The sequence below is a fragment of the Aythya fuligula genome, chromosome 27, assembly GCF_009819795.1.
Source record: "Aythya fuligula isolate bAytFul2 chromosome 27, bAytFul2.pri, whole genome shotgun sequence".
In the NCBI taxonomy this organism is placed as follows: Eukaryota; Metazoa; Chordata; class Aves; order Anseriformes; family Anatidae; genus Aythya; species Aythya fuligula.
The window spans coordinates 1-136,893 of NC_045585.1; the positions used below are offsets into that span (position 1 = coordinate 1).

Consider the following 136,893-nt stretch of genomic DNA (forward strand, 5'->3'; position numbering starts at 1 on the left):
AGAGACTCCCCAGCCGCCCAGCGCTGTTTTGCTTGTGTCTGCTTACTTGATTAATAAAATAATTTCAATAGACCAGTAAATTGTGTGGTCTAATTTATAACATACAATAAATGTTTGTTCATTGTCTTTTGTATTATAAGGACAAGGAGTCCTGCTTGAAGAAGTGGGGGTAGTAAAGGTCTCCTGCTGAGATAAGAAACTGTAAAATGCCTGAAATTCCTTTACTTAATGTAATGAGAGAGGGCCCTTAAACCGGCAAGGGGGAGGGAGTTTCCTCCCCTTCTCCCCCCCTTGTATCCTAGTTCCATCTTTTGTTTAAAGTCACTGTTGCAAAGCTGCTGTAACCATTCCTGATAAGCTGCTGAACCAGCATTGTAATAAATATTGTATAATAAGTTTGTTAATCAAACTGGTGGGAAAGCTTGTGGGGGCTGTGACAATCCTGTATAGCTGGAAAGTTCCAGCTGCCTATCCTGATAAGAACCTGTAATAAATTTTGGGGAAGCTTGTAGGGGCTGTGACAACCCTGTATAGCTGGAGAGTTTCCAGCTGACCATCCTGATAAGAACATGTATAGCGCTTGCTCAGCAAGAGCGCAACCTGCAACACAGAGGAAGACTACGGCCTTCATCCTCACGACCACCAGGAGGTCTGAGACGACCCCCTAGCAACAGTACGCGCATCCGCAGGACATACCAGGATACGCCATGTACACCCTGAACAACCAAGCTATAAAAGGGGGACTCTGGCGGGGGTGAGGTGTGTGCCGTTGGTGGAACAGAGACTCCCCAGCCGCCCAGCGCTGTTTTGCCTGCTTGAATGCTTGCTTAATAAATTTGGCTCTGATAAAGATTATTCTGAGAGTGGTTTGGTTCCTACCACTTATTACATCCGAGCTCGGCACAGCCAGCCACCACTCCGACTGAGGCCAGACCCCCCCGGACTCCGGTACCGCCGGTCCCTGAGCCGCCCAACGCCAGCCCCTTGGACCCCAGGAGGGCCGGCCCCCACGCTGCCTGAGGCCAGACCCTTGGGGCTTGAGACAGCCGGCCTCCACGTGCCTCAGCCTGTCTGCCCTGGGCCAAGGGAGAGCCGGCCCCTGTGCCACCCGAGGCCAGACCCCAGGGGCTCAGGACGGCCTGCTCCCATGCCTCCGGAGGCCAGCACCCCGGAGCTCAGGATGGTTGGCCCCTGCGCCACCCGAGGCTGGAACCCCAGGCCACGGGACAGCCGGCAGCTCTGCCACCCATTGCCAGACCCCCGGGCCCTGTGATGGCCAGCTCCCATGCCGCCCAAGGCCGGACACCTGGGCCCCAGGACCGCAGTCCCCGAGCCGCACAAGGTTGGTCCCCAGTCGCCAGTGCAGCTAGCACCCACATCACCCAACACCGGACCCTTGGGGCTCGGGCCGGCCAGCCCCTGCGAGCCTCCCCCCCCCTTCGAGCCCTGTCATGCCCCTTGTAGGTGAGGTGGAACCCCCTCTCCCTTGAGCTCCAGAGGGCTCCCGGGCACCCCAGTTTACCCCCCTTGCGAGCCCCAGTGGGTCAACAGCGTGGCGCTGGACACCCCCTGCAAACCCCAGCGGGGCACCGGGTGTGCCAGTGGATCCCCTGCTGCGAGCAAGGCAACAGGTGACCCACCATGTATTGATGAAAGGGGTGCGCCACCGCACCCAGGGGCCCGCTGGGGGTCACCCCCAGAGTCCAATGCCATACCTGGGGGCCCGCTGGAGGTCATGTCTGAGGTCCACCACCAAGGCCAGGGGCCCGCTGGAGGTTGCCAGCAGGGGTGCGCCGCTAGGCTGGGGGCCCACAGGGGGGTGGCCAGCGGGGGTCCACCACTTCACCCGGGAGCCCACCGAGAGTCACAGGTGCAAGTGAGCTGCCGCACCCAGGGGCCCATAGGAAGTCGCCGGGTAGGGTGTGCTGCCAAGCCTGGGAGTCCACAGAGGGTCACTGGCGGCAGTGTGCCGGTGCACCCGGGGACCTGCCACGGGTCACCGGCGGGGGTGCGCCACCAAGCCTGTGGCTCGCAGGTGGTTGCCGGGTAGGGTACACCACCAAGCCTTGGGGCCTGTGGAGGGTTGCAGGTGGGTTGCACCGCCGCACCCAGTGGACCGCAGGGTGTCGCTGGTGGGGATCTGCCGCCATGTCCTGGGGCCTGCCGGGGCTCGCAGGGGAGGTGCACCGGTGTGCTCAGGGGCCTGCAGAGCCTCGTGGGGGGTCTACCGGTGCACCCAGGGGTCCACTGGGACTCGTGGGGGGGTTCTCCAGTGCAGAGGGCGCGCCGCCAGGGCTCACAGTGGGAGAGTCCACCGCCGCACCCGGGGTCCCATGGTGGGTCGCCGGCGTGGGTTGACCGCCGCACTGGGGCCCCGCTGGGGCTCGCAGGGTCGGGTCCACCGGCACACCCTGTGCCCTGCCAGAGCCCGCAGGGATGGGTCCACTGGTGAGCCTGTGGATCCAGCAGGGCTCGCAGGGGGGGTTCACCAGCATGCACGGGGGCCTGCTGGGGCTTGCTAGGGGCGGTGTCCACCAGCACGCTCAGGGCCCTGCCAGGGCTCGCAGTGGGGGTTCACCAGTGTGCACAAGGCCCCACTGGGGTTCGTGGGGGGGATCCACCGGCACACCCAGTGCCCCACAGGGGCTCGCGGGGGGGTTCACCGGTGCTCACAGGGCCCCACTGGGGCTCAAAGGGGGGTGAGGGGGTAGTCCGCCACTGCACTGGGGGCTCGACAGGGTTTGCAGGGGGGGTCCGGGGGGTCCACCTACACCAAGGTGGGCTTCCCACAGGCTGCAGTTCTTCAAGTACTTTTCCAATATGCATTTGTACCATGGGATGCAGTCCTACAGGAATGGACTGCTCACACATAGGCCCTCCAGAAGCAGCAGCTCCATGCTCCACTGTGGTCTCCTCTTCAGGGGCTGCAGTCCAGCCCAGAGTCTGCTCCTGTGTGGGCTCCCCACATGCTGCAGCCTCCTTAAGGTCAGATCCACCTGCTCTGCCATGGGCTCCTCCATGGGCTGCAGCGTGGAAATCTGCTCCGCCGTGGTATACCATGGGCTGCAGGGGGACAGCCTGCTCCACGAGGGACCTCTCCAGGGGCCACGAGGGAATTTCAGCTCTGGCACCTGGAGCACCTCCTGCCCTCCTTCTGCATGGACCTTGGTGGCTGCAGGGCTGTTTCTCACTCCTTGCTCTCCCAGCTGCTGTTGCATAGCATTTTTCCCCCTTTGTTAAATATCCCCTCACAGAGGCACAAACAGCAATGTTTTTTTGCTTGGCTCTGGGCAGCAGCATGTCCCTTTGGAACCGGCTGCAACTGGCTCATATCTAACATGGGGCAGCTTCCAGACTCCTCACAGAGGCCACCCCTGCAGCCACACGCTACCAAAACCTTGCCATGTAAACACAATAAAAGTCGCCACGTGGAGACAATGCCCTTGGAAGCTGCAGCTTTCTGGCAGAGCCACTGGACTGAATGGAACCAGGGGCCATTGTGACAATTTGTGATGGGCAGTGCTTTGGCTGCAGTGGGGGTGCTTGGTGGGGGAGGGTGTTGTATGCACCTACAATTCAAAGATACATTTAAAAACCCACAACTAGGCCCTGTTCACATCCCACAACCCTAAGGAAATGTCAACACCAACATGCCTTGAGCCAGAAAAGTGTGTGTTTTTTTGGAGGGTGGGGAGAGGAAGGGGAGGACACAGAGAAGGAGCCTCTTTGGGTGGGAAGGATCCCAAGGAATCCAGGGGACAGGAATGCTCAAGGGGGCTATGGTATGCTGTCACTTCTGCAGATTCCTAATGCTACCTTGTATCTCAGCAACATTTTCCTCTACAAAGGCCAAGAATTCTTTCATTGTCTTCTGGACCTGCAGGGGTTGAGTGGGGAAGGGGGTGAGCGGGAGGTATGGGGGGAGAATATGGGGATTCCTTCTCACATCCAGGCCCAGGTACAGGTCCAGCATATATTGGTGGGACTCACCACCTCCAGCAGAAAAGTGTTAACCTGGAGAGCATCAGCTATCTCCTTCTGCATGGTTTCCATGTCCTCAAGGACCTGCCCTACCTGTGTGGCTGGAGGGAGACAAAAGCTCATCAATAGCAGTAGCCTCCATAGAAGTCCTCTGTCACACCATGATGTGGCGTGTCACTGTCCCCAGCATCCCCTCCAACCCCTCACCTTCCTCGTGCAGGTCCCTGAGGGTCAGCAGATACTGCAACACATCGGGCAGGCTGCTGGCTATGGGGTCCCAGTGCTGCATTAACTCATATGTCTGGTGGATCTGGAACAAGGGGTGGAAAGCAAGGAAGGTGGGTGTAAGCACAGTCTGCAGGAGGGCTCCAAATAACCTCCTCACCCCTGCTGGGTTGCTTTTGCTAGGGTCCACCCTATTTGCTCTTACCTTGCTCTGGCTGTTGGCACATTGCACCATTGCTTCATGCTCGGCAATCTCCTTCACCTTCCCCAGGATTCTCTGGGAAGCAGGGAGCTGTGAGAACCCAAATCCAGCACTGTCCACCCACAATATCATGGTTGTCACCAGTGCAGACCTGTGGCTGTCCTATGACCCTGTGCCACCCACCAGTGGACCACAGTGTACACAGCGCTGGTGGGGGGCCATAGGGCTCACCCCGTCCCTCCCTCCCTCCCTCCCTCCCTCTCTCCCTCCCTCCCTCCCTCCCCATGTCTTTCCCTCCATCCCAGCCCACCTTCAGCCGGGCCTCTATTTGGTCCAGAATGACTTCATCCAAAACGTTCATCTTGGCCTGCAGGATCTGCACAGTCTCCTGGGGATGGAAAGCAGGATGGTGGGGGCCAGGCTAGTGCCCTGGGCTGCCAAGTGCCTTGGGAAGGGCATGAGTGAAATGCCCCCCACTCTGCTTCCAACTCACCAAGAGGCTGGAACCCATCGGCTCAACCAGGAGCAGATTCTGGTGCGGAGGAAAGTGGGGCATCAGTGGGGAGGAATGGGGGGGGGGGGGGGGGGGGGACCGGGACGTTTGTGGCAGTGCAGCCTGTCTCTTTACCTGGCTGATGGGCTTGAACTGCACTGTGGCTTCCAGCTGTGCCAGCCGCTTCTCCACCTCCACTATCTTTAGAAATGAGGGGTGAGAAAACAAGACAGCATTTTTTGGGCACAGTGCTCTCTATCTCCCCACACTCACCTTGGCATTCAGGGCAAATTGGTCTTGCCCTGGCCTCCAGTACACCTCAAACTTGACTGTGTCTCCAATGGATGTCAGGGCCTTGGCAGGGCTCTTCACTGGTGCTTCTTTCCTGCATTTTGCCAAGTCTTCAGCTGCTGCTCCAGGCAACTGGGTAAGGGGAAAAGGGGGGCACAGTTCCTTGGCACCGCCCCATGGGGATGCTGGCATCCTCCCTCTACTGCCCCCCACTTGCCAAGCTGTAGCCACAGTACCTTAGGATCACAATCACTTGGCCAGCAACAGGCGCACAGGGATGGGCACAGAATCCAGACCCCATAAGGGCTGTGTGTGGGAAGCCAGTCCCCCAGAGAAGCCAAGGGGATGGAGGTGGGGAGGGGGCTGGACAGATCTGCCCACTTCTTCTGCCCTTGCAGTGCTACGTAGGCCAAGGATCCTGGGGCCGGTGACTAGTTCTTGCAGATCCCAAGAATGGGGAGAAGGATGCCCACTCAGCATGGGCATGGTGTTGTGCCCTACTCTCACTCCTTACTTCCCTGCAGCAATGGCAGGCTGACAAATCAGTGGTGGGCATGTTTCCCTGGGGCATGGAGCCATGAAGGGACGCAGCACTGAGGAGACACATGCAGGGACAGGAGCCACTTCCCCATCCTGGTGATGCTCCCGCTGAGCCAGACACCTGTGGGATGGGGGCACCACCACCCCCGCTCGACCCTGCCCTGTGGCACAGCCCTGGGAAAGCCTTACCGCCTCCAACTCAGCCTGGTTACCCTTGGGCATGTCACTGGTTTCATAAACCTCTGGTTCGTTCCAGGCCTGGGGCAGAAACAGGCTTAGCTATTCGATGTCTGTTTCTCATCAAATACCCACAAACTGCCCCAAATACCTTCACATGGTGCCTCTGCCCACACACACCCTGGCAATTCCTTGGACCTTGTCCTGGTTTCAGTTAGAACAGAATTAATTTTCTTCCTAGTAGCTGGTGGAATGCTGTGTTTTGGCTTAGGATGAGAAGAGTGCTGATAACACCCCAATGTTTTAATTGTTGCAGAGCAGTGCTTATACCAAGCCAAGGACACCTCAGCCTTTTGCTCTGTCCTGCCAACAGGCAGGCTGGGGGTGCAGTAAGAGCTGGGAGGGGACAGACCCAGGACAGGTGACCCAAACTAGCCAAAGGGGTATTCCATAGCATCTGACGGCATGCTAAACAGTATATAGGGGTGGCTAGCCGGGGGGAGGGGGCCGGACTGCTCGGGGTTAGGCTGGGCATCGGTCAGCGGGTGGTGAGCAATTGCATTGTGCATCACTTGTTTGTACATATTATTATTATTAGTAGTATTATCATCATTGTATTATTATTATTATTATTATTGTTATTACTATTTTCCTGTCTTATTAAACTGTCTTTATCTCAACTCACGGGCTTCACTTTCCATTTCTCTCCCCCGTCCCAGAGAGGGAGGGGGGAGGGTGAGCGAACGGCTGCGTGGTGTTTAGCTGCCGGCCGGGTTAAACCACGACAGTCTTTTTGGCGCCCAACGTGGGGCCCGAAAGGTTGAGATAACGGCAGATCTGACCAGAGTGTGTTAAACTAAAATTGGTATAAGTATTAGACCTGCTTAATAGTCACTTGTCATAATGCTGATTGCTTTAATCTCAACTGTGCTGCGCCTGTTTTCCAAATTGAGTATTATAGCACGTTATTTTCCCTATGTGCTCTCTGTCATGTTGTTTATCCTCTCCGGGCCCTGGTTTCAGACCATTATGGTACTGTGTGTTGTATCAGTGGCTTATGAGATGATGAAATATCTGGCCATGACTCTAACCTGGTATTTGTACTCAGTAACATCTTCGATTCTATACTTTGGAAACTGTATTTTGGAAACTATTAGCAATTATATCTGTTGCCTTTTTTCATTAGGGAGTCAATCTGTGGAGGGGAAAGGGGAAGATAATTTTTCTTACTTGATCACTCTCCCTTTCTCCTTCACCACCCCTGTATCCTCCTTGATCACTCTCCCTTCCTCCTTCACCACCCTCTTATCCTCCGAGTTTATTACAATAACTCTCCAAGATATTGAATATCCTTGGGATACTCAGACCAGCATAGTCCTGTTGTTCTGCCTCCTGAATGCACTTCAGGTTCTGCTTAAAGTTAAACAACTACTTAGGAGGCTCATCCGGAGATCTGCCCGGAGGCAGTATAGTTGTGGGTGGCAGGGAGTATGGGAGGATATGGGCAGGCATCTAGACCAGTTGGCACCCCCAGTGTTTTGGAAATTCACCCCTGAACAAGTGCAAAATCCTCAAAACTCACAGGCTTCACTTTCCATTTCTCTCCCCCGTCCCAGAGAGGGAGGGGGGAGGGTGAGCGAACGGCTGTGTGGTGTTTAGCTGCCAGCCGGGTTAAACCACGACAGACCTCCACACCCCAACTCCCCAGGGACTCCTCAGCTCTTATGGACACCCCTGATGTCCCCAAGCCCCTACTTCTTGCCCCCATGCTCCTAACAGCCCCCCATGCCCGGGTGCCTGTCAGGCACCCCCACACCCACAGCCACCCCAACCCCCCTGCAAGTCCCAGTGCTCTGTGGTGTACAGTCAGGGGGAAAATGGGGGGGTGGGGGGATATGATGGGTGCAGATCAGGGTGGGGAACACGGGGCTGCACATGGGGGGATACATGTGAGTAAAAATGGGGGGGAAGGGGCACACAGGGGGGCATGGGGGTCTCTCTTCTTGGGGAACCTGTTGGCTGTGCTCCCAGATTGCTGCCCTCGCTCGTCCCTGCCCTGTGGCACAGCCCCGGCAAAGCCTTACCGCCTCCAACTCGGCCTGGTGACCCTCAGATGTGCTGCTGGTCTCATAAATCTCTGGTTCATTCCACGCCTGGGGCACAGTTTCAGCTGCCTATCTATTTTTGTCATCAAACACCTCCAAACAATTTTGGATGGTGCCTCTGCCCTCACACAGTCTGGCAGTTCCCTGCCCCCCCCCCCCCCCCCCCCAACCCCATCTCCTCAGGGACTCCTCATCTTTTCTGGACACCTCCAATGTCCCCAAGCCCCCACCTCCTGCCCCCATGCCCCCAACACCCCCCCATGCCCTGGTGCCTGACAGGCACCCCAACACCCACAGCTGCCCCAACCCCCCTGCAAGTCCCAGTGTTCCGACTCAGACAGCCTCAACTACTCCCCTCTCCCCAAACACCCCACTTACTGCCCAGGCAGCTGATCCCCCCAGCTCCCCCCTCTGACCCTGGCATCCCCAATCTCCCCACAGGCCCCACTTTCTCTCCCCTGACCCCCTCCGGACACCCCGAGGCCCAGCCCCACACGCACAATGCCGGGCAGGTCAGCAAACTTGGGTGCAGCCATGGCTGGGGGGTCTCTGAGGGGCCCAGTTCTGGGGCAGTGCAGGGGGTGCCAACGGGGCCAGCAGCCGCTCACAGCTGGGGCTGGCACAAGGCTGAATTGAGCCAGGGCAGGGGTGGCTGGGTGGAGCCGCTCTGGAAGGTTCTGCGCTTCACGGCATGCTGGGAGGGGTGGGGGAGGTGAGGGGACACACAGGGCTGCTTCTGGGCAGGATGGGGGCCTCAGGCAGCGGTGTGTTGTACTGTATTGAAGAAGTCTCCAGGGTGGAGTGTAGCTGCTCTACATAAAAGTTCCATAGGCCTCCAACCTTATGTGGTGTTAATCACACTGGGGGAACCTACCCCTTCCCCAAGTCTTCCAGTTCACCAATAACTTGGGGAATATTGACCATGGGACTGACCCAAACTTGTGAGGCTATATGGAAAATGCAGAATTGTACCGATCTAACATGGCACACCAAGGAAGGGAAGTGTGTCTACACAGTGGACTCTTAAAAAAAAAAAAAAAAAAGAAAAGAAAAAAATGAAACCATAGATAATTGCAGTATCACTAAGCAACCACTAAAGTTTAAGGTTGGTGGTGAAACAGCTGTGACAATTTACCATCCTTCTGGGGAAACACCATACCATGGGGAATGCATATTCCTAGGGTGTGGGAAGCACCATAGCATGGTGACTGGTATTACATGCAGACTACTGTCTGGTATATTAATTGTGATGAAACCATTGGATTACTGGATAATCCCATACAGATCAATATCCAATATGCAAACTTTAATATTTCTCATTCAGATAACCCAAAATATTGAAGTTGGAATTGCACTAAAGTGCAGCATTTGAGAGGCTGAAATTCAGATACCAGGCCTGGTAGCTCAAGTCTTCCAAATAGGTTGTATTTGTTGTAGCTATACCACCTCAATTAATGACACTTGGTCTCATTTGACTAACAATGATACTTGGTTTGATCTAATTTGTTCAGAACTCACTATACCCTTTATGGGACACGCTCTGTGTGTTAATAGTGATGGAACATGGACTACAGACTTACCTGTGGGAGGTCAGGAATGCCAACAGATGTTGGGGCTCTTAACCCTTTATCCCCTCTGGAGATAACAACCCCTTCATCCTTGGGGTTGAAGCAAAAGGGAATCAAAAGATCCTTGGCAATACCCCAAGACAGGGACTGTAGTTGGATGGGCCCTAGAATCAATTTTCGTGCCTCAGGTCACATCATTCCAGAATCAAAGGATATTGTATAACTTCACCAGACAGACTGAAGCACTGGCTAGTGCAGCTCCTGTTGGGTTGGAAGAATTCAATGTGCAACTACAGGCCACATCAAACATGGCACTACAGAATAAACTGGTGTTAGATTTGTTATTGTTGCATGAGAATGGAACATGTGGTACTTTAATTTGGCTAACGATAGTTGCTGTATCCATATACCAAATTGTCGTGGTTTAACCCGGCCGGCAGCTAAACACCACGCAGCTGTTCGCTCACCCTCCCCCTCCCTCTCTGGGACGGGGGAGAGAAATGGAAAGTGAAGCCCGTGAGTTGAGATAAAGACAGTTTAATAAGACAGGGAAATAATAATAGTAATAATAATAATAATACAATGATGATAATAGTACTACTAATAATAATATGTACAAACAAGTGATGCACAATGCAATTGCTCACCACCCACTGACTGATGCCCAGCCTAACCCCGAGCAATCTGGCCCCCTCCCCCCGGCTAGCCACCCCTATATATTGTTTAGCATGCCGTCAGATGGTATGGAATACCCCTTTGGCTAGTTTGGGTCACCTGTCCTGGGTCTGTCCCCTCCCAGCTCTTACTGTACCCCCAGCCTGCCTGTTGGCAGGACAGAGCAAAAGGCTGAGATGTCCTTGGCTTGGTATAAGCACTGCTCTGCAACAATTAAAACATCGGGGTGTTATCAGCACTCTTCTCATCCTAAGCCAAAACACAGCATTCCACCAGCTACTAGGAAGAAAATTAATTCTGTTCTAACTGAAACCAAGACACAAATGTAACACAAGACCCTAATGAACAACTATACGGTATGGGGCATGTGGCAAAAGTGAGAAGAGACCCTTAGAGAAAGCATGGAAGGAGGATGGTTGAACAAACTTTTGCGTGGATCAGAATTCCCACTGTCAGGGTGTCTTGCTTCTTTATTGCAATCTTCATTGACAATAATCATTGTACCTATTATGTTTTGTTTACTATTATCTTGTATCAAATATATGCTAATGGGGTGTTGAATCATCAAGTGCACATGGTGGCTGGATAAATCAATTTAGAGGTGCATCCAGGTGGAGACAAAACAAACAAACAAACAAGCAACAACAACAACAAAAAACTAACATAAGGGGATACCCCTAGGATTGACTTTATCATAGAATCATAGAATGGTTTGGGTTGGAAGCGACCTTAAAGATCATCTAATTCCAATCCTGCTGCCATGGGCCTGGACACCTACCACTACACCAGGTTCCTCAAAGCCTCATCCAACCTGGCCTTAAACACTTCCGGGGATGGGGCATGCACTACTTCTCTGGGCAATCCAATGCATTGCCTGATAGAGTGCCTCTCCGTCTGTCCTGTAGGCCCCCCTTAGGTATTGGAAAGCAACTATAAGGTCTCCCCAGAGCCTTCTCTTCTCCAGGCTGAACTAGCCCAACTCCCTCAGCTTGTCATTGTAGGAGAGGTGCTCCAGCCCCTTGATCATCTTTCTGACCCTCATTCTATTACTTCCAGGTCCTTCTTGTGCTGTGGACCCCTGAGCTGAAGTCAGGGCTCCAGGTAGGGTCTAATGAGAGCAGAGTAGAAGGGGAGAATCACCACCCTCGACCTGCTGGCCACACTGCTTTTGATGCAGCCCAGGGTATGGTTGGCTTTCTGGGCTGCAAGTGCATATTGCTGGCTCATGTCAAGCCTCTCATCAACCAATGCCCCCAGGTCCTTCTCATCAGGGCTGCTCTCAATCCATTCTCTGTTCAGCCTGTATTTGTGCTTGGGATTGCCCTGGCTCAGTGCAGAACCTTGCATTTGGCCTTGTTGAACCTCATGAGATTTGCACAGGCCCATTTCTCAGGCCTGTCCAGGTCCCTCCGGATAGCAACCCTTCCCTCTATCATGTTTACTGCACCACACAGCTTGTTGCCACTGGCAACCTTGCTGAAGGTGCACTTGATCCCACTGTTCATGTTACTGACAAAGATCTTCAACAACACCGGTCCCAGTACTGACCCCTGAGGAACACCACTTGTTACTGATCTCTACCTGGACATTTAGCTGTCGACCACAACTCTTTGAGTGTGACTATCCAGCCAATTCCTTATGCAATGAGTAATCCATCCATCAAATTCATGTCTCTCCAATTTAGAGACAAGGATATAATGGGGGCCAGTGTCAAATGCTTTGCACAAGTCCAGGTAGATGATGTCAGTTGTTCTTCTATCCACCAATGCTGTAACCCAATGTTACCAATGCTGTAAAATGCCACCAGATTTGTCAGGCATGATATTCCCTTGGTGAGGCCATGTTGTCTGTCACAAATCACCTCCTTATTTTCCATGTGCAATGTACTGCTGTGCATTGATTGGAGAGGAGCAACAGCAGCCACCCTTACAAAAGGCAGCCTTAGGGAGTGCTAGTGAGCAGGAATGTAGCAACCAATGCACAGAGCATGGACAATAAATGGGAAGAATTAGAGATCTGTGCGCAGTTGCAAGGCTTTGATCTCACTGCAATTACAGAAACATGGTGGGATAGCTCACATGACTGGAATGTTATTGTGGATGTCTATGTGCTTTTTAATAAAGACAAGCCAGTAGGGCAAGGTTGCAGAGTTGCTCTTTATGTGAGAGACCAACTGGAATGTATGGGGCTCTGCCTCAGGGTGGATGACAGTGAGCGGGTTGAGAGCTTATGGGTAAGACTTAAAGGGCTGGCTAACATGGATGCTGCTGCTATGGGTATTTACTGCACATCACCTGATCAGGAAAAGGAAAATGCCGAGACGTACAAACAGCTGGAAGTAGTCTCACAATCACAGGCCCTGGTTCTCATGTGGAACTTCAACCACCCTGGTATGTGCGGGAAAGGCAACACAGTTAGGCACAAACAGTTCAGGAGGTTCTTGCAGAGCACTGATGACAACTTTTTGACACGGGTAGTGTATGAGCCAATGAAGAGAGGTATGTTGCTAGACCTTGTACAAACAAAGGACTGATTGGAGACACAAAGGCTGGCAGAAGCCTTGGCTGCAGTGACCATGTGATGATGGAGTTCAGATCCTGCGTGGAGGAAGCAGGGCAATAAGTAGGATTGCAAACTTAGCCTTCAGGAGAGCAAAACTTGGCCTCTTTGGGGACCTGCTGGAAGGAATCCTATGGTTTAGGGCCCTAGAAGGAAAGTGTCTCAGTATTCAAGCATCACTTCCTCCAAGCTCAAGACTGGTGCGTCTCAATGGGTAAGAAGTCAAGCTAAGTGGGCAGGAGACCTGCATGGATGAGCAAGGAGCTCCTGACAAAACTCAAATAGAAGAAATTGTACAGAATATGGAAAAAAATGGACAAGTTGCTTGGAAGGAATATAGGAACATTGTCAGAAAATGCAGGGATGTGACAAGGAAGGCTAAGGCCCATTTGGAATTAAATCTGATGGGGGATGTCAAGGACAACAAGTAGGGCTTCTTCAAATACATCGATAGCATGATAAAAACTAGGGAAAATGTGTGCCCATTGCTGAATGGGGGTAGGTACACTTGCAATGAAGGACACGGAGAAGAGTTACTGAGTGCCCTCTTTACTTCAGTCTTCACTGCTAAGGCTAGCCTTCAGGAATCCAAGATTCTAAAAACAAGAGAGAATGTCTGGAGAAAAGGAGACTTCTGCTTGGTTGAGGAGGATTTGGTTAGCGAAAAAATGTAGAGCAAGGGGGGCAGGAGACCTGGGTGGATGGGCAAGGAGCTCTTGGGAAAAAAACTTAAATTGAAGAAAGCCCACATTATGTGGAAGAATGGACAGACCACTTGGTGGAGTATAAGAACATTGTCAGAGAATGCAGGGATGCATTGAAGAAGGCCAAAGCCTGGTTAGAATCAAATTTAGCAAGAAATATCAAGGATAACAAGAAGGGCTTCTTCAAATATATAAGCAGCAAAAGGAAGACTAAGGAAAATGTGAGTGCACTGCTAAATGAGGCAGGTGCCTTGGTGATGATGGAAACAGAGAAGGTGGAGCTACTGAATGCCTTCTTTGCTTCAGTTTTCACTGCTAAGGCTACCCCCCACACACTACCGAGCCCAGAAACAAGAGAGAAAACCTGGAGAGAGAAAGACGTTCCCCTGGTTGATAAAGATTGGGTTAGAGCTTATTTAGCAAGCTAGACACCAACAAATCTATGGGCCCAATGGGATGCACCCCAGGGTGCTGAGGGAACTGGTGAGCATTATTGCTAAGCCCCTCTCTCTCTATCATCTTTGAAAGGTCCTGGAGAACAGGAGAGGTGCCTGAGGACTGGAAGAAAACCAACATTACTCCAGTGTTCAAGAAGGGCAAGAAGGAAGACCCAGCAAACTACAGGCCAGTCAGCCTCACCTCCATTCCTGGAAAGGTGATGGAGCAGTTCATCCTTGACGCCATCTCTAAGCACATGGAGGAAAAGAAGATGATCAGAAGCAGTCAACATGGATTCATCAGGGGAAGCCATGTTTAACCAACCTGATAACTTTCTACAATGAGATGACTGGATTGAAGGATGAGGGGAGAGCAATGGAAGTTGTCTACCTTGACTTCAGCAAGGCTTTCAACACTGTATCCCATAACATCCTCCAGGGCAAGCTCTGGAAGTGTGGTATCCGTGAGTGGACAGTGGGGTGGATCAAGAACGGGCTAGATAGCAGAGCTCAGAGGGATGTACTCAACAGTGCCAAGTCTAGATGGGGGCCAGTGGCTAGTGGTGCCCCCAAGGGGTCAGTACTGGGTCCAGTGCTATTCGATTTACTCATCAATAACTGAGATGAAGGGACAGAGTGCACCCTCAGCCAGTTTGCCGACGATACAAAGCTTGGCAGAGTGGCTGACACACCAGAGACATGTGCGGCCATTCAGAGAGACCTGGACAGGCTGGAGAGGTGGACAGAGAGGAACCTCGCGAGGTTCAACAAGGCCAAGTGCAGGGTCCTGCACCTGGGGAGGAATAAATCCACCTCGGTGGGCGCCCAGGATGTGCCGAGGGAGAAGGGCGGGAGGCGTCCCGCTGCTCTGGGGGTGCCGGCGGCGGTGCTGGCAGCCAGTGACGTCGCTACCGCGGGCGGTGACGTCATGCCGGTACCCCGGCGGGTGCCACCCCGTGCCGCCAGGGGGCGCTGTAGCCGTGGCCGGACAGCGACCTCCCGGTGCCGCGCGGCGTCAGGGCGGCGGAAGGGGAAGCGGTGGTTCCGCCGCCGTTGGGCCGCGCGGTCGTCGCCATGCCGGGCCGAGGGGCTGCTCGCGTACCGGAGCGGTGGGTGCCGCCCCTGGGGCGCCCCGGCCCTTCAAGCAGGGGCTCGGCGGCAGCGGGGCCTCGGTGTTCACGTCCCTCCTCTTTCGTTTTCAGGTGGACCGACTACGTCCCGCTGGGCCGGAGGCTGCCGGGTACCCGCTTCATCGCCTTCAAGGTCCCCCTGAGGCAGGTGAGCGCGGGCAGGGGATCGAGGGCGGCCCCAGGTGGTTGCCGGTGTGGGCGGTGCTGCCGCGGACCCCCGCGCGGTGCCCGAGCGCTGGTGCCACCCGCTTCCAAGGGCTGCCGCTCGCTTAGGGGTGGCCCCGCGGGGGTGGCAGCGTGTGGTGCTGCCTGCGCACCTCTGCTGGAACCAGTCCCGTTTTAAAGCCTTCGCCAAGCTCGATCTTGTTTCTCAGCACGTTTGCCACCCTGTAATGCTTTATTGTGGTCTTTGGTCGTTCCTGTAATACGTTAGCAGAACAGTCCCAAAGCAGTAATAGTCCAGAGGTTGTTATGGTTTGGCACAGTGCAACACAAAGATCTGTGCTTGACTTTGGCCATTTGTGTCTTTTTCCTTTTTTCTTTTTTTTTTCTTTTTTTTTTTTTCCCCAACAGGATGATCCTCAAGAGGTTAAGCAGTGCATACTTCCTCCCTCCATTCACCAGGCATAGTGCACCTGCATTTAATGTCTGTCATTGAATGTTATTTTCCCGCAGAGTTTTGATCACAACCTTCATCCAGCAGAGAGATTTTCACCTCGTGACCTCATTAAGAAAATTAAAGAGCAAAGGGAAGAGCTGGGCTTGATCATTGACCTGACATACACAACTCGCTACTACAGGCCAGAGGTCAGTCTTGGTCGCATTGTTGGTAAAGTAAAGTTCTCTTAAAGCCCTAATATTGCTAATAAATGGGAAGAAGTTTCTTGCAAGATGACTTTAAAGAGCATGTGGCACTCAAATCCTCTGGAAAAGGGATGAAGTTGAGCATTGCAGGGATATTGGGATGCAGTTTACGTCCTTGATCAAGTGCAAGACTGTGGTCTTCAACTTTTCTGTTTTTACAGCCGTCACAGGCTTGGAGGTACCATAAAGATGTTTTTTTTACATGCTCTCCTGAATAAAAGACTGATTACAAATATTTTTTGGCTTGTGACGTCACATGTGTGATATCACATTAGTTGGAAAAGTTGTTCCAGCTTCTGTGTGTGCTTTGTGCTTCCAAGGAAGGAAGGAAGGAGCAAAGGTACAGGGAACAAAAATGCAAATAGGTTGCTCTGGAGTATTTATAAAGTTTTAAAGAAATGAAAGAGAACTTGTCATACTAAAAACTGTTGCCGCTCTTTTGGGCTTAGTTGGAAGACTTGTCTTCTATCTTCTGATACAGGGTTCTCTAATTAGTGATAATCTTCACACTTTTTTATGAAATTATTGTCCTTTGTTTCTTGTAGGAACTACCAGCCACACTCTGCTACTCAAAGATCTTGACAATGGGACATGAAATACCAAACAATGAGACCATTTTTCAATTCAAGAGTGTTGTAAAAAACTTCTTGAGAGACAATAAAGACAACGGTAAGTGTGGATTTTCCTTTACGTTACAAGTGCTGTTGATGGGAAGGGCACAGAAGACTTGGGGTTGGCAATGTTCTTCATTAACCTTTGTGCACAACATGAATTTCCCTTCCTCATCTTGGCATGTGAATGTCAAGGCAGTAGTGAGACCAGTTTATTGTAGTAAAGGAGTTCATGCTGGCTCGATGATAATTAGCAGCCAGTCAAGTGTTAACTGAAATTGAGACTGTGTTTAGTCTGCCCATAAATACTGATCATGTTTTGGTAAGAGGAAGCTGTTAGTGCTCAGGGAATGCAGGACAGCTTTTCATAGAGCTTTTAAATATACCTTCTATGCAGTGAGCTGTGTGACCATGCAGATGAGGCCACAGAATTAAATGAGTTGATGAACTAAAATCAGAGGTGATAATTAGACACAAAGGTGGTGATTTTGTTACACAATCAGTTCAGTTTATCTGTGCTGGTGTCCCTATTGAAGAACAAATGTAAAATGGGCTTCTTTTGCTCTGATTTGGTTTTGGAAAAAGAACACTTCAAAAATATAAACTGATTACCATGTGTTACAGATAAACTTATTGGAGTGCATTGTACACATGGCTTGAACAGAACTGGCTACCTGGTTTGTAGGTGAGTTGTCCTTGGTCAAACTGAATTAGGTGGTGGTATTGCTAGCTTCATGTTGCTCAAGAAGGAAATGTTTTACTGCTGCAACAAGAGTCAAGTGATCTGCGTAATCCCCAACTGGCAAGAATATGAAGCTTTTAAATTTAGAGAAGGTTTTGTTGTTAGAGGTTTGCTAAAATCAGGGATGAGAAACTACAAATACTGCTACTGGATTCTGGCTTGTAAACAAGCTCTAAAATCTTCCCACCACTTTATTTTTGAATTGTGTCTAATCTGTCGATATCTCTGTAGTTAACTGTGTTATTAGAGCTTTCTCATTAATCTGTTCAGGTACCTGATTGATGTTGAAGGCATGGAGCCAAATGCTGCAATAGAGCGTACGTACATGTATGTTTGTCTTGTCAAGATGCAAAATGTTATTATGGGATTTTTGATGGCTTCAGGCTTTTTCCAGTGAAATGTTCTTATAACTCAGACTTCTCTCTCTTCAGTGTTCAACAGAGCTCGAGGTCATCCTATTGAGAGAATGAACTATATTGAAGATCTTCAGAAAAGATCTAGAAAAAAGTAAGCCTTGTGTGTGCATGAGCGCACACATGAAGTGAGAACTGCTGTCAGGATGTAGATAGATTTTAAACTTGTCTAGCTCCTGCTGATGGAGGACAAATGGGGCCAGTGAATAAGGAGGAAAGTGGGCAGTTGGGACACCGGGATCTAAAGATCTCCTATGTGGCCTTTTCACAGGCTTGCTGCCCTCCTAGGGAGGAAGAATGTGAAGGGGAGTTGATTTACATGTAAAAGAGCTGTTACGATCACTTGACAAATGGTATGTAGGCCCAGTTATGACATCGAGATTTATTTAGAGATCTATTTAAGGAATTGCGGAGCAAAGAATTTGGGCTTGGACCTCCTCAAAGGAAAAGCAGACTCTACATCAAACACAAGAAAGCAGATGGTTGAACATCACCCGCACCATTCAGAACAATTCCCATTAGCAATGCTGAGGTAGGTTTTTTTGCTTCTTCTCTCTATACATACAGTATAGCCGAGCAGAGAGAACAAAAAAGGCTGTTTACTCATTTTTAAGAAACTTAAACTTGTAGTTTTACAAGTCTAGATGCAACTCTGCTATATACATGTACATGAGAGCATCTGTTGCCCTGCCATTTGTGGGAGCAAGTGAAGATGGGAATCTCCCTCAAGCTTGTTAATGTTGAAGTGTTCTTGTGCCTGCAGCAGCATGTGCAAAGCTCTTTGCCTCTGCATTATGTGCTTGTACCTATGGATTTGTAATAACATCACTGACAGTGGTGGTGGTGGTTCCTGTTAAGGCTGCAATATTCTCAAACTAAGATACTTCAGGGGCAAGAGCACTTTCCTTTGAGTCACGTGCTGAGCAAGGCAGTTCTTCACCTCAAGTGAAACAGAGGCTCTTTTTCTGTCACCCTATCTGGAAGAACAATGGGGGAACAATAAATGCAGTTAAAGAGCTTCCTCTTTGCTTGGAGCATAGGCTAGGCTGGGCTTCACTGGGTGTTGTGGGAGCTGCAAAAGCATCTCGGGAGCAGATGTAGCCGGTGCCTGTTGCTGGTGGGACAGTGGTTTATTCAGCCCTTATTTTATGGCACATACAAGATGCTTTCTTTCGAAAACTTCCCTTCCTGTGGCACAGCTGTAAGAAAGCAGCTTGTAGGAGATAAGCTGACAGCTGGCTGTTCTTCCTGGCCAGCTTTCAGGCTGAGGCAAAAGGGACTGGGTAAACCCAGAGGGCTGAAGACACTTTGAACTTTTCAGTCTTTTCAGTCTCTGTGTACACAGAGCGACTAAAGGGGATTGAATTCTCCTCGTACTGACTTCCAAATCTTCTTTCAGAAACTCTGGCTCTACCAAGAAGAACCGCAAGCAAGGTCACAAGGCACCCACACAACACCAAGAACTTGTGCACAAACACAGGGTGCCTGAGCAAAGGTGGCCTTGCAGTTTGGGACCAAGAAACTGCCCAGTTTCATTGCCTCACAACATGCAGCACAACAGACTGTGCTTCCCAGCTCTGAGTTCCCAGCACCAACCACAGGAAATGCATATGGCCAGGAAACGCAGGCGGTGGCGTAGGAAACCTGTGACAGTGTAGAAACATACACCAAAAGCCAGAGTTGTTTTTTCACCCATGAGGAGCTCCGAGGCTGGTTGAATGAGTGAGTTTGCTGTGTCATCCACCAGCTGCTGAGCTGGATGTTGGGAACTGCAAGTGAAGGTGTTCATAAGATCAGTACAGCTCTCCTTTTTTTTCCTTCCTTTTTTTTTTTTTTTTTTACCCTTTCTCTGGGTGCTTTTTACAACTGACATAGAATTTTTGAAATCCTGTGTCAAATACCGGAGTCCTCAGTTTATCAAGAGATGCAGAGAATAAATGGAATTGGATTGATCCTAAAGAAAGGTCCTTGGGAACACGTCCTTAACTTTCCACAAGGAGGGCTTTGGTTGACTATTTACTTAACGCACATGAAGAAACAGGATTTTCCCTGTCACTGGGTGATTGTTCTTCTTCTCATCCACTTTTGAGAAATTCCTGCAGCGCGTAACGTTTTGAATGTGCGTGCTGGGTCGGTTCGTCCAGCCCGAGGGCAGGGAGGAGCCCAGCGAGCTTTGTACTCGGGGCTCCCGGGAGTGGGCTGCGCAGTCGGAAGGGAGCGGCCCCTTTAAGGCCTGGGCCGCTCCGCTGACGTCATGAAGCTGGACTTCCGCCCGGCTCCCAACCGCACCCCTTAGCGGCGATAGGGGACGGGAAGCGGCCGCCGGGCCGGGCGGAAGGCGGCTGTGACGTGTGCGGATGTGGTGGCGGCTCGTGATTGGCTGCTTGAGAACGAGGCGGGGGGGGCAGCGGGGCCAGGCGTCAAGGCGGAAGCGTGGAGGGTAGGCGGCGGCGGCTCCGTCCCGGCGCAGGTCGGGCTCGGGCCGGGACTCGCTGCCGGTGCCCGCGGGGCTGGGGGCGGCCTCTCCCCGTCCCCGCCCCCTCCTCGTCCGCGGGGCTCTGCCCCTCTCCTAGGGGGCGGCGGTTGGGGGGCCGGTAGCGGGACCCGGTCGGGAGGTGCCTTTCCTCTTTCCTCTCCCCTGAGGGTAGCGGGGGGGGGGGAGCCGCGAGAGGACCCGCGGGGACGGCGGGTGCGGGAGTCGGCGCTGCTGGCAGGGGGCACGGCGGCGATCCGCGTCCCGCCGCCCGGGAGAGGCCGGGCCCTCCTCGGGGCCGCGGCTCCGCTGCGTGCCGTGAGGGAGCGTTTGGGCACAGCAGCCGCCGGCTGGACCAACCCCCACAGTCCTTATTTAGGGGAACAGAGCGCCCCTCCCCTCTAAGGTGAGGCCTGAGAAGCTCCAGTCTGCTGCATCGAAAAAGGCCTTTTCGTCCGAGGTAAACCCAGAAAGGCAATGTGTCTGCTGCTTGGGGTCGCTGGGCAGCGTTTAGCTCTGGCTGGGACCTTTCCCCCATTTAGGAAGAAGCTGTGGGGAAGTCTCACGTTGCTGCGAGGTTTAGCAGGTGCTTTGGATTCAGCAGTGTGGTTTCATAGGGAATTCAACCCTCACAGTGGTCTGAGGGGGCTTTTCCAGGGGAGCTGAGCTCTCAGTGTAGGGGAGAACGCTGAGGAGACTTCTGGGGCTCTCTGCCTCAGGTGCTTTCAACATGTCCTTGGCTTCAAGTTTGTTGGCTTGTGCCGTGGCTTGGAATGTGTTTGTAGGAGCTAGGCTCAACAGATCAGGTTGAGATGGATTCCTGGCGTGCCGGCAGTGCCTCCAACAGCACAGGGAAGAGAGGGATACTGCCTGTGCCTGGACAAGAGCAATGTTTGCTCGAGCTTGATGAGTAGGGACAGTTCTGCTGGGCAGCAACACCCAGAAGCATGGCCTGCAGCCCTCTCATCACTGCTGTATAAGCGAAGCAGTGGATGCTGCCACATAAAAACCCTGTGCAAAGCTTCTGCTGCTCAAGTCCAAAGGAAATGCTTTTGCCAGTTTGCCCCAAATTAGCACGTGGCACTGGTGGTGTTACATGGAGAGACAATTAGCAAGGAAGAGCCATTTTGAGTAGGATTCAGATTGGTCAAACCCTGGGTTGAACTCAATTGCCGAGGACTGATCTTGAATTTGTGGCTGTCTTTTAGGTTGCAAAGGTAAATATCCAAGTGCTGTGTCTAAAAAGAGCCTAGCTTCCCCCAGATTTCTCTCTCAGAACTACCTGACCTGTGTATTAAGTGCTTTTCTGCTGGAGAATAGGTTTCTTTAAAGGAAACCGGACGAGATACCTGGTCTACTCCAGTGGTTTTGATGCACTTGACTTTCTTCCCATTGCAGAGTAAGTCAGTGCTGCACCAGCTTTGATGTGCCTCGTTATGCCTGACCATGCCAATGTCAGCCTCCCACCGGAGGAGCGTGTCCGAAGCCTGATCCAGATGGGGAGTGCTGTTGAAGTGAACGAGGATGTCCCACCACGACGCTACTACCGCTCTGGCGTGGAAATCCTCCGCATGGCGACGATTTACTCAGAGGAGGGAAATATTGAGCATGCCTTCATTTTGTACAATAAGTACATCACGTAAGAGCAACTCTGCTTCATTTTCAAGTAACCTGTGTTGATGCAAGGGCTGTGGGGTTTATGTTGCATGTTTTGAGTGTGTACAAACATGGTAAGGCCTTGTGAAACTTGAAGGCCCAGGTTCTGTTCAGAGTTTAGCTGCTTTTAAATTGCAGAGGCAAAGATACAACCAGCCTGGTTAAAGTGACCAGGAAATGTTGCAAAGGTGTGAGGTAGAAGCACAAAAAAACACTGTTCACTGCTTTGCAGGATGTAGGTAGAAATTCTCTTTAAAATCAGACTTATCTTGTATTCCTCTTTCCCAGAGCAACTCCTCTTCAGTGAGAGAGGTTTTGGCTCCCTGTGGCTAGGTTGATTTCAATAGCCATGATTTCAATAGCCCAGCAGATTAGCAAGGATAAGTGGCCAAAGATTTCAGTATCAGGTTGCTTTATGGAGCAGATACAGGCTGGTTCCACAGTCCTTTGATAAACCAGTTTTGAAGAAGAAGCCTGCTTTATGTCTATGCTACTACAACCTTTTACAGCAGGCAGCAAATTCCTATTTCAGTGCAGAAATCAGTTATGTTGTATTCAAGGTTTAGTTCTACTTCTTGGAAATAATATAATTCCATCCCTGTTATGCATGTACGTAGGCACCCATGCCTTTTTGAGGAATGATGTGAGGAAGAGCACTGAGTTTGAAGAACCTGACACCAGTCAACTGGCTTGAACAGTGCGTGAGATCCATGGGTCCTGAGTACCCTTCTAGAAGGCCCGAGGTTATATGTAAACCCATCCAAGACCCTGTATGGTATCATAGCTGCTTGGTCTCCAGCTCAGGGGCTGTACATGTGGACAAGTGCAGAGACATTCTTGCTGCCACCTCTGCAGCTGGCCAGGAACAAGCCATCTTGGGTCTGAAAGCCATGCTGCTGAGCATACACCGTGCCAACGAGGTGACGTGGTATCGAGTCTGGCTTCTGTCTGAGCAGCTCAGAGTAAGAGAGAAGCAAATGCATGCCTCTAGATACACCTGCCTGTGTTCACAGGGCTGAAAGTTGTGACCCTCAGAAAATATCTCAATGGCACTGAGTATTCTGTTCCTTTAGGCTTTTTGGCCAATATCCTCAAATCCTCCCATCTTCATCCAGTTTCACTCAATGGCCAAAGGACTGAGTCTGCTCTCTGCTTCACTACCTCCTTATCCAGAATGGGCTTGGCATCTCCATGGGCATTTTCCTGCCCTTCATCTCTGCACAGGGTTCCTGCCTCAGCCTCTTTTAACCCAACACATTTTTCTTTGATTAGCGTTGCTTCCCACATTGTACTTCCTAAGCTTTTATGGTCATAGTAGCGAGTGCCCCAGGAGGCTGCACAGGGAGCTGGGAAGTGTAAAACGCACGGGAAGTTTTCCAGACTGGTTACGTAGCGGGGGCTGAAGGAGAAACTCTTCTCTAACTAAACAAATGAACTAAACGTGCCTTCGTTGTTTCATTACAGCAATAATAAGTGCAAGTGTGTTTTCTCTCCAGTACCTTTCAAATACTTGTGGCATTTACGTTAGCCTGGCTGCTGAGCTGCAGGAAAGGTGAAAAACTTTCCCTTAGGGGTGTGATTTCTCACACTGTTGAATATGAACTGCCAGCGTGGATTATCTGAAGATAAAAGCTTAATGTTGTCATCTAATTTCTTTAATCAGAAGCGTAATGCTGTATAGCTCTTTTGAAAGCAGGAGGCTTGACATGTGATTTTTGAGGTGTCCTTCCCTAAGGCTGTGAACTGGAAGGCAAGAACAGGACTGTAGTTGGAGCCTCTGATGGGACTTGCTATGCTTTCCTCTTTTTTAGAAACAGGACCAGATTATTTTTTTTTATTTTCCCTGATGCTTCAGGCCAAATCTCTGGTCAATGCTGCGGCTATGGGTTTGGCTGCCTTTCCTCAGAGACCAGCTCCTTAATGTGAGCTTATAGACTAGTACAAGCTGGAACTTTATGAAGGGCAGGATTCTAGCCCTGATAAGCATGTGAGAGGCTCCTGGCTACACCCCTGCACATGGTGAATTTGTCGGGAGCAAGAACACTGTCCTCAGGAGTGAGTCTGTGGCTTGGTGTGGACTGCATTTTTCTCTGAGTGCTCAGGTGCTGGAACAGCCTGCCCAGGGAGGTGGTGGGGTCACCATCCCTCACCATGTTCAAGAATTGCCTGGACAAGGTGCTATGATATATGATCTAGTCACTTAGTGGGTAGTATTGGTGATAGGAGGATGGTTGGACTAAATGATCCTTTCCAACCTTGTGTTTCTATGATTTTATGCATGGCTTTTGGAAGATGGATTTCTCTTTATTTCCCTACATGATGCTCCTGTGGCTGATCTCAAGGCCTGAATTACACAGTGAGATCTGTGAAGTTGTACCTGATTTGCAGAGGCATCAGTCTGGGGAGAATCTTGACTGGATGTGAGGTAGTCTGGAGATGGATCCACGCTGATTCACACTGAGGCAAGCCAGTTCCCTGATCAGCCCCCAGCCACGTGCTCAATCTTGTCTAGGTCCTTTGGCTGCTCAGCACCTCTGTTTCCCATGCTGAAATGAAGCTTGTTGCCCACCCACTCAATAATGTGCAGGAGGGAGTCATGGATGTTTCTAAGAATAACCAGGCTGGACTTTACGAACATCAGTCTTTCACCTTGGAAGACATAGAATCACAGAATGGTTTGGGTTGGAAGGGACCCTAAAGATCTAATTCCAGCCCTACTGCCATGGGCAGGGACACCTCACAAAAGATCAGGTTGCCCAAAGGCTTTGAACACTTCCAGGAATGGGGGCATCCACAACTTCTCTGAGCAACCTGTTCAATTGCCTCACCGCCCTCTGAGTGAAGAAATTCTTTATTATATCTAGTCTAAATTCACACTCTTTTAGTTTAAAACTATTATTCCTAGTCCTATCACTCTACTCCCTGACAAAGAGTCCCTCTCTGGTGTTCTTGTGGGCTCCTTTTTGATATTGGAAAGTCACTATTAGGTGTCCACAGAGCCTTCTCTACAGGCTGAACAACCCCAGCTCCCTCAGCCTGTTTCCATATGAGTAGTGCTCCAGCCCCTTGATCATCTTCATGGCCCTCCTCTGGATGCATTCTAATACTTCCAGGTCCTTCTTGTGCTGGGGGCCCCAGAGCTGAACACGGGGCTCCAGGTGGGGTCTCACAAGAGCAGAGCAGAGGGGGGACCTCGTGAAGTTCGCACAGGCCTGCCGCCCAGGCCTGTCCAGTTCCCTCCGGATAGCAATCCCTTCCCTCCAGCATGTCGACCATACCACCACACAGCTCGGTGTCATTAGCAAATTCTCTGAGGGTGCACTCGGTCCTGCTGTCCATGTCACTGACAAAGATCTTAAACAGCACCTGTCCCAGTACTGACCCCTGAGGAACACAACTCATTACTGATCGCCTGGACTGTTTGACCTCAGCAATTTGAGTGTGACCGTCTGGCCAATTCCTTATGCAATGAGTCATCCATCCATCCGATTCACGTCTCTGCAATTTAGAGACAAGGACATAGTGGAGGCCAGTGTCAAATGCTTTGCACGAGTCCAGGTAGATGATGTCAGTTGCTCTTCCTCTGTCAACCAGTGCTGTAAAATGCCACCAGATTTGTCAGGCATGATATTCCCCTGGTGAAGCCTTGTTTTCTGTAGTTCCCTGGGTCTTCCTTTCCCTTGTTAAAATGGGTTATTTCACCTCTTCGAGCCAGTGGGAACATCACTAGACTGCCATGACTTCTGAAAGATCATGGACAATGTCTTAGCAATTACATCCACATGTCCTGAGGAAACTGGCAATTGTATTTCATCAGGCCCCATTGATGTCTTCACTTTCAGGTTCTTTGGATGGTCTCAGACCTGATTGTCTCCTACAATAGGTGGCTGTTCATTCTCTCAGTCCCTGCCTTTGCCTTCTGGGGCCCAGGCCATGTGGCTGGAGCTCTTGCCGGTGAAGACTTAGGCAAAAAATTCATTGAGTACCTCCAAAATCCTGGGTGACCAGGTCTTCCATTTCTTACAAGAAAGGGCCCTCAATTTCTGTAGTCCTCCTATCACTAATGTACCTATAGAAGCCTTTCTTGTTGCCTATGACATCCCTGGCCAAGTTTCATTCTAAAGAGGCTTTGACTTTGTATACTTGATTCATGGCTGTCGCATTAAGGGGTATAGCTGATTAACCATTACAGGCCTGGTCAGATTCAGGGTACTGAACTGTCATGGTCACGGATTCACCAGCAATGTAACACGCCCATCCTCTAGTCACGTTCACTGAGATCATGGCTAGGAACAATGCAATTAAGTGCAATTTGTTACGGCAACAACTACACAGGTTCTTTGGATTGCCAGTGATAATTTACTGTCTGCAAAAGCAAGCTAGCATGCATGAAATGCACAGGTGTACAGCCTGTTAGCACGTTAAAAGGCACAAAGACTGTAAAGATTTCTGTGTTTCCACAGAGACATCTCATATGACCAAGTGTCCAAATCTCACCCAAAAGATGTCTCAGTGTGTGTCGGGGGGGGGGGGGGAGGGAGGGAGGGAGGGAGAGGCGTTGACAGGCCCTCATGATGCTATATTCCTTCATGATGGTATATTGCCTTGTTATGGTATCTCCCCTGACAATGGTATCTTCCCTAACATCCCCTTTTTCTTAAGCCAATTTATATTATTTTTTATCTTTTAGGTGGAGCTTGAGTGACTCTAGTCAAACATACATGTATCTTAGTTATGATTGGTGCAAAGTTTTCTCACTTTTGTTTAAAGGTGTAGGCTCCAAGAAATTCGGAGCACATGCTCAGTGAGGGGTGGTTGCACCTTGGAGGCAAGTAGCTTTTGGGATGGAGGTGTGTTTTGGTATTATAATGATATTATAATGAGCAAAAGTTCACTAAGTACAGCATTTTGTCAAAAACATGACAGTTCGTTGGCTCAGGGTAGCAAACATGCAGTCTATTGGTCTCGGTGTGCACAAGAACAATCGAGTCCCCCTCTTGTCACAGAGCCTAGCCATGGTGTCTCTGCTTTGCTCTGTGCTCCATACTGTTCCTTAGAGCTAGCACACCAGCTTCCCCCAGTGCGATAGCATCTAAGGTTGGAAGCGTAGGGAACGCTCAGTTAATGCAGCTACACCCTACCCTGTGTCGTGGTTCCGCTCGAGTGGGCAGCCGAGCTCCACCACAGCTGCTCTCTCACTCCCCCTCCTCAAAGAGGAATGGGGAGAAAATATGTGAAAAGGGCTCAAGGGTTGAGATAAGGACGAGAAAATCACGCAATAATTATTGTAACGGGCAAAACAGACTCAGCATAAGAAGATAGTAAGATTTATTGCTCATTACTAACAAGCTAGAGAAGTGAGAAACAAAGGAAAGAAACCAAAAGCAACTCCCCCCCCATCCACCCTCTTCCACCTCCTCCCCCCGAGCGGCGCAGGGGAATGGGGTTATGGGGGTTATGGTCAGTCTACAGCACTTCTTCTCTGCCGCTCCTTCTCGGTCACTCTCGTCCCCTGTGCTGTGGGGTCCCACCCACGGGATGCAGTCCTTGATGAACTGATCTGGCGTGGGCTTCCCACAGGCAGCAGCTCTTCCAGAGCTGCTCCAGATATGGGTCCGTACCACGGGGTCCATCCCTCAGGAGAAAACTGCTCCAACCTGGCTCCCCTACGGGCAGCAGCTCCTGCCAGGTCACCTGCTCCTGCGTGGTCTCCTCTCCACGGGCCACAGGTCCGGCCCGGAATCTGCTCCGGCAGGGGTCTTCCACAGGCGGCAGCCTCCATCGGTGCAGGGCCACCTGCTCCACCGTGGTCTCCTCCACGGGCTGCAGAGTGGAACCCTGCTCCACCGTGGCACTCCATGGGCTGCAGGGGGACATCCTGCTTCACCATGGTCCTCACCACAGGCCGCAGGGGACTTCTGCTCCGGCGCCTGGAGCACCTCTCCCCCTCCTTCTTACACTGACCTTGGCACCTGCAGGCTGTTTCTCACTCCCTTCACTCTCCCGGCTGCTGTGTGGCGCAGCGTTTTTTTTCCTTGTCTTAAATATGCTCTCACAGAGGCGCAAAACAACATCACTTATTGGCTCAGATCTGGAAAACAATGGGGCCCTTCCCAAACATGGGGCGGCTTCTAGATCTTTCTCACAGAAACCACCCCTATGGCTCCCTGCTACCAAAACCTTGCCACGTAAACCCACTACACCCTGAAAGACTCTTCAACGCTGTACATTTTCTTTAAAATGTTAGTAGTAGTTTAATTTTCCTAGTCACTTTAGGCAATTACTCCACACTGGCTGCTCAGACAATGTCTCTGCGTCTCTCCCAGGCTATCTGCCCTTGCTTCCATGCTTTCTAGGCCTCCTTTTCTCGCTTGAGTTTGGCCAGGAGCCCCTTGTTCCTCCATGCAGGTCTCCTGGTGTTTTTGCCTGAATTTTTCTTTGTTGGGATGCATTGCTCCTGAGCTTAGAGGAGGTGATCCTTGAATATTAATGAGCTTTTTCAGGCCCCTCCAGGGCTTTGTCCCATGGTACTCTACCAAGCAATAGAATTTCCTGTTGTATTTGGACTCCTGGTTTGCCTGTGTGGCTGTGAGCTGCTAGTATTGGCTCCAAGAGTTTGTGTGGGGTGTTAAAGGACTTGGGAGACACTGACTTGGCACGTGTACCATAGTAGTGCTTAAAAATAGCCTGTAATGTGGCTACTCAGTGCCAAGCAGCTGCTGCTCATAGTGGACTTGGGAGCAGTCAGAGGTTTGAACAAGCCCAAAACTTCTGGTGATGTGAGCTGCAGGTTTAAGTCCTGCCAAGCCTCAGCTGGGCTGTGGAGAGGAATCATGAAGCATTTTTGCTCTTCCTCTGCCTCCTTCCTCAGCCTACTGCTGCATGGTCTCGCCTCAAAGTCTTCCTCTGGCTGCCCAAAGCCCTTGCTGTGTCCTGCTATCTGTGTTTCCCCCCATTCGTGACTTGTGGAAAGCCAGCTGCCTTTGCTGTTTCTTTCCATCCTCTCCAATCCAGCATCTGCTCTTAATCCTTTGTAATGAATCCCTTCCATTTTAATCTGCTATCTCTTGGCAGTGATCACAGTCTTGTTTTGTCCCCTTGATGCAGTGACCTACTTTGCAACCACCAGCTAGGAGCAGGAACCTCACCAGTGCCTTTGGATGGAGTAGCAGCTTCTTCTATGTAGTGTGATGTGTTTGCTGAACCTGTGGTGTCTGGCAAGAGCATCCTCACGCCCTCTGTGGCAACCAGGAGCTGGGTTTGCAAAAAGTCCTCACTTTTCCCAGAGGACTGGGGTTTTAAAGTAGTCGGGTTTATTGCACACACACAGACTTCGCAGTGTGAGGAACATTCTCACTCTGTTTCTGCTGAGACTTTCCCACTTACCTCTGCTTGGTTTGTGCATGCTGCTGCCTGAGGCACAGTCTCAGTCTAGTCCTCTCTACCCTTCTTCCTTGTGTACGTGCATGAGGCTGCTTTCTCTTTATTGCTGTAGCTGAAGGAGCTGGGGGACATCCTCCTTCAGATGATGGAGCTTTGTAGCAAAGAGCAAGGAAGCAGGGCAGGTGTTTGCATTGTATCCAAAGCTTTGTGGATGCTTTGTCTCCTAGCCAGGCCCTTGTCTCCTGCTAAGCTTGCTGTGAGCTCACCCTGAGCACACAGTTTAGTGCACCACTGGGGACTTGCTCACAGAGGTACCTTGAGGATGCCTCAAGCCTGGGGAGCCCTACAGAGCTGAGCAGGAGTGAATGGAGCTCCCCGTGTCTATGGGCTTTTCACCTTGCTCTTGTGCTTGCAGTGCTCTTTCTGTGTGTCTTCACCATTGTGTCCTGAGTTGCTCTCTGAAAGTTGGTGGGGGCTGTTATCCTGGCTACTGAGAAACCTGTTCATAGCTGTGCTGGGAGCAAGGTGATGTTGAGTTCAGTCTTGAAGTCTGCTTAGAACCAACCCTGCTGCCCAGAAAGGTCTGAAATACTGCCCTGTCTTCCCGGGACTGTCATGCAGCAGAGCCAAAAGACTCCTGATGATGATGATGTTGAGCTGAGTATGTTGTGAACTTGCTTTTAGCCTATCTGCAGGTTTTCTTTTCAAGGTCTGAGTTAATTTTCCCATCTCTTGCAGAAACTGTTTTCTTTCCCCATGCAGAAGGATGGTGTGAGCAATGAGTCAGCTGAATCCTTGAGTTTGCCTGTTCTCCCCTTGGATGCTCACAGAGGCGTAGGCAGGTGCCCAAGGACCTTCCGGAATTCCTCAGAAGTAATGGGGGGGGTTTACTGTAGAAAGGCAGATAGCTGTCCTGATTGCAGGAGCAAAGCACCCAGAGAAGTGGCAGAGGACGGATACTGTGCTGGAAGGGAATGAACTGCACCTTCCAAAATCCCAATTACTATATCGTGCTTGCCCCTTTCTGCTGGGATTCAAAAATGCAGTTTCTCTCCTGTGTTTACAGGCTCTTCATTGAGAAGCTGCCAAGGCATCGTGATTACAAAACCACTGTCATACCTGAAAAGAAGGAAACAGTGAAAGTAAGTGGTAATGTTGCCAAGTCTTTAGTGGCTGCTGTTGGAAGTGATTTAGGGTTGTAGATCTTGGGTTTTGGTGGCTCTGGGAATCACACAGTCTGAGAAGCCTTGGCTTGACCAGGCAGCCCTGGCACCTTGGGAGTTATAGTTTGGGCTCTTACTCCATCGTATGTGGTTGTATTCATGCCATTTACTTTCTGTTGAGCACTGGGGCTTCCTTTCTTCCATGTTAAACTCTTTGCTTTTTAAACACTGTGTTTAAAAAAAAAAAAAAAAAAAAACTTTTTAAAAAAAGTGTTTAAACGCTTTTCCCGATGTGTTAGCTGGGTGCAGTAGTCCTAAAGAGACATACCAGGGGATTCTTGGAGATTGCTCAGAGCCACAGGAAGCTACTGCTCTTCTGCTCAGCATTGGCTAGAAGAACAAAGGGCTGCACTGCCTAAGCACTTGCTCTGTGTTGGCTGATGGTGGTGCTGTCTGTGCCACACTGCTACAATGTGCCCATCTGCGTACTCTCAGCCCATGTGCCAATGGTGCTGGAGCTGCTCAGGACCTTCCTGCCTTGTGAAAAAGAACAAGGTTTATTCACTCCAAGAATCTATTAATTCTTGCATCCATTCTGGTCCTGTTCTTCTTGTGCTGGGGCTGTTGGACTTCTGATTGTATTTCCTTCCTTCAGAAACTGAAAGAAGTAGCCTTCCCCAGAGCTGAAGAGCTCAAGAAGGAGCTGTTAAAGAGGTACGCCAAGGACTATGCTAAGTACAACGAGCAGAAGGTGAGTGAGAGTAGACTGGAGGCTTGTCAGAAAACCCTCAGCCACAAAGAGTTTGGAAGAAAGCAGGACTCCAGGGCTCCCTGGGTGCTAGAGAATGTGAATTCTGGGTGGCCTGAGTTTACGGGGTCCATCTTCATCACCTGTGGCACAAGGCTGTCCCAGTCATGTCTCTGCTGTCATTATGTAGGTGAACCTGTCATAGCATCCCTATACATCATTTCATTGCACACTTTGGAAGCAGTCTAAGCTGGGACTGTTATTTGTTTTTTTCTCTTTGTCCCAGTGTGAGGTCTGGGTCTGAGTCATAACTCAGAAACTCAGCTCATAGCAGCGTGAGTGAAGACATGGGGTTCTGTGTGCAAAGCAGAAAACTCTGCAGTCAGTTTTACTGTGATTTCTCTATTCTATCTCCAAAACAGCACTTTCCCAATCTGGAATTACAATTGCACACAAGTGGGTAGGTAAGGCAACAGTTTACTGCTCTGCTCTAGTAGGCTTTGCTGATGGAAGTGCTGATCTGTGTTTTGCACAGTGAAGATTCTGTGCAGGAAGTACTTTCTGTTGGTTACCTTCTGTAGACTCTTTAGAAGTAGTCTGTGATTTCTGAGGGTCTACAGGCAGCAAGTTCAAAGCTACAGCTCTAAAGGAATGACATAGGCTCCATATTCTACGTTGGTCTAGTGTTCCCCTATCTGGTGATATCCTTTGGCATATTTCTCCTTACAGAGAGAGGAGGAAGAGGAATTTGCACGCAACTTGGCTTTGCAGGAGCAGCTGGAAGAGGAGAGAAATCGTGTAGCCTTGATGAAGCAGCAGCAGGCAGAGCAAGAGCAGTTTCATGTCTTTGAGGAGATGATTCGACGGCAGGAGCTGGAGAAGGAACGTCTGAGGATAGTGCAGGAATATGGAAAGCCAGAGCCAAGTCCAGAGTCTCTGGATGGACCCCTCATCCCTGACATAGAAAACCCCCCAACTGATTTAGCCCCAAAGGTTCCTGTTTCTCCAGTTCACCCTGCAAGTCCATCAGTAGAGATTGTCTCCAAACCTCCTGTTGTGGACAGATCTTTGAAACCTAGTGCTTTGGGGAACGCAGTAAACAGTTAGTACATATCAGTGCACCCTTCTCCCTTTCTGGGGCTGAGCCAAACTCAGCTGAGGAACTGAGCTGCTGTCTGGCTCTTGGCAGTATCTCATCAGAGCTCCATCCCTTCTGGGGATTTGGCATTCCAAGTTACTGGATGTTCTCCCTGCTGTCCAGCAAAGGTTTGCAGGGCAGGGAAGAACTGTCTCCTGTTGCTAATTGGGCCCCAGTCTCTCTACTGATCAAAAATGTACAGTCTATTTGGCTTTTGGTCTTCCTAGTAGCTTGACCAAATTCTCCTCTTCTTCCAAATATGATTCTGAAATACTGATTCAGACATTTCTAGGTGACTAGTTCTTGACCAGAGAAACATCTTTAAATGACATTTTTTGGGCATTTATGTTTTCATTTTCTTTAATGAAATGCTGCTTTTGGCAGACTTCTAAACATCTTTCTGTATATCTCTTACCATATTTTGAAAGAGATATTAATGGTAACTTTATCTGTGGCTGCCACTTTAATTGTAAACATTAAAGTAGTTTGTTTCCAGGCTGAAGTTTTTCAGTCTAGTCCCTTTAGGTGCTGACCTGAGGGAATATTTCTCTGGTGTCCCTAGCTATCGTTGCTCATTGTGTTCCTAATTCTCACAGTTGCAAGCATGGATGCCCTTCGCCAGGTCATTGTCCCTAGGGAGCTGTGCCAGAAATTCCTCCAGCTGGCTGATGCCAACACAGTCCGAGGTGTGGAGACATGTGGGATCCTCTGCGGTAAGCTGGTAAGGTGGTAATACTAGTTAAGAGCCTTTAAGTGGTGCAGAGGCCTTTTCTTAAAGTGTAATAGCTTTGGAAGTGGGACCCTGATGTTGCTGTGAAAGACTATCTGTGAAAGATGATAGTACATTTTCACTGATGACTAGGATTTCATATGAGTGTTAGGGCTTGTCTGTTTCTCCTTTTCCTCCTTTTTATGTGAGGATTTCCTCAGGCTGTATGTGAGGAGTATATGTCAATGTGAGGTGACAGCTACCACGTCCCCATTGATGTTCTGCTTCCTTTCTCACTTTGATGGCTCTGTTCATTACCTGCCTCAAATACTCATTTGCTGGCAGTGACAGGCAGCTCAGTGAGTTGTCCTTTTGGTACCAGCTGGGCTGGGGTCCCAGTTGTGAGCTAGGACGCTCACCAAGTCAAGGCTGTGCAAACACAGGCTGAAGACAATTCTCCCTCAAAGACTTTGCCTGCACAAGTTAATATTGGCAGCTCCAGCATATGCCCCATCAACTGGGGCTGTTATGCTTAAAGAAATTTGCTTTGAAATTAAATAGCTTGATGTAGCAACTTTCTGTAATCCACCTGCTTGCAGATACTTGGTGACTACTTATGAATCATCAGCTCTTAGTGAGTGAGGAGATTTCCTTTGGTTGGGTGTCCAGGGCTTGTCTGAGTTCTTATGGACATTCTGCATGGCAGAGCCATGGCCAGCTCATACTGAAAATGTATGACTCCTGTGTCAGTAGCCTGCAGTACCATTTCTGTGATCTGGACAAGGATGGTAGATGCACTCATGGGCTTTTTTCTAGAGCTGCTGTTTCCCTGGCTGGACCCCTGAGTGATGAATGCAGAAATGCCTCATTCCCAAAGCTTAGGAAGTTACCTTTCACCAGTGGACTGCAGTAGTGTTTCCTCTTTGGGGGGTGTCTGGAAGGTAACAGCCTCCCTGTGCTGCCTTGCAGATGAGGAATGAGTTCACGATAACCCACGTCATCGTTCCCAAGCAGTATGGAGGCCCTGATTATTGCAACACAGAGAATGAGGAGGAACTTTTCCTGATCCAGGATCAGCACGACCTTGTTACACTTGGCTGGATCCATGTGAGTCTCTCATCTTGACATCCAGACTGGCCTTGTATTCAGCTGGGAAGAAAAGGGGTGCAGGAAGATGAGTTGGTGAAGGAGGATTTACTGGAGGGAGATAGCATGGAGCTGGCAGCATCTTTTTAGTTGGATTTCTCTCTCTAGTGCAGTCTCAGTCACTACTCATACTGCTGGAGAAATCCAGGCCTGTTTTAAGTTTAGATACCTTCCTAAAGCATCAGTCCCTTTGGAAATTAGATGTTGGGCTTGAAGTTCGTGTTTCATGCAGCTAAAATCAGAACATTGCAGCCTCCCACATAGAGCTCCTGCTGTCAGTGCCTGGACTCTCCAATGATGCGTTCCTGTGGGAGCACAGCTTTTTGCAGACAGCTGTGTGCTGCTCTGCTGTGGGATGTGCCAGCTCCAGATTCCTCCACTGGCTCCAGTGCTGCCCTGCTGCCTGTCCCCACAGAGCCTTTGGCAGTCGGATCGATGCCAAGCAAAGCGTTTGGTGCTGCTGAGTAATCTCTCGAAAGCAGCAGCTGCCTCAAAGGTTCTAACAAATAAATGCTTGCTGGATGTGCCTGATATGGGTAGGGTGTCTGCTTCCAGTGTTAACTCTTCAGTGATAGTCCTGTAACATCCAGGGACCCTCAAGAATACTTTTGACCTAGTCTTGGCAAGAAAAACCTAACAAGCAAAAGGAGAAAAGGGAAAAAACATTCCTGTAGGAATTAGGCTATAAAATCTAGATCTCAGCCAGAGCTGGGGAAGTTGGCTGTTGCCTGTGATTGTACAACTTTTGACCATCTTGGTGGAATGGGTTATCTTGAAGTTTCATGGCAGTATTACATGCCTCTGGTGCCTTAAATGTAGCTGCACTTCAGAAGCATGTGAAGTGATTGCCCTGCATTTAAAGCAAAGAAAATGTTGTGCATTAAAATATGAATTTGCATAGGACATTGCCAGAAATGTAGAGTATCCGCTGTACTTTTTCCAAATGGAGTGGAGGAACAGATATTTTGGGGCAATCCAAAGCCACTTTCAGTATGCAAGCAGGTCTGCTGTGCCTCTTCTCCGTTAGGATCTTCACTTGGCAGGCGCAGTCTGTTTGAACTAGTTCTCCAACCCTGCTGTAATTTCCTGTCATTTTGTCATGTGTTTCAGACTCACCCCACACAAACAGCTTTCCTCTCCAGTGTAGACCTGCACACACACTGCTCCTATCAGATGATGTTGCCGGAGTCCATTGCTATTGTGTGTTCTCCAAAATACCAGGAGTAAGTATAGTTATGGGGAAGGACAAGGCTTTTTCTCTGCCTGCAGCTGGACAGGAGGTCTCTTCAGCGAGTTTTGAACAGCTGTTCACCATCACCTTTTTTCTGTTGGATTCCTGGTGTAGGAATAAAATGTTAAGTAATGTGATAAAAGTTTTACCAAAAGAGGCTGAAAGAGTGTATGATGCTATGGCTCTTCTGCGCTGGTTCAGGGAGGATCATATCTGATTGCCCACCCATGAAAGGAGGCCAGTCTGCAGCCACAGACTTGGAGAGGAGCATGCTGCAGCATGTGTTGTATCTTGTGCTTGAGACAAGCAGATTCAAACATGCTCTTTCAAACACAGAAGCAGCTGCTTCTATTTGCAGAGGCTTGAGTTGTACAGAGCATGTGTTTATTTGCTCTAGGACAGGGTTTTTCAAGCTGACAGAGCATGGTCTGGAGGAGATCTCTTCCTGCCGGCAGAAAGGATTCCACCCGCACTCCAAAGACCCTCCTCTCTTCACTGTAAGTCACGCCACAGGGCACCTGGGGCTGTAGTACTGTATGTTAGCATATTGGACACTTCCCTTGTGTTTATATCTGCATCGAGATACTAGGCTATGGCCCAGGACAGGAGAGATTCTGTCAGGGATTTGCTTCTCACTAGAGCTGAGATGCAAAAGATTTCTGATCTGATAGCATGTGTTGGAGGTGTGATTTAAAGCACTTATCCATAGAAACAGATCCAGGCAGTAGAAAAGGTTTGTATTTGAGGGAGAGATTTGTATTTGTATCCTGCAATGATCCCTTCATTGTACTGGGTGAGGTGCTAGTTTTGGTCTGTCTTGGTTTCTTCCCTGCAAAGAGAGAGCAGTCTTGTGAAAGCCACTGGGTGCAGGTTGCCTCAGGATGTTGAGGAAACTCGCCTGAGCTGTGGAAATATCTGAATAACACCCTGTTCCTTTTTTCTTCTCCTCTCTCTTGCAGACCTGCAATCACGTGTCAGTAGTCGAGAGAGATGTGGTACTGATGGATCTCCGATAGGCCTCTTGCCTTAACCGTTTACTGTAAAACCATCTTACCTTCCTTCTGTGCCTAGGGAAGTTTTTCTTTCCTCCTGTAGCAGATGATTTCTACTGTGTAATGACCCCCGCTTCCTTCCGGAGTAGTCACAGTGAAATCAGTTCCCTGACCTCAGTGGGAGCATGTGAAATCTTGTTGTCTGGTGTTGGACTGGTGAAGTGGTGTTGAGGTTCAAGGTGTGGGGAAAAGCTAACTGGAAATTCAGACAGAAGCTAACACTGAAGCTAATGCTTAATCTGTGGCTTGACCAGCATCTTGGGGGGTTCCCTGTGAATTGCTGAAACCTTGAGGTGTGAAACCACTTTAAGTGCTTCCCAAAGTGGGACTTGCCCAAATTAACCCATACTTTGCTTTGCTTCTCTTTCTGGGTTGATAAACTGTGGCCTGAGTATGGCTGGTTGGAGTAGATGAATCTTTGCTGTAGTTTAAAATTAAACCTTCCTAACACCTCTCACCCCAGTCAAGAGCCCATCCTTGCTGACCAGTCTTCTGAGCTAGAACATGTCTTGCTTGCTGGTGCTGCATGGTTTCTGCCCAGTGAAGCAAGAAGAGGCCCAACCATTGTGCTTTCCTCTTCCTTTGGGAAACCCTTATTTCAGTGTTTTGGGGGAGAAGGTACCTGGATGCAGCACTGCTTAGTTCTAGCAATGTTGAGGAGTGTCTCCTTACTTTATTCCTTTTCCTGTATGGAGCATTCACTCCAGCTGTTGCATTGGGCTGCCCATTGAGGGCTTGGGTTTGGCTTGTGCTGGCAATCCAATGGAGGAGGTTCTCCCATCTCTTGGCTGTGCTGTTGGTGGACTCCACAACTGATACACACCCTGGGACTCAGCTGCTTGCCCAAGCTTGTGGACAGGTTATGCTCCTTCAGTCCTCGAACACTACCACCCCCAACTGCCTCTTCGGTTCTCAAAGTCTGCCCTTGCCAAAACAACTGCTCCATGGCATCACTGTTACGCAGTACCCCAGCTGGGGACCTTCTCTGAATTACTCATATCAGATGACAAGCAGTAATTTTGCTTCCCTTTGCTGTCTGTGCCAAGCTTCCACACTCACTTATGCTGGTTTTGAAAGGGACAAAAGTAGTATTGAGAGGTGGTAAGTTACCTTGTCTCAGAGGACTGAGCATGATGTACAACCTTTCCACAGTCTTTGGCAGGATGCTCTGATGATCAGCACATGTCCATGTGGGTAAGGGAAGAAAAGGAACAGCTGCCTTTCCACCTGCAATACATACATACATGCTATATACGTTGTGTTCATGTACTTCTAAATACAAAATGGCAAACAAAATTTGTTGGTGTACAGCTTAATACAGAGGGATTGTATTATCTCCTATGGACTTACCTTCTTGCTTGTTTTCTTTGAGCTAACTTGTTGGGCTGGCAAGGTGTAGGGAGTTTCTGAGAGTGGTGAGAGAATCAATTTATTTATGTTTTTTTGTTTATTTGCAACAGCCACCTCCTTGACTCTTGTATGACAAACTGCTGCCGCAATCATTTTTGCAGTTTTAGAAGCAGGCTCCTTGTGGCAGCAGGATGGAAGCAGTGGGATTTCATGGCATCCTTAGGAAATGACTGTGAGACCTAGTTTATTTTAACTGTCTCTGAGGTGGGTTATGCTGCCTTGACGTAGAGGCATTCATCTCACAGCTGTACATGGAAGGGAGTAGTCCACTCTCCAGCCTGATGTCTCCTGAAGCAGCAATTCATTCAATTTCATGGTGCATATCACAATAAATTTGTCTTAAGTCCTTATCCCTGAATGTCTTGATTTTGAGCTGACCCCCAACATCAACCAGAGATAGGGAGAGGAGCTGGTGACAAATCACTGCTTCCATTGTGAGCTATCCCAGTGACCAATAAACCCTGGTGGAGAATTTTCCAAATTCCTTGCAGTGTGGCCCCACACAGAAGTTGCACTTCTCATGTCAGTGGCTAGCTGCTGCCTCACACCCTGCCCTGCCCTCAGAGCTGTTTTTTTTGTTTTTGTGTTTTTTAAATTGCATTTCTGCACTTAGGGTCACTGAGTCATTGTTTCTTTGCTTTGGAATTAATTCTGAAATCCCGTGTCCCACCAAGCTGTCCCATCTGTCCAGCTGTGGCAGGGCTGCTAGCGTTTGAGCAGATGTGACTGTTATACCTTAAGATCACTCAAAATGAGGTTGAATTTGGTATGAGCTAAGCCTAAATGAAACCGTGATTTGCAGGAATTTTTGTTTTCTGCAACAATGAGGGCTGAATGTTTTGGGGGGCTTACTCGCAGGCAGGGAGCAATGCTTATCTCAGCTTCGGGCACTGGAACAGACTAAAATCCATGTTAGAGCTCCCATTGCTGGCTTCTCTGTCCTCAGAGAGGAGGCTGGAGTAGTTTAAAGCACAAATGTTACCCATATACGGAGGTGCTGAGGGCCGGCAGTGCACAGGGAGGTCCGAAATCTCCCAGCCAAGTTCAGCGGCCGGCTTTTGTACCCACCCACCCCCCCCGCTTCCCACGTTCATCGTAGCCAGGCCAGCCTTATGTGCACCGTGGGATGCTTAGCGTTCCTGTGAGCATCCCAGAGCAGCCGGCGTCTCCCCCTGCAGCTGTGGGACAGCCAAACGCCAGCAGGGCTGGCGGCTGGATTGGCTGTGGTGGCCGAATCTTTCCTTTTTAGGCTGTGCGCCTGCTCCAGCTCAGAGCTTTGCTGCAGCAGTCCTGGCTTTAAACCCCTTGTACTGAGGCTTTGGGATGGTTCAGGTCCTGGTACAGGGAGTATTGCAACGTGGAGACAACCTGCATGTCCCTGGGAAAAGTGAGAGATTGAGACACCTGGGAATTGTACCCAGCTGTCAGGGGCACAGTGGGGGTTTGTGGCCCCATGGTTTGCAGCCCCACACATGGAAATGGCTTGGTGAGTTTGGGCACAGTCCCCCATTTTCCCATGGTGGGACAGTCATGCAACCAGCTCCATGTGGCTGTGGTCCCCCACCTCCACAGGCTGCATGTATGGACACACTGGGACCTGGCAACTGTGCTGCTTTCATCCAGCTTTATTTTTCCTCACCCTGCTGTTTGGTTGTGGGTTGTTTTTCTTTGTGTGTGTGTTTTTTTTCCAAAATGTCATATATGGCAACCTTTTGCCTCAGTGACCTCATGCTTGGCAGTAGGCCAGGGGACCTAGGCTAGGATGTGAAGCTGCAGTGGGCTCCCTACTTGAGCTGGGAGCATGCAGTGAGAACACTAACAAGTGCACAGCCAGGGTCCAGGGGAAAAATCCAGCCCAAATGAGCTGAGGTTTCCACCAGTGAAGGGGAATTACCAGGGCAGAGCCACTGATGTGGGACAGTGTTAGACGTGTGTCTGAGGTGGCTGTGCTAGGGAGACACTGTCCCCATTATGGCCCATACAGTGACAGCTCTGAGGCCAGAGGGAGTGTCAGGACTCCTGTGTCCATTTTGGAAGAGTGACTCTGCAGCTCTTGAGTTTGCTGCACCAACGCCTCAGCGTTCCTGCCCTGAGCATGGATCGGGACCTGATGACACAAAGCAGGATGCAGCACCTGCCTTGACTGCCCTGTGCATCAGTTTCACCATTTCCAAGCCCATAACTCTTGGTGGCAGTTCCAGGGTGTCTCCACTGCCTCCTCCCAGCCCCAGGAGCTGGGGGAGAGGCCCCAGAATGGGACTGTTGCCCTTAAAAAGGCACCAGGGAGTTTAGCAAACACTGGTTGGGCGGGGTGGGGCAGGAGGCAGGGGCTCATTGCCTGCCAGAGGCAGCCCCTATGCTGCAAAGAGGCAGCAGGCTCAGGGACAGCACACACACACACACAAACACACACCACCCCTAGGGTGGGCTGTGCTCATCCTGCTTCTAAACCCTCCTGGAGTGGGTATGAGGGCTAAGTACACCAAAGGTGTGGGGCTGGGCTTTGAAGAACAGCATCAGGCTCAGTGATGAGGGGATTTGTGGCCAGGATGTGCAGTGCCAGCAGAATTTTTTAACTACTGGGATGTGGGCAATGCTACCAGCAAGCTGGTAGATGATACCCTGAGCATCTTTGGCTTTGCACATTGCTGAGCCTGCCTCCTTCTAGCTGCTATGGGGTATTGGCACCCCAAAAGCTCAAAGATGGGAGCAAAAAGAGAGGGAAAAGTCTCAGGGAGGAACATCTCCCTAGCATGGGATTCTGAGGGTGCAAGGGACCAAGTCCAGTGCCTCCTTGGAGGCTGCAATACACCAGCCCCATCACCTGGTGTGGTTTTGGTGTCTCAGGCATGCTAAATGCACAGCACAACCCCTTCTCCTCCTCCCCCCCCCCCCCCCCCCCCCCCCAAGGCCACCTCCCTCCCAGGCAGGGTTGGTCCCTACAGGGTCAGAGAGGGCCAAAGGCCATCAGATGTTGCCCCATGAACTGGAGGTAATTCCATTTCAGTTTTGCTGGAACGTCACTTATAAGGACTTGTGTCTAGTTTGTTTATCAAAGCATAGCATAAAAGGAACAGACTCACCAATGGGTTATTGCCTCCCAAGCATCCCCACATAGATTTTTTTTTTTTTTTATAATAATTAACTGTGCTGGGTCCTACCATCAGCCCAAGGTCAATTTAATGCAATAAAACACCTTATATGGCCATATGGCTAACACACCATCACTTAGCCTATTTAGGGTCTTTGTTTAGAGAGGATCCGCCTCTGAGGTTTCACGGGCTTGCTGGTATTTATACCAACGGCACATCAGGACTCGGTCCCAGAGGAAAGGAGCTCTTGCGTCCGTGGTGAGTATTGCCCAGAACTGATTTCTCTTTGCTTGCAGGAACAGGAAGGAAAAAAACACCCTATGTTTCCCCCAGAGGCTTTGGGGTGCCCTAGGGCTTCTGGAGTAGTCTCAGCTGAGTTTGCACAGCACAGGGAGGTGCAAAACCCAGCACGACCCCTCTGGCCAGGGTCTTCCGCAGAGCTGAAGAAAGCTGGGCTGCAGCCAAAGTGGGTCATGCATTTCCAGTCATGGAAAATTCCCTCTTTTTTTTTTATTATACTTTTGGGCTATTTGCCTGCTTTCCTCCAGTCTGCAGAGTGCATCTGAACATTTTTTCCCATTTTTGGGAAAGGCTGCAAGGGGCCCTGCTGCCACTGAGATGGGATTGGGAGCCACTGGACAAGAGGGCATTGCCTGCCTCCCTGCTGCCCGCTCAAAGGGCACTGGCTCAGGACAGCAACACTGGAGCTCCCTGGCAACAAGCCAATGGCACAGAGGCTTTGGAACCAATTTTGGTCATCAGATGGCACAGGAGGAAGAAGCAGCACTGGCAGTGGGGTTGAACATTGCCCCACTCTGAGCATCGTGGCCTGTGGAGGATTTTGCAGAGCCATGCATCTCTACAGCTGAAGCTTCCCCTGCAGCAAAAGGACTCAAACCCTCAAGTCATCAAAAGCCCAACCTAGTAGCACAGCGTAACCCTGTCTCTCCCTCTCCTCACCGCTGCATTTAATGCTTTTTCCCTCCACCCCCACCCCAGCTTTTCCCCCAGGTCCCCCTGAACACCAGCCTCTCCCGGCCCCACCATGTGCGAGGAGGAGACCACTGCTCTGGTCTGTGACAACGGCTCCGGGCTCTGCAAAGCTGGCTTTGCCGGTGATGACGCCCCTCGAGCTGTCTTTCCCTCCATCGTGGGGCGGCCTCGGCACCAGGTGGGTACCTGGGGGGTCTCTCAGCTCTGCTCCTTCCTTTAATTGCTTAAATAAGGCTAATGTGGCTGTCTCTCCTGGTGGTCTTAGGGTGTCATGGTAGGCATGGGGCAGAAAGACAGCTACGTGGGTGACGAGGCACAGAGCAAGAGGGGCATCCTCACGCTCAAGTATCCCATTGAGCACGGCATCATCACTAACTGGGATGACATGGAGAAGGTAAGAACCTCCACAGGACAGGGAGCGGGCAATGACTCCAGGTTCATCCCATGGGAAGACCCAACTTGTTCTTTGCCTGCCATAGATCTGGCACCACTCCTTCTATAATGAACTACGTGTGGCCCCTGAGGAGCACCCCACACTGCTGACCGAGGCACCCCTCAACCCCAAGGCCAACCGTGAGAAGATGACCCAGGTATGGCACTGTGTCCGCCATGGGGCGGCCCCTCCACCCAGCTGCCCCATGAGGGTTTTGGGGGGAGGGAGTTGGTGAGCACGGGGGGGGACATGTTCAGGGGGGTGACAGGAGCAGGCAGGGGTTAAAGCTTTTCGGCAGAGATCTCCACAGTTAGCTCACAGGCCGTGCACAGGCTCAAATGTCCACACTGCACTGACCCACATGATTTTCAGTGCAATGCACAGCCTCATGGCTTTTGGTGTAATGCAATGTGGAACCCATGTCCCCAGCTAACTCACTGCCTTTTGCACCCTTCCTTGCAGATCATGTTCGAGACCTTTAACGTCCCTGCCATGTATGTTGCCATCCAAGCTGTGCTTTCCCTCTATGCATCTGGCCGCACAACTGGTGAGTACCATGTGTGGTATCTGCCAGCTGGGACAATTTGAGATGCTGTTGAGCCCCATCCCTTGCCACTCTCCCCTTCCCAGGCATCGTCCTTGATTCTGGGGATGGAGTCACCCACAACGTGCCCATCTATGAGGGCTATGCTCTGCCCCATGCCATCATGCGTCTCGACTTGGCTGGCCGTGACCTCACTGACTACCTCATGAAGATCCTCACTGAGAGGGGCTACTCTTTCGTCACTACCGGTATGGGGATGGGGAAGGGGATGCTGGGGTTGGGAGCCACCACTGAATCTGCACTGAAACCAACTGCCACCGTCTCTTGCAGCCGAGCGGGAAATTGTGCGCGACATCAAGGAGAAGCTCTGCTATGTGGCCCTGGACTTCGAGAATGAAATGGCCACAGCTGCCTCCTCCTCCTCACTGGAGAAGAGCTATGAGCTCCCTGACGGGCAGGTCATCACCATCGGGAACGAGCGCTTCCGCTGCCCTGAGACCCTCTTCCAGCCCTCCTTCATTGGTAAGCCCACCCAGTATTACCCTACCACAACTGCATGCAGGTGGTGATTTTCCAATGGTGCTCCGCAGCAGTGTTTCAGGGTGTCCCTACAGTGCATGCACCCCAAATGCACCCAAACTGTGGGAGGGGCCCACAGGCAGCTCTTCTGGGGAGCACTGAGAGGGGAAAGGGGGGGAAAGGGGAAGGCTGGAGAGCTGACAGCCACCTTCTTCTCCAGGCATGGAGTCTGCTGGCATCCATGAGACCACCTACAACTCCATCATGAAGTGTGACATTGACATCCGCAAGGACCTGTATGCCAACAACGTCCTGTCTGGTGGCACCACCATGTACCCTGGCATCGCTGACCGCATGCAGAAGGAAATCACTGCACTGGCCCCCAGCACCATGAAGATCAAAGTAGGTGGGGGGGAACATTCAACCCCCAACCCTCCCCACTTTGGGGCTGTCTGGGGGCTGTGGTGGACTCCATCCCGCCCTAATGGCCTGTGTCTTGGCAGATCATTGCCCCACCGGAGCGGAAGTACTCGGTGTGGATCGGTGGCTCCATCCTGGCGTCCCTCTCCACCTTTCAGCAGATGTGGATCAGCAAACCCGAGTACGACGAGGCCGGGCCCTCCATTGTCCACAGAAAATGCTTTTAAGCACCCCCTGCCCCGTGCCTGGGCTGGGGCGCCCTGCTCCTCCTCTGCCCCTGCTGCTCCTCCCTGCCACCCACTGCGCAATAAAGCCTTTTCTCCAGGCTCTGCCCCTTTTCTGAGAGATTTTGGGGTGTTGTGGGGTGGGAGGGATTGGGATTGGAGGCAGGGGTAATGGGGCAGGAGCAGAGGAGCCCTGACCCCTGTTCCTCTGTTAGTGTCCCCAAGCTCATGTTCATGCCCTCAATCTGTCGTTGGTGCCCTTGACCCTATGGTGTCACCTCCGACTTAACACCGATGCCCTCGGCCCCGTGCTGGTGCCCACGACCCCCACAGCGATGTCTCAACCCCCACGGTGGCGCCTCCAGCCCCACGTTGACGTTCTCCATCCCCTGCCGACGCTCTCAGCCCGCGGCGGTGGCCCCGTCTCTGAGGAGGTGGCCCCAAACCTGAGGCTGGAGCCCCCCCGGCCCCGTAGCGGGGCCCCCGCCCGGCACCGGTGCCTCCAACCCCGCGGCGCTTCCCCCTCCCCCTGCGCTGACGTCACGCGGCGCTGCGGGAGCGCGCGCGCAGCGCCGCCGGTCCTTTCGCGCGTCATCGCCACGTCATCAGCGGGCGGCCGTGACGTGCGAGGCGGGAGCGGCGGCATGGGGCGGTGCGGGGCCGCGCTGCGCCTGGCGCTGGAGGGGAACATCGGTACCGGGGCGGGGGAGGGGGGGGGGCGGCACCCGCGGCCGGGCGGCGGGGGGGTTCCGGCCGCGCGCGTGACCGCGCCTCTCCCTCCCCGCAGCCGTGGGCAAGTCCACGTTCCTGCGGCTGCTGGGCAGGGCGTTCCCCGAGTGGCGCCTGGTGGCCGAGCCGGTGGCCCAGTGGCAGAAGGTGGCAGCGGGCGCCGAGGAGGTGAGGAGCCCCCCGCCGCGGGTCGGGGCGCGGCGAGGCGGGAAGTGGGGGCTGCGGGAGACGGCCCCGCGTGCCGCCGTGGGGCCGCGCCATCGCCCGCTCCCCCTCGCCAGGCTCCCGGCTCCGGCAACCTCCTGCAGCGACTGTACCAGGAGCCGTCCCGCTGGTCCTTCACCTTCCAGACCTTCTCGTGCCTGGGCCGGCTGAAGGCGCAGCTGGAGAGGCCGGCAGGGCCCTCTGCACCCGTGCGGGTGTTCGAGAGGTCCGTGTACAGCGACAGGTGCGGCACCCCACAGCCACCCCTTGTGTCCCGTACAGCGTCCTGTGTGACAGGAGCAGCCCCACCATTGCTTCCACGCATTGGCCATCACAGCCTGGCCGATGTTGAGGCTTTGTATGATGCCACGTACCCATGGGTGCTTCGGGCAATGATGCGCTGCTGCTCAGGTGGCTGGAGGTTGCTGAATAGAGCCTGTTTCTTTGTGCTACAGTGTGGAGATGCAGATGTGTTCACCATGCTCCAGGGCTCACAGGGTCCACACTGGCCAACGTCGTGCCATGTGTACTGACTTCCCTGTGGCTTGCCACCCTGTCCTCTCCATCCCTCCCTAGGTATGTCTTCGCAAAGAATCTCTTTGAGACCGGCCACCTGGACATGCTGGAGTGGGCCATCTACCAGGAGTGGCACTCCTTCCTCCTGCAAGAGCTGGGTGACCGTGCCACGCTGCATGGCTTTCTCTACCTGCGGGCCACCCCACAGGTGACAGAGCCCGTGGAAGGAGAGGGATATGGGACGTGTTTTCTATTTGTGTTTTTTTTTTTCAGGTGCTTGAACTGTGTTTGCCTTGCAGAGGTGCCTGGAGCGGCTGCAGCGGAGGGCAAGGGTGGAGGAGAGGGGTGTGCAGCTGCTGTACCTGCAGCAGCTCCACACGCAGCATGAACACTGGCTGCTGGAAAGGAGCACCAAGTGAGTCCTGGTGGGGATGGCACAGGGCCGCCATGACATCCAGCTCCTCCAAACCCGTGAATATCGGAGTGTTTGGGGGACTGGGTTGCTCTATCGTCTTGAGGCAATGCCATTGGGCACCCAGCCCTGGATATCCCTTATTTTTGACCTCCTCTCTCTTGTACAGGGTGCATTTTGCAGACATGAGGCACATGCCCATCCTGGTTCTGGATGTTGATGGGGACTTTGAGCAGGATGCAGCCATGCAGGACATCCTGATGGCGCAGGTGTGTGGAGTGCATGTTGGGGCTCTTTTGTGGCTGGAGTTGGAGTCAGCATCGATCGTGCTGACCTCCAGGCTTCTTCTGTAGAAGAAGCAAAGTTGGTGACAGACCAGGGATGCTCTGTCTGGTTGCCATCACAACATCCTTTCCCTCTTTTCACCTTTTCTTTTTTTCAGGTAGAGTCTTTTGTGAATTCACTGCAAAACAAACCTGTGCCACCACACCCTGACCCCTTCTGAGCCCCACACCCCCAGAACTACCAAACCCTGCTGCAAAGACAAGGGAACAAACCTGGGTACTGCTCCATTTGGGGGCTAGAGGTGTATTTATTCCACCAGTGGCATGGAATGCTTTTAAAAGAGTATTAGGAGGTGCAGTGTGACACACTGGGAGACCCATGCCCTGCTGCGCTGCTGTCTCCAACACATCTGTTGCTGCTCAGCAGGGATCCACAGCTGCTCTGCAGCATGGGTTGAATGTGCTGGTTCCATTACAAAGGAAAAAAACTTTGTGTTTTTACATGTGTTTCAGTTACATCAAAACCCTATTACATTTTTGTTCCCCCCCCCCCTAAATTAAAAGGAAAACATTGCAAAGCTCTTCTGTGCTTTGAACCAGGAAGGGGCATGGGGGGGGAACTTGCTCCCTGCACTGGTCTGGAAGTTGAGGCTTGAGTGGGAGTCAACCCCTAGTGCCACCCACTGAGGACACAGTGACTCAGGGAGAGTGTTGGCCCCATCTCTCCCTTTCCCTGCAGCCCCCTTCTAGGGGATGGTGCCAGGATTGCTTTTCTGGGGAAAATGTTTGGAAAGTTGCATGTTGCAGGAGTCTTCAGTCTCTTAAACCCCCTTTTTCCAGGGCCAGGTGAGTTTTCCCCCTAAGGGGTTTTTAGGGCCAGGAACAGCTCATGCATCAATAAATAATAATAATTAGTCAAAGGGGCGTTGTTTCTCCTATTTTTATTCTTCCTGAGCAGTTATGGCTGATGAGAGTTAGGGACCCCGAATTGCTAATTGGCAGGGGGGAGAAGGTGCCCAGATGTGTTTCCTGGGGCTGTGCTGGTCTGGGGAGAAAACAGATTTGATGTCTTCTCAGTGGATGATGCCCAGGTGGTGGGGGCCCCTTTATGGGGGCCCCTTGGGTTGTGGGGTCCTCTCCCAACACCAGTGGAATGTGAGGCACACTTGAGGGTGGCTGCAGTGGTGTGGCTGACCCTACATAAACAGGGATGGGGTGGGGCCGAGCAAGTGGGAGGGGGCACCTGACCTCACAGTATTTGGGGGGGGGGAAGGCAGGGTATGGTGGGAGAGGAGGTGCAGTGCCAGGATTGGGGAGCCAGGAGCCAGGTTGCTAACCCCAGGGTTTTCTTGAGCAACCCCATGATAGCAGTGGAGCAGGACCTGCACCCCCTACCAACCCTTCAGTAACACCTGAGTGGACACTGACATGGACCCACACCTGACAACCAGTACAGCTAGTACAAACCTACAGTAGCGATCTGGCACAGCCCAGTGATGGACAACCGTACAATAGCAACAGAGTGGGGATGCCAGTGTGAACCCAGAGTTGACAACCTTACAATAATAACCTGGTGCAACCACACAACTGACAACCCTACAATAGCAACCTGCTACAGCCCCATGACTGATGACCCTACAACAACAAACCAGTGCAGCTCCATGTCTGACAATGGTACAATAACCTAGCGCTGACCCACAACCAACAAAACTACAGGAACAACTTAGCACTGACTGACAGCTGACAACCCTACAGTAACACCAGAGTGGGGGAAGCTGACACAGACCTGCTGTGAACAACACTGCAATAACAACCCTCTACAGACCCCCACCAACACCCCACCCCCCCATTCCCATGCATCCCCCACAACACCACCAGTGTGCCCCTCCTCTGGGAGAGCCACCCCCTAGACTCCCAAGGCTTCAGGGGGTTGGGTCCCTCCCTTGCCCCCAGCAGAGTCCAGAGTGGGAGCTGCAGAACAAAGGACGTGACTGCAGCAGTGTACATCTTCTTGCTGCAGGGCCCAACTGGGGCACCTCGCATCCCTTCCCTGTCCCGCTCCTCAGCCATGCACCAAACCTCCAACTTTTGGGGCATGCTCTGTGCCACCCCCTCCCTTTTTTTTTTTCCAGGTAGTACTCCATATACCAAGGGGGGCATGGATGGATGGACATAAAGTTGCATAAAGTTGCTGTTGTGCTGCAGGCTGAAGTTGCAAAGCTGTGGAAGCCTGAAGTATTGCAAGGACTGGAGCCACAAGAAAAAATAATAAAAAAAAAAAAGAATGGGGAGGAGGGATGGAGGAATTGGGAAAAGCTGAGGATTTGCAGGGGTGCCAGCACCCGGCTTTGCAAAAAGTTTGAGGGTGCAGATGCTGGTTGATTGAAATTGTGGCTTGCAGTCTGGAAATCAAAGTTGGGCCCTTGGCAGGGTCACATCACTCCAGAGCTTCCCCCTGTCCCTGAAGAAGCCATAGCAGTGGGGGTGAAGTGAGGTACCTCTTCCCCCCCCCCCCCCCCCCCCATGCCTCACTGGCTGTGGAGAGGGGTGGGAGGTGGTGGCAAATCTGACACCAGTGGCTTGGAGTGATGAGAAGATGTGAGGAGCAGGGAAGGAAGTTGTCACTGCTTCACTTGGAAGTGAGTGCTGCCCTGTCCTCCCCACCATGTACATTTGGGGTGATCAGGGGCAATTCGTGCTGTCTGTGGGGACTTGTCACTGTGAGAAAGCACAACTGGCAGGGGAGGGCAGGGGAAGAACCTTTCTGGTGTTTTTGTTGTTGTCGTCATTTTTTTAAGGTGTTTGCATACAAGATAATGGTGTTGCCTTAAAGGCAGCTGTGATTGCTTATTCTGCCCCAAAATCTCAGTTGGTCCTTGGGGTGTCATCAAAGCACCACCACATGGCAGGTGACAGTGAGGGTGTGTCAGAAGGCAATGAGAAGTCTCCTGTACTTCATTTTTCTTCAAAATTTGCCTCTTCCGTCAAGTATTGGTGTTAAAAGGACAAAATACTGTGCTACTCCACTGACCCATGTCATTGGGGGACCTTGTGACAAGGGTCAGCCCTGTCCCTAGGCCACTCCAACCTGGCAAGCATCCCAGGCACCAACTACTAAGCCAACAAGTTGTGGCAGTTTCTGTATCTGCATACCAGACCAAGATCACAGCACTTTGCTCCCTCATTTGTAGTTTTACTGGTTGGGGTGGTTGCAGTGGGATGATTTATTATATAGCATATATGGTTCTTAACCACAGAGGTTGGCAAAGAGTGGCCCTTCCTGGTCCCTTGTGTACAGCTTTGCAGGAGTTCCTGGCTTTTTTGGTTATTCAGAGTGGAGTTTTTGCTCCTGGCAAAGCTTTAAGCCAAGAGGTGGGGATGGGGCAATGCTCCGTGCTTGGCTTTCTAGGTCTCAAAAAGTATTCCTCCTTTGCTTTTCAGGGCCTCACTTCTACTGCAGGTGGATGAGTAGCTGCCCAAACTGGCAGGATTTTACCTTAAAACTGCAGGCAACATGACAGCTGAAGTGGCTGAGAGCAGCTGAACTTGAGGACCACCAAGTCCTGCTTAGCCCACTTTCCATCCCCGCATTGTAAATCAGACCTTTCACCTCCCAGCAGGGAGGCCTTTGCCCTTATGAAAAAGCCATTAAATACATCTGTGAGCCTGGACTTTGGGGCTGCCTTTCTCCATCACTGCAACTTAAAAAGTGGTTTGGGAAGATGCTGCAGGGGCCAGTAGTAGCAGCGGAGGGGCTTCTTCGGGGTCTCCCTGTGCCATGGGGCAAGAAATGCTGGTGGGTCCCTGCATGCCCTGGGCTCATCCTCATGGCCTCAGGGATGTGCTTCTGTTCCCACGTCCTTCCACCTCTCCCGGGGGAGGGGGGGGGGAGGGTGGTTTGGCAGCACCAGGACCAGTTCTGCCTGTTCCTCCAGCCACACTGCCTGATGTTACCAGCTGGTTTTTGAACCTCCCTGTGCTCAGCATCATTGCCCCTCAAACAGTCGAGCTGCTGCACTTGTTCCTTTTCCTTTGGGGCTTCTTTGAGCCCCAAATATTTTTGCAAAGGAAGATGCTGGAGGCCAAAATTTAGCTTCACTCAGCAGTGCTGAGGCAATGATGCCTTTCCCAAATGGTTCTCCCATCTTCTCACTCCATGTCCATAAATAACCAGCATCTCACCAACAGCTAATTACCAACACCAAAAAACACACAGCAAAGCCCTGCTTGGGTGATTCCTACCAGCTCTGGGGGAGCAAACCTCAGTGGGAAACCCTGGTGCCAAGGGGAATGGGTGCACCAGCCCACAAACCATTTTTTATGGTGCCAGTGGGACAAGTTGCAACCAAAGCCCCTAAATGAATTTGGCAGCCTTTCTCCTGGCCAAAAGCTGCAGAATAGGCATAATCTCATTGAATGTATTAAAAAAAAAAAAAAAAAAAAAAAAAAAAAAAAAAGTTTCTGAATTTGTCTTTTGGGCAAGGGGTTTTCCCTGGTTTGTGTTTGCTAGCAGAAAAAGCTGTGAAATTGCCCCGAACTTGGACGAGGAGGGTGGTGTTGCTGAAAACACGTTGGGGTGAGGGCTGGGAGCAGCCAGGGCACAGCACCATGGCTCATCCCATTTTCAGCCGTGCTGTCATCCACAGGACACTAAGACGTCCTTGTTTGACATGGTGCAGTGTTCACCCATGTCACTGTTCCCATCCCGAAAATATTCCAGATTTAGGCTGTTGATGTTATCAGCTGGGCACTGGAGGAAGAGGGTGGGAGGAAGGAGGCACCTGCATTAATTAAATCCACTTGCAATTTTGCAGGGTGACAGCAAAACAAACGGTGGCAGGACCTGTTGCATGGACTGGCAGCTGAGGTGGGTGCAACTTCAGCCGCTTCGGAGGTGGCTGCAGGGACATCAGTCGTGCTGCAACGGTGCTGGGGCAACTGCATCTTACTAGGTGCAAACGGGAGGACCCCAGCCCCACGAACGGGTCTCTCCACGCTCCCATTTCTTTTAGCCAAGGTGCAGGCGAGCCGCCATTTCCACAGGGCCCGGCCCTGTGCAGCCCTAGCAGAGAGGCCAGCCAACACCTCGGGGCCGGGCACGCCGCCCCCGGCTTTGCCCCTTCGGGGTTTGGCACCTGCGGCTCGCTCCCAGCGCGTTGCTTGGTTGCGAGCCGCTTTGTGCTACCGGAACCTCTCCTCCCGCTGAGCTCGCAACCTGCCGGGCCCCGAGAAAGAAGCTCCCGGTGCCGCGGGCATCGAGGGGCTCCGCGGGGAGATCCTCGCCCGGACGCCCCCGAGCACGTCGCTGCCGGCGAAGGGCGCTGGGGGGGGGGGGGGGGGGGGGGGCCGCGGCACCGGAGCTCCCTCCCGGCCGGGGCCGCGCGGCGGGCGGAGGCGGGGCCCCCCCCCCCCCCCCGCGCCGGGGCGGGCGCGGCGCCGCACACACAAGATGGCCGCCTCGTAGCGGCGGGGGCAGCGGCGGGGCGAGGTAGGGAGCGGCCGGGGCCCGGCCAGGTCGGGGCGGGGGCGGCGCGGCCGCGGCCGGGGGACAGCGCGGGGCGGGGGCGGGCACCCCCGAGTCGGCTGCCTCCCGCGGGGCCCCCACGTACGTGATCTGCCCCGGCCCCCCCCCCCCCCCCCTCCGCGGAGAAATGACGATTTTCTCCCCCCTCCCCCCCCCCCCCCCCCCTTTATTTTTATTACCCCCCCACTCCCTCCCAAGTCCATCCGCAGGCTCGGCCGGGGGTGGCCACAAGGGCGGCGGAGCTGGGGGCTGCCGTGACGTCACGCTGGCGTCACGCCGCCGGGGGCTGCTGTCACCCCGCGCCCTGAGGAGCCGGGGCCCGGCCTCGCGGCCCCCCCCGCCGCGGGGTCGGGACGGAGGTGGGCAGAAAAGCCTGGGTGTCTCCTCCCCGCCCCTGGGGTCGTCCCAGCAGCGCTGGCTCTGGCCCGCGGAAGTGGTCGAGTCACCATCCCTGGAGGTCTTCAAAAGACATCTAGGTGCAGAGCTTGGCGCTATGGTTTAGTGCAGGACCGGTTGGTGTTAGGTCACGGGTTGGGCTCGGGGATCGTGGAGGGCTCTCCTGACCTAGCCGATTCTGTGATTCTGTGGCAGCAGATGCTGGTGGCACTGGGGAGCAGCCCGCAGCGGGGCTGCCCAAGCCTCTGGTCACCGCCAGTGAGTGCTGTCAGCACAGTGTGATTGGGGAAGCTGGGGCAATCCACGTCCCATGCCAGGGATGCGGCTGGCACCAGTGCCTGTGGGCACCCAGGGGGTGCTGGTGTGGTCGTGTCACGCTGGGGAAGGAAGGGCAGCCTGGGGGCAGAGTCCTCGCAGGTGGTTGTGGTGGCCCCATAAACATCCTCAGTGCTGCCCTTTGGAACCTAATTAACTGTGACATGGCTTTTTTTTTTTTTCCTGGATTCTCTACCTGGACCCATTATTGCAGGTAACTAAGGGGAGAGGTGACACAGAGGAGGAGCTGCTGGGTTGGGCTTTCCCTGCCCTGCCAGGTACAGGGGTGGTGGGGCATTGGCGTGGTGCATCTAGGACGTGTGGTTGTGCTGTGGTCTGCACCCTAAAGAGCCTTTCGCAGGGTGTCCCTGGCACACTGGGAGCAATCTTTCCCCATGACTGGGGGTCCTGGTTCCTGGTCCCCTGCCTGCATGAGGTGGGGTTGCTGGTCCCTGTCACTGTAGCATCAGGATCCCCAGTCCCCAGCCTGCATTTGCTGGGCTCTCTGGTCCCTAGACCCACGGCATTGAGGTCCCTGCTCCCTATCCCCACAGCACTGGCATTCCAATTCCTTTTTTTACGTGTGCCAGAGTTCCCTGGTTCCCATCCCCACTATATCAATGTCCTTGGTCCCCTGTTTGTGTGCACTGGTGTCCCCATCCCTATGGCATTGCTGTCCCTTGTTGCCTGACTCTGCATGCCAGGATCCCTGCTCCCTGTTTCTGTAGCATCAGGGTCCCCGGTCCCCAGCCCTACAGTATAGAATCATTAAGGTTGAAAAAGCCCTCCAAAATTGTCTGGTCCAAACATCCCCCTACCACCAATGTCACCCACTAAACCATGTCGCTAAGTGCCACGTCCAACCTTTCCTTAAACACCCCCAGGGACGGTGACTCCACCACCTTCGTGGGCAGCCCGTCCCAATGCCTGACTGCTCTTTCTGAGCAGAAATGTCTCCTCATTTCCAACCTGAACCTCCCCTGGCAAAACTTGAGGCTATTCCCTCTAGTCCTATCATCAGTTATCTGCAAGAAGAGGCTGACCCCCAGCTCCCCACACCTTCCTTTCAGGTAGTTGTAGAGAGAAATAAAGTCTCCTCTGAGCCTCTGTTCTCCAGACTAAACGACCCCAGTTCCCTCAGGCATCAGGGTCCCTGGTACACTGCCCACATGTACCGTGTACCCACATGTACGTGTACCTCAGTCCCCCTGCCTGTGTGTGTGTGTGCTGAGGTCCCCCCATACCTGCAGCACCGGAATCCCCATTCCCTGCCCATGCATGCTGTGGTCCCTGTCCGTTGCATCCCAGTTCCTTGTTCCATGTGCACTTTCCTAATGGGAGAACAGTGCCAATGTTTCCTGTCATGGTCCATGCACTGTCCCCACTGCAGTTTGGGTGACTGATGGGGGCACTCCAAGTGCCACCCCTTCCATGCCACTCTTGGGGCTCTGTTGCCTCTTTCCTCTCTGCTTTGAGATGGGTGCAAGATGGTGCCAGACCCCACCTCTGCCCGTTTTTTTTTTTTTTAGAGGATAAAAGAACTTCTGTGCCCCCCCCTCTCCCTCCTTCCCTGGGCTAGGATCCACTGGGAGATAATGAAATGAAATGGGAAGAGGCTGGCCGTGAAACAATTGTGAGCAGCTCTGTCCCTGCTCCACATCTGCCTACCACGCCAGTGCCAGCACCGAGAGCCGTGCTTTCCCAGCCACAGCGCCATCCTTGCATGGATGAGGGATGCACAGCAGTGGGACCACAGGTGCATTTCTGCTGCGATGTCGTAGGTGATCCTGTCCTGGCGATGATGCAGTGTGTTTGTTTGTTTCAGCTAAAATGGCAGTTCTTAGGGAAAAAAAAAAAAAAGCTCTTCTGCACATCTACTAGCTGCATCTTTTTGATTAAATGAGGTTTTGCTGTTGAATGGTGGAGTTAGAGACTGGGAGCTCCCAATGCTGCAATTTCCAATACAGCCAAATGAGGCAGGGGAGGGTTGGGGGGGAGTGGGGGGCGGGTGGGGAGACTAACCCACTCCAAGCCCTCCAAACGCTGTAAAAAATTGATTGGAGCAAGTTCTAATTACTGTACTCGTCAGCGTGGAGGCTTGGGGATGCTGTGTAATGTCTGGAGGGCTCAGCTCCAGCTCACCAGGCTGCAGTGCTTGTGACTGCTGGTGGCATGGCCACAGCCACCATGGTCCCCAGAGCAGCTCGCCACTCCCATATGGGCAGAGGGAGCAGGAAGCCATAGGCCAACACAAATCATGCCCCAGAAGGCAATGGGGTACAGGAGGAGGTCGAGAGGCAAGAGGGCAAAATATTTTAAAGACCCCAAGCCTCTTTGAAGCCCCGTCTGGCATTGCAATTAGAGCACTTGCATTTAAAGCCTCTGTATTTAAATTTGTTGCAATCAAACCTATCACAATTAAAGTCATTGCAGTGTTAGAGTGGGGCTAACTCTTCTCTTGACGATGCTTGTGCAGAGGCACTTGCTGCCTCTTTCTTGCCTGTCCCCAGGCTCCTTGCCTGCAGCCTCAGCCTCTCCGAGCCGCTGGCAGCCGGTGCTCCCGGCCAGAGCACGCTGCCTGCTTGCACATGGCTTTTTTTAGGTTTACAAACATTACGGCCCTGTGCACACGTTGCTTTCCCCCTCCCTTCCCGTGAGTCATCAGCACCGTCACCAGCGCCAGGGAGCGCAGGCCAGTGAATCTGGAGGCGGCATCTGCGCTTCCCCCTTGGTGCTGATGACCCCAGCAGAGGAAAAAAAATAGAAATTTAGTATTTTTTTTCCCTTCCCTTTTTTGGTGGTGGAAAAGGATGACCAAGATGAGGAAAGCTCAGTGGTGGCTGTGATGCCACATCTGTTTATCCCCACTTAGGCATCATCTGCAATGGGGTATTTTTGAAGATGATGGCTGCACCAGCCTCCAGATCATGGGACTGCACGTGTGTAAAGCCAAACCTTGTGATTTTGGACCTGGGCGAAGTTTTTCTCAGTTGCAATGCGGGTGCTGGTGTCACCTGCCTGGCTGTGGTCAGAGCCACATGTTCTGCCTGTCGTGGGACAGAGCATTGGCCTCTCCAACAGCATGCACAGAGATGCTGGAGCCCCCACAGCTGAGCTCATTGCTGGCTGATGTGGCTGTGGTGACTCAGCAGTGTCGGTGCTGACTCAGCAGCACTGCAGACCCCAGGAGGCAGCTGGGGTGGGAGGGGGCTGATGTTTTTTGGTAGGAAAAAAGGGGCTTTTGTGCAGCATGCTGCAAAAGAGTTGTGCCAATGCTGATCAGAAGCGGACAGAAACAATGTGATGCAAATGCGTTCTTGCATGGAAAGGCTGCACTTCAGGGTACTTCTCCACTCCTGCTTGCCCTTCACAAGTGATCTTGCTTCAACATTGCTTTTAGGAGAGATACGTTGGGTCTGACTCTGAGCACATGCCTGAGCCCATACATAGGGCAGAGAAGGGGCTCAGTCTGCTAGACCCTAATTAACTTTTTGGTGGGAGGTTTTATTCCTGTCTGGGGACTCATCTGTGCAGTGGTGCTGGCTCCCGTCCGCCATGCTGGGGTGAGTATGGGGAAATACTACTCATCAGCCTTGGCTAGGGAGGATGGTTTGTGAAGGGATGTGGCCATCGTGGCGTCCCCTTTGGAGGTGGCAGCTGCCTTGCAGTACTGGGCTTTGCTTTGGCTGTGGGCGCTACATGGGTTGGAGCAAAACAGGGAAATGCAGAGCCTCTTTCTGTGCTTCCACCCTATGCTTTCAAGAAGGAGGATTTCAGCCTGAAGCTGGGGCGGGTGGTGAAAGGGGAAGCAGCTGTCCCAGTGTCCCCGCATCAGCAGGCGGAGCAGGATGCGACCCTACGAGGCTCTTCCTGGATGTGACTTGGTCCCCGTCACATCCGCTCCAGGATTTCGGGACCCCCCTGGCCCCAGTGGGGCACCCAGGGCAATGTTACTGTCATTTCAGGGTGAATCACAGGGGCTGGAGAAGTGGCTTGAAGGAAGCGGGGCACTGCAGATGCACTGCGTTGGGTGATGCCGAGCCTGCCCCAGACTCAGTTTCTCCCCAGATACTTTTCCCTGTTGGAGACCGGTCGCAGCAGTGAAACCGGCTGGTGGAGCCAGTGCTTTCCCTGCACCCAGACTGGGCAGGGCCAGGCTCCCACTCGTCTCCTGGCTCCTGCCCGCCAGCTATCACGCTGCCGACATGTTTGAGCTTGCCACACACATGTTCCTCCTTCTCCTCCTCCTCCTTCTTCTCTTCCTCCTCCTCTTCCTCCTCTGCTGAAAGCTCAGGCTGCTGACTGGTTTCACGGAGCAAGGAGCAGGGCCGGGGCTGTGCATCCCCCAGGTATGGTGGGACAGGGTGGGATTTAGGGAGCCAAGCACCAACAGCACAGTGCAGGACCCCCTGCTCCAAACAGCATGCAGAGCCTTGACAATATGGGTGCAGGGCAGCTTCACACTGCAACTACCAGTTCTTGAAAGCTGGCCAGTTTCTGCACCCTGCTTGCAATGCAAAGTAATTGGGCAAGGGGGAAATTTCCCCACTGGGTTGTTGGTGGTAGGGTGTGGGAGGGCACTGATCTCTGTCCTGCCACAGACAGTGGCATTGATGAGTGGCAGCAAAAAGTCACCCAGCCCCACGTGGGTGGCTTGGATGGGACGGCAAAGTGCTGTTAGCATGGGCAAGACGCTCAGCTGGGCCCAAGGCACTTCTGCACTTCTGCTTCCCCTTTGCCCTTTCCCCTTCCCCCTTCCCCCTTCACCTTTCCCTTCCCTGTTGGAGCACTGCTTGCTGCCACCCAGTGTTTTGGCATTGCCTGGCCAGACCCAATGCCAATCTGGTAGCTGAACGCCTGCATGAGAGGAGTCAGCTGTGTCGGAGCAAAGATGCTCCAAGAAACAAAAATAGCGCTGTTTTTTTTTTTTTTTTCTTCCATCTCTTTTTCCCTTTAAAGAGCTCTTCTCCCCTCCCTCCATCCCTGCCGGCTGGAGCAGCCTGACGCAGCCTGGCAAACCATTCCCCCACCTTTGTCATATGCTGGCTCCTGGCTCAAGGATGTGATGGGAACGCTAGCCATGGCTTAACCATGCAGCTCCTGAAAAGCTGATATGCTGCTGTGCCAAGCATCCTTGTGGTGGGGCTGAGCATCCTGTCCTAGGGCTGAGCATCCTACATTGTTATATCAGGGGTTGGTGCCACACCGCAGGTGTCCCCCATTGCCTGGCTGGAATGGGACCCTGTGCTCCTTGCGTGCAGGGGTATGAATTTTCCATCCCAGCTTTGAAAGGTATCCAGGATGGATTAACAACAGATGTTGGCGTACAGCCATTCCTGGATGGGGTGATTTTGGAGGAGCTGCTGCATCCGAGCAATCACCTCTCCCTCGCTCCACACATTAAGGATTCTGCAGCTGGGCAGCTCCTGCTCCAAAACAGCCACTTTTTCCCATCTTTCCCTTTTGCTTTGGAAGGCCATGGTGCTTTCCCATTGGTCGTAGTTTGGCTGGCTGGGAAAACCCTTTTCCTGGAGCTCCAACAGGGATGATGGGGAAATCTCCATGTGGAAAAAAATCCCCCATCTCCACTGCAAGCTCCTGATGCTGGTGCAGCAGGAACCAAGAGTGAATATATTGCATTGATGTGTTTCCCCGCCCCCCTGCGAGATGGAAAAGGGGGAGAATAGTTGTCCCAGTTCCATCTAGAGCAGGATTGCAGCTCTGGGGGTTCCCATGGGGATCATGCAAAGCAGGGGTGGGCTCTAATGTGGCTTCCTGTGGCACAAATCAGCCCCGTACCCTCAGCCTCGGCACAGCTCTGGCTTTCCTCTGGGCTAAATGAGGACAGGAGTGAGCAGCTCAAACCCAGCGCCAGGGTCAGATGGGGCCATGGAAACAGCTTGGAAAACAAATAAGCCGGTGCTGGGAGTATGCCGGGAGGGGCTCCCACGGGCACAGCACGGCTCTATGAGCTCGCCCATTTGCTTTTCCTGGGGGTGTTGCATCCGCTTAGGGCATCCACACCACTGGGCTCCTCTGCAGCATCCCCCACTGGTAGCACGGTGGCATTCAGTGACTTTCTACGTCCAGCAGAGCAGCACAGGTCTCCAGCATGTCTCTCCCCAGGGTGTAATTTCAGCAGCATGCCCTTCTCTGAGGGTGCTCGTGGGTCTGCATCTGTACCATGCAAACAGAGGAAAGCCCTTTAGTGACAGCAGCCAAGCGCTTTGTTATTGTAGGGTTGCCTGCGCTCAGGGATGCTCACTCACCCTGGGCTTCACCATCACGTGTGGGACCCCACGGTGCCCCTGAGCCCAGAGGATCCCAGGGCTGGCTGCCAGTGGAGGAAAACCCTGAGCGCAGCATGGGGCTGGCAGCCAAGCAGCCGCCTGCCTCTTGGCCGGCCCTGGCTGCTGTCTCTTGGCGGCTCCCGCTGACCTCCCAAAAACCCTGCTGTGCCGTGTCTGATGGTGATTTCAGTGTTGCATTTCTCCCCTGCACTGATGCACCCTTGGCATCCAGGTCACCCACATCTCCATCTCCTAAATCCTCCACTTAGAGTAATAGAGTAATCTCAAGTGGGACAAAGCAAAGCATGCACTGAGCTGCTCCAGTCTCTCCCCAACTAAGCCCAGCCCTTGCAAAATACGTTGAGGCAAGGGGGATTTAGTAAATACCCAAAATATCCATGTAGAGGATTACTACTTCAGCACAAATTCAAGGGGCTGGATGGGCCCTATGGGTGTTTTTCGAGCACAAGGGATTTAAAACCGGTTCTTTGTCTGTTGTTGGGTTGTTGTTTTTTTCCTAAACATGTGGTTTGGAGGCGGCAGCGCGTGATTTAGGACAAGCAGGAACATGGCAGGAAGGCCTGCCTGCTTGTTTGGGGTGCTTTCATTTAATTTTTCTTATAAGGCCGTGGGGATGTTTAAAATAATATTTTGAAAAAGGGGGAGGATTAAAAAAAAAAAAAAAAAAAAAAAAAGGAGAAAAAGCAGTTTTGAAGCAGCTCTGGCTTTGCCAGGGCAGGCAGGATAGACAGAGGGATCGCTGTTTGTCCCTCTGGGCAGGCAGATCCTGGCTTGTCCCCTGAGATGGCTGGGGTGGCAGGGCGATGGGGCAGCACCGTACAACTGTGGACAGATGTTGCCTGTGACATTCCCTGCTGGGACAGATCCTGCCAACATGTGTCAAATCTGCCCTGGGGTGGCTATGTTTCTGTCCCCTACAGTGGCTGTAGCACTGCACCTGGTCACCTTGTCCCTGTAAGAAGTTGCTGGATATATAGGTCTGTTGGGTGTATAGGGCTGCTGCATGTATATATATATATATATTAATTTTTATTATTTTTTTGCAAGGCATACAGATTTGCAGGATGTATAGGGCTGCTGGATGTGTAGGCTTGTTGGATATGTAAGTCTGCTGGATATATAGCTTTCTGGATATAACAAGTTGTTGGATATATGGGGTTGCCTGATATATAGGGTTGGAGGTCACATAGGGCTGCAAGACCTGTAGTGTTGCTGAATATATAGGGTTGCAGGTTTATAGGTCCACAGATTGTATAGGTTGTTGAATATAACAATTTGTCATATGTATAAAGTTGCTGGATATGTAGGGTTGCCAGATATATAGGTCTGCTGGATATGCATATTGCTGGATATAACAATTTGCTGAATATACAAGGTTGCAGGATACATAGGAGTGCTGGATGTACAAGGTTGCTGATTGCGTCGTGTCACTTGATATATATGGGGCTGCAGGATCGATAGGGCTGCAGGACCTATAAGATGGCTGGATATACGGGGCTGAAGGATATGCAGGGCTGCAGGATATATATAGGTTGTTGGATGTATGGGTGACTGCATGTGTTGGGCTGCAGGAGCTCTAGAGGGGCTGGGGGGGTGGGACCCCCCCCACTGAGGCACCCTTTGGGCCCAGGCCAAGATGTTGGTACTTTCAGGCAAGCGCGCAGCCCTCCGCCATCCATCCGTCCGTCTGTCCGTACGTGCGTGCGGCGCTGGGGCTAATGGCTCCTCCAGCTGTTTGCAGGGGGCGGGGAGGGCTGGGGCGGCTGAGGCTGAAAAACTCGTTGCTCCTTCCCTCCCCGGTGCCATCGCCGCTGCCGGCCTCACCGCCCGCCCCACAGACGTAAGTGCCTCGTGCCCCAGCCGTGCCAGCCCTGCTCACCGGCACCGTGCCCCCGCCGCGCGGGTACCGATGGCTGCAGACCAGTCCTAGGGAGCACAGCCCAGGCTGGAAAGCATCCAAGCAGGGCTCTGTGTGTGTTGTGTGGTGTGGTTGCTGCTGCTTTTTGTCGTTGTTTTTTTTTTTTTTTTTTTTTTCCCCCTCTGTTGAAGGCATTTAAAACAGAAGGAAAAAATTAAAAAAGGGGGAAAAACAAAACAAAACAAAAAAAGATAATTATTTTCTTCCTCAAAGGGGTTTTCCCCCTTTTACAAAACACCAAGGATCCAAGACGGACTGTGCAGTAGCCAAACAACTGAGCTAATCTGAACCAAAAGACTTGCTTTTTCTCTTTATTTTAATTCCTCCTCCCCCTGCCTCAGCTTTTATTATTTCCCGGGGCAGGCGGATGGAGGTTTGGGCAGGCATTGCTTTCTGTGGGGAAATGGGCAGTGTGGCGGAGGAATAGGTGCAAACAGCGCTGATTAATGGAAGGATTTCCTCGTATGCTGCTGGAGTGAGTTGGGGCTGGGTTGTTGTTGTTGGTTTTCGGGATGAAAATCCCACGGGGCCATAAATACAGCTCCCACTGTGCTTGCCCTCCACCCCAGTGGTGCTCTGGGAACAAAAGGAGCCGTGTGGGAGAGCCAGGAAAAAAAAATGTATTTTTTCCCCATGGATTTGGGGATGGTGGCAGCTCTTGGATTAACCCTTTGGGAGCACCACAGGATGTAGCACTGGCTCAGTGCTGACAGGATGGGTTTTGCCATGCATTTGCAGGATGAACTTTTTTCCTGCATCCCCAGCCTGATTCTAGAACCTGATTTATTGGATGGAGCAGTGTGGTGGCAGAGACAGTGTAAGGCCAGCCCAAGCTGCTGTCCCATCCTGACCCAGTGGCTTTGCTGTGGTGTTTACACCAAGGGGTGTGAGCATCCTGCCAGCTTTGGGGCAGGTAGAGGTGATGCCTGAGGGATGGATGCAGGGGGAAAAGATTCTGAAGCTCCATCTGGATGAGGGCAGGTTTGAGACAGGGCTTCCCTGTGAAACCAGTTATAGAGGAGGATTTGGCAGGGTCTGGGAATCCAGGCAGGGTGGGGAAGCTCCTTATCTCTCTTCGCGGCTGGCCCTGATGCCTTGGGAGGTTTACCCCAAGGCTGATTCCTTCACTCACTGATGTAGTGATGGATGTAGTGCATGGTTGGGGACAGTAGCTTCAGGGACATCCACATTTGGGGTGCATTAGAAGTGTTCCCAGCTGTTTTCTGGGGCTTCCCATGCCCACATCCACCCGATACCCCCAGAAAACCCTTGGGGCCAACGTTCGCTCCACGCCCAGAGCTAAACAGGTTTTACACCATTTCTGCAGGCTGGCGTCACCACGAACGCTTCAGGGCACGAGCGTTCCTGCTTTGAGGGGGTTTCATAACATTTTCTCCCTGCCACTATGTACTGCTTGGGAAAAACCTTGGCTGGGGCGTCAGCGTGGGAAGGACGGACAAGGCTGTGTCTTCCTTGCACCATGTTACTTGGCATGGGGCGTGGAGGCAGCATGTCCCCACCCTGCAAATGAGCAGCAATGCATTTGCTCCCTGACCTGATGGACCGGTCCCTTTGCTCGTGGCTCCAAGCTCCAAGTCCCCACCATCACCAGCAAGGAGATGGCACTAGAGCCCCTTGAAAGCAGTGGCAGCATGGGGGTATGCCTCATGCCAAGAGAGGGGCAGCGCGAATTTGCACCCACACCGTGCTGACTTGTGCTGCCCGTGAGTTTTGCCCACCAGGTTTTCTCCCTGGGGGGGATTTTTGGGGCAGTGAAGTCTTGAATTGTGCAGGGAGTGGTTGCTCCTTGGTTTTGCTGCAGTCAGCAGTGTTCTTATCTGTGTCGAAACCAGCCATGCTTACGTGCACATGTTGCTCTTCATCTCTCCCTGTAGACTGCTCCTGTGAAAGCTGCAGGGCTGGCATTGGAAGGGTTGAATGAAGCTCCTCACCACTGACAGCTTGTTCACATGCCAAAGCTGTACTTTGGGGTCTCCTGGAGCGTCAGGGCTGTAGGTCCTTCCTGTGGAGCCAGTGCTGGAGGCAAGAAGTTCTGCCTGAAGCCTTTGCTTAGTTTGTCCATTTCTTTTTTTTTTTCCTAGTGAGCTTTGCTGTATTTTTAACTTTCAGGAAGCTTTCCTGTGACCAGCAAACTGCTAAATGTACTGCACCCCGTCCTCCCTGGCATTAACTGAGAGGGGAGAAACCACCGAGTGCAGAAATGCCTCCCTGCTTCTTGCAAAGCCCATGTAGGGTCTAAACAGGGATGTGTGAGCCCTGGCACTGGGAAGATGGTCTCCCTGGATGTGGCTAGTTTGTCTCTGGGTGGGCATCTCTGACAGGTGGCACAAGGATGGTTTTCTGGATTCTGGTGCTGTTGCTCCATGTTGCTGGGGTCTGGCAAGCTGTGCTGACATGGGGTTGGGTTATTCAAGGTGAAATCATCCCCATGCTGCCCCTGCCACTGGCACAGACAACTTGGCGGCTTCTTTGTGTGGTGGAGGATGGCTTCTCCAGGTGAAACACTCCCAGACAGCATATTTGCTTCACACATGGGCCCAGCTTCCCCCGTCTCCATGATGCATCCTTCAGCAGTACTTGGGCTCAGTGCCCCATTGCTAACTTCATTGCTGAGCCCTGGAGCTGCAGTGACCTTATCCAATGCTCAGTGCTACATTTGTAGAGGATGAAGGAGCTCATCCTGAGCCTGATGGTCTTTGCTCCATCTGGATGCAAGCAGAGCAAAATGCTTTGCATCAGCTTCATTCCCACTGTAAGGAGTGGGTAAAGTGAGGCGAAGCCCCACAATCCCATGGCGCTGTGAAGGGGGTCCCAAGGAATGCATCAGCAGGGCTGGACCTCCTGAAAACACAGCTGGGAGTGGGATGCCCTCCCATATACCCTGTCTCATCACACACTCTGCAGGTGGTGGAAATACTGAAACATCCCATGAGCAATTTTGAAACTGGGTGGTGGGAGACGTGGGTGGCATGGGGCTGGGAAGGGTGCGGGGGGGATGAAAAGAAGTGGCTGCATTTCAAGCTGTGGGGCTCTGTGGTAAAATGGATGAAAGACAAAAGTTGCAGGGGTGGAAGGAGGAATTTGGGCGCATGTTGACTGTTGCAAGGGGTGCTTACACCTCTCCACTCTCCCCATTCTCAGACAGGTTCGGGGGGCGACCCAGTTGATGGCCCCAGAAGAGGCCAAATGGAAGAAGGGCTGATTAACTATGTCGAAGAAAGAAAGCTGAATGAGGGCAACGGGCTCAGCCTGGCAAATGGGGGCCAGCCAGAGGTGGGGGGCAGCACGCTGATGGAGCCAAGCAGCTGGCTGCCTGGCCAGTCGGCCCCTGCTGGCAAAGCCCATCTGGAGGATGCCAGAAACCTGGTGGCCTTCTCGGCAGTGGCTGAGGCTGTGTCCTCCTACCGGCTGCCTCCCCTGGACTCTCCCTCGCTGCTGTACAAGAAGTTTGACACCGAGATGAGCAGGGGAGGGCTGAGTGAGGTGCTGGCGCCGCAGGACGGTATGCCACAGGGAGAGGACCTGCATGCCCTCAAGGCTGCCCTTGCCTTGGCCAAGCATGGCATGAAGCCCCCCAACTGCAACTGTGATGGCCCTGAGTGCCCCGACTACCTGGAGTGGCTGGAGCAGAAGATCAAATCGGCTCTGGGCGAGGAGCCGGTGCCGGCCTCCCCACCACCCCCTGAGAAAGGTGCTATTGCTCCCCAGCCGGTGCTTGAGACCGCTGAGCCATGCCCATCGGATGGCCTCCCCTTTTCCCAAAGTGCACTGAACATCGCCAAGGAGAAGAACATCAGCCTGCAAACAGCCATTGCCATCGAAGCCCTAACGCAGCTCTCAGCCGCGCTCCCGCAACCCAGTGGTGATGGGCAACCCTCAGCCCCGCTGCCCCCGGGGCCCCTTGTCCCACCAGAGCCGGGGCCCCGCTTCCTCACACAGCCTGGTGCCTCACCAGAGCCGCTTTTTGGCACGGTGCCTCTGGCAGGGACCAGAGACCCCATGGCAGAGCTGGAGCAGCTTCTGGGCAATACTGACTACATCAAGGCAGCTTTCAAGCGGCCCGAGGCTGGCAAAGCCCCCACAACAGCGGCACTGAAGCCCCCTGAACGAGCGCTTGCCAAGGATGCAGCAAGCGGCCCCCGCGTGCCACCGCTGCCGCAGGAGCCCAATTTGCACAAGAAGACGCAGCTGGTCCTGCAGCAGCATCTCCATCACAAGCGCAGCCTTTTCCTTGAGCAGAGCCTAGCCGTGGCCCCCCCAGAGCGGCCGCCTGGCTGGTGGGCACCCAGTGCCCTGGCTGGGCCACCCAAACCCTTTGAAAAGCAGGCCAAAGAGAAAAAGAAGAAAACACAGCCCGAAAAGCCAGCCCGCAAGCAAGTGCAGATCAAGAAGCCCAAGCAGAAAGACTCACAGCCGCTCTTCCTGCCCCTTTGGCAAATCAGTCTGGAGGGGTTTCGGGCACCTGCTGAGCCCCCAACTGAAGAGATGCAAACCGAGCCGCCACCACCTGCCTTCCCGCTCCAGCAGTCTCTTGCACTACCCCTGCCCACCACTCCCAATTCTCAGGAAAGGGGTGCCCCTGGGGGGGGCCCCCAAAGCCACCTGCCGATAACACCAAGCTCGTCTGGCTCAGAAGAAGTGCTGTCTGCCCCACCAGCCCCCATTGTAGTGGATGACAAGCTGGAAGAGCTCATCCGGCAGTTTGAGGCTGAATTTGGGGAGAACTTCAACCTGCAGCCTCCTGGGACAGCTGAGCTGCGGGGGGGTCCGGCACCAGCCTCACAAATGCCCCCCACTGCCAGCACCACCACCTTGGCCTCTAGCAGCTCTCCCCAGCCTGTCTCCAAAAGCTTTTCACTTTCACCAGGGAAGGGACCGCTTTTGGAGCATGCTTTCTCTTCACGGTCCCCCAAACAGATCAAAATTGAGTCTTCTGGTGCTATCACTGTGGTGTCAACCACATGCTTTTACTCTGAGGAGAGCCAAAACACTGATGAGGCAGAGGGGACACCCACCAAGGATGAGGTGCCACTGACGCCAACCCTCAGCGGTTTCCTGGAGTCACCACTGAAATACCTGGACACGCCGACCAAGAGCCTGTTGGACACCCCAGCCAAGCGCGCACAGGCAGAGTTCCCCACTTGTGACTGTGTCGGTGAGCAAGCAGCTCTGCTGGGGGTCTTGGGGCAATGGCAAGCACAGTTCAAGCTGTCCAGAGTGGGATTTGGGGTTTGCAGGGTGGGATTCCCCTGGATAAGTAAGAGTGATGCCACAATGCCAGGAAAACAGTGTTTTGTTTTGTTTTGTTTTGTTTTGTTTTGTTTTTGTTAAGGGTTGGGGATGTTGCTCTTTTTGGCTTTGTGCATGTTCCTGCTCCTGTTTTGCATCAACTGTTTTGTCGTAGGATCAACATACCCACACAGACATTATCTTGGGGTCCAAACTTGAAAAAAAAAATGCACCAAGATTTGCTTCTGGGTTTGCTCCCAAATGGGAGATGGGTATTTTGGTCTCATCCAACCCCAACAGTGTCTGTGACAGGGGAGGACTGAGACTGCTTTGCAGCTTTGTGTGGAATTTGTTTTTATGGCAAAACTCTGAGGCTGCAGAGATCTCATGTGTTGGTTGTGGGGTACATTTGGTCTTTCTCTTCTTCTCTCTTATTTTTATGATGAGGTGGCCAAAGCCAAGTGAGCATGGCATTACTGTGGTGGTGTCTGACTTGGTTGTGCTGGCGCAGGCTGGAAGAGCAGCAAAACCAAAGCGTTGTTGATTTTACCTCCGCTTAGTTGTTCAGCTAAATCCCATAAAGGGGCACATGACTGCCCCAGCACCACCAACCTGCCTAGAACCTTGCCTTGTTCTTACTGCTATTGTAAGTTGAATTAGCTGGAGTGGGTTACTCAAAGTAAGAGCATCTCTTCTTGGCTTGTACTGTTTTAGGGGCCATATTTGCCACCAGGATGCTGTTTCTTTCAGTTGCTGTCCCTGCCAGGATGTGTTGAAAGATGCAGAACTCTGGGTTTGGTGGTGTTTTTTTTTTTTTTTTTTTTTTTTTTTTTTTTTTTTTTTTGCTGGCATTTGTTAGACTTCGCAGGAGGTATTGGAGAGTTCCTGCTTGGTCTCTGCAGTCCATCTCCTTCCACTGTCCCTTTCTCCAAAAGTGCATGGAGCTGGATCTTCTCCCTCCAAATTTAAACTGTGAGGAGCAAGGCAAGGATTTGGGGTCAGTGGGTGCAGGAAAACCAAGCCCCTATGCTACTGAGAGAGGTGGCCTCAAGCCAAGCACAAACTGCACTTTATTAGTGAGGCATATGATTATTTATTTATTTGCTTGTAAATGGCAGCAGTAATTAGCCCAAATGACACTGAGCAAATGAAAGGCTTTTCTGGAGCTGCTCAAACTTAACTTGGAGTTTTACATCCATTGCCAGGAAAGGTTTGCGTTGCTTTTCTTTTTCAATGTGGTTTAGAGGTTTTGGGGAAGGATTTCCTGCCTCTACCTTTCCCCATTTTCTCAAGGAAAAGCTGTGAGAGAAAGCAATTAAGTAGGAGTCAGGGCTTGGTGCTTTATTAGGTGTCTGTGCTGTTAGACACTGTAATAAAATCAGCTTTCGCTGCGTGTCCTGTATTGATCTCTGTCTGGACAGCTGCAGCCCAGCTGAGCCCTGCTTTCTCCTAGCCCTGGCGCCAAGCCAGTTAGACATGACAGGAATGAAAATCATGGGGCTGAGAGCAGAGGGATGGGAAGACAGACCAGCTCTAGCCCGCTGTGCCAAATGCATCTGACCCAGCGGTGCTTGAGCATCCCTGTGCTCTGGGGACTGACCCCTGTGCTGCTGCAGCTGCCTGGAGCATCCTTTAGTTCTCCATCTGGCACCTCCATGCCCAAAAAGCCCTGAGGGGGTTTGCTGCTGGGGCTGTGTTGCTTGCAGGCTGTAGCCCAAGCATCCTTCTGCGGTAGTGTGATCTTGCTTCTGCCTCTCCCCTGTTGAGCAGCTCCTGCCTTACACAGGCTCAGCCAACCCAGAGCACCCCCACATCCTCCAGGCAATCCAGACAGCAGGCAGCAGCAGTTTTCAGTCCTAAAATTATCTTGGGGTGGTTTCAATAGCATCCGGCTGGTCCAGTTGCAGTGTGCGGGGCCAGGTGGGTGAACATCATGTAAGCAGGTAGGCAGAGAGTAGAGGGGGTCCAAGGGTTCATGTGCTGAGGTGGCCCCTGCAGCTAATCACTTCTCTTCAAAACAGAGCATGCTCGGGTGGCCCAAGCAAATCTCCCATGCCAGGGGCAGCAGAGAGATACGTGGTGGTGGGAGACAGCTAGGTTATTAAGTGGCTTGCCCTACAAGGTTTCAAAAATCAGATCCTGTTGAAATCCTGCCATCATTTCAGCCCTCCTGTGTGTGATGAAACCTCCCTCTCCATGTGTCTCAGCCCCTGCTGCAGGGAAAACCCTGCATGGTGGAAAGCTCTGCTCCTTTGCTTGCTTTGAAAGAAGGGTCAGAAACAGAGACTCACTCCTCTCTCATTAAAAACAAGCTTATCCATTAACTACGCAGGATTTTTGTAGTTTTTGGCCTCTCTCAGGCTTCACCCCTCGCTGTTGCATGCATTAGCTCAAGTTGCTCCTTGCTGGGGGATGGAGCATAGCTGGGACTGTCTCGAAATGGGTTTTGCAGTGATTTTCACCCCTAAAGGACCCTGTTGTCCTCCTCTTCTGCTGCAGAAGCACCTATAAGGAGGAGGAGTATTGAGGTTTTGGTACCAGTGCTTGCCAACGTCCCTCGCTGCCTTGGGGGTGCAAAGGAGCTATAAATCCAGACTAAAACTTCCCCAGTCCTAAAACACTCAATGCCATATATTGCAATTGCAAGCAAGGGTGCCTGCTTAGGCTCCCTTAGTGGGGAAATGCTTGATTTTTGGTGCAGAAGTGCTTAATCTGAGTGAATTTGGCATCCATGGGGTCAGAGCCCCCTGTGGACATGCAAACCCCAAAATCTCTGTCTCCCCCATCCCCCTTCCTTTTCCTGCAGAACAAATTGTGGAGAAGGATGAGGGGCCATACTACACCCACCTGGGCTCGGGGCCCACTGTGGCATCCATCCGGGAGCTGATGGAGGAGCGGTAAGGGCCCCGTCCCACCCCGACCCCTTGCAGACAAAGGGGAGTTCTGATGTTGAGGATGCGGAGCCATCAGAGAGGGCTTTGGGGGTTTCCTGAGGGCAAGGGGAGGGCTCGAGAAGGTGTGTGGGGCCTTGTGAGGGTGCATGGGGCTCTGTGGGCACGTATGTCCTCATGAGGTCAAGTGCATGCTTGTAGGTGCTGGTGGGAGCCTGTGCAGGCATGTGGGTACTCATGGTAGGAGTCCCTTCGGTGGATTGCATGGGGGTGAGCAGGGCCTGTGAGGTTGCATGTGGCCCTGTGAGTGCCTCTTGGTCCTCGCCAGGGTGTGTGCAGCTAGTATGTGTCTCCCTGGCAGGTATGGTGAGAAGGGCAAGGCCATCCGCATTGAGAAGGTCATCTACACTGGGAAGGAGGGGAAAAGCTCCCGGGGCTGCCCCATCGCCAAGTGGGTGAGTGCCTATGGACCCCAAGCCTCCTCAAGGCATCACTGTAGCAGAAGGGGGTGCCTGGATGGCACCACTTAATGCTGTCTTAGGGGTCCCTGGGCCTGCACGTCACACTTCATCAGTGCCACTAAATCAAATCCGTGTCTGGAGAACTGTTTAAAATAAAATAAAAAAAAAGGGTTTTTTTAAAGCCATTACTACTTGTCCTATCACTACACTCACTGTTTCTCCCTTTCTGTCCCCTCTCTGCCTGGGGACAAGGAGGTCCCCTCTGGTAGTGGCCATGGGAGGCCAAGGCAAGATGCTCGAGCTGCAGCAGCCAAAGAGAAAGGAAAAGCTGCAGCCACCCCCAGGAAAACTATGCAGGGCTTCCTGCACTTGCCCAGTGGCACCCACCGAATGACACATCCTCGGGGCCAGGCTGGCAGCGTGTCCCCCTGGCACCCCAAAACCCATGGGGAAGGAGGTAACCATGGGAACACTCACAGCTCTGCTGCCCAAATTCCTGAGGAATGATAAAAAGGTAGCCGGCACCCGCTTTTGGGGGCCTTCTTGCCCCCCGTCCTGGGAAACATTTCCTCTCAGGGCAGTCTGATTTGGCCTGGCTGTTTTCCAGGTGATCCGGAGACACAACCAAGAGGAGAAGCTGCTGTGTTTGGTGCGTCACCGGGCTGGCCACCACTGCCAGAATGCCGTAATCATCATCTTGATCCTGGCTTGGGAGGGTATTCCCCGCACTCTGGGTGACACGCTATACCAGGAGCTCACTGACACCCTCACCAAGTATGGCAACCCCACCAGCCGTCGCTGCGGCTTGAATGATGAGTAAGTGCCACCATGCCGGCTTGGGGAAGTGGGTGGAATGGCAACTGAGGTGTCCCTCCCGTATTTCTAAAACCAGTGAAGGAACTCCCTACACTCCACCCAGGCTTTTGTTGCATCCCCAGAAGGGACTGCTCTCACTGTGCCAGCAGCTGACGCTCCTTCTCAATGTCCCTCCTGCAGCCGGACTTGTGCGTGCCAAGGCAAGGACCCCAACACCTGCGGTGCTTCCTTCTCCTTCGGCTGCTCTTGGAGCATGTATTTTAATGGCTGCAAATATGCCCGAAGCAAAACTCCACGGAAATTCAGGCTGGTGGGGGACAATCCCAAAGAGGTGGGTGACATAGACAGAGTGGAGCAGTAGTGGAGGGTAGGGAGAGTGGGTTCCTTTTAACCCTGGCTCCAAATTTGGCGAGGAGAAAGCATGAGAACAGGGTACCTTGTGGTATTTTTCATGAAATGGTGGGGAAAAGAAAGTCAGTCTGACCTGGTAAGGCTCTCACTGATGTCCCAGGACTTTGCTGCCAAGAGCCGTTACAGGGTGACACAAAAGGGGTCTCTCTAGAAACCCCAGGGGCAGAGGGCTCTTGGGCTGAGCAAGCAAAAGCACAAGAGACTTTGGTTGGAAGTTGAATAGCCAAGATGTCACCAGAAATTTGGGCTGTGCTCTTTGTGTGATGGCAGACATAGCAGAACGAGTTGGACACAAGGTGGTGTACAGGGGCTCCACCCCTAATTGCATCCCCACTGCTGAAACCCTTGAGTGATGTCCTCCTGTACATCAATGCTTTATCTTCCCTATTGTAGGAAGAGCTGCTCCGGAAAAGCTTTCAGGATTTGGCCACTGAGGTTGCTCCACTTTACAAAAGGCTGGCACCACAGGCCTACCAAAACCAGGTATCGGGCCACTTACTCATCCTCTTGTGGTCTCCACAACCTGTCAGTCAGCAGAAACAGGAGTGGGGTGGTGGTGCACAGATTTCAGGCAACTGGAGCCCTCTCCTTCTTCCTCTAGGTTACCAACGAGGATGTCGCAATAGATTGCCGTCTGGGCTTGAAGGAGGGGAGGCCGTTTTCAGGGGTGACAGCGTGCATGGACTTCTGTGCTCATGCTCACAAAGATCAGCATAACCTCTACAATGGCTGCACAGTGGTAAGCAGGCGCTGGCATTGGTTTTCAGGATGGTTCCCCATTCACTGCATTTTGAGCTGCTTGACATCCAGCTGGACCCTGCAGGGAGCGCTTTGGAGTGGAGATATCTGAGCCTCTGTCACGTCCCTTCCTACCTGCATGACTCTGGTGGCTGGTCCTCGGTGCTTGCACTCATGGAGCAATGCCCTTTTTGATGCTGAAATTGCTTAAGAAAGCAGAAAGGCCCCTCAAATGAAAATACATCTGTGGGGTGCTGAAGCTATCCCTGCTAGTTGAAAGCAAAGTGGTAGTCAGAACTGTGTGTTTGCTCTTGTCTGACCCAAACTCCACGGGAGGTTTCCAGTCAGCATCTGGGGAGTGGTGTGGGCTGGGGGTGTGCACCAGTGGAAGCCTGGGAAGCCATCAGGCTGATACGGATTTGTGTTGAGGAGGGTATTTTGCCGTTGTCCCCCTTGGGCTGCATTCATTAGCATCTCAAGGGTTTGGCAGTCCTGGACACTCATGGCACCCTGCGCTCCTCCCAGGTCTGCACGCTGACAAAAGAAGACAATCGCGTGGTAGGGAAGATCCCTGAAGATGAACAGCTGCACGTCCTCCCCCTCTACAAGATGTCCAGCACAGATGAGTTTGGCAGCGAGGAGAACCAAAACGCGAAGGTGGGCAGTGGGGCCATCCAGGTGCTCACATCTTTCCCCCGTGAGGTCCGCAAGCTACCTGAACCTGCCAAATCCTGTCGGCAGAGGCAGCTGGAAGCAAAGAAAGCTGCCACAGAGAAGAAGAAGCTGCAGAAGGAGAAGCTGATGACACCAGAGAAGATCAAGCAGGAAGCGCTCGAACTTCCCACACTCCAACAAAATGCAGGTAATGGGAACAGAGCTGAGGTCCCATGGCCCTAAGCTGTCCAGAAAGCATGTGAAGGGATGTTCCCCTGTGGCTTCTGGGGGGTAGTGGGTGGGGGCTTTCTTGGGCCAGAGGTTGCAGGAGTGTCGCTGAGTGCAGGTTGGCATTACTGGCTTATACTGTGGTGCCTGCATTTGCACCATGGCTTTTGGGGTACCTGCTATCTTGCTGCAGCTCAGCTCATGGGAATGAATTGCTGCCAGCACACAGAGTGATGCTAGTTGCAGCTGAGTTCTGTGCTTGGCCAGCAAGCCCATTGGTGTTGCATTTTTGAGTCTAACTGATTTTTTGGGGGCCTGGGGTCCCTGGTCCCTGCTGATGGCCTTCTCGGCTAGCTGGTCACAGTGGCTGTGTGTGCTGTGCCTGCAGGTGTGGCGTTGAAAAGTGGGATCCCCCCACAGCCGCTGAAACCTTCCATCAAGGTGGAGCCGCAGAGCCATTACAACGCTTTCAAGTACAACGGCAATGCGGTGGTGGAGAGCTACTCGGTGCTAGGGAGCTGCCGGCCCTCTGACCCTTACAGCATGAACAGTGTTTACTCTTACCATTCCTACTATGCACAGCCCAATCTGCCTTCTGTGAATGGGTTTCACTCAAAGTTCACGCTTCCTTCCTTCGGGTATTATGGTTTTTCCAGCAACCATGTATTCCCCTCGCAGTTTCTGAATTATGGGGCAACCGAGAGGGTGAACAACACCTATGAGAAGAAGCCCAACATCCAGGCATTGCAGGAGAACCTCAATCACACCTACAGGAACACAGATTTCCCTGAGCCCATCCCACACAATGTCCGGAGCAAAAATCATCACCAGCGCACCTACGAGCGGGCCAGTCGGTATGCCAGCCAGCAGAAGGCAGTGGCTGGGGTGCACAGGACTAGCACAGGCTCAGAGGATGCACCACCATTTGCACAGAACTGTTTTGGCAGCAGGGCCATCAAGCAGGAGCCCTTGGACCCCCCACCCAGCATTGAGCCCCTTCCCAGTGCAGCAGCAGCTGTACCCAGCACTGACCTGGCCCTTCCAGTTGTCCCTGTGCCAGCATGTGGTGGAGGCCCAGAGCAGCATTGGAGCCCATACAAAGTGTCCCGAGGTGCGTCTTCTCCTGAGAGGACTAGTACGGCAGAGAGCTCGTGGAGCAGCCTGGTGCCAGGCACCAGCCCCACAGGCTCAGGTGGACGAGAGAAGCTGAGCACCTTTGATGCTGCCGTGCGCTTGCCTCTGCCAGAGAAGCAGTGGCCTGATGTCCTGTCAGGAGAAGCAGCAGCAGCATGTGGTTCTAGCTTGCTGCCAAAACCATGGAGCCCCTGCAAGCTGGGCGAGGCAGTGCTGGCGAGTGCAGGCACACCAACCCTGCGGGACAAGGGCTGGGAGCTGGGGCCGCTGGGCTTCAGCTCAGCCCTGCCAGGGCTGCCCAGCTTCCCCGAGGAACCATGGGGCTCAGCCAAGGTGGAGGAGCAGAGGACACCGGCACCCATCCCAGGGCTGCCTGAAAAGGCGTGGGAGGCAGCAGTGCATGAGAAGGGTGTGGTGGGGTCCCAAAGGGAGAAGCCATGGGATCCTTTTGGCCTGGAGGAGGGCATCGAGGAGCTGCCAGACAAGACAGTGAAGGAGGAGGAAGAGGAGGAAGAAGAGGAAGAAGAGGAGGAGTGGTCAGACAGTGAGCACAACTTCCTGGATGAGAACATTGGTGGTGTGGCTGTGGCACCTGCCCATGGCTCCATCCTCATTGAATGCGCCCGCCGTGAGCTGCATGCCACCACTCCACTGAAGAAGCCCAATCGATGCCACCCCACCCGCATCTCCTTGGTTTTCTACCAACACAAGAACTTGAACCAGCCCAACCATGGCTTGGCACTGTGGGAGGCCAAGATGAAGCAGCTGGCTGAGCGCGCCCGTGCCCGGCAGGAGGAGGCTGCACGCCTCGGTCTCCAGCAGGATGCCAAGGCCTTCGCCAAAAAGCGCAAGTGGGGTGGTGCATTGGCAGCCGAGGCGCCCAGCAAGGAGAGGAGGGACTTGGTCCCCACGCGGCAGGCGGTGGCTATCCCCACCAACTCTGCCATCACTGTGTCCTCCTATGCCTACACCAAGGTGACAGGCCCCTACAGCCGCTGGATCTGAGGCGGAGGCAGCTGCCACAGCCCATCTTACCTCAAAGTCAGCAGCACTGGAGCACCAGTGTTGCTTTGTGGTGCTTTCTCCTCAGGCATGGGGGAGAAGAAAAAACAAAACAAACAAACAAACAAACAAAAAAAAGCAAAACAAAACAAAAAACAGAAAAGCAAAATAAACCCAACACATACTTGGAAAAAATGAAACCAACTCGGGTGCAAGCCATTGGAAAGCTGCACTTGGTGAGAAGTAGGGAAAAAACAAAGGAACAATGCTCTTTGGCATTTTTTGGTAATCTAATATTTATATCTCTGTTTTTTTAATCTATCCTTGTGCACTGCAAGAATGGAGAGAGAAGTTTATAGCATCCTTTCACAAAGGAAAAGTTTTTAATTCCACTTAAAACATATTTATTGGAATTTTTTTGTTTTACTCCAACAACAATGACAAAGGTGATCTTCAAAAAAGAAGCAAACATAAACAAATAAACAAACAACAACTACAACAACAAATACCCAGGAAACAACCCAAACACCAAACCAGCTTAACAAAGCAAGAGGTGAATCTCTCCAGCTCCCATGCATGGAGACTAGCAGGGATTGCATCTTAGAGTCACCTGGAAACGTGCTTTATTAGCTGGACACGCTGAACATCTGATTTTATTTTTTTTCCAAGGACCTACAATACTTATTTCGCAACTCGAGGAGTTCTTTCTTACAGATACGGGAGGCCCATTTGCAGGCAGTATGTCCTGGAATGGTGTGCTCACATTTGGCTTTTTGCTGCTGGCGAGCTTGGCTCTGCCAGGATGGCGCTTTTCCTGGCACTGGAGACTTCAGGACACCTCTGGGCTCAGAGCACTGAGGTGAGGACGCTGCTCCCAGGGAGCTAAGCTTACGCTCAGATCTGGGGGCTCCTTTGCCAGTGGCCCCAAGGAGAAGAGGAGCAGCTCAGTGGTGGCTGCACCTCCAAGGAGCCAATTGGAATAAACAAACAAACAAACAAAACAGAAAAAAAAAAAAAAAAACACAACACAGAACTGTGAATAGCTAGTGTTGCTCTCTGTACATCACTGTTGCTAAAGTCTGGTGCTTTCAGTCTCTGGGGGACTTTCTCCATGTGATTGGCTCTGGGAAGAGTGAATCCAAGACTTGACTCTCCAAATGTGCCAGTCTCATTGTGCATGCAAGCGGCCTCTCTGAGCGAGCCAGCTTGGTGGCAAGCACTGCTTGAGCATGGCACTATTCTCTCCCCAGGTGCCATCATCTCTCCTTCCTATGGATCACCGTTCTTCCCGCAAAACAAACAAACAGAACAAAAAAACAACAGCAACAACAACAAAAAAAACAACAACCACGTGGTGCTTTTCAAACAATCTCACTTGAGGCTTTTCGCCTGCCTCTGTCTCCCAAAGCTGTGCTGGGGCAGGCGAGCTCTAATGCAGCTCTCCAGGCAGGTGGTGTGGCAGGAGCTGGGGCCCCACCAAGACCGAAGCTGGGTGTCAGTGTCCCCAGTCATTGCTTTTGCACTTTCAGGTGCCTTTTGGAGAGCGAGTGAGCGAAAGCCAATGCCATCACCGTGCAGAAATCACCTTGTGTTTACTGTAACCCTTGTTCCTTCCGCACTGGCACAGATTAGCAGGATCTTGGTAAAACAGCCTGAACATTTATGTAGTCTGATTTTAAACCTGTAAATAGGGAAAGAATTTTTTTAAAAGCACTTTCACCTAGATGTAAAAATGAAAGCAAAACTGAAAAAAAAAAAGCAAATTCCCTCTCCCCTTCCCAACAACTTAAAAGCAGTATGTTTTAAACAAGATAATTGTGGGAGAACTGTAAATACTGGCAGAATATTTAACATGCTTTGTCCGTCCTTCATAGTTTTTTTTTTTTTTTTTAACTGTAATCTGTAAAATTGCATATATTTGACAAGGAAACTCAATGATCTATTATTGCTTTTCTTACAAGTACCCAATAGCATATCAGGATTGTAGAGTTTATGGCAAGTCAAATTTTAGGGAAGCCCATGGACAGGTTTGTGTGTCCTGGGGCTGTGTACCATGGTGCTTGGCTGTGGCATAGTGGTGGTGATCTTCACAGGGCAAAAAAAGGGGTCGGATTCGGGTGCCGGCCTCGGTTTGTTTCGCCCAGGTCTCGTCTGACTTCCACATTGTAGGTTGTCGCAGGGGTGCCTTGAAAGCTTCGCATAGATGATGTTAGCGAGAAATTTGCGGTGTTTGGGAGAAAGGGGTGTGTTTGGAGAATGTTTCAGTCCATACAACCTGTCTAAGTCCTGCTTCCTTGGAGGTTTCTGGTTCGGGGGGCTCACTCCAGCATGGCGTCTCCCTCCCTGCCTCAAAGGGAGGCTCAAACTGGTCCAAACTTAGGGGGGTGGGGGGGAGGGACACCATGGCAGCGGCAGCTGTGCATGGGTTGGGAGCGAGAACTGCTGCAGTCTCATGTTTTTACACTACATACGTATAACCTACCTCAAATCTCAGTCATTGAAAATTAGCATGCTTCAGACTTCTTATATGAAAACTAGAAAACTATGCACAGCTCTTTATCCCTTGCTGCTGAGAGTCTGTTTTAAGTGAAATCTTTTTCTTTATCCGTACCAGCGCTAGCATTCATGCTTGTCCCACCCGCGCAAAAGCCATGGGGGTTGAAGCATTAAGGGGACGTAGTGGCGCGTGGTGGGTGGCGGGACTTGCTGGGGGCAGCATTTTAATTGCTTTGGGGCTGGGGTGGGGGTGGGGGTGGTGGCGGGGAACACTTTGCAGCAGGTTGCAGCCACACTGGTGCTAGAACACCCACAATGGAAACACGGGGGAGATCTTGACGCAGGGAGCCCAACAGGCTCCTTCCACCCACTTCAGCGTTTCAGGCCATGATGCTTCACCTCAGCCTGTGGAGCTGTATGGGTGACAGGGAGCGTTTCCGGGGGGCAGCTCCCCCTCTTGGCGCTCTCAGGACGAGGCTCAGGAAGGAGAAAGAAACCAGAATCCCTGAGGTGCCTCAATTGCTGACTTTTCCTTTTAATACTGGAATATGCTTTGTGGGCTCTTTAAGGCATATTTTTTATTAAATGAAATCTTCTAATTAAAATGGTGCTATGGTGTTTTAACAAACTGTATCATGCTTCTGCCTGATTCCATCTTGCTGTGGTGCTACTAATGTATATAGGAAACTAGAGAACCAAGAAAAAAAGCAATGTCGTTGAGAAGGAAGTTTACTTTTCTGGAGCGACAACTCTGAGAGTGATGGGAGTGTGTTGTTTTTATGCAAACAGAGATCGGTGCCCTGCGGAAGTGTTGGAGGCACCTTTGCTTGCAGTGGCTTCATTCTCCTCCAGTACAGGGCCAGGGAGCCAGCAAGAGGGCAGGCAGGTGCAGTTTTCTGATGTGTTATTCAACCACAGTACGTGGATGTGATACTTGGGCACTTTGCTCAGCCATGCACCAGGGACACGGTGCTCAGCCAGGGTGTGTGAACCTGGTGCTTGGTCATGGTGCTTGGGTTTGATTCTCAGACACGGTGTGTGGACTTGGTGCTCAGGCAGGATGCATGGACTTGGTGCTCAGCCACGATATGTGACCATGGTGCTTGACTGTGGTGCTCAGTCAGGGCATGTGAACGTGGTGCTTCACCATGGTACTCAGACATGGTGTGCGGACTTGGTGCTCAGCCAGGGTGTGTGAACATGGTGCTCAGCTGCAGTGCTCAGACATAGTGTGTGGACTTGGTGCTCGGTCAGGGTGTGTGAACATGGTGCTCAGCCACGGTGCTTAGCTGTACGTGCAGACATGGTACATGGGCACTGTGTTCAGACAGGGTGCACAGCCTGGTCTGTGGGTGTGTTGTGTGCACACAGGGCACAGGCATAGTGCTCAGACAATGCTCAGGCACAGGGCATGGCCATGGTGCTCAGGCACTGGTCACAGTGCTCAGGCATGGTCCACAGACATGGTGCTTGAACAGAATGCATGGATGTTGTAAACAGACATGGTGCTTGGGCACAGTGTGTGGACATGGTGCTCAGGAACAGTTGCTCAGGCACAGTGCTTGCCCATAGTTAGCTGACTCAGTGCTTGAACATGGTGCTTGAGCATTATGGACATGGTGCTTGGGCATGGTGCTTAGACTTGTTGTTTGCCCACCATGCATGTACATGGTGCTCAGGCATAATGCTCAGGCACAGTGCTTGAACGTGGTGCTTGCACCTGGTGCACAGCCACAGTGCACACATATGGCGCTTAGTCATGTCGTACTAGCACTGTGCATGGGCACTGCACAACACTGGATGAGGGCATACGCTGGCACAGTACCCTGACACGGTGCCCAGCACCTCTCCATCCCTTGCAGCTAATTTCCCTCCCTGAAACAACAGGGGTTTGCTTACAGGGGGAGCCATGGCAAGGTAACAGCTGGGCTTCACACTTTCCCATCTCTTTATTTTCCCTTTTTTCCCTTTGCATTTTGTTGGGTTTCATTGGTGCTACTTTTTTCCTTTGGGTTCCTGTGAGTTGGGGGGCAGCAGCTCCCCCACGCCCCAAAACCAAGGCAAATACCTCAACCCCACACACACCCCGCAGCGCCATGGCAGCGAAGGCAAGTGAAACTGGGGCAAATCTTTCCAAATTCAGGGATCCTTTTGCAGCGGTGTTTGTTCCTTTTTTTTTTTTTTTTTTTTGGTTATACCTTTCTACCCAGGCTTTTCCTCATTTTTGCATCCTTCAGGGATTACAAACTGCCATAGTTTCAGCCTTGTTTTATCCTGGAAGCATTTTGGCGGTGGGTTTTGCACTGCAGAGCAGTGAATAGGTAATAAAAGGAAAAAAAGCGCCATTTTCTTGGGTTCAGCGCTCGGGATTTGATTGGAGGTGTTTTTTTTAATTATTATTTTTTGTTTGCTTTTTTTTTTTTTTTGACATTTTGTTCGGGTTTTAGAGAGCTGATGAGGGAGGTGGGACGGTGGCAGGCAGGGGGGTGGGGGGGCACCGCGCAAAGTCCTTGTGGCTCCCAAGGACTCACACTTGAAGATTTCTTGGTCGGCTCGGGACTGTGGTTACTTGAAATGAAGTTTTTCCGGGGCGGATCGAGGAACGGTAGATTTTCCCATGTCTCAAGGCAATAGGATTAATGTGTATTAAACTGTAGATACTTCTAGGACAGTAAATTTATGCTGATAATTTTATTTTGTATAATTTTCCCTCTTTCCCTTTTTTTTTGTGTGTGGTTTTTGTTTGTTTCTTAATGCCCTATTTTTTCCCCTCACCTCCAGTGTTTTGGTAAATTTATTTTTAGGATGCCTAAGAATTCCATGTATGGATCCTTCCCCTCCTTTCCCTTTCCCTTTCCCTTTCTTTTTTTTTTTTTTTTTTAATTTGTATTTTATTCTAAGTTACACGCAGCCGACCAGGCTGCGAGATGTATTATTCCTGATATCTTTAAAATATTGTGGGTGTTTTAATAAATTTTATATTTATTTTTTGCACTCAAACTTGGCCGTTCTGTTTGTCTCTGCCTGGCGGTGAGGTGGGGGTGAGGAGGGGACCCTGGGGGGGGGCGGGGGGGCTGCGTGTGTCGCTTGCGGGGGACAAGATGGTGTCGCGGCTGCGGGGAGCGGGGGAGGCTGGGCCTCGGTGGGGGTTTGACGCGCTCTGAGGTGTGGGTGGGAAGGTCGGGGCTGGGTCTGCGGGGGGGTGAGCGGCTGGTCAAGCAGGGCACGGCAAGGGGTCCGGGGGGGCGGGCGGCCGGGCCGAGATCCTCGCAGGGGGCGGCAGAACGGGCCCGAGGCTGCAGCCGGGGTCCTCCGGGCCGCCAGGGGGCGAAGCGAGGCGGCCGCGGCCTTGCGCCGAGCCCTTCCCCGCCTGTCCCCGAGGCCGCCACGGGCCCGAGATGGCCGCCGCGGCGGGGCTGCGGCTCCGCGGGCCGGTGAGTGGCGCGGCCGCCCCGGGCCGTGCCGCGGGGAGCGGCCCCGAGGAGCGGTGTCACAGCTCGTTTGTTTTGCGCCCCCTCTCTCCTCTCCCCGCCCCAGCTCGTTCTGCGGTGCGGCCCTTGGCGAAGCTTCACCTCCCGGACGGACGGGGAGGCCCGAGTGACCCGCGTCCTGCGGGAGAAGTTCCCCCGCGCCTCCGCCATCAGGGTGGTGGACATCTCCGGTAACCCACCAGCTCCCCTTAAACCCCCGCCCCGTGCTGTGCGCTCCGCCGCCGCGGGGCTGAGCCCGGCCCGGCCGCGGCGGTTGCCGGGGGCCTCTTGGCCAGGCGGGCGGCGGCAGCGCTGTGCCGGGGGCCGCACCGCGGGGCTGCGCTTCTTTGCAGGAGGATGCGGCGCTATGTACGAGGTCCACGTCGAGTCGGAGGAGTTCAGGGAGAAGCGGATGGTGCAGCAGCACCGGATGGTTAACCAGGTGAGGGCGGCGAGCTGCGAGCTGCAGCAGCCGGTGCACGGCACCTGAGCTGCAGACCCACGCACAGCCGAGCATCGGCATGCACACAGCAGTGGTTGGCACGTGCACGCTCCTGCGGCACCACGTCTGCATGGCCTGGGCATGCAGCATTTGTCTCTGCTTAGTTTTGCATCCTGCTTGTGTGTGTATGTTGCAGCACTGCATGCAGTCTGCTTGCACGCACAGCACTTGCAGTTGACACAGCACACACTGCATTTGCACTTGAGCACTACATGCATACAGCACTTAGTTAGGAGCTCCACTTCAGCACTCAGTACTTGGTGTTTTAAAGCCACCCACTTTTACCTTGAAGTGGGACTTAGTATTTGTGTTCGTCTCTTGCAGGCACTGCGTGAAGAGATCAAGAACATGCATGGACTGCGCATCTTCACCTCCACCCCAAAGCCCTGATACTGGGCTGAGCTCTGTGATGGGAAGGGGGGGAATGTGAGGGGACTTGTGCAGCTGCCGGGAATGGCCTGGTCAATAAAGATGCTGGAGACTGTGTGTGTGAAGAGGCTCTGGACCAGCCAGAACTGGGGGGCAGAAGTAGGATGCTGCTACAGCCACCAGCCAGGGGGACTCCCTTCAAGGGAAAATGTTCTTAGGGTTGTTTTCAACTGGAACACGTGGGGGCTGTGAGGGCACCAGTGCATGGAACAAGGACAAGACATCCATTAAAAAAGAGAACAGGAAGAAGAAACTTTATTGCCTTGCCACACATGGTCCCTGCCATTCCCTGTGTCATGTTCCCTCCCCCCCCCCCCCCCCCAGCTGGGGACAAAAAAGCTGCTCTGCACACCAAGGGGAGAGGCTCCCCTTGACAGGCACTTTTTTTCTCCTCCCCCCAATGCTGCCATGGGCGGAGCTTAAGGCTCTTGGCCAAAGTGCATCTAAATCCAAAAAAAGCACTTCCAAAAATAAGGTGTGCCACTGCTGCTCTTTCCTAAGGGAAGCATGTGCTGGTTATAGCGCCCAGGCTGGCTGCTTGTAGGCCAGGTTCTGTATCCATGGGATCCAGAGTGAAATTGCTCCAGCACTGAAAACAGCAGTGTGGCACTTTGGAACTTCACCCATGCCTGTGGGAAACAAAGCAACCTGCTACAAGCTCTGTGTCAGCCCCAGACTGCAATTCTTGCCAGACTTGAGTACATAGCTTAGAAAAAAACATACGAAGCAGCACTAGTCACCACAGCTCAGCCACCAGTTATAAAACAATGCAGGCTGCCACTGTGCAGTACAAGCACTGTTTTGCCAAAGGCCTGCAAGACTGAGGTGAGGCAACGCCAGCCAGCACATCATCCAGCTTTTTGAGGCTTGCACTGGTGAAGGGGAAAGGGAGAACGGCTGGTGTACAAAGCAGAAAGGAACAGCCACAACCAGAAACTGAATGGGGTCCTCCTGGGGAAAGTTTATCTGTCTTTGGAGCCTAGCTTCTCAATCAGTTCCTGCAGTGGAGCCAACTCCCGCCTGTCGATCAAGTTAAATTCCTGGCAAGAAAAAGCATCACAAGAACTAAACACACTGCTGAAAGAGCCACTAGAAAACACAAGGCTCCAGGTGCAGCCAGCACACATGCACTGGGAACCAGCTGCATAAATGCGTGCTGGCATAAATTCCCATGCAGACGTTACTGCAGCCATCTCTCCCATTTCTCTGCAGAGAGATTCAAGTGTTTTGGGCAAACCATGTTGCACTGTTGAGGCTGCTCAATGAGTCACCCACAGTTACAGGCTGTTAAATAATGGGCAACGTGAAAAAGGTGCTGCTGCTACCTCAGAGTCGGTTACTGAGCTACAAAACCCCAAGTTCTCTTTGAAGTCCGGACCCTTTGTGAGCTTAAAATTAGAGAGGGAAATCGAAGCCTTTATAGCCATCTTGCACAAAAATCAAAACAAGCCCCAGATGACACTGCTGTATGGTTCACATGGTAAAGAGGGTGAGAGCTGAGCTGTGTTCCATCACAATGCTGTTGTAGACCTTCAAAGAGCAAGTAGGCTCTTAAAATCCAACTCCCTTTAAAAGCAAATCAGGAAACAAGAAACCCTGGTGGAGGCACGTGACCAATTGTTCTGCAACTTACCTGCACAAAGAAGATAAAGTGCTTGAAGGAGGTGTTGAGGTGGGCCTCCTCCTGCAGCCGCATGACAGAATCAAAGTGCTGGTGGTAAATGTGGGCGTACACGCGGAATAGCCGTTTCAGGATGGTCTTTGCCACCGACATGAAGTTCTTGGGAAAAGGGACGCCTGAAAACCACCAATATGCGGGGATAAGTTTCAGTTTGTTAAGAAGTAAAAAAGAGACCTTCCGGTGGCACTGTGGTTCAGTCCTATATACAAGGCATGTTGCATCATGCAACAGTTGCAATTACCAATCTTTGAAGGGAAGAGGGTTTCGTCATCCAGCTGGTCCTGAACCCATGTCATCAAGTAATCAATGTACTTTGGAGCTGAGCACTTTATCGGCTTCTTTATGTTGGTGCCGTCTGCCCAATGGTACTCATATCTGTTGGGAGACCGAAAAAAAAAATCTTTGCTATATGAGTAAAAGAAATACATTTTCATTGTGTTGTGGCTACTCTGGCAACAAGGCACTGCAGCTTCCTCCTTATCTTGGTAAGGTGTGCTCTGCAAAAGAAGCACTGCAGCAACCCTCACAAGTGATGTTCAACTGTGTTCAACATCAGCATTCCTTTAAATGAGGTGCGTGATGGGGCCAAACCCCAGTGCTCAAGTTACTACATATAGAATCATACAGTTTTCAGACATCAACGGAGAATTCAGCACTCCCTCGGGGAGATGCACACCAACACATGAGATAGCCAAGACCCCATCCTGAGGCCATATGTCAGCCAAAAGCTTTTAAAAGCCACCATCTCAAAGTGACACATGCTTATAAATCCACAGCTCCTCAGAACAGGGGCACATTTCTATCAGAACACTATGTAGCATGGAACTCTCCCTTCTCAGAGATCTTCTGCAAAATTGTACAGTAGGGAAAAAAAAACACGTTTCAATTGTCATGTCTCAACCACCAACAAGTGAAAATGAACACTGCACTTTAAACAGGAAGTCGTTACAGGAAATATCCCCAAATATAGAAACAGGAACTTATGATCTAGATAATTCTGGTTAGAAAAGCAGGGCAGGACTTTACACAGCACCCTACATATACTGCTCAACAGCCAGACTCCATGCTGCTGTCCCAAATAACAAGCCTCAACCAACCTTACCAACATGATACGCTGTTGTTGCTTCAACTCAAAGTACTTAAGTTCAGAACCATCATATATACTCTTCTTCAACCTTTCAATCTTCTTCAATCACTTTCACTCAGAAAAAAACAAGCAATGACCTCTTGGAGCACTTGCTCTGAGACAACAGATTGAGAGATGACTCGAACAGAAAGATCTGCCACTTCAAAGTTACATCTCTTATTTTCCTTAAAATAAATCTGCTACTGATACCATGCGGCTTCCCTAATGGACCACATCACTTCGCATGCAGATGAGTGACTCTACAGGAGAATGATGCTGTGCCCCAACACCATCCAGACACATCTGATTCCCTTTTTTAGTTTTTCTTGACACACTTGAGTGACCTGAACATCCATCCACTTCCCCAACACATAAATCGCAGCTGTAGACTGACATAAACTTCTGACCTTGGTCCAGCAGACATGACCGGACAGCTGGCCTCTGTGCAAAACTCTGTGATGGTCCCATAGAGCATATTGATTTGGTTGAAGAAATCCACCGCTGTAAATGAAAAAGTATCAATTTTACCCAAAATGCAAACAAAGCAGACTGCAGCACCAATTTGCTTCCATTCAGCTGACATTGCCTCCGAAGATCACCATCACAGGGGTGAACATACTGCAAAGCCCTCCACAAAAGCAAACACACCATCATGTGGCTGACTTCAAGACCCTTTGACCATCTAGGAACATGAATCTCTCAGTCAGCTTTGATCTTTTTTTTTTTTTTTTTTTAAATCTATTTTTTTTTAATTTCTGGCTACTGCCCCTAACTTATTTGTATGGCATTAAGCTGTACATAACCTCCTAACTTCCTGTAACTTTGAAATAACTGCTTTAGTTCCCAGCCACCTTTGTAAGAAAGAAAATACAACTCCTAAGTTACCAACACAAACCTGGAGAATATGGTTGAAGAATACAGTTCAATTTTTTACCCAAGCTGTTTACTGTCAGTTTTTGCAGCTAACAGCACTAACTACTGGTTTTATAATTCCAAAATCAAGGCTTACTCCTAATTCTAAAAATAACCTTTCACAAACCTAATCATCTTTACAAGTTGGAACTTGAAGAAAATGTACCCCAAAACCACAATAGTATGTATTTGTTTCTTGATTTTTTGCTTGCTTCCAGAGCACAAAACCCCTTTGACACTCAACTTACTTTCCTTTTATCCCTACCTAGTTAAACAGAATCTAGCCAGGATGTGAACTTCATCTGTTTATTATTATTATTATTATTTTGTTTGTTTGTTTGTTTGTTTTCTCTTAAGGATGAAACCCAAACATTTGTATTCCTCCCACTTCACTTCCACACATGGATGGATTGCTTTTTCATAGGACTTACTGTTAACTGCGATCCACTCATTAAGGTCCTCTCCCTCTGGCAGCATAACTGCTTGCCTAAGGTTACCACTCCCCAGGGTGGCTTCTGCATGTTTCAAGAGTTCATACTGATGGGAGCCTTCAGGAATATTCTTCTTGGGTTTGAATGTTTTCGAAGATCGACTTCCACTGACAAAACAGAAACATTTCTAGTTAATCTGTCAGCTGCAATCCCTCCTAAGAAATATTTCCTTCCTGATACAGCTGAATTACTCCTTGCCATTTGGCACTTTTAGCTGTGGTAACACCAGCTGTTTACCCCTCCCATCCCCCTGCCAGGGTGAACATATCATATGCTCAGGCCAAAGTGTTTCCAACAGCCGTGTGCACACTTCCCTTTTTACATGTAATAAACATTTGGTGCAAAGGCCTAAAAACTGATCAGCAACAGTTACATTCAGAGTGACCCAGGAACCAGGAAACAAAACCACCAGCTGACTGGGTCAAGTTTGACAGGGCAAAGACAAGACACTCAGACACACCACAGAAACAATCTGCTCAAAATACCAATTTAACAGACTCCAGCCCTAAAACACAAATTACTGTAGCAGTTGCAATTGTCTCTTGTGTTCTGCAACATCTGTGCCACTGCACAACTCCATGCCCCTACAACAGTGCCAAAGCTGCTCTCCGCAGGGTGCTCAGAGGGACACAGGTCATTGAACTGAGTACTGGCTTTAGACCCGTGCTCAAAAGCTGATACTGCCAAGAGCGGAAGGAATTTCTGTGCCTCCAAACCACAAAATGTTAACTTTCAGACTGAGCAGAGCCTACAGTGTCCTGTTCTCAGCCTTTGCCAACTCTGCTTCTGACTTAGGGTGGTGCAAGCTGAAGCATCAAGGAGGGTACATATGCTTCATCGCTAGTCTGCTGCCTCCCCTCGTTGTACACAACCAGCCGTGCTTGGCTCACGCACCCTTCACACCAGCTTCCTGGTTCAGCATTACTGCATGGCCTGATGTCTTTGCACACTGCTTATGTGCAACCTTCTGAGCGGAAATAAAAGACCCTTCAACCCAGCTCATTCTTCAGCCAAGCCACTGCCTCCTGTCACACCACAGGCAGACAACACAGGCCCAGCACATTGCTGACCACAGGCAGAGTCCCGAAACACAGACCCAGCACACTGCCGACCCCAGAAAGAAGGCGCTCGGCCCCTCCCCACACCACAAAACGACACCGATCCTTCCGTCACGCCCGCCAGGCTTCCAAAGCTAAAAACCTTTCGGAGCACTCACACCACACGGCCGTGCCGCAGCTCACCCCTGCAGCTGGTAACCGACACCTTTCCGCACCGAACAGGGCCACGAGTCCGACAGCCGCCACCCCCGAGGCTTCCCCCGACCGACGCTGCGCTCCCCCAGCCCCTCGCGAGGCCCCCGCCGCCAGCTCCCCGCCTCCCCTCACAGCCCGCCCCGCGCCCCCTCCCCGGAGCCCCCCGCGGCCCGGCCCTCACAAGAGGAAGCTCATGGCGAGCGGCGCCGAGCGGCCCGAGGGGAAGCGGCGCCGCTCCCGCCGCAGCCGTGCCCCGCAGCTCTCGCGAGACCTAGCCCGGGCCGCGGCCCCGAGCGGGGGGCGGGCCCTCGGCGCGCTATAAGGGGGCGGGCGGGGCAGCCGGGGGCGCCTCTCCTCGGTGCCGCCATGGCCCCCGCGCTGTGCCCGCTCCGCGCCCTCGGCCGGGTCGCGCTGCGGCCCCCCTGCGGCCGCCGCCTGCACCTCAGCGCGCACAGGTAGGGCCCGGCCGCGGGGTCGGCGCTGCCGGCGACGAGTGAGGCGTGAGGCGGGTCCCCAGCGGCCGCGCCGGGCGCTGCAGGCTGATGAAATCCCGCTGCCGCCTTGCGTGGCGGGGCTGCGGCAGCGGGTGTGCCCCGGGGGGGCTCGGCTGGGGGTGCTCGCCGTTAGGGTGAGGTGCGGAGCGGTTAGCGTACCGAGGGAGCCCCGTGCTTGAATGGGTCGGAGCCTAGGAAAGAAGGGAGCGCCGCACGCCGTCCCAGGTTCGCGCTGGGGTGTGAGGCTTTCCCGTGCTCCTGCTCTGCGTTGCTCTGGGCCTGGAGCAGCTCCGGTGGGGGCTCCCCTTTGCTGCAACCGTGCCTGGAGCACGGAGACCCCTCACGAAGCAGTGCTGGGCTCGTGGGACTCAGGGAGGAGGAGGAGGTCTGTGCGTCAGGTAGCTGGGGCTGCTCAGTTCTGGGGAAGAGGACTGCAGCAGCACGCCTTGTGTCTGTTGGGCTGTGGGAGATGAAAGCTCTCAGGCTGCCTTCTAAGGGACGGTTGTCTCCTGGGTTTCCTTGGCAAGTTGGTGGTGGTGCATCTTGCTTGCTGATTGCCTCAGAAATGGGCAGGTCCTGGCTGTGAGCGATGCCTGTGTAGTGATGCTGGGGAGCAGCTCCCCCTGCTCTGTGTGAGGGGCCTGACAGAGGAGCAGAGTGCTTGGGTAAATACTTGGGTAAGCGAGTGAAGAACTCATCATGAGGCCTTGCAGGAAGGCACTGCAGTGAAGTCTAAAAGTGAATCTTGGGTAGGTCAATCCCTCACAGAGGGACTAGTGAGTGAGAGTTGCATTCTAATGTGAGTGATAGCCATAACCTGAAGTAAAAAACAAATGTGAGCAGTGTGCACAGGCTGTGCTGATTGGGGCTGGCAGCTGTGGCCTCATTAGTTGTAATCTGTGCCAGCCTTTCTATATGCTGCAGGCTATCCAGTTGCTTGGAATGCATTTGACAGAGACTCTATATTCTTCCTACAAATTTAGACCAGAGAAGTATGTGAGGACCCGTTCTGACATGGTTCAAGTGGACAGCTATCCCCTCAACTCCAGATAAGCACTGTAGTCTTTTGAAGGGGCTGGAATTGAGTACCCAATCCAGTTCTCACAATCTAAAGAGTTGACTGGAGTGGTGGCAGCAATTAGTTGAGCAGGGGAGGGCATGTGCCAGGTGTATGCGAGGTGGAATGGTGGTATTCCTGAGAAATCTATGGGTGCCCGGGCTCTCTAAGAACTGCACTTGGTGCAGCAGTATGACACCCTTCTTTGCTTGTGTCAGACATGCCAGAATTGCTTGGTAACTTCTGTAGTGGAAATTCCACTTAAGTGGAATGAGTTCTGCCTCCTCATGTAAGTCATTTGTAGTGAAACTCATGCCTTTGAAAGGGAAGGGTGACTGACTTTTGAAAAGTGGAGGCTAATCATATAGCCCATGCTTCAAGCTAAAATACAAATGATACATGTGTACCCCCAGTCTTGCAGAGAAGCAGAGTGTATAGTTTCTTAGGCTTCACAAAAAAACCCCTCTGTCCCTCCAGTAGTTTTGCTTGTTAAGTTTCCAGCTCTACTGCCCAAAGCATTAAGACTGAAATATGTTGCGTAACATAGCTTGCAGAAAAAAAAAAGCTTTGTAATAAAGGCTTGTACTTGGCTCAGATGAGAGACAGTTCTGTCCTGCTTTGTGGTTAGCACCTGTTTCTTGTGCTAGTTTTGCACAAAGCTTGGATTTGATGTTCCTAACAATGCTGACTGCTTTGGTAACACTTTTTCCACTGCAGAGATGATGCAGTTGTGATTTCTGGAAGGAAGCTGGCCCGACAGATCAGACAGGAAGCCCGTCATGAGGTTGAACAGTGGGTAGCAGCTGGAAACAAGAGACCTCACCTCAGCGTTGTTCTAGTTGGTGAAAATCCTGCAAGTCACTCCTATGTATTGAACAAAACCAAAGCAGCTGCTGATGTTGGTAAGTCTTGCACTCTGCTCTGAAACTGGAGCAAAGTAACTGCTTCCTGTTTCATTGGCTGAGGGGAGTCCTCTATGCTGGAAACTGTGGAAGCTCTTAGGATGCATCCACGTGGCTGCTTTTCACCTCAGCTGCATCGCTGTCTAGGTTTATGGCAAAACTTTGGCTGCATTCATAGTAGTGCTGAGATGTAGTTAATAGGCATAGTTTGAATGTATTATGCCACTTGAATCCTCTAGGGCAACATCAAACTCTACAGTTTGGGTTTGCAATCTTTGCAGGCCTGTGTAAAACACTGGCAAGGCTTTGATTTGCCTTTTTAAATTAACTATCCAAGCTGCAATCACATTGAGCAGAGTCTTGCAAGCCAAGGTCAAATTTAGTGTTCAGCCAAAGATTTCCTGAGTATACTTCTGGAGAAATGTGCTGAAGGGGGTCCAGGGCACACAGTGGTGTTATTTCTTACTGAGTTCTGTGCTGCTGAAGCCTTATTTGGAACTGACATTTTAGGCCAACATCCCCTTCTTACTGTGGTGAAGAGGGTCTGCAGGAGGTGCAGTTGCATGACATCATAACACATTTGCATTTAGTTTCTCCAAGCCCTCCATGCACTTTTGGAAGGCCTCTGGTTTCAGCAGGCTTTCCCAGGAATGACTATACAGACTAATGGTCCTTAATCATAACTTGTGAGACTTGTGTAGATCTACAACCTGGAAGGTGTTCATTGTTGTATGAAGCATGAAATTCTTGGTGTATCCATATTGGGTTTTGTGCAGAAATGAAACTAGACAGTTTAAATCAGCATGGATTCGGAAAATTGCTTCACACTTGTATATATGCTGCTGTCTAATGCAGCACTCTCAATGACTGCACAGGAATCAGCAGTGAGACGATTCTCAAGCCAGCTTCAATTGCTGAGGAAGAACTACTGGATTTGATTGGCAAACTAAATAATGATGCCAATGTGGATGGCCTGTTAGTGCAGCTTCCTTTACCTGGTGAGTAGCTGGATATCAATCTGTTTCATTTTTATGTAAAGATTTCTAAGAGTTTATGTGCCATAAGGAGGTATAGCTCAGGAGTTCTTTTGCCACATGAAATGTGGCACGCTGATGTAGCTTAAAGAAATTGATTTTACTACTTCATCATACTGCTGCCTATATGAGTTGAGTTGATGGGGGTCATGGAAATCTATTCTTGTGTGAGGAGTATCAGCTTCCTAAGCCAGGAGTTTAAATTTGGTTGTGACACTGAGGCAGTCTAAAAATACACTCTGCATTAGCGACACTGTAGTTCCCAGGTGGTTCCAGTCCCCTCCTGCTGGGAGTTCTTAGCCTTGAACTCACTGGAGGATTTGAATAAATTCAAGCTTACAAACTTTGAAGGGGTTGAGGGGCTAGTGCAGTGAGCCTGGCTTCTGGTTGACTGCAAAATGAATTATTTTTTTGTCTGATCCCTAGTGCTAAAGCTTTTATCTTTTCCAGAACACATTGATGAGCGAAAGATTTGCAATGCTGTGACTCCAGACAAAGATGTTGATGGCTTTCATGTAATAAATGTGGGGCGCATGTGCCTTGACCAGTATTCCATGCTGCCAGCTACCCCATGGGGTGTGTGGGAGATCATTAAGAGAACTGGTAAGCTGTTGCAGTATTTGGCTGCTGTATGGCTCAACTCCAGCTTGTATTTGTCTTAAGACTCTCATGTCTACTGCAGGCATTCCGACACTGGGGAAGAATGTGGTGGTGGCTGGCCGGTCAAAGAATGTGGGAATGCCCATAGCCATGTTGCTGCATACAGATGGCAGGCATGAGCGCCCAGGAGGTAGGAGCTTGCTGGTCTTGGAGCCTGTGCACCAGGCAGTTGTGGGAAGAAGCCCTTTGCCTATGCCACAGTCTTTGTTAGGCTTTTAAACAGGTCCTAGGCCTGTCTCAGGGACTATGACATCATGTGGGCTGTGGTTGAGGCTGGAGAGTTAACTCTGCACATAGGCAGTCTTGTAATGCTTCAGAGCCTTCTTCAGTTAGTCCTTGTCCTTCTCTATACAAGACCTCTGCCTTTGTAGGCTACTCCCAGTGGTTTGTCCTCAGGCTCCTGTATTCTTGCTACCTTCACAGGTGTCCTCAAAGGTGAAGAGTTACAAGTTTGACAGGTTTAGGTACACTTATGGGTAAAAGGCTTCATGTAACCCCTTTTGCAGGTGATGCCACAGTAACAATATCACACCGCTACACTCCAAAGGAGCAGCTGAAGCAACACATGATCCGTGCTGACATTGTGGTAGCAGCAGCAGGTAAGACTGAACTCTCAGTACAGGTGAGACACAGAAGATGCTGCACTGCAGCTTGTGTGATGTTTCTGATGGGAATCTTTTCTTGCTGGAGACAGTTCTGTTGGTATATGTTCCGGGGCCTCCCTATCTGAGGCATCTCTGGCAGCACAAGGATAATTTAGTATTCTTATGGCTGCTGGCAGCTGCTGTAGGCAAGGGCTGGCTGTTTGAGCCAGCCAGTGTATCCTGTGATTAAGCCTAGGAGAGTCTAGCAGAGCTGTTTGTGGCCCTTTGAAATGCAAAATGATATCTGTCAGGAGGGCTTTGTGTGCCAGCAAGCACTTGATCAGACCTAAAGAACAGCTACAAGTAGATGTACTCCATGTTGGAAGCGGGGTCTTGAGCTATCCCCTTGGCATGGGGGGTAGCTCATCAACAGAAAAGTTGACTTGGGTGTTGATGCTTGGCAGCTGAAGCTTGCTGTAAGCTTGTGGGAAAGGAGAGAAATGTGGGTTAGAAATTGGGTATGAAGAGAGATAAAATACTGGAAGGATTTGAACTGATGTTTGAAGGTAGTGTTGCATAAAAGCAGAAATGCTGCTGGCAGAAAAGAAGGCATGTTCATAGTCAAAAGTGGTCAGTAAACCAGAGAAAAGATCACATGAAACAGTTAAGTTTTAAGTGGAAGGTGGGATGAGTTCCTCAGCTGATGCAGTATGTGGTAGAACCAGACAAACACCCCACATTGAAAGGGGTGTTCCAAATTCTTTGCCAGACTTCTTTCTTGGGGATGGATTCTAGTTCTTTATACTGAGACTATAAGTGAACAAATCCTTGATTTCTGGGTGAGATGAACCTCTCAAGGAGTGGCACTGGATTTTGCAACTGTGGCTAGATTTGTATTTGTGAGGCAGGAAAAGGCCTGGGTGGGTCAAAACCTACAGGGCTGGGCGGTGTGAAGGTGGGGTTGAGGAGGAATGGGACTGTTTAGCACCACTATAAGCATGTGGTTCTGTTCTCTTACAGGCATTCCCAACCTGATCACAGCTGATATGATCAAAGAAGGAGCTGCAGTTATTGATGTGGGGATAACTAGAGTGCAGGACCCCATCACTGCCAAACCAAGGCTGGTCGGGGATGTGGATTTTGAAGGTATAAAAGACTATGGCATCTCATACTTTGAGCATTAAACTCATGCTTAAACTCATTATTAAACTTCTTAGCATGCTGAGAAGGGGTGAGAAAGTCCTGGTTCATGTAGTGGGGCAAATGCCGACCCATCCTAAAGCTCTCTTGCTTGTGCATTCAGTGTACAAGGGAAGAACTTTCCTGTAATATGGTATGGAAACACTGTATATTGCAATGCAGAAGAGATTCATCCTGGACAGTTGGTCTCCTTTGTCTCTACTGAAATTTATAGCCCATGTTCCTGCTTTTAAATTTTACCTTATGAAAACACATGGAACTCAACTTTTGGCTTGCTATTTACTGGCCTTGCTCACAACTTAGTTGCAACAGTGCCCAGGCAGGCTGTTCTGATGGGCTCCACATCTCCATATACCTTGCAAAAGGCACTTGAAAGTCCTTTTGGAAGAGAGGGCAAATACTCAGACTATTACTTTATTGGAGAGCTTTGCAAGAGTATGCATCAGGCCCATCCATATCTGGTTTCAGATTTGATTTGTTGCATAAACCTAGCTATTAGATCTTTTTTTTTCCCCAGCCTGGGCTATGAAGGTAAGCTTGCTTAATAGTGGAGATGGTCAGGCTATGGTATGCTCTGTGTTGCCTTGGGTAATGAGGAGGAGAGGGGAGGGATGGGATAGTTAACTTGAGACTAATAGTCCTTAGCTGGCAGTCTTGGAGAAACTTCAACAATATTAGATTGATTACAGCTTCATACTAGTCAGCCAGCTTGGTAAGTCTTACTGCTCTTGACTTTTATGCTAAACTATAACTCCTCCCCATTCTGCAGGGGTGAAGAAGAAAGCTAGTTACATCACTCCAGTCCCTGGAGGAGTTGGGCCCATGACAGTTGCCATGCTGATGAAGAACACCATCATTGCTGCCAAGAAGCTGTTGAAACCCAAAGCACTGGAAGCCTTAACTGTTTAACATAAGACTGTTTTTAGCACTGAAAACAACATTCCAAAATGACTCCCAGACAGGCCGATAGAAAATGCAATATTTTTATTTATTGTACAGAAGTGGTATTTCCTATTCTGAGGTCATAGATATTTATTTGAAGCTGAAGCATATGTGCATTAGTTATACTAAGGCATAAGCATCTACACTCCTGGCCTATTCATTCAGCATATAACTTGTAGCAGAGCTGCTTTTTAAGCTAACACTCTTCTTAGAAGTCAGCCCTGCAGCTTACACTGTTCTTGCAGGGACAGAGCAGCACTTGAGATGCTGGGTGTGCAGTTCTCCAGGGAGCTTGGTGCAGTCCTGGAGGAAGTGGAGTGTGCAGCTTCACAGTGCAGAAGTAATGACTTCTGTGTGTTACTACAGATGCCCAGACTGCTTGCCTTTGACCTGCTCTGAAGTATTTTACTCAATGCTAGATGCTTAGTTTGAGTTGAGCTCTTCTGTAGAACCGTCTACTTGAAAAAGCCACATCTGTTCTCAGTTTGGCTGGGGCCATAGACAGTGGTAGATCTGTTGTAATGTTTTTAGTGTGCAGCTATGCTTTTTTTTTTTCCTATTTGGATGGTGACTTTTAAAAACCCTTTTTCTCTAACCAAAGAAAAACAGTGGGGTGTGGGGGGTTGGGGTGGAGTGCTTTTGGTGACTGTACTGGGCCCACAGTAAGCTTCCTGAACTGTAGTGTGAAAGGATTCCAGTGCTTGGTGAATAATCCAGGATAACTCTGAATAAAATACAGAAGGGGGGGAACCCCACTTGTTTCCTAGAATTACTTCTAAGCAAGTTTTGTACTTCTCTGACAAATTAAAACACTTGTACAGTGAGCTTCCCTTGTTCCCTCAGAGCAGGGCTGGGTCTGGCGTTTTCTCTGAGTTTGACCAAGGCATAAGTGCTACATCCATAATTAATTTTGTTCGTGCCTGAACAAAACCTGTTCAGCTTTTAGACTCTAGTTGTGAACAAATCCATCAGCTGTTGCTGATGTTTATAGTAACAGTGTAAACATACAGTCCTCTGCTTTTTGCTTGCAAGCTCTGATTATCTAATATTAACCTTATTTTGGAAAAACTTGAGTGTAGTATTGTTCTGGGGTGGTGAGGTGGGTCTAGACTTCTTCCTCTTCAGCATCTGGCCACATACCCTTGGTAAGACTGATTCTATCTTTCTGGGTGCTGGGAAACTTTTTTTTCTGAAGGTGAAGGTCTGTTGCCATGCTAGAGCCACCTGTTGAGTCACTGCAAGCCATGCATTTTCCCCATTCCCCTCCAGGGAAGAGCAGTGACTGTTTATGACAATGCTAAACAACACCTGGAGAGGGAAGGTTCAATGACTGAGATTGCATGAGGAACACACTAAGAGCAGAGACCAATTTAAATGAGATTTATTGGATTGTATCACTGATAAATACAAAATGGCTAAAGTAGTGCTGTAATGGGGATGGCAAATCTGTGACAATCCAGTATTTCCATATGCAAAACAAAAAAATATAAACCATTTGTAAGACCTATGAGAAGGACAAATTTAGTTGGAACAAGCAGTGTTGTAGAGGGATCTGAGCTTAGGCTTCAGCTGTGCTTTATGAAACAAAAGCCTATGAAGGCTTTGTGGACTCTGGTAGGGGTGCTGTGTAGTAGGTGCTGATATACTGGTTAAAGCAAACTTACTATCTGTGGAGTGATGGCAGTCACAGGCCTATCTGTACCATGCTTTAGCTACCACATGGGAGACTGGTATAAAACACTAAAAAGTACACACAATGTATCCAAGCTGAAATAGTTCTTAGTGTTATCATCAAGCTAAGTGGCACTTGCTTAAGTGGTCACTGGAGTAATACTGTTTTATAACCTCATCATGGTTCCTCATAAGATATACTTGAACCAGAAAATACTATAAACAGAAAACTGCGTTTATGTCTTTGTTTGAAGTGACTATTTACAAAGAACTGGGCTCTGTCCCATGCAAAGGTTCAGATCAGTTGCAATATTGAACCAGTGCCCCAGAAGCCCTCTGTGGCTGGCCTTAGCACAGAATTCATATAAATAGCTGGTAGGCTATTCCTGCTTGGGAGATGAGGGGGAGCTTTGTGCTACCTTAAAACCACAAGAAACCATCCATCTACCAGAGATAAAGTCGACAAACAAGACTAGTTTTTCTAAAACCATAGGCTGCAGGCATGCTAGGAAGGAAAGCCATTTGAAAGCCTCATTGATGCCCCAGCACTGCTGGAAGAAAGTGAGAGCTGGGCAAGCTGAACTGCCTGGTGCCAGAGGTGGCTCCTGACCTGCTCTCTGGTGGGGAAGCAAGTGCAAAGTGTGTGGGGATATAGGGTGAGGGACATACTTGCTCTCCCATCACTGCTTCAAGCTGTTAAACCCACCTGGGTATATTACAATTGAGGAGCTCAAGGAGGTGCAAAGTCCCTTGTGCAGGGCTGGGTGGGCTCCTTCAGTGTGCCCGTGGCAAAAGCAAGGTGAAAATAATACTCCAGCTCATCGGGCTTCTGCGTGGATGCATCTATTACTCCAGCCCTGTTATCAGCGTAGGTTTTCCAGACAGCACTGGGATCCTAGATGGGTTCTGTGAAAACTGTGCTTTGCTAGGGCTGTGGGCGTGTGGGTGGGGTAAGGCAATGCTTGCCTAACGGCTCTGCTGCAGAAGCCACTCAATTCCCCTGCGGAACCATTTCCAGTTCCCTGCAGAAACTATGACCCGCTACCTGCAGCAGCAGTGCCTGACAGCCAGCAGAAATCATGCCCTGTTCCCTGCTCTGCTGCTGCTCTCAGGCACTCGCAGCCTGCCTGTTGTTACCTGCAAGAAGCAATGGCCTTTGGCCTCAAGGTCTCCTGCTCCAGAGCCTTTGCTCCTCCTGCCAGTGCCTGGGGCACTGCCACTTTGCAACCCTTGCTAGCCTGCAATGCATCCTCCTAACCTACTTAGATGTCTATGCTGGGGCAAGCACAGCTGTGTCCCCCTGGGGCAGGAGAATCCCACCTGCTGAAGCAGAGAGACCCTGATTGGGTTGCTGGGAAGCTGCAGCATGGCTGTGCTGCAAGAGGGGACTCCCACTGCAAGGGGTCAGACTGCTTTTGTTTGCATCCTGCAAACTCAAAGCATGAGGCTCCTCACGGGAAATGCACTGCCCCCTTTGCCAAGCCAGATTCTGCAGGAGTCACGCTGTGATTTCAGGGCAGGGGCAGCTGGGACACATTCTCCCACTTCTCAGGCAGGCAAACCTCCTCCCCACCCCAAAATCCCCCTTGAAAGGTTTACCCCAGCACAGTCCCCTGCTCCATAGGCCATGCATGCAGCCAACTGTTCCCTGACATCCATGGACCTGACTGCCTTTGACTTCTCCATTCCAGCAGCAATTCTAGGGCAAGTGGAGGCCAAATATGCCAACTCCACATTTTTAGCCCCAGCAGTGGGGGTTATTCTGCCACCAGCACATTCTGCTACCAGCAGTGATGCATTTACCCAGCAGAAAGGGAGGAAATTCAAGAGCATTACACTAAATGCTACTGGAGCAATGGGCCTCTGGGGCCACCACATCCTCAGTGTCACATAGAAAAATATGTCCAATTAGTTTTATATATATATATATGAATATATAAGTGTATATATATATATATATATATAAAAATTAGAAGAAGCACTGCACGGAACTATAGTGTGGTCTCACTGCCCATGTCCCGAGGTGGCTTTTCCGTGTCAGTGTCCTCGTAGTCTGATTCCATCTCTATCTTCACCTGGGGCACAGCGCAGATCGGGTTTCGTGAGTAGTTAAATGCAGGAGACGATGGACACGAAATCTTCAGGTGAAGTGTAATACTGCCCAGGAAGAGGGAGACATAGGGAGGTAAGCATTTTGCATGGGTACCTGATTAATGCCCCAGAAACCCCGGCAAAAGGCTCCAGATGCTGCTACTGCCATGAAAAAAAATCATTAAAAAATTATAAAATCATAGAATATCTCGAGTTGGAAGGGACCCACAAGGACCATCAAGTCCAACTTCTGGTTCCACAGAGGAACACAAAATCCAACCACATTTCTGAGACAGTTGTCCAAACACTTCCTGAACTCTGGCAGGAGTGACCACTTCCCTGCGGAGCCAGTTTCAGTGCCTGACCACCCTCTCAGTGAAGAACTTTCACCTAACACCCAGCCTGAACCTCCCCACTGCAGCTCCATCCTGTTCCCTTGGTTCCTATCACCAGTTACTGATCTTTTGCAATTAGTATGTATAATCTGTAGGTGGAAAATTACACAAAGCTTTCAGAACTCATCTGTACATCTCATCCTAAAAATCTCTGCAGCTTTACCCAGTAGCATCTTATTGTCATGCGCCCTCTCACACTAGGTTTGGAACATGTTATCCGGTTCCCCTCCCACCCAACCTGCTTTGAAAAACATGATAGCCATGGCCTGCAAACGAAGGCAGCCAAAATACCATGGGATGCTGTAAAAATATATTCAGCTATTCCAAAAAAAAAACCACAAAGTTGCCCAAAGACAATGGCAACTAGCTCAAGGTAGTGGCAAAAATGATTTCCAGTTGGGACCATTGACTGCTAAACCTAGAAATGTTTCACACCAAGGGCATGTGATCCGTAGGGATGGGGTCATGCAAGTGAGTGAGTGGTGGAGTCCATTTGGTGCTTACCTGCGATCCAGATCTGAACCATTTGGGGAAGAATCAGAACGCAAAGCTCCAGGTGGAGGACCTCTTTCCTGGGGGGACATGGAGGTGAAACACTTCCCAGATGAGGAAGGAACCCCACAGAAAGCCACTCCCCCACCCCACCTTGCTACCAGGTCTGGTGGACCTCAGGTGGTAGGAGGGAAAGAAAGCTCCTGTGAAATGCTGATTCTGGGAGTGATCAAAGAAAGAGAGGAACCCCCAGATTCTTCAAGCAGCAGCTTGGGGACAGTAAATTAATTAGCACGTTAAAAATTGCTGACATCATGATGCAATCTGGTGCCAAGCTGGAGTAAACTCACCCAGATTTACTCTTTATTTTATTTTATTTTATTTTATTTTATTTTATTTTATTTTATTTTATTTTATTTTATTTTATTTTATTTTATTTTATTTTATTTTATTTTTTTATTTTCCATGGCTGGCCAGCTTTGTGCCAGGTCACTTATGACGCTTTTGGAATGAGGTTGGGCCAAATTGCATGTATCTGCCCTTTTGCAACCTGAATAATGCTGTCACAAGCTCTTTGCCTCTTGCTTTTAGGGGCTCAAAAACCTTCTAAATCTTTTTATTTATTTATTTTATTTTTATATCTCCCTTAGGTTCAGCTCAGGGATGAGATGCAGGAGTCCTGGCTTTTCAGCCACACAGATTTTATTATCACCAAGTGTGCTGAATCCCATAAACCCTGCTTTAAATACAGTTTATAGCCAGCCCTCCCCCTAGTTTCAGCAGGATGAATCCAGGCTGTGTCTGTTTTGTTTATCGGATTAGTGCAATTGGCAGTTGCGCAGGCCCCATTGCTGAGAGTTAGGAAGCAACAGTTAGGACGAGAGAGGATCCCTGAGATCTTTACTTATGGCTGAGGTAATGGGGACCCCCATTTCGGGGTGCTGGTGGCAGGGGCTCCATGGGGATCTTTATGACTGAGGGAACTGAGAACTGGGGAAGAAAGTGGGGAGAAGCAGTGAAAGTAGAGAAGGGCTTGGGCTGCAGCTTGAAGCTGCAGCTCACCAAGGAGCCTGGGCAGGCTCCAAGTCTGCCCAGAGCACCTAAAGGTGTCCTGTCTCTGTGTAAGATTGAGGAAGTGTATAAGGATGAGGAGGCTTTGCTTTCCTCTTCCCAAATCAACCCACAGCACTTCTGCCAGGGAAAGAGCCTGCAGCAGGAGGTTGCACAGGCTAATGAGACTTTGTAACCATACAATGGGTGCCTCATCTATGGGACCTGTGGCCTTTTCATTAATTTTTATTTTTGCCATGATTTTTCAGCTTTCAAGGTGCTTTGAGCATCTCCTAGAGCTGCTGGTCAACCCCATAGCATCACTTAAAGCCCCTAAATCAGCCAGTCCTATATGCACAGAGAAATATCCCCAGAAGTCAAAGACATTCTTCCCGAACCTGGAGGTTTGTTCCAGTGGCACCATTCCCCTCCTAGGTGGGTCCAGCACCCCAGGGTGTCTGTGCTATTCAGTCCCCCACCCATTCCACACACACCTCCTCGTCACTGCTGCTGTCTCCCTTGTTGCCTTTCTTCTTCTTCTTCTTGTCATCCTCTTTCTTCTTTTCCTTCTCAGGGATGATGTTGTCAATCCAGGCCAGGTCATGTTGGGAGAAGACAAAATCTAGCAGTCGCCTCACCAGGATCAAGGCTAAAATCTAGGAGGGGAGAGATACATGAGTTAGGACCTGTGGAACATCACCATGGGGCCATCCACACTTGCCAAAATTTGCTTAAATCTCAAAATCTTGTTGATGAGGTTGCAATAATGAGACTGCATGTGGAAATCCAGAAAGTTGTGTGTTTCTTTGGTCAATAAAACATAAGTGAAAGCAGCCTGGAGGATGCTATTGTGCAGAGCCTTACCATGACAGGGAAGATGATTGCAGCCACAGTGGATTTGAGGATCCAGAGCACAGCCAGGCAGACAATCTGCACCAGAGTGAAGAGGTGGATGCGGCGTAGTGGCACATGCCGAAGGAAGACATAATCGGGCTGGTGCTTGGCTGGCATGAGGAAGAGCTTGCAGCGGTCCCAAAACTGCGGCAGGGCAAAGCCTGCTGTTAGCTATCAGCTGCATTCCCCCCAGTGCAGGCTCCTGGTCACCCAGATAAACCCTCTTTTAGTGCCCAAAATGGGAGTTTAAGGCTTTTTGATAGTTTATGGAGGGATTTGGACGCATGCAACTTCTGAGGTCAAAAATCCCCATTTCTGCCCAGATGTGAAACCCCTTCATGCCCAGAGAGGAGGAGAAGTGCTTACCTGGATGCCATTCAGTGATGCAACGCCCATGTACAGAAAGACGCCATACAGCACTGGCATGGGGATGTACTAGGGACATGGAAAAAACATGACACTTACAACAGAAAAGGTAGCAGCTTACTGTTGGGGATAGGGACAAATGCTGGGGGCCATATAATGGAAAGAAAATTGCCCCAAATATCTGCAGAGCAATGGGGATGTTTTACCTTCAGAATCGGGGCCAGGAAGACGGAAATCCCTGTCAGCACAAATACGATGATGCCTGTCACTCTCTGCTCCCTGGAGTGGTGAGAGAGGCAGGATGAAGCCATGCTGGGTATACCCACTGCTGCATCTGGATCCCCCACCACACCCCAAGGAAGAGTGCAGCCAAGCCTTCCTCACCTGACACCCAGGAACTGGGGCTGCTCCCCTGGGGCACTGGTCTCTGTCTCCATCTTCAAGCTGTCGATGTGGGCGATGGAGATGACAGTGGCTGCCACGTACCAGGGCAGCCCCATGAAGGAGCACACAGCCATGAGGATGCCAACCCAGAACAGGTCCAGGTGGTAGCCTGCTGCTTTCTGCAATGTAGTACCCAGAAGGGTCAGGAGGGGAGATGGGGGGAACACAAAGAGCTTCATCTATTCACCATGGAGCCCAGCAAGGCAGAGATTTCCCTCTACAGCACCCTTCAACCTCCAGTACTCTCCCTGAAGAGCCCAGCATCACCACTGTGTATTACACACTGCTCTCATGAATTATCCTCAGCACCCTACATTACCACAGCACTCACTGCATCACCTTGAAACAACCTACATTGCTGCAGTGTCCCCCACACCACCCTGGTACACCCAGCATTGCTGCAGAGCACCCCACATTGCCATGGTACACCCTGCATTGTTCTCATGCACCCTGCATCACCCTGATGCACTCTGCATCACCCTGAAGCAAACTGTGTTTCTGCAGAGCAGAATGCAGATACACCCCATTCTGCCCTGATATAATCCAGAGGCAACCTTATCGCTCTCTACAGGTACCTTAAAGGAGGCTGTAGTGAGGTGGGGGTTGGTCTGTTCTCCCACGTGCCTGGTGACAGGACGAGGGGGAATGGGCTTAAGTTGCGCCAGGGGAGTTTTAGATTGGATCTTAGGAAGAACTTCTTTACCGAAAGGGTTGTTAGACATTGCAACAGGCTGCCCAGGGAAGTGGTGGAGTCACCATCCCTGGAGGTCTTTAAAAGACTTTTAGATGTAGAGCTTAGGGATATGGTTTAGTGGGGACTGTTAGTGTTAGCTCAGAGGTTGGGCTCGATGATCTTGAGGTCTCTTCCAACCTAGAAGTTCTGTGATTCTGTAATCTTCATCACCCTGTGGCACCCTGCATCATCACCATGCACCCACATTGCACCTGCATTACTCTCATGCATACTGCATCATCCTTGTGCACCCTGTGCTGGTGCATCCTGCATAGTCGTGATGCAGCCGGCATTGTCCTGCATTGCTGCACTGCACCCCACATCACCCTGGTACACCCTATATTGCCATCGTGCACCCCACATGCCCCATAGTGCAGCCTGCATCCCCCTATATTGCTCTGGTGCACCTCACGTTGCCCTGGTGAATCCTGCATATCCTGCAGTACATCCTGCATCACTCTAGTGCAGCCCAGTACCTACAACATTCAGTGAGTTTAACTCCCTGGAGGCTTTCTCACCCCAAAAATGCAGCCTGAAAAGAAAAGGAATAGCCTCTGCAGCACCAGATCTGCACCCCAAAAGCAGGTGCTTGCAAAGATGCACCTGCTGCCTGAAATGATGCTGTAAACCTGAGTGTGGTGTGAGTCCTGGCTCACCCGTAACTTGTGCTCCTTCCTGTTGACAATGACAGCTGTGATCTGCTGGTCCATGAAGATGAGGATGGTAACGAGGAGGGCAGGCAGCGCACTTGCAAGGTATACCCACCACGGGTTCTTCCCAAAGGGAAACACGAACCACCCTCGGTCCACACGAGTGGGCTGTGGGTAGAGAGGAGTATGCATGCTGCAGCTGAACACAGGTCAGGGATGGGGAGGAAACCCAATCCCTGAAATTTCAGGAAGCCACACTTCACCCCAAATTCCATCCCCTCTGAGCATTATCTTATCCCATGTTCATCCCTGCACCCCATCAACACACATCTGGACCCCAACCACCCCAGCAGCCATGTGCCTCAGCCCCCCATTTTCCCCATATGCTCATTTGGACTGAGCTCTTCCCGCAAGGACTCCCCATGTCATGACAGTGATATCCCAGGTTGGGGAAGAGATGTTTTCAGCAACACCTCCAGAAAGGGATTTATTGCTTTTTACCTTAAAGTCAGTAGGCACTTGGAGCTTTGGGGTGTTCAGTCCAAAAAGCACATCCAGCCCCACAAACATTAGTATGGACATAAAGATAGAGAAATCACTAATAAGCTTACGCAGCTGCCAGGAGTGAAAGATAGGAAGAAAAGAGAAAGGGGGGGGGGGGGGGGGGGGGGAATAGAAAGAAAGGAAAGGAAAGGAAAGGAAAGGAAGAAAAGTCACAGAATTAGAATATTCCTCCAGAAAAGGCAAAGCAGTGTTTCAGAAGGATCCCAGACACCACATTTTCCCCCAAAAGGGAGAAGGGAACTCAATTTTCCCCCAAACCAGTGAGGATCTGGAAGAGAGTGCAGTGGAGAGGCAAGGCCCCTCCCAGTGTGGCCAAACCTTGATGATACTGGGAATATGCAGCTTTGGGGTGTCCAGTCCAAAACAGGCATCCACACCACAGAACAGCAGGATGGAGAAGACATTGGAAAAATCAGCAATGAAGGCCCTGACCTGGAGGTAGATGGGAAATGGGGGTGGAAAGGGTGATTAATGGGATGGAGGTATTTGCTCCTGCATCTGCATATTTCCCCTCGGGTTTCCAGCTCTGCACACAGGTGGGCATAACTCACAAAAAGCTTTTTTTTCCCTTTGCATTGCACTGTGATAGTTTATACAGAATGCAAGAGATAAAGCAGTGTCTCAGTGTTCAGATAGGATTATCCTAATTGATATTAACATCTCCTTTTCCAGCAAATCACCTTACCGAAAATAGAAATATGGATTTATTTTCCCATAGCTTCTTGCATCCAGGAATGAGATCAGCAGTTCCCCTTTTTCCTACCTTTGGAAAAAAAAAGGGGCAAGATCCTGCAGAGCTAGTCTTTTCTTACCTGGTGGGGAAGTAGTAGCGGCTGAATTTGAATTTCTTCAGTGTCAATGTCATGGAGTAGGTCCGAAGAAGAGGATGAAGGACATGAGGGCCAGATCAGGCACAAATTTACAGGATTTCCCCACTAAGCTGCCACCATACTTGAGACACTCCTTCTTACTCAGCTGAGTCCAATCCAGAGCTGTTAGTTAATAGTATTGTACTGGGGAGAACCCCCCCCCCAAAAAAAAAAAGAAAACAAATTAGCATGTTAAGCAATTGCAGCATGCAAGGAAAAGGGGGCTTCAGTGTGCTGCTGCAGCTGGGAGCCACTCCAGCCCTGTAATCATGGGAAAACCCCAGAGCTGCTAATAATTTGGGCAAAAAGGTGGGGATTTGGTGCTGCTGATCCAAACCATGAACCCCAATTAATGTAAAGCCTGTATTTCCCCAGAATTCACTCCAAGGCAACATGCACCATTCCCTGGGTGCAATAGTCCCTCAGATGAGCTCCCCTGCTCCCATACCCCAATCTTCCCCATAGAGCAAGCAAACCCACTTACCAGAGAAATGTTAGTGGGTGTTTGGTGCTACTGGAGCTGAAGCATCGAACAATGTCATGTTGGCTGCAAAAAGAAGTTTGTTATAAGATTCTTGGCTAACATAGACATAACATTAAAAATGTCCAGGCTTCATCCAGAGAAGAACAGCTCAGCCTTGCTGAGCCCAGATTGGGTGGTGTAAAAGCAAACGTGGGGCTGAGTACATCCTCTGACATGTATGCAGGTGTCAGTGCCCATGAACAAAGCAGGATGTGGGGAGCCAAATCTTGTTTCTAACCCCTCAGCAACTTCTCCGTGATTAATCCCATGCACACCCCTCCAGAGCTGGCCCAATCCAGAGATGCACTGGTGGACAGCACATCTTCCCCTTTGGCTGCCTATCCCTCTTGGCTCGGCGAGTGCCAACAAAGATTTTTGGGGAGCTTCCTAGTGTGGGAAGCCACTGGCAAGTGGGGCTGAGCACTCCAGCTTGTGCTGCCACTCCTCCTTTCAAACCAAAAAGGTGGAAGGGTGAAGAAGACTGAAAAAGTAGCCTGTCATTTTTGGAGAGTCAGTACCCAATAATGCCCAATTTGTTGGTGGTGGCAGTTGCTTTTTATTTTTTTTCATTAATATTTTTTGTGGGTATTTTGATTTCTTACTGCAAAACAACCAGTAAAAAAACCCCACAGGGTTTTTCATTCTCTAGCCCCACAACCTTCTCCCTCTGGTGCATAGAGCGGTTCCACTCAAATCTTCAGGTGATGCAGCTCCGCGGCTTCGGGAACACCCATGCTCCTTGTGGGTGACCTAAGCAGGGTCCGGCACTGCTCTGCCACCCCAGTCCCTCTGGTCCATCCTCCTCCTGCAGCCAGGTGGGGATTTTGGCAACCTGCCACCTCCTTCCCCAGTACAGAGAATTAATGAAGGAGAAGTGATTGCTGGGTTAGAAGCTGAGAAGCCGGCACTGCTGAAACCAAGCTCCAGGAAATGGTGCTGGCAAATTCAGGCCTCTTTACAGTATTAAAAGCATTTTCTATAACCTTTTGATATTACAGAAACTAGAAAATTTGTGATTTCTACAACCCAAAAGACAGTGTAGCATTGGAAGTAACTTAGAAGAGAACCTGTAAAGGCGCTGTATAAACCCTTCTATTGGAGCAGAGAGAAAAGTAAAATACATGATAAAAATAACAACAAAACCTCAAGAGGTACGAGTATCAAATATTAAAACAGCTTTAATATTTAGAAGGCGATACTCACTTGAAATTGAAATCAGCCCAAATTGATGTGTGCAGCAGAGACAAATATGGTACAAATCAGTTATAATAATCAAAAATCAGAACTATTAAAAAAAAAAAAAAAAAAGAAAGAAAAAAAAAGGATGTAGGGGAGAATAAACACAACTTCTCAATATCTAGAGGAATGGAAAAGCTAGCATGGACAACCCTGCTTTGGCATCCAGAGCAGCAAGGGTGAGGAACCAGGGCCGGATTGCCAAGAAGCTGAAGGTTTCAGGGTGCAAATGCCTCTTGGCACCCAGACTCATCTCCCTGCCACCACTGGGGTTTGCTCTTGGTTGAGGCCAGGCTGGGGGCTCTGGAAGGCTAGGATGTTTCAGCCCTGGAGGTTGCATCAGAAACCTGGGCTAAGCTTTTCTGCTGGCCAGAGTTGGGAAGGTTTGGGTTTGGAAAGGCTGATGTTGTATCCAGGTGCTTCCCACTGCCTGTGGGGCTTCAAAACCCAATGTGATCAGTTCCTTCAGGACATGGTTGATAAACAGGAATTAAGGGAAACAAAACAAAACAAAACAAAACAACAACAACAAAAAAACAAAACACAACAAAACACCACAAAATCAAAACAATAAGAGACTGAACGTTATTTCCATCATGGCATGTAAGACAGTTGCAGTGACAGATGTATTAGAAATAGGCAATGTGGTCTTGGTTGTTTCTATTTCTTCACTGTCATACCTCTCTGCCTTCTCCACCTGCAGTTCCCCAAATTGTTATAATTTATACTTTTTATATGAATTCAGCTCATCTGAGAGAAGGTGGTCACTGGCATTAGCCCAAAACTGAAGGTCACTGTTCCCTTTCAGGCAGCAGTAGGAGCATCTGAGCTGTGATGTGTATTGAGGCTTGTCAGGCACATCTATCCAAGAGCAAAAAAGCAGTGGTGGCAAAAAAGCAGCGGTTTCACGGCAACTCTGAATTACAGCCGTCTTCAACTGAGCCACCATCGGAAAAGCCTATATCTGGAAAATGCATTGTTTTGCTTCCCCCAAAGAACAGCCTGCTTTAATAAGGGATTACAACTTTTTCCTCTTTTGCCCATAGTAGAAATTGGGTCAAAACCAGGGGAGCTGTCAAAAGACTGTCTTCACAGAACCTTGTGGTCTCTCCTTTTTTAAGAGTAGTAAGAACAAAGGAAAAAAAAAAAAAAGAAAAAGAAAAAACAGTCCAAGGAAGATTGCACACCCAACTGGAATATTCTGGGCATCCTGGACACTAGAGAGGACAAAATCCCTCCTCTGTACTTTCTGGAGAATAAGTTTCCATTGGTAGCTGGGTGGAGTTAATGATCTTAAAAATCTTCCTTTCTTCTTTCCTTTTTATTCATCCAGACCCGGTTGCTTCAGGCTGATGTTTTGGCTCTCCAGCACTGTTAACTGCATCCCAGCAAGCACTGACATGCTTGGCTGCAGGGGACAAGGCTCTATTTCCATAATCTTGCCCCAAATCACCCTCAGAGGAGAAAGATGAGGTGTCTCTGCCCCATGCCCACTGGGTAGCTGACTCCTTCAACGTCTTTGGCCAGTGATCCAGCAGGTTCTACTTGCTGTAGGACCCTCTGCTAGTGCCCCCGCCCCCCCCCCACTATCCCCGTCCAATGCTGAGAAAGATTTGTACTCACCTGGGTCAGGAGCAACACACTCGCACTTGTACATGGTCACATAGTCTGGCTTGAAGTCCGAATTGATGGGGTAATACTTAAAGGCTCCTATCATCTTCTTGATGGCATCATAGATGAAGATGAAGCTGATGAGGGTGGAGAAGCCTTCCTCTGTGAAGCGTGTGATGTACTTTATAATGAAGCTGGCATCAGTGGCCACCAGGATAAGGCACTGTAGAGCAGAGTGCAAGCCAATCCAGAGGCGAAACTCCATGTAATCAATGCCGTTGCCTCTGAAAGAAGGCACAAAGCAATAGGGGTCGTATGAGAGTGCCACAATGGGCTGAGGGTCATCCCCTGTCCAGGTACAGAGGGGTCATGCCCCCCCGGCATTATTCAGCACCTACTTGCTGAAGTCAAAGAGCAGCTTCTCGAATATGAGGATGGGGCCGGTGCTGCTGAGGATAATGAGTGGCTGCCCAGCGAAGAGACAAAACATGGAGCCCGCCATTGCTGTGCCAAGGAAGCTCTCCATGACACCCTGGGGACAGATCAAACCCAGGTTTATGGTGGTGCTGTGCCAGGTTACATCCCATGGACATCTCATATGGAGATAAGAATGAAAGACTCATACAGGGTAGTTTGGGATCGTATTCCTTTGCTACTGGTATTGCTGTTGAGATGGGTTTTCCCACCCTCTCAGTATTCAAGGCCAGCCAGTCCCATTTGTGAATAAATTTCCATCCCTAGCACTGAAAATTGACATGGCACAATGGGGGCAGAACCCAGCCCATCCCAGCTCATCCCTGCCTTTCCATCACCAGTTCAAAGTGACCCTGTCCTTGGACTTGACCTGGTAGTTGTCTGTAGCATCTCCAAGCAAGCCCCCAAATGTGATGGCATTGGTGATGCAGCCCAGGTAGATGAACAAAATGGCAGAGATGGACTGGATATGAAAACCTTCATAGAAGTCGCTTGGGAACCAGGGCAGCTTCCTTTTGATATCCAAATAGAGGCCACCACAAAACCTGTGGAGACACAGCCAAGGACAAGATGCATATGCCCCTCAACCAAAATATGTACCAGCACTGCACAGAAGACTGTGCCTGTAAGGAGTTCACCTCTCTCCGCCCCAGGAGAACATGGGGTGAACCAGCAGGAGATGGTTATGGGTGCCAATGTCCTCTGAGTTTTTTTTGGGTGTCTGGGTGATGCTCACCTGCCAGTCCATGCAAGCTCTTCCCCAATTTCATGCACTTCAGGCATCTCCCCATCATCACTGCCCTCCTCCGCCCGCTCCCAGCACCTGCCCCCACCAGCTGTCCCATTCATCTGCCCCACTTCGTCAGCGAGAAAACTGATTTCCTGTGGGAGAGTGTCCATAGTTGGCCATGCCACCTGCCTTGCCATGCCTGTCTCTGATATGGGGCTGAAGAAAGGAAAAAGGCCATGGTGCAGCTCACCACCTGCACTAGGGCTTTGGGTTCTGGGGGCAAATTTGGAAAGATAAAGAGCTGGATTTTCTCAGCCAGAATGGTGGGGGCTTGAGGGTAATGCAGATTATGTGGAGTGGAAATGGCTCTTAACTGATATTGGGGATATCACTGTCATTGGGTGATACTGCAGAAAAAGCAGCATTTCTGGAAAATCTGTGGAGAATATATCTAGGGATGAGTGCAAACAAAGCATCTGTCTTCCTCCAGCATCTTCAAATGGGAAAGACAGGGATGGCCACAGGGTTGGGACCAGCCCCATGTCCCCACACACCTCCTTCTCAGCTGAGGGCACTTTTTTTGGTGGCTCAATCCTAATATTGGGGTCCCACTCGCCAGGTGCAGAACGATGACTTCATCCAGAAATTCATCGATGCCGGCAATCAGGTCTTCCCTGTCCCGGGCTTTGTAGGCAACATCGCTGAAGAGCTGGGGAGTCAAGAGATGTGTCAGATTGGGGGTGGTGGTCTCCTACACATATGCTGCACATTGTTGTGGGCTTTTTAAAACTCATTCATTTGGCAAAAGGATGAAATTGCTTTTTTTTTTTTTTCTCAGCTCTGAGCAAGGGAGGCTCCCAGTGAGGGTCAGGTTTTGCATCTACTCACATCATCCACCATGAGGGTTGCAATGGCTCTGCCAATCTCGTTGTAGGATTTGGCTTTTCCTGCAGGGCCCAGGAGAATAAAGAGGAATCTGGGAGAGGAGTGGGACCACGTTGGTAAGCTTGCACCACCAGGACCCATATGCAAGATCAGCTCCAGACCCAAGGAACTGGGCTCACCTGGTGGGGACGGGCACCTCTGTCACCCCTCCTAGCATTGTTGCCCTGGAGGAGCCGCACGAAAGCCACAAAAGGGTTTCTCTAGGAATTCCACTTCTCCTACCAGCACATTGGAGGCCTCTGCATCCTTGGGGATCTTCTTGATGAACTTGTTCTTCAGCTGTTGGGGAAAATGAAGTGGGGAAGGGATGTGTTTGCTAAAATGGCTTTTCCCCTCTTTTCCACACCCTGACTACAAAAGCTAAAGCTGCAGTATCAGCGCAGCAGACTGCAGACTTCAACCTCTTGCTCTCTGATGTTCCCAGGATCTCCTAGGGAATTGAGAGCCATATCCATGAATAAAGCAGTGAGAATTTGTAACCTGAATTTCTTCCTTATTCAAAACCACCACGACACCCAAGATAAACTTGGAAGTACATACTCTGGGCTCCCCAATGCAAGCATGCAACTTGGTGGTTTGCAAAAGGTGCTTTACTGCACTGGGATTTAAGCAAGAAAAGCCTGTGGCAATCCCCCAGCCTGTCCCTGAAGAAAATCTGAGCCAAAAATACTGATCCTGGAGCAAGCCAGCAGCAAACCTATAAGTCTGTTTGCAGGCCTGCAGCCCCAGGCTCCCTAAAGGCCCCGTATAATGCCGAAACGCACTTGGTACTGTCCATGGCGGCTATAGGCCAATGTTTCTGCAGCTTGTTTCCCCACATCCCATTCTCTAGAGCAGATAATGCAAGTAGGAAACCTCGATCATGGATTTATTCTCCTTGTCTCTTCTCCCCTGCAGCTCTTTCATACTAGTCTAAATGGTTCTATACAAACCCAGGAAGGGTGTTATTATAATCTATATGCCAGCATGAGGGAAGGCATGTGAGTTGGCAGCAGGCTCTCCCTCTCTAATCCTTTAAACCCAAATGGAAGAAAAATAAGAGTAATAAAATAATTCCTCCAACGCAGCTTGGAATAAGCAAGAGCAGGAGTAACAGTGACCACTAAGCTTTGTGTAACGCTGAACTTTGTAGCATTAAACCCCAGCATTCTTCAGTACTAAATGCTTTACATATTTTGTGATTAACCCTCTGTATCCATTGCTGGAGGCTTATATTTGGGGTTCGTACCAGGCAATCTGATTCCTTTACAGCATTAATTTAGGAAGGTGCTCTGGAAACCTTCTGCCTGCACGTTGCCTCCCGTGTATTGCGGCATCCCTGTCCTGCCATTGCACCCATTGCACCCACTGACTAGGTTTGGGATGTGCCACCTGCTGGATGGCAATAGGCACGTGAAGCAGACAGAGAGGACATGCTCCCTTTCAACACACAAAGACATATTTTAAAGCCAGCCCCAAACAGTGAGACAAGCTTGGAGATGTTACCATTTCTTGGGAGCCATGAAGGGAGCATGAGCCCCAGAGCATCATGCTCTGGCAATCAAAGAATATATGAATTTCATCCAGTGAGGATGTCCCTGAGGGAAGGCAAACACTTATACCGTACTGTCCCTTTCAAATCTATGCCAGATCCTTCTTTCCCTACTGTCTGCATTTGCTAATTAGCTCCTGACTGCCAGATTTCAGCATTACCCCCCTGATCTGTCAGGTGCAAAGGTACTCAACTTTTGCAGTCTCAGCCTTGATGCAGACTTTCCCCTGATCAGCATCTTTTCCAGCTCCAGAATAGAATAGAATAGAATAGAATAGAATAGAATAGAATAGAATATCCTGAGTTGGAAGGGACCCTTAAGGATCATCAAGTCCAACTCTCGACACCGCACAGGTCTACCCAAAAGTTCAGACCATGTGCCTAAGTCACAGTCCAATCTCTTCTTAAATTCAGACAGGCTCGGTGCAGTGACCACTTCCCTGGGGAGCCTGTTCCAGTGTGCAACCACCCTCTCTGTGAAGAACCCCCTCCTGACGCCCAGCCTAAATTTCCCCCTGCCTCAGCTTAACCCCGTTCCGCGGGTCCTGTCACTAGTGTTAATGGAGAAAAGGTCTCCTGCCTCTTGACAACCCCTTACGAGGAAGTTGTAGACTGCGATGAGGTCTCCCCTCAGCCTCCTCTTCTCAGGCTGAACAGGCCCAGTGACCTCAGCCGTTCCTCGTACGTCTTCCCCTCAAGGCCTTTCACCATCTTCGTAGCCCTCCTCTGGACACTTTCCAACAGTTTCATGTCCCTTTTTATACTGTGGTGCCCAGAACTGCACACAGTACTCGAGGTGAGGCCGCACCAGCGCAGAGTAGAGCGGGACAATCACCTCCCTTGACCTACTAGCGATGCCGTTCTGATGCACCCCAGGATACGATTGGCCCTCCTGGCTGCCAGGGCACACTTGCTGGCTCATATTCAACTTGCTGTCTATCACGACCCCCAGATCCTCTCTTCTAGGCTGCTCTCCAGCGTCTCATCGCCCAGTCTGTACATGCAGCCAGGGTTTCCCCGTCCCAGGTGCAGGACCCGGCACTTGCTCTTATTGAACTTCATGCGGTTGGTGATCGCCAGCTCTCCAACCTGTCCAGATCCCTCTGCAAGGCCTTTACGCCCTCATTTGAGTCCACAACTCCTCCAAGTTTGGTGTCATCAGCAAACTTGCTCAAAATACCCTGCTATTCCTACATCCAGATCATTTATAAAACTATTGAAAAGTACCGGCCCTAAAATGGAGCCTGAGGACCCCACTGGTGACCGCCCGCCAGCCTGACGCAGCTCCATTTACCATAACCCTTTGGGCCCTGCCCGTTAGCCAATTGCTCACCCATCGTTATGATGTTTTTATTTAGCTGTATGGTGGACATTTTGTCCAGTAGGATCCTATGGGAAACCGTGTCAAAAGCCTTGCTGAAGTCCAAAAAAATCACATCAGCTGGTTTCCCTTGGTCCACCATACGGGTGATCTTATCATAAAGGAAATCAGGTTAGTTAGGCAGGACCCTACCCTTCACAAACCCATGCTGGCTGGGACCAATGACTGCTTTGTCCCCCAGGTGCGCCTCAATGAGTCCGAGAACCAACTTCTCCATGATTTTACCAGGCACTGACGTGAGACTGACAGGCCTGTAATTGCTAGGGTCTTCTTTCTGACCCTTCTTGAAAATTGGCACAACATTTGCCAGCTTCCAGTCTACTGGGACCTCTCCAAATTCCCAGGATCGTTGAAAAATAATTGATAGAGGTTCCGCGATGACATCCGCCAGCTCTTCTCAGCACCCGGGGATGAATCCCATCCGGACCCATGGAATTGTAGGGATCCAGGTGGAGTAGCAAATCCCGCACACGTTCAGGGTCAGTTGGGAGTTTGTCATCCCCACCGTCCCGGTCCTCCAGCTCAGGGCACCCTGGGTCCGAAGCCCATCATCGGCATTGAAGACAGAGGCAAAGAAGGCGTCTAGCGTCTCTGCTTTGCCTACGTCATCGTCCTGTGAGGAGACCTTCCCTATCAAGGAGCGGCCTATGTTTTCTTTAGTTCTCCTTTTTCCATTTACATATCTAAAAAAACCCTTTTTATTTTCTCTCACAGACACAGTTGCATCTCAATCACATCTACCTTTGGTTCCTCACCAAACACCTTGTATCAAATGCCTCATGACTGAAAGTAGTAGGAAAACATCAAAAGTATTTTCCAAGGACCAAATTGCAAGCTGCATTTCAATTTCTGTGCATTTTGATTGCAGAAAGCATGCCTATATGACACATGCTTAATTACTCAGTTTCTCTTGTGGACAAGAGAGTTTAAATGCAGAATGAAACCTTTTCTGATACATAGTTGTATGAAATTCCATTCAATTTTTCCTTTAGACTTATGCTGAAATCATGCACAAATAGAAACACAGCAAAAAGTCCACATAACACATCACCAGATCCCAGCTAAACAGCCTCGATGCCAGGAGGGGGCCAGGGACACCTTGTAAAAGAATGACACAAAAACTTGCTAATATATTGCATCACCAAGAAGAGATCTGTCTGCAAATTGCCCAGGGCAGCCTGACTGACCTCCTTCCCAGCTCTCCTCTGCAAAGCAATTCAATGGGAAAAGCTCCCTCCAGACTAAGGTTTGCATGAAGAAACTCACATCTGTCATATTGCAACAGAGGAAAAATTGTTGCAAACTGCCTCTTTACTTACAGATTGTTTTCCTAAGGGCTGTATTCCTGTTTGCAAACACAAGTGCTGGTTGGGATTTACCCCAAGCAAACTGTTTGTACCCAGCAATGGTGCTGAGCCAAGATTCTTTTAAGATCCCTGCACTCTGTCAAACACATTTCATATCCTATCAATGGGTTTTAAACATATTTTCTATACCCCAAGGATTATAGAATCATAGAATCATTTAGGTTGGGAAAGACACTTAAGTTCATCAAGTCCAACCATCACGTAAGACTCCAAGTCCACCAATAAACCATGTCCCTTAGTGCCATGTCCACATGTCTCTGAAATGCCTCCAGTGATGACAACCCCACCACTTCCCTGGGAAGCCTGTTCCAATGCCCAAGCACTCTTTCCATGTAGAAATTCTTCCTGACATCTAATCTAAACTTCTGGTGCAACTTGAGGTCAGATCTCAGCTGTATCAGCATCTTTGCAGATCCCTAATTCTGTGTTCACCTTGCTGGCCCCAGCTCAAGCACAGTTATTGACCTGGAGGTGTTGTTCAAAGGCCAAGGGCATCCTTGCCTGCCTCAGAAATTGTGTGGCCAGTGGACGAGGCAAGTGCTTGGCCCTCTGTGCACAGTACCGAGACCGCACCTTCAGTGCAGTGTTTTGGGACTCTCACTACAAGAGAGATATTATGTTGCTGAAATGCATTCAGAGAAGAGCAACAGAGGTTGTGAAGGGACTGGGAAAACAAGTTGTATGAGGAACAGCTGAAGGAATGGGGGCTTTTTCGTCTGGAGCAGAGGAGACTGAGGGGAGACCTCAGCGCTCTCTCCAACTATGTGAAAGGAGATTGTAGTGATATGTGTCGGTCTCTTTTCTCAGGTGAAAAGTGACAGGATGTGAGGCAACAGCCTCAAGTTGCCAAGGAAGATTTAGATTATATGTCAGGAAGAATTTCTGATGGTTAAACCCAGGGAACTGGTGGAGTCCCCATCCCTGCAGGTATTTAAGAGATGTGTGGACGTGGCCCTAAGACACATGGTTTGGTGATGGGACTCAGTAAGTCAGACTGATGGTTGTACTTGATGATCTTGAAGGTTTTTCCAACCTAGATGATTCTATGATTTTATGATTATTTCTGGGAAAGCTTCCTTAAGAATTAACAAGGATCAGTATGTGTATTAGTTTCATTAATTAGGAATTTGTGTGTGGTTACTGACTGAGTGAAACTGCACAAGGCTCACATGGACCTTAACTATTACTGAGTCTCTAACACATCATGGTGCATTTGCAAACAGGACCATAACAGCCAGTTGTGCTGGAAATTCTCCTCACTGCATCACATAAACACTTTGGGGATTATTACCTGGTCAGTGCTTGGTGTGTCTGAGATATCATTCATGCTTCGACTTTGTGCATGGCCTGATGGAGACAAGAGAGAGAGAGAGGGTGAGAAAACCACTCTGTGGTATGCAGCTGAATTTAAGCACCCTGTGCAAGAAGAAAATGGTGCAGGAGGACTTTAGTGCAAATAAAACATTACTTAGTTTAGCTGGGCTTGAAAGCTAGGTGAAGTAAGATAAAAGCCCAATAATAAGAGCTCTTCTAATAACAGTCACTCTGTGGCTGCACAGAACACATCTCATTCACGGCCACAGAGGGGAGGTGTGGTGTGATCTGCGTGCAATCACCCTATGTCACACTGCAACTCAGTTTTTTTTTCCTACTTCTTTTAGGATTGTTCCAGCCTCCCTGCTGCCCATCCTGGCTTACGCAGGCGGCCGTAGCTTGTGCTCTGCCGCATCCTCAGATCCTCAGTGGAGCGGTGGAAGGTGGCGCCAGCAGCTGGGCTCCGGACAGGGCTGCGGTCTGGAAAAAAGAGAGGCTAGGGGAGATGTGGGTACCACAGGGAGCTGCTGTCTGAGTGATGCTAAAGGCAAGTGGCCAGGCTGAAAATCATCTGCCTAGTGCTGATGTGATCTTTCCAGTACTGATATACCTGCAATTTGCTTTTGCCTCCACTCTCATCCCTATTATCCCACACATAACAATTTTTCCACTAGCAAAAAATACCCTTTCCTGCCTTAACCCATGTCTTTTCTCTGCAGAGGTTTCATGCAAGGAGCCTGTATCACCCCATGCCCCATCAATGCTCTCTTTGAGGCCATAAAAGGCTTCAGAAGGGCAAATTCTGTTTCTTAGTAAGACCCAATGTTTTATTTTGCTTTTTAGACCCTTAGTTGTACAAAGAAACCAACATCTGAAATTTGCTATGAACTTCATTATATTTACATTAGCCACTACCAAGCTTCATGTAAATATTTCTTCTCCCTAAGCTGGTTATGATTCCCATTTTTATTCTCAGATGCTTTAACTGAATTAGTTAGATATAGACGGTCCATTTTTTTTCCATGCATTTTCTGTGACACAGAGTTTTCTCAGGAAACCTCCTGTATTCTCAAAGTGTGTTTTCTTTGGGGAAAACCATCTGGACCATGCTTTGCTCTGCAACAATGAAACACCAGTTGCAACCACAGCACCCATCCCCATTTTCTTCAGAACTCAATATTAAAGCTGCTATAAAAGATGGTAAAATTTTAATAGGTGTGACCCTGTTTTTCAAAATGCCAGCAGTATTTAGTCTGGTATCACAGAGTTCTGCTGACAGAAGAAACATGAAAGACACCTCTGCTGTGCCAACAGCCGTCTTTTTAACTTTGGTGCTACTCCTTGCTAGCTTGAAGCAGTGCCATCATCTCAGTGAGGTACTAGAAGAAAATGAAGGATTCCCTTATTTTCCATATCTACAGAGAATAATCACAAGAATCCAAGTTATTATCCATTTTTAGAGCTTCTGGGCAATATTAGCTCAAATATCTAGTACTCAGACATGGATGATGGCTACTTTGAAACCTGGAGATGCCCATGGGGTGGGAATATTGTTTATTGACAGTCTCTTTTATGTGCACTTAGGGCTTGCTGTTTGTGTCTGCCTGGGGAGCAACTGAAGCCTTGCAAATCCTGGGCTCCACCAAATGACCTCCATTTAAACCTAAGTAAATAATCTAGCATGAAAACAAACAAATCTCCTTTTATAAAGGCTCAAAAATAGGCAGGTTTAGCTATGGAGCAGACAGGGTTTGCCTGTAGGCTGCTTGCCCCTTGGCCAAGTGACCGCCAATGCAATGTCCATCACACAGTTCTGGTGTCCGCTGCACAGTGCCTTTGTCCATCTCAGCAGACAACGCTGCTTTTCAGTCCAACTATCTGCCACTCTTAGGACCAACAGTGACAAAGCTTTTTGTGTCTTTCCTGCTTCTGTAAATAGTTGTGTGTCCCAAATGGACAGGTTTCCACCTTTCCTTCTCCTGAGATTGACTGCCCCTGGGCTTGCTAACTGAAGACTCAAGGATGCAACTGGGTATCAGTTGGACCCCAAGCACTCACTCGTGTTAGAGGAGACAGACTTGCCGATGTCAGCCAAGGACCTATGGATTGGCTTCTTGGTTTGGTGACGGTGCTTCCTGAGGAGCACATAGCTTATCTTTTCCCGCAGCTCAGGTTTGAGCAGACCATCCTCAATCTGCTTCTCAATGACATCATCTGAAAGCACCAAATGAGGGAGACAGTCACGCCATTGAAAATCTTCCCCCCTCCCAGAAATCTAGGGAGGTCAACATTTATTGGACCAATGTAATGGCTCTCAACACCCATTTTCACTTATTCCATTGCAAGTCACTGATATCCGCTGGCTTGTACCTATGATCTGGGGTAAAGAGTAGCCATCTAGGTCCAGGAGCACTGTTCCTGTCTGTAGACATGTCCGCAGCTCAAAGAGGCTGTGCAAAGACAATGTGGACACGTGGGGTTTGCTCCACCTTTCCCCGCCTTCCTCAACTTTTTCTCAAACTTTATCCACCTGAAATGACAGTAGCAGCCATGAGAAGAGACATGGAGGTGAACTGTTGTATGAGAAATAGAAGAGAATTGCATTTCCTACACACATAGTGTTTACTTTCAGCAGATAGATTTGCAGGCCTGAATTAACTCATTAACTCATCCACTCATCCTGCAAAATTTTTGCATATTACTCAGGATGGGAAAAGGAGAAATTAAGTAACATCATCAGACAAGGTGTCACTTGCACAGTTGCAGAATAGAGCAAAATCACTTGTCTCCACCTCTGTGCTCAACCCTGCAGTTTTGACACTCCAGATTGCTCCAGCAAGACTTGGGAGGTTTTCCCATGGAAATGACCTTGACTTGCCCAGGATCTGTACTTGCATGGACCAGACAGACCTTCTTCATCCTTCTTCATCTCTATGCATTCTATGCATCTCTATGCATCTCTGTGCATCTCTGTAAAAACCCAGTGCATTGGAAATGTTTTTATAATGTCTTAGCAATGTTCAAACTTCATCATGGGCAATTCTTTTCCATGGGATTTGAGGAGAGAGACTGCAAACTCTTGTACTTTGGAAATAAGCCCTTCTGCCTTCATTCCTTAATTTTACGAACCAAAGATTTCAGAGCAAATCTGGGAGCAGTGGCTGATTTCTCGCAGCAATTGGTGATATGTCAACTTGGGGAAAAAAGCTGGTTTGTTTGTTTGTTTGTTTGTTTGTTTGTTTGTTTGAAAGGAGGTTTGGATTAGTCTTGGCAGGGCTTAACCTTGCAACTTTTAACTGGTACAACTTGGATTTGGACTCCTGCCGCTGCAGAGGGCACAAAGAGGATGCAGGAGGAGAAGGGCTTTTGGAAATCTCTGATGGCTCACGAAAGCTGCAGGGGAAGGACGGGGAGAGCTTAAGATTGCAACAGCTCCATTAAAAATTAAAACTTTAATTTTAATAATTAAAATTATTTAATAATATAAATTATTTAATAATATAAATTATTTAATAATATAAATTATTTAATAATATAAAATTAATTAATTTTAATAAATTAAAATGTTGTTGCAAGGAGAAAATGCAAGGTGTCTCTATTAAACAAACAAACAAAACAAAAAAAAAACACCTGGGAGTGTTACAAACGGCATATGCAAAGGACATAATCCAGAGTATTCAAAATACAAAGTTTGGCCCTAGTGCCATGGTTCCAAAGATCCCCACTCTTATTTCTTTGCAGAAATCCCTCCTCCAGCCTTTCAAACAACTCGGCTTTTATTGGGAGGAAATTCAAGCTTCTCTCTGGCTCGGCCACAGTACCTGCTAAGCTCTGGTGTTGCTCACCCAAAGCCGATTAAATTGGTTTTCATTTTATTTTGCTCCATTTTCCTGATGAAAGTGGGTTAGCATGCACATGGGGTGGCAGCTTGATGATGACAGCTCCTCTGGACAGCGTGTGGGACTTGAGGCATGTCTCCAGAGGCACCTTTGCCCTGGGATCAGCACCTTGTAATGCCTTTTCAAAACTCTGTCTCCCTGCTGTGCTCAGCTTCTTTATTTCCTTCCTGGGGACTAAATCCCACCACGTGTTTTAGCCACAGGTAGCATTCCCAACACCAAGAAGCTGCCTTTCCACAGCTCAGGAGGTTAAACCTTTCTTTGGTGGAGAGCGGAAATCTGGCAATTGAGAAACCTCCATCCTACTGTGAGGAATTTGTAAACCTGCATGCCAAACCCTTCCTGATGAAAAACCCAACATAAGTGCTGATTTTTTGCACCTCTGAGTTATTTTTGGGGAGCAGGGTGAGGTGTGTATCTAACACAGTCATGCAAAACCACGGGGAAAAATATGTATTATCAAAAGCCTCCCTTCTCAGCATGCTAGAGAGGAGTCATCATCCCATTGATCACTCTTTCAAAATTCTCACTCAGCTCAGACTTCATCATCAATCAAATCCTCCCTGCAATGCTGCCTTTTGAGCAGAGATATTTAGGATGCTAGGGAAAAAAAAAAAAAAAAAAAAAGGTTTTGAGCAAAATGTTGAAGATGCCAACCACTTATTGAGGAGTGGGGCAGCTCTAGTAAACCTGCCCCAAAATCCCGGTGCAAAGAGATAATGGGATGCTGGAGGAAAGGATGAGTGGAGAGGAGTGTAGCAGCGAGGAGGGCAATATACAGGTGTAACTAGGAGTGGGAAAAGATCCAGCTCTGGGGTTGATACAGCCCAGGGAGATGTGGGAGAAGATGGGAAATCTTCCTCCTCTCCTCCTCTTCAGCAAAGACCCACAAAAGAGCAGCCATGTTCTCTTAATTTCTGTTATTTGGGCATGGCAAAAAGCCAAAAGGACTGAAGCTAACCTCATTAAATGATGATTATCCACCAACCCATTCCAAAGGGCAATGTTTCCACCTAGGAAATTTGGGGTGGGAGTCTATGGCTGATGCATTTTTGATCCAAAGAACTGCTCCTCTCACCTGGCTGACTCTTTCCATTCCATCTCCTCACCATCATGCTGCAGTGTGTCCATCTCTGTGAAGAGTGTGGGGTTGGGAGGCTCATCATCATCACCAGGATGTAGCGGAGGCGTTCAGCAGCCGGTGACACTAATGGAGAGGAAAAGATTTGCTGAGATGCCCCAAGTCAGCCCCATGCAGGAAGCCCCCAGTGAGAAAAAGCGATTTTCATGGCTATTTAGGATGCTGGGGTAACACCCCCGTGAAAAAGAAAAAAAAAAAAAAAAGCGTTGAGCAAAACTTTGAAGGTTGCCAAACAGCTTATTGAGGAGTAGTGAAACTTTAAATAATCCTGCCTAAAAATCCCTGTGCAAAGAGATACTGGTTTCTGGAAGAAGGATGAATGGGGAGGGGTTGCAGCAGCCAGGAAGGGAACATGCAGGTGCCAGCTGTGAACTGGGAATTCAACCACCACTACATGCAATACAATCAATTCTCCTCACAGGAGCATTTTTCACTCCATTTCTGTGGAATGTCCCACATTCTTCCCACCCACTGAGCTTATCTTTGCCAAGTCAGAGCTGCCTGCCATTATCAACCAAATCCCTGTCTGACATTACACTTGCACTGTATGCATGAGCGCTCAGTGCTTTCACTCTGTGTCCCAGTAACCCTCTTCAAGGGAAATGATACGAATTTATGATTTCTACAGGAAAATCCACCTTTTTGCCACAAACAGCAGGCCAGGCTGGGGTAGGCCTCCTGTGTGTTTTAGGAAGCTGAGCTACATCACATCAACTGCAAATCTCCACAGCTCAGAACATTTTCAGTTGTGATAGGGAAAGTTTTTGTCCCTTTGAAGTATATAGCCTGAGCAGATATGGGGTGGCTGGGACTGCTCCCTCCCCTCTCTCCAGCTGCCCAGTTATTCAGACAAGAGGTTAATCAAGCCCTACTCCAGGCTCCATGGAAATGGTGTATTTTTAATAAAATCTTGGGTCTTAGCCCTCACCTAATACAACAGGAGTTAATCCAGCTATGAAAATGTCTTTGTTAGCAGAATCCTCCTGTTCTCGGACCCATGAATATGAAAGTCAGGTAATATGGTACACAAGGAAGCAACTAATTAAGTTGCCATGTGTGATCAGAGGAAAAGCTTGAGTTGCTGCTGGAGCATTGCCTTGTCCTGCCATCAAATCAGCTGAAGCCCAAGCCGTGGTGCAGGGAAAGGGATGTCCCTTGCACTCCAGCTGAGCCTGCTTAACTGCTTAAGCACTTTAAGCCACACCACCAGGTCTAAAGACCTGTTGTCAAGACCTTGCACTTCCATAAGCTTCATTATTTTGATTTTTAATATTCCTGTTAATTTTAGAGATGAGCTACATGCCTGGACAGCTTCAGACTCTTTACCCTCAGCACTGTTCAAGTAAGGGGGGGTGAAATTTGGTGCAATAGCAGCAACAGCCTGACTTCACATTGCCTGCAACTTGGCCCCGCTTTGCTCTGCAAAATTTAAATTCACAGCAAACCTTAAATTCTTTGCAAATGCAATGAGTTGGACCAGAGCAAAAGGAGTGCTGGAAATGCCCTTCTCAGGTTCCATCTCCAGATGAGTTGCAAAAAGGGGATTTGCAATTTTCCAGCAGCAGGTCAGAGCTGGGCATAGTTTAGCCAATTGTCACCTGATCATGACTTTGTAATTTTGCTGCACCTAACTGCCCAAATTCCCACCATGTGCTGAAGACAGGGTCCCTCCTGCTTCCACCTGTTGGAGGATTCCCCTATGACTCATTTCAGGGTGTTGGGGCTGTGATGTGTTGTAGCTGCAGGAAATCACAATAGACAAAGGGGAGTTTTTTATTATTACTATTTTTGCTTTTTTTGATTGTTTGTTTGTTTTCCCCCATTCTCCCCCAGCTGAAAGAATAAGCTCATCTCTTGATATGCAATGTGTGGTCCTCTTTGGTATCTTGGCAGATCAGTTTGCATAGAGCTGCTGAGCCTCCTGGCTGCTCGCTGACCCAAAGAGCTGTATGCTAAACCAACTGCACTGGGGCTTTGCTGTGTCATGAGGACTGGCAAAAATTCTTGTGATTTATTCACCTGGAGGGCCCATTTATGGCTGGGAAATAGCCATTGGGTTCCAGGTTTTTTCTCCTTCTGAAAATTTGATCTAGCCATGAAATTAATCCTGGAAAGCACCAAATTTTCACTTGGGAGGATATATTGGATAGTGGCATCTTTTTGGAGGATGTGAAAAGGGCAGGGAGCTACTGTTTGGGTTTATCTCATTTTGCCACTGTTTTCTCCAAGTTTGCTGCTGGTCTTTTTAGTAAAATCACCTAAGGATGGCTACTTGCTGGAGGCCATGGCTGGCATTTGGAAAGCACAAGAGTAAAACTGCTGCAGAGACACACAAAAACCTCTGAGACATCTCCAAACAGCACCTATTTCTCACAAGACATTGTTCAAAGAGGAAAGGGTGAACATAATAGATCCACACCTCCCTTAAACAATTTTTCTGATGGGAGAATGCTCACAGATGCTCTGTTCTGATTTATGTCCATCAAACCTCTTCTGGCTGCAGTGATTTAAGCCAGAGTGGATCTGAATCAAGCCCACAGCTGTAGGATTAGCTCAGCATTAGCACTGGTGATAATAGAGGATAATTATACATACAGAAGAGTTTACATTTCCATGGCTAATTAGACAGGACAGACCAGTTGCTCTGATTTATGCCTACACTGATTTGAGGTTCATAGAGCCCTTCACATCCCAAGCTTGATTAATCAGTGAAGCCTCAGCTACAATGTTTTCACAAACCAAAAATCCCACTTTGGTTTTGGGATTAACTGAGAGGCACAATAAAAAGATGAAATGTCACCCCATGGAGGAAGGGGGAGCATGGTGCTGCCTGCAGTTTGCAGTACGGCTTGGCAGCAGTACCATGCAGCTCCCTTTGCAACCCCTGCTTATCGCTATAGCACATTAACCATCTGTTGTCATGGTCCTTCTGAATCCATGACAGCCTTTTCATGGTTCAGCATGGTCTTCCCCCCAAAAAAAAAGAGACTGGGGTGCACATCCTATGGGATTAAATGCTCTGTCCCATTCATATCAATAAATCAGGTGCCCCCAGGTCTGGGAGGCTTTTCTCCTAAACAGTGTTGTGCTGCTCCCTTGGTGCTGGGGTGTAGTAGATGGTGATACAGATCCCCCTGTTCTATCTTTGAGGCGAACTTTGCCCCAGCATTGGAGCTCAGTGCCCCCAGGATCATCCTGGCTATCCAGCCAGCATCACAAGCACTTGAACCAGCCCTGTGCTGGCTCCCATGTTGCTTTTGCCAAGGAGAAGAAAAGCTGAAAAAAAAATGGAGGCTTTCCTCCCCCTCCCGCTCCCTCTACCATGGCTGTGAAGGAGAAATAACACGCGGCACTGGCTCCTACCTGGAATTGTTTCCATTTTTTTCCCCCATTTCTTCACGGCGAAACAAACCTTCACTGCACGGCACAAAACCCCCCAAACTTCCTCCTTTATCCACTCAAGCTTGTTAAACTCCCAGGCTTAAGGAGCAGATTATAGAGAATATAAAGCACTTTCCTCTCCCTTCAGCTCTTATGACGGGAAGTTACCAAATCAAGCAAGATGCGTTCAGGAGAGGTGAGCACTTGGGGGCATGTGTGGCAGCAGGATGGAGCAAGAAAGGGGAGGGAGGAGAGATGGGAGCATGGAAATCCAAGGACAGATTTGGGTTTGTTTTGAGGAGGTGTTTTTTTTTCCATCTTGTGTGAAGTGGGAAAACAACCTGCAGCTTTTCCTCAGCTTGGGCAGTTTTGGGGAGGTGGGGTGGGGTGTGTGTGTGGGGTGATGGTGGTGATGAAACACCCAAATAAAGCACACCAGAAGCTCTTCTAGGGAAAAGCAAGGCTGCTGAAGAGGTAAGCTTTTCTGGGGTGTTTCTCCTCCATAAAATGACTTTGCCCTGCAAATCAACCTACTGTGTTATATCCCAGTGGCACTTACTGAATGCTGAAAGGAGGGAATGTGGTCCTGCTGGTGAAGCCACAGCGTGCCACCACCTAATCTGTGAGCAAAGCCCACTGCAAACAAAAAGCTTGACCCCATGAAAAAAACTGGAAAAACTTTTCCCTCTCTATGGAAAAGCAAAGCTAAGACCCTGCCCGCACAGCTGAGCCATGACTGCAGTGTGGTTGATTTGACATAAAACCAAACACAAATTTCTATAGGGTAGTGGAAAAAAAATCAAGAGATCAACAGCTGTTTTGCTGTGCAAAATATTAATCTTTGCTAAGGAGACCTAATGAGACTGGGTAAAGCCCCAGGCAATAGCCTACTGGGAATAAGGTGTGATGCCTGAGATGTGCCTGTACCTCCAAGACCTCACTGTACCACTCCATTGACAACCTCTTTTTAGCCTACCCATCACATAAGCAGCCCCAAAAGCAGTTTCACACACTGTGCTCAGCTCTCAGAGACCCCCATGGAGAAAAATAAGCCTGGAAAGCATCAGAAAAAGCAATGCGGAAAGCAAAAGCCATACAGGCAATGTGGCTGTGTGCTGAGGCTTATTTAACCCCAGTTTAAACCAAACTGTGCTGCAAAACCCCATCTGCTTTTTTGGGAAACCCAAGGGCAACTCACTGGTCCTGCTGGCATTGTCATTGCCATTCTCGTAGCAGCCGTGGCCACCGTCATCAGTGTCGGAGCGCTCCTGCTGCTCATAGTGCCGCTCACTCTCGCTTGCTCTGTCCCGGCTGAGGCAGATCGCCGCCGGCGCCGTTTCCTTCGGTAGCCCCGGGGCACTGGTACCCCAATGTAGATGGAGTGGTAATCTGGGGAGAGGGGAGAAGCTTTAGAGAGCAGATTTGAGCATTTCTAACTTTCAAAGAAAAGCCAGGGAGATATTTGCCTTCTTCCCACCAGGGTCAAAAGACCTTGTTTTACCCACAGGAGCTTTTTTCATATTGTGCAGCCTTGAATGTCAGGAGCTCTGGTGCATTTATGTCAGAAGGACCCTGCTGGCATATAACAGGGTATTGTGCTGCCATTTTGGGGATCCTCATTTTTTCACTCACCTTCTTCATCATCGTATCTCCTCCTTGAGCTGCTGAGACCCCTCTCGCTCAGCCCATCCTCATCCTCCAGCATGGTCCTGTTGCTTGCTCAGAGCTGAATGGTGGGGTCAAAGGCAGAGAAAAGAGGTTATTTTAAGGGGTGCTGGGAAAAGACTCGTTGCTCACCTGCTGGGTGTTCCCCACTATGGGAAACCCTTGTGTGCATCCCCAGCTAATGCAGAGACCATCCTGGGAGAACGAGAACATACTGGGGACTCTCCACCACCTCCTGCAGTGCACTCATCTCGCCTTGCCCACCTGTAGCAGCTGGCTCAGCCTTGCCTCACTCTGTGCCATCACTCCACTTCTGCTCTCCCCACAGTTCAGAAAATTTGGATAAATTTTACTGGGGCAATGTCTCCTGATGCTTGGAGGATGGCTCAAGTGGTTATTAGATTTGCCAGTATGATTATGGAGACTCACTCATCTAACAGAGCTGTTGCGATGGGGCTGTGTGCTGGGAGTACACACCCATTTAATTTTGGGGGAGACCTGCACATCTAATAAGAATTTTGCAGAAGTAGAGTTTGTTTTTTCCTCTTGTTCTAAGTGCAGCCTGATTTTTCACTGCTCACATCCCCATTTCCCGATATCTTCCCCATGTGAGTTTATTTGGATTTTGCCACAGTCACTAATTAATCTCCTGATTATCTGACCTCCAGTGATTGACTTTCACACTTGACTTGGATGGGAGAATGGTTACTATTAATGGCAGCCCGGTCGATGCCTCCCAAAGTCACTTTGAAAGCAGTCAGAGAGCCAGTCCTTCTGCATCCTTTGTTTCAACTGCTTGCATTCATGGCAATATCATATCATTATCCATCTACTGTAAGGAAGCAAAATCTCAATTCAAGCCGAGTTAGAAATAAAAAGCAAACAGGGTGTGCACCTAAACAGCTGGAAGAGTTCACAACTGGCCAGGTCTGTTCTGCTTGGGTTGCTAAATTATTGACCCATTTTCCCTCAAGGCAGAGACCGTCTTGAGACCAATCTGAGCTTCAGCCTAGACTCACTTGCTATCTGAATACATCTCTTGATCTAACAGATTTGGGATTTTTGACCCAATAGTTCTTGTTCATTTGTGGAAAGCAATTTATTTTATGGGCAAACATCTCTAGATGGACAACCATGCTGCAAACCTGTCTACTTTAAGGGATAACAAATATCAGTGGTGAGCCTTGGCTTCCTGTGTTATTCCCAAGAATATTCTGCTAATTCTGGGGTTCAGGACGCTGCTGATGGAAAGAAAAACAGCATAACACCTACCCTGCTGCAGGTATAAATAATTTTGCTCTAAAATTGACCTGGCACCTTCTAGAAGATGAAGTGTCATGAACCAACAAAAGAACTCCCCAAGAGTATCAATGTTGGCGTAGCTTCCAGGACACTGCAAAAAATGGATGGGGATACATAATTCTCCAGTTGAGTTTACATTTGTAAGAGATATGATTTTTCTACAACCCAAATTAGCCATCAAGAGCTCTACTACAGAAGAGCTGTAAAGAATAGCAGAAAAATAATCAATTTCCTGATAAAAACACACTTCGTTAGATCTACTGATAAATGGAAGATCCTGATTGATTATGGCTGGACTTTTTTCCTTTATTTTTTTACTTAGAAAGTTTTCTTTTTCCCCAAGCTCTTGAATATAAACACAAGCATGACACAGACTAAAACTGTTTGAAAATGTGACTTTAAATGCAATGAAAGTAAGGGGAGAAAAAGAAGAGCACTATAATTTTTGCCAATTAAATCCCACCACCCCTGCCAGCTTTCAATCTCACAAAAGCAAACTTTAGCATAAATAAACTCACCTTTAGCTCCTCAGAAACAGTCAGAAATTGGAGGACAGGGCTGTGTGGCTGTGCTCAGTGGAATAAAGTTGTAGGTGCTGGTGGGTGCAGGAGCCCAGACTGCCTTGAGAGAAAACTGCTTTTGCAAACATCGTATTGATGCCTACTGCCAACAGCTCTGTAGCTCCCAGGTTAAAATGTATTTTGGGCAATGCTGATTGACTTTCAGAACAGAAAAGCATCATGGGATGTAAACAGACCTTCAGAGGGGATATGACATTCATGCCAGTTGAAGGCCTAGTCATATGCAGTGATGGTCTCTAGAAATCAAACCATGCACAAATAAGCTTTAAAACCCTATCTTCCATGAACTGTCTCTTCTGTGTTTCTTGCTCTTTTCTTTTTCTTTCTTCCTTCCCTGCCCTGCCCTGCCCTCCTTTCCCCTTCCCCTTCCCCTTCCCCTTCCCTTTCCCTTTTCCTTTCCCTTTCCCCTTCCCCTTCCCCTTCCCCTTCCCCTTCCCCTTCCCCTTCCCCTTCCCCTTCCCCTTCCCCTTCCCCTTCCCCTTCCCCTTCCCCTTCTTTTTTTTTTTTGTCTTTTCCTTCCTTCCTTCCTTCCTTCCTTCCTTCCTTCCTTCCTTCCTTCCTTCCTTCCTTCCTTCCTTCCTTCCTTCCTTCCTTCCTTCCTTCCCTCCTTCCCCTGTGCAATATTACATAATGGTCAATCTCAAAGAACAGGAGAAAATTATTCAGGAATGTGCATAGAAGTACCACCAAGACTGAGAAAACTCCTAAAATGAATGGGAATGGAAAGGACCTGACCAAGGGCCATCAAATACAGTTCATCAAATACAGTTTACCTTTTATTTTATTTTATTTTATTTTATTTTATTTTATTTTATTTTATTTTATTTTATTTTATTTTATTTTATTATTTTATTTTTTATTTTATTTTATTTTATTTTATTTTATTTTATTTTTTATTTTGTTTTATTTTATTTTATTTTATTTTATTTTATTTTATTTTATTTTATTTTATTTTTATTTTGTTTTATTTTATTTTATTTTATTTTATTTTATTTTATTTTATTTTATTTTATTTTATTTTATTTTATTTTATTTTTAGTAAGTGTTCCCCATCAAATTATTTTGCAATTTACATGTTTTGCCTTTAACACGCTGAACATCTGTAAATTTGAGTGAGAACCAGCTTCCTGGTCACACAGGTGTATGAACATTCTCCCCTGCCTGCCCACATTTCCTGAGCTGTCTGCTAGCACGATATGAAGGCTCAGCAGAAGTAAAGCAAAACAAAGCCTGTTTGACGCTACCATTTTCTTCTCAGCCTCTGTTTTACTAAAACTGCTTTTTCATGGTTATCAGGGTCAGGTCTGGAGGAAAGTGCTAAAAACAGCAGCAATTTCAAGATGCAAACTTTAGGGTGAATTACAGTGGGGTGGTGGGGGACGGGAATACTACTGGCATCACCTTTTACTCTATCACCCCAAGTTATGAGGTCTATTTTGTAAATGAGGGTCTTTGCTCCTAAACAGGGCATTGATGACTGACTTATAGCATTTCATGCTCCTGCTTAAATCTACCTTCCCAATATTCCAGGCATTTGCAGACTGACTCTGTGGGAATAATGTATCTGGATGCCAAGCCAATGCATGAACTGCTTTCCCCTGTATCTCCCATCACTCACTGCCTGCCAAAAAACATACCTTGTTAGTCCAAGCAAGAAAACCTGCTTGACTCTGACTTGTTAAATGCTGAAGTCCAGCCTTAACATGGCATTCCCCCACAGGAATATAGTATAAATATGACAGCAGCCAATTGTCCTGTAACAAAGAAAATGGAAAAAATACGAGAAACAAACCTTCCTCCAAATATTAAATGGAAATCAGACCCAAGGAGCAGACTGAATTTATCAGCTTGTATATATTAATGTTTTACTAAATACCTCCCAGGGAGAGGAGGAAGGAAGAAAAACAAAATCTGCAAAACTAGCAAGATGCTTGATGAAGGCAGCCACCCTTAAATGATCATGATCACCCACTTTTCCTGGGCTGGAGGTTTTGACCTTCACACTTGCAAAAAAATCACACAATTTTGGTCACATTGTTTTAAAACTAATCAACTCCACTACTGGTTCACAGCTCCATTGTCAACATAATGTATGGAAATAAACAGTGAAAAAGGTGCTTTTTCACAGGCTTGTGTTGGTGGAGTGCTTCTTAAAAGGTTAAAGAAAAAAGCATCAAAACAGTCAGAAGAGGGAGACAGAGCCCAGCAGTCGAAACGTGGCACACTGCCTTGGGTACTTCGACACTGAATCAAAGGGCGGCAGAATAAAAGGATGTCTAATAAACTCAGCCTTTCTTTGCTTAGTGGTGCTGCAGACATCGCCATTTTTAAGAAATGAATTTTTCTTTGAATTTTACTTTTGAAATGACTTCCCCACTTAATAGTTGCAGCTACTACTGCTGCCCTGGGTGCTCATAGGAATTGGCCATGTTCTGAGAGAAAATAGGTCTCGGATAGCCTGTTCTCTGCATTTGCTGAGCTGCACATTTGACTTCAGGCTGCTGCGGGAAGCTTTGCCATTCATCAGCCTGATAATAGGTTATTGCTGAGCCGCTGAGCCTGCCCTAGTGGAGCTCTGCAAAGGGTTTTACTGTTTTACTTTTTTGATAAAAACACACGTTTTTGTAATTCATCTGCTTGAGGCTTCCCTCCATGCCCTCCATGAGCTTGTTTCCTAGTGTGCCTCACTCACCCAGTCCAGCGTTGGATGCAACATACACCAGGTTTTTAATTCTTATATCCTGAGCAATGCAGAAGGGAATTGCTGCCTTGATCACCATGTTACTGTGCTAAAAAGTAAACGTTACAAAATAGAAAATTCCCCTTCTTACTCAATCTTTACAGGTTGCTGTCTCGAAGAAATGAGTTATCATCATCTCCAGAATCAACACGTTGCTGCAATAAAGCTGCCTTCAGTATAAAAATTGCTCACCTCTTTTTCCTTGCCTGGGGATAAAAGCTTCAGACACTGGGGTTCTTGCCCTGTGTGAGCCCTGCTCAAACAGCAGGTGTGTAGCTTGCTCTAGCAGGCACAGGCTGTGTTTCCCAGGGTATTTTAATCCTTTGGAAAAGCCTTTAGGAAGGATTCCCCAGAGTAAACGATTCAGCTTCCTTTAGCTACATCTTTCTGGGGCCTTGGCAGATCCAGGAATCTACTATAAAGCCTTTATTATTTAGGATATTGGGCTAAATATAAATATAAAGGTACACCAAAAGTGCTTCTTCCTCACCAACAACCCGACCAATGTACACCAAGTATAAATGACTTTGCAAAATAGAACAGAAGTCACATTTATTGTGTAACAAGAAAATAAAGAAATGTACAAATGCTTCAAAATGCCAAAATAGTAAAAGGACCCTTGTGAGCTCGCGTGTCCACACAGTGCATTACATTTTTATAACCTTCCGATGTTACTTTACAGTTTCTCCCAAGGTATTTCCTGAACCTGAGAAAATAAATCACATTATTTCCACATTCTACATCAGCTGCCTCTCTAAAAGCTTTGCTCCAAGCTTTGTTTTCCACCACTGCTTTCCGTCTTCGGCCTTCTCACTCTGCTGTGTCAGATGGCACCTTCTTCCTCCTTATCTTCTTCCTCCATGACATTGATGGGAATGTAGCCCCCTTCCTTGGGCAAGCACCAGCACCAGCCTGCACCGCTCAGATCCACTGCCCCAAAGCTGAAATCACGTATCTCCAACATCTTGAAGTCCACAGTGTCCAGCTTCGAATACATCTCATTGAGCTTTTGCCAATACAGCCAAGCCATCACAAGGCCGACTACCTGCAAAATGCATGTGTTAAAGCCACTGTGGGCATGCAAACCATTTCTGAAGGTCTTCCCATGCAAGGGGAGCTGTCACCCAAACTTTCAAACCTGGGCGCAAGATGGGAGAGAACAAGAAGCAGTAACATGAGCTGACAAAGCAGTGGACACATTGCTAAACTTGTTAACAGCTGTGTCCACCTCGTGAATTTGCACGTTGCTCCTGACAGTGGAACGTGTTGGATGTTGCTGCAAGCATTGCAAAGAGAGTGGCACAGGTCCAGGTTCTTGCTAAAATTAAGATATTGCTGTGAGCACAGTGCCACTTGGGTTATTTCCCAATAACCCAAGCTGGCTGTCAGGGAAAAAAATAATCTGATCTTGGGTTTGGGCTTAGATATGATTTTTAGATCTTTAGGAAGGAAAAGAGAAGCATTTCAAAAAGCAGAGGATTTCAAGTCCATTGCTTTGATTTTGCCTGATGTTTCCTTTGCAGTGATATTGTGTGGTGGCTATGAACAAAATGCCAGTGAGAGAACAGATTAGGTGATAAGCAGTCACAAGACATTATTTGCAGAACAGACACTGATGACGGGAATGATGACAATCATCATGTTCAGCACAAGGTGCTTATTTTGCGCTACTCCTTTCTCTATCTCAATTTCAGCAAATGGCATTTTCCTTAGAAATAAGGTTTATTCCCTATAGGGAAGATGCTCTGGGATATTGCAGGGGTCAATATCCAGGATACAAACTGCAGTTTTACACATGATGTTTTCAATGAACCAGGCTGGGATGGATAAAGAGGATATTGTCTTGAGCCCTGTGGCTTTTCTGTTCATTTTTGAGGCTAACAGAATAAGAGCTAACAATGTTTTCTGCATAGCAAAGAGTAAATAAATAAGCAAAGTTCACGTGTACCATTCAACTGGCATCTCCTGCTGTACTGCAACACATTGTTTTTGGAGCTGAAAAATGTTATCAATCATTTATCTGGGTCCTAATTGACCAGTTAAATAGTCTGGAGAGTGGGAACATTAAGAGAAAGATAAATGGGGTTAGCAGCAAAAGGTTGTAATGCATCTTAAATTAGGGATCATTTTATCCCCAAATGGAACATGTTTGCCAAGAGGAGGCAACCTCCACAGGGGAAAAAGCAAATCACCTAAGTGTCATCTGGTGACCTGAAAGCAAACAGGCAAACATGATCAGAATCAGCATTCATTAATTTGCTTTTCAGAGATGGAGAAATACCCTGCCATCTCCACTAGCAGCTTGCGCCTTGCACAGAAGAAACCTCAAAAACACTCAATATTTATTTTTCCTTCCCAAATTCACCTGCAGGTGGATCGCAAGGGGATCCCTCCACCCCAGGACTGACAGTTCTTTGTTCAACGAGAAATGGGGAAAACTATGTCCATTCAGATGCTCTCCCAAGAGGGAAAGGCCTCCCTGCCTGAAGTTTGATCTTGTCCAATTCCCACTTTACTAACTGCACTAATCCTCAAAGAACATCCTGCTTATTTTACTTTCCACCTAATTATTGCAAGCAAAAGGTATCTTTATTCCCTTGATAACAGGATTAATCACTGAAATAACAGATAGGGTGAAAGAGGCTGATGTGTGGTTATGGCTAGAAGGGCTTTCTCTGATTGCAGGAATTGCAGAAGTACTGGATTAATGACATTAGGGTTCTTTGCTGAGAAATAAGACTGCAGATACTGAAAGAAAATTTGAACTCTGGAACTCCTTTACTTGTCCAAATGGCCTGAAATCAGGTTATCTCACAGCACTGGTAACTTCTATTTATGTAGCTGTGTAGCTCCCTGCTGCCTTCGAAATTCTTCACTGCTGTGATGCATTTTATATGCCTATTTCAGCAGGCGACTCCCTCCCAAGCACTCTAAGAAATGACTTCACTCTGTGTATGGAGATAATATTAATTCCCAACAACATGCACAGGACCAGAATGGTGCTGTGCAACCTTGTCGTTGCCCATGATCCAGCTTTCTTGTGGAGAAGCAAAAATAACAAGGCATGACTTTGTCATGGAAACACCAGCAAGGGTGCTGCTTTCCTAATGCATATATGTCGTCCTCCTCTTCAGTCCCCCAGAGCTGCAGAAACCTCTAGGCAGGGGTGCAGGAGGCCACAGCAAGGCTACATGATGCTTGGAGACAGCTTCATCTGTCCAGTAACTTGAGGGAGAGCCCAGAGCAACTGCTCCAACATGAGTTTGGAAAATAAGCTTGTTCTAATTCATATTCAACAGCAGAGCCTTTAAGGATTTAAAAAGTTTTAAAATAATATGCAAATTTATGTCAAGCTTTAGCATTATCTACTTCCATTAGCATGCTATCACTGGACAGATTAAAAATGCACTGCTGTGCTGTGAAAGGACCAAAAAAACCGAACCCTTTGAAATGACAATTCTTAAGACTAGGGTGTCATTTTTCCTCCATGAACCAAACAGTAATTCAGAAAAAGATTAGTGTTTACAGTAAGCTTAATGCAAATGGATCGTATTTTGCAAAGCCAGCTAGGTTCAGGGACATACTGCTGGAAACATCTCTCCCGTTCCTCTCCTCCTGACGGCAATGTCCCAGGTACCATGGGACACAGCATCCTAGTGAAACTGAGGATTTCTTTAAATCAATAAAAATACCCCAAGTCCTCAGTCAGCAGCCTGCATCCCCTAGACTTTGCTCTCTGCTGAGTTATGAACCAAATTCCATTCCAGCCCAGCTTTAAATATCCTTTTTCACTTAATGAAAATAGAAAAAGCTGTCAGGAATATTGATGCATTCAATATCCCTGGCATCAAGGGCACCATGTTTTCCAGAAGTGAAGAGACTTCTAACATGAGAGCTGATTTTATTTCATTGAAATATGAAGGAAGGTTTTATTACAGAGGAGCATTTGACCATTTGACCAAAATATATGAAGCATCAGGCAAAAAAAAAATAAAAATTTAAATTTAAAAACTGCTCTTGTCCTTGCCTTCCTCCACCTTGTAATGATAACCATGACTGAACAACAACAGAACTGCTTGGAAGTTACTGCTTATGGATCACTTAATGTAGTAAAATTACAAGTTATTTCTGGCTGGTATTCAGCAAAGTACATAAACCACTATTGCCTGGGAAGGTCTCTATTCTGCCACTTTTTGAGCTTTTTGCAGGCGGATTCAAATGCACAGGCTCTGCATGGTGTACAATTTCATCAAGTAGGTGCTCTTACAGACACAGCTGTTTGCATGAAATAAATCCAAAGACCTTTGAGGGAATCAATAAAGCATGCAGACCCACTAGGCAGTTGTGATATGATAGAAAAATATCATTTTGCAGTGCTTACAATACATTGCAATTTGCACTGACAATGATATTTATGCTCTCATTGAATTATAGAATATCCCGAGTTGGAAGGGATCCACAAGGATCATTGAATCCAGCTCCTGGCACCACACAGGTCTACCCAAAAATTTAGACCATATGACTAAGAGCACAGTCCAAACACTTCTTAAACTCCAACAGGCTTGGTAACCGTGACTACGTCCTGGGGAGCCTATTCCCATGCATAACAACCCTCTCGGAGAAGAACCTTTTCCTCATATCCAGCCAGAAACTTCCCCTGCTGCAGCTTGACACCATTCCCTCGGGTCCTGTCGCTGGTCACTGAAGAGAACAGATCGGCACCTGCCCCGCTACTCCCTCTCGCGAGGAAGCTGTAGGCTGCAAATGAGGCCCCTCTGCACACTCTCCAACAGTTTAATTGTCCTAATACTGTGGTGCCCAGAACTGCACACAGTACTTGAGGTGAGGCCACACCAGTGCAGAGTAGAGCGGGACAATCACCTCCCTTGACCGACTAGCAATACTGTGCTTGATGCACCCCACGATACGGTTGGCCTTCCTGCTGCTAGGGCACACTGCTGGCTCATATTCAACTTGCTTTCAACCACAACCCTCAGGTCCCTCTCTGCGGGGCTGCTCTCCAGCGTCTCATGCCCCAGTCTGTACATACAGTCAGGGTTGCCCTGTCCCAGGCGCAGGAGAGACCCAGGGTGAGGTCTGTCCCAGGTGCAGGACTCAGCACTTGCTCTTGTTAAACTTCCTGTGGTTGCCCAGCTCTCCAGCCTGTCCAGATTTCTCTGCAAGGCCCCATCACCCACAACAGAGTCAACAACTCCTCCCATTTTAGTATCAACAGCAAATTTGCTCAGAACACTTTCTAGTCCTACATCCAAATTGTTTACAGAAACATTGAAGAGAACTGGCCCTAAAATGGAGCCTTGGGGGACCCCACTGATGACCAGCCACCAGCCTGATGCAGACCCATTTACCATAACCCTTTGAGCCTTACCCATCAGCTGGTTATTCACCCATCATATGATGTTTTTATCTAGCTGTATGCTGGACATCTAGTCCAGTAGGATCCTATGGGAAACTGTCAGTTTCAAAAACCTTTACTGAAATCCAAAAAGATCACATCAGCTGTTTTCCCTTGATTGACTAGATGGGTGATTTTATAATAAAAGGAAATCAAGTTAGTCAAACATGACCTACCCCTCGTGAACCCACATTGGCTAGGACCAATGACTGCATTGTCCGCCAGGTGCGCTTCAATAACTTCAAGGATAATCTTCTCCGTATTTTTACCGGGCACTGGCATGAGACTGACAGGCCTGTAGTTGGTCCAGTTTCTTGCCCCTCTAGAAAATTGGTAGAAGATTTGCCATCTTCCAGTCAGCTTTTAGTGCACCCAAAATTGGGGATTTTTTGCAGTGACACCTATGGAAAAAACAAGCTGCAGATGATATTATTTGAGAAGGAAGCCCACAAAGGCTTGCGTGTGCAATATACTTTCTGCACCCCTCACTTCGCAAGCATTTCTCCACACTGGCACATGTTGCCCACATTGTCATCTGCTCCCCAGACACCTTGCACCAGAATCAGGACAGGAAACTTTGCAAAACTAAAGCATCACAAAGCAAGGCAAGTCCTTAGGGCCATGCAGATACCTGGATTATTTTATTTTTACCCAGTAGGCACACAACATTGCACCAGAAAGGACATAGCCAGTAGCTTTTAAAAAATAATAAATAAATGTCTAAATGCAGAGCAGAACAGAAACAGGGCAGATACCTGCTGCCAATTCCCACGTCTCTGCCTCCTTCCAGCTGCAAATAAGCATCTTTGAGCTGATCCAAACCAGCATCTTGCAGCAAAGACCAACCACAGCCAAAGACCTTTTGGGGTTAAACAGTGTTTTAGGACTTGCCTGCAAAGCAACAGATGAAGCTTACCCCAACCACCCGATTTGGGTAGAACAACTGTACTCGGCTCTGGTGAGGCTGCACCTCGAGTACTGTGTTCAGTTTGGGCCCCTCGCTACAAGAAGGACATCGAGGTGCTCGAGCAAGTCCAGAGAAGGGCAACGAAGCTGGTGAGAGGTCTGGAGAACAAGTCTTACGAGGAGCGGCTGAGGGAGCTGGGATTGTTCAGCCTGGTGAAGAGGAGGCTCAGGGGCAACCTTATTGCTCTCTATAAGTACATTAAAGGAGGGCTGTAGCGAGGTGGGGGTTGGTCTATTATCCCACGTGCCTGGTAACAGGACGAGGGGGAACGGGCTAAAGTTGCAGCAGGGGTGTCTTAGGTTGGATATTAGGAAGAACTTCTTTATCAAAAGGGTTGTTAGGCATTGGAATGGGCTGCCCAGGGAAGTGGTGGAGTCACCATCCCTGGAGGTCTGTAAAAGACATTTAGATGTTGAACTTAGTGATATAGTTTAGTGGAAGACTTGTTAGTGTTAGGTCAGAGGTTGGGCTCGATGATCTTGAGGTCTCTTCCAACTTAGACAATTCTATGATTCTGTAACTTCATCTTCCTTTTGAACCAGCAAAATGGAATGGGTGAGTGGGACATCTGCCATCAGCAAGGGCCACCATAAACTCTGCCATCCAACCCAAGTAGCTGAAGGAAATTTATGTCCATTGGAAAGAAAAAACCTAAGTGCTTCAAAGCACAAATTCTCAGGGATTTTGTCTCTGGCCATGGGTGCTGTACAATGACTACAAGCTGCCTGGGAGGATGGAAAGATGAGGGTGGGAGCCAGAAGGGTGGTTGGTGACATTCCCAGGCGAGACTTCTCCCTGCTTTCTCACTTGTTTGATCAATTCAGTACCTGTTTTACAGCTTCTCCAAACCCAATTAAATAAACATTAGAATGTATGAGAAAGTAAAGCCAAGCCTTGTGCCTTTCGGTCTCTTATGTATAGATTTCAGAAATAAATAAGTAAATTCAAGGACTTCCCACATTATGGAAAATCAAAATATGGTGGTTTCCCAC

General features: G+C 49.8%; 11 protein-coding genes across 17 annotated transcripts in view; 7 read left to right on the forward strand and 4 right to left on the reverse strand.

Moving 5' to 3' along the window:
* Positions 1–3,790: 3,790 nt before the first annotated feature.
* LOC116499408 (dynactin subunit 2-like) lies at positions 3,791–15,033 on the reverse strand. Its single transcript, XM_032204128.1, has 12 exons — positions 14,896–15,033; positions 11,598–11,777; positions 9,595–9,672; positions 5,922–5,990; positions 5,175–5,324; positions 5,037–5,102; positions 4,902–4,940; positions 4,719–4,796; positions 4,412–4,483; positions 4,189–4,291; positions 3,991–4,082; positions 3,791–3,877 (listed from the first exon to the last, which is right to left on the reverse strand). The coding sequence occupies exons 1-12, from the start codon at positions 15,031–15,033 to the stop codon at positions 3,791–3,793; spliced, it is 1,152 nt and encodes a 383-aa protein (XP_032060019.1).
* Positions 15,007–19,532, forward strand: DUSP11 (dual specificity phosphatase 11). 3 transcript variants are annotated; one of them, XM_032204052.1, is made up of 9 exons: positions 15,007–15,066; positions 15,160–15,235; positions 15,763–15,894; positions 16,497–16,620; positions 17,187–17,247; positions 17,575–17,621; positions 17,736–17,811; positions 18,121–18,249; positions 19,117–19,532. In XM_032204052.1, exons 1-9 carry the CDS (start codon positions 15,032–15,034, stop codon positions 19,373–19,375), a joined length of 939 nt encoding a protein of 312 aa, XP_032059943.1. In that variant the 5' UTR covers positions 15,007–15,031; the 3' UTR covers positions 19,376–19,532. The 3 variants fall into 3 exon arrangements, with proteins under 3 accessions (XP_032059943.1, XP_032059944.1, XP_032059945.1); XM_032204053.1 differs by lacking the exon at positions 18,121–18,249; XM_032204054.1 differs by lacking the exons at positions 18,121–18,249; positions 19,117–19,532 and adding an exon at positions 17,989–18,092.
* A 526-nt stretch (positions 19,533–20,058) lies between these two features.
* STAMBP (STAM binding protein) lies at positions 20,059–38,176 on the forward strand. Of its 3 annotated transcripts, none has more exons than XM_032204050.1 (10): positions 20,059–20,157; positions 21,589–21,829; positions 30,296–30,371; positions 31,048–31,143; positions 31,870–32,242; positions 32,875–32,999; positions 33,957–34,094; positions 35,244–35,356; positions 35,762–35,861; positions 36,324–38,176. In XM_032204050.1, exons 2-10 carry the CDS (start codon positions 21,615–21,617, stop codon positions 36,378–36,380), a joined length of 1,293 nt encoding a protein of 430 aa, XP_032059941.1. In that variant the 5' UTR covers positions 20,059–20,157; positions 21,589–21,614; the 3' UTR covers positions 36,381–38,176. The 3 variants fall into 3 exon arrangements, with proteins under 3 accessions (XP_032059941.1, XP_032059940.1, XP_032059942.1); XM_032204049.1 differs by having other exon boundaries at positions 20,116–20,187; XM_032204051.1 differs by lacking the exon at positions 20,059–20,157 and adding an exon at positions 20,594–20,650.
* Positions 38,177–41,464: 3,288 nt separating this feature from the next.
* On the forward strand, positions 41,465–44,097 carry ACTG2 (actin gamma 2, smooth muscle). The gene is made up of 8 exons (XM_032204143.1): positions 41,465–42,089; positions 42,177–42,305; positions 42,391–42,501; positions 42,807–42,891; positions 42,975–43,136; positions 43,219–43,410; positions 43,628–43,809; positions 43,911–44,097. Exons 1-8 carry the CDS (start codon positions 41,964–41,966, stop codon positions 44,052–44,054), a joined length of 1,131 nt encoding a protein of 376 aa, XP_032060034.1. The 5' UTR covers positions 41,465–41,963; the 3' UTR covers positions 44,055–44,097.
* A 593-nt stretch (positions 44,098–44,690) lies between these two features.
* Positions 44,691–49,857, forward strand: DGUOK (deoxyguanosine kinase). 3 transcript variants are annotated; one of them, XM_032204231.1, is made up of 7 exons: positions 44,691–44,744; positions 44,839–44,948; positions 45,062–45,228; positions 45,561–45,708; positions 45,800–45,915; positions 46,082–46,181; positions 49,638–49,857. In XM_032204231.1, exons 1-7 carry the CDS (start codon positions 44,696–44,698, stop codon positions 49,662–49,664), a joined length of 717 nt encoding a protein of 238 aa, XP_032060122.1. In that variant the 5' UTR covers positions 44,691–44,695; the 3' UTR covers positions 49,665–49,857. The 3 variants fall into 3 exon arrangements, with proteins under 3 accessions (XP_032060122.1, XP_032060120.1, XP_032060121.1); XM_032204229.1 differs by lacking the exon at positions 49,638–49,857 and adding an exon at positions 46,355–47,116; XM_032204230.1 differs by lacking the exon at positions 49,638–49,857 and adding an exon at positions 46,355–47,116 and having other exon boundaries at positions 45,062–45,210.
* A 10,521-nt stretch (positions 49,858–60,378) lies between these two features.
* On the forward strand, positions 60,379–74,389 carry TET3 (tet methylcytosine dioxygenase 3). The gene is made up of 10 exons (XM_032203975.1): positions 60,379–60,582; positions 63,823–65,836; positions 68,717–68,807; positions 69,163–69,256; positions 69,870–70,078; positions 70,259–70,409; positions 70,883–70,972; positions 71,091–71,228; positions 71,753–72,089; positions 72,498–74,389. The coding sequence occupies exons 1-10, from the start codon at positions 60,379–60,381 to the stop codon at positions 74,246–74,248; spliced, it is 5,079 nt and encodes a 1,692-aa protein (XP_032059866.1). The 3' UTR covers positions 74,249–74,389.
* A 5,726-nt stretch (positions 74,390–80,115) lies between these two features.
* On the forward strand, positions 80,116–81,207 carry BOLA3 (bolA family member 3). The gene is made up of 4 exons (XM_032204172.1): positions 80,116–80,175; positions 80,279–80,402; positions 80,565–80,653; positions 81,038–81,207. Exons 1-4 carry the CDS (start codon positions 80,140–80,142, stop codon positions 81,101–81,103), a joined length of 315 nt encoding a protein of 104 aa, XP_032060063.1. The 5' UTR covers positions 80,116–80,139; the 3' UTR covers positions 81,104–81,207.
* A 253-nt stretch (positions 81,208–81,460) lies between these two features.
* On the reverse strand, positions 81,461–86,854 carry MOB1A (MOB kinase activator 1A). The gene is made up of 6 exons (XM_032204171.1): positions 86,787–86,854; positions 85,293–85,459; positions 84,357–84,450; positions 83,065–83,198; positions 82,776–82,939; positions 81,461–82,182 (listed from the first exon to the last, which is right to left on the reverse strand). The coding sequence occupies exons 1-6, from the start codon at positions 86,798–86,800 to the stop codon at positions 82,105–82,107; spliced, it is 651 nt and encodes a 216-aa protein (XP_032060062.1). The 5' UTR covers positions 86,801–86,854; the 3' UTR covers positions 81,461–82,104.
* Positions 86,855–86,935: 81 nt separating this feature from the next.
* MTHFD2 (methylenetetrahydrofolate dehydrogenase (NADP+ dependent) 2, methenyltetrahydrofolate cyclohydrolase) lies at positions 86,936–95,368 on the forward strand. Its single transcript, XM_032204146.1, has 8 exons — positions 86,936–87,060; positions 88,874–89,058; positions 89,934–90,056; positions 90,543–90,695; positions 90,775–90,882; positions 91,259–91,351; positions 92,357–92,482; positions 93,306–95,368. Exons 1-8 carry the CDS (start codon positions 86,972–86,974, stop codon positions 93,443–93,445), a joined length of 1,017 nt encoding a protein of 338 aa, XP_032060037.1. The 5' UTR covers positions 86,936–86,971; the 3' UTR covers positions 93,446–95,368.
* Positions 95,369–97,041: 1,673 nt separating this feature from the next.
* On the reverse strand, positions 97,042–126,756 carry SLC4A5 (solute carrier family 4 member 5). The gene is given in 33 exon segments (XM_032204095.1): positions 97,042–97,306; positions 98,140–98,207; positions 99,672–99,833; positions 100,042–100,215; positions 100,438–100,506; positions 100,644–100,716; positions 100,822–101,000; positions 102,271–102,432; positions 103,147–103,262; positions 103,642–103,701; positions 103,704–103,841; positions 104,182–104,244; positions 107,080–107,351; positions 107,466–107,599; positions 107,912–108,086; positions 108,278–108,423; positions 108,826–108,893; positions 108,896–108,980; positions 109,160–109,247; positions 109,336–109,379; positions 109,381–109,410; positions 109,412–109,495; positions 114,787–114,842; positions 115,194–115,289; positions 116,868–117,023; positions 117,180–117,326; positions 117,329–117,339; positions 119,787–119,883; positions 119,886–119,915; positions 124,429–124,545; positions 124,548–124,619; positions 124,863–124,956; positions 126,716–126,756. Coding segments are annotated over 32 exon segments (3,411 nt in total). The 5' UTR covers positions 124,936–124,956; positions 126,716–126,756; the 3' UTR covers positions 97,042–97,140.
* A 3,297-nt stretch (positions 126,757–130,053) lies between these two features.
* The window catches only part of LOC116499475 (tetraspanin-15-like), a 58,847-nt gene continuing 52,007 nt past the window's right edge, over positions 130,054–136,893 (reverse strand). Inside the window, 1 exon segment of the mRNA XM_032204213.1 lies at positions 130,054–130,563. Coding sequence (XP_032060104.1) covers positions 130,342–130,563 — 222 coding nt within the window. The 3' untranslated portion in view covers positions 130,054–130,341.

Excerpts from the sequence above, each read along its gene's own strand:
- ACTG2 (XM_032204143.1), top strand. The coding sequence starts at position 41,964 with ATGTGCGAGGAGGAGACCACTGCTCTGGTCTGTGACAACGGCTCCGGG. Across the intron at positions 42,502-42,806 it reads ACCGTGAGAAGATGACCCAG|ATCATGTTCGAGACCTTTAA; the intron begins GTATGGCACTGT and ends CCTTCCTTGCAG. Across the intron at positions 43,137-43,218 it reads CTACTCTTTCGTCACTACCG|CCGAGCGGGAAATTGTGCGC; the intron begins GTATGGGGATGG and ends CGTCTCTTGCAG.
- BOLA3 (XM_032204172.1), top strand. The coding sequence starts at position 80,140 with ATGGCCGCCGCGGCGGGGCTGCGGCTCCGCGGGCCG. Across the intron at positions 80,176-80,278 it reads GGCTGCGGCTCCGCGGGCCG|CTCGTTCTGCGGTGCGGCCC; the intron begins GTGAGTGGCGCG and ends TCCCCGCCCCAG. Across the intron at positions 80,654-81,037 it reads AGCACCGGATGGTTAACCAG|GCACTGCGTGAAGAGATCAA; the intron begins GTGAGGGCGGCG and ends CGTCTCTTGCAG.
- DGUOK (XM_032204229.1), top strand. The coding sequence starts at position 44,696 with ATGGGGCGGTGCGGGGCCGCGCTGCGCCTGGCGCTGGAGGGGAACATC. Across the intron at positions 45,709-45,799 it reads ACCTGCGGGCCACCCCACAG|AGGTGCCTGGAGCGGCTGCA; the intron begins GTGACAGAGCCC and ends TTTGCCTTGCAG. Across the intron at positions 46,182-46,354 it reads AGGACATCCTGATGGCGCAG|GTAGAGTCTTTTGTGAATTC; the intron begins GTGTGTGGAGTG and ends TCTTTTTTTCAG.
- LOC116499408 (XM_032204128.1), bottom strand. The coding sequence starts at position 15,033 with ATGGCGACGACCGCGCGGCCCAACGGCGGCGGAACCACCGCTTCCCCT. Across the intron at positions 11,778-14,895 it reads ACGGGGTGGCACCCGCCGGG|ATCTTTGTCAGTAACATGAA; the intron begins GTACCGGCATGA and ends GTGTTGTTGAAG. Across the intron at positions 4,484-4,718 it reads AAATAGAGGCCCGGCTGAAG|AGAATCCTGGGGAAGGTGAA; the intron begins GTGGGCTGGGAT and ends CCTGCTTCCCAG.
- STAMBP (XM_032204050.1), top strand. The coding sequence starts at position 21,615 with ATGTGCCTCGTTATGCCTGACCATGCCAATGTCAGCCTCCCACCGGAG. Across the intron at positions 21,830-30,295 it reads TTGTACAATAAGTACATCAC|GCTCTTCATTGAGAAGCTGC; the intron begins GTAAGAGCAACT and ends CTGTGTTTACAG. Across the intron at positions 31,144-31,869 it reads CTAAGTACAACGAGCAGAAG|AGAGAGGAGGAAGAGGAATT; the intron begins GTGAGTGAGAGT and ends TTCTCCTTACAG.
- TET3 (XM_032203975.1), top strand. The coding sequence starts at position 60,379 with ATGTTGGTACTTTCAGGCAAGCGCGCAGCCCTCCGCCATCCATCCGTC. Across the intron at positions 60,583-63,822 it reads TCACCGCCCGCCCCACAGAC|ACAGGTTCGGGGGGCGACCC; the intron begins GTAAGTGCCTCG and ends CCCCATTCTCAG. Across the intron at positions 71,229-71,752 it reads TCTACAATGGCTGCACAGTG|GTCTGCACGCTGACAAAAGA; the intron begins GTAAGCAGGCGC and ends CGCTCCTCCCAG.
- MTHFD2 (XM_032204146.1), top strand. The coding sequence starts at position 86,972 with ATGGCCCCCGCGCTGTGCCCGCTCCGCGCCCTCGGCCGGGTCGCGCTG. Across the intron at positions 91,352-92,356 it reads CATTGTGGTAGCAGCAGCAG|GCATTCCCAACCTGATCACA; the intron begins GTAAGACTGAAC and ends GTTCTCTTACAG. Across the intron at positions 92,483-93,305 it reads CGGGGATGTGGATTTTGAAG|GGGTGAAGAAGAAAGCTAGT; the intron begins GTATAAAAGACT and ends CCCATTCTGCAG.
- DUSP11 (XM_032204052.1), top strand. The coding sequence starts at position 15,032 with ATGCCGGGCCGAGGGGCTGCTCGCGTACCGGAGCG. Across the intron at positions 15,067-15,159 it reads GCTGCTCGCGTACCGGAGCG|GTGGACCGACTACGTCCCGC; the intron begins GTGGGTGCCGCC and ends TTTCGTTTTCAG. Across the intron at positions 15,895-16,496 it reads CTCGCTACTACAGGCCAGAG|GAACTACCAGCCACACTCTG; the intron begins GTCAGTCTTGGT and ends TGTTTCTTGTAG.
- MOB1A (XM_032204171.1), bottom strand. Across the intron at positions 84,451-85,292 it reads TGAGTGGATCGCAGTTAACA|CGGTGGATTTCTTCAACCAA; the intron begins GTAAGTCCTATG and ends TTTCATTTACAG. Across the intron at positions 82,940-83,064 it reads CCTCTTCCCTTCAAAGATTG|GCGTCCCTTTTCCCAAGAAC; the intron begins GTAATTGCAACT and ends GGTGGTTTTCAG.